The 144,179-nt window shown below is 48.2% G+C and overlaps 1 protein-coding gene across 1 annotated transcript; it reads right to left on the reverse strand.

Annotated features, from left to right (window-relative positions):
• Positions 1–16,080: 16,080 nt before the first annotated feature.
• On the reverse strand, positions 16,081–107,839 carry LOC146867186 (beta-microseminoprotein-like). The gene is made up of 4 exons (XM_085603771.1): positions 107,607–107,839; positions 101,844–101,937; positions 60,093–60,195; positions 16,081–16,334 (listed from the first exon to the last, which is right to left on the reverse strand). The coding sequence occupies exons 1-4, from the start codon at positions 107,607–107,609 to the stop codon at positions 16,202–16,204; spliced, it is 333 nt and encodes a 110-aa protein (XP_085459897.1). The 5' UTR covers positions 107,610–107,839; the 3' UTR covers positions 16,081–16,201.
• Between the last annotated feature and the right edge of the window lie 36,340 nt (positions 107,840–144,179).

Genomic DNA, 144,179 nt, shown 5'->3' on the forward strand with positions numbered 1-144,179 from the left:
CTCCGGGCGTGGCAGGTATGTGCGGCTTCCTCAGGATGCTGGGATATGTAGTCCCCCCCCAACAGCAGCCGCGCCAAGTTTTAAAGAGGCTGCGGCGGCGAGGGGAGACCAGTGGCAGGGGCACAGTGAGCGGCAGCAACAGGAGCAGAGAAACCAACTGGACCCCTTGCTGGAATGCAGGGAGCTGCTTCTACGTCCAAGTAAGTCAGAGCCCCCTGACTAAAACGAATTTCCTAGCACGGCCTGCATCGCAAAATGCGATGCAGCGCGCGCTACGAAATTCGTTTTATTTATTTAATTGTTTACTTACCTGCAATTATCCATATTCCGTTTTTTAGAACCCCCCGGCCTGCCCCTCCCCCGCCCGCCCCGCCTTACCGCCCCACGGAACTCCCTCCACGGTCCACGGCTGGTTACTACAGCTAGGTTTTGCAGGATGTCGACCAGCTTTTATGTACCTGCAAACGCTTCCGAATTTGTATATATGTGCTGTATTGTCTCAGTTTTTGCTGTCTGTTAATTATTATAGGAACCAGTTGTAGAAATGCTATAGATTATGCAGGGGATGACTGTTTTTATTCAGGGCCATTTTTAGACCTCTGCTTTCATCTTTTTATCCTTTTAAATTGATTTGTTAATTTTGACATGGATGTATTTTACAGCTTTTATGATTCACTATGTGATTTCGAAATAAAGCTTATTTTGACTAGACTTGTAGAAAGAGACCCAACTGAAAAAATCCTGCAAATGGTTTTTAGCATAAATGTTTTGAAGTTTTGTACAAATTAACTAAAATAAATGTTGTAGCATATTCAACATCAAACAACATCAAATTTAAAGGTAATGCATTTTATTTAAAGAAGTACGTCAATCAAAGGTATTAAAATCCAATATAAGTTGCAATAAATTAAGCAATGCAGTAGCAATAACACCAATAATTTGTTACTACTATTAGGAATAAGTAATAGATTTCTCGCCAACGACAATTGTTTTGCAATGCTGTTGATGACCAGGATCTATAGGCGTTCCTCGTACATTACTTCTACGTCCCTCGTCTTCAACCCAATACCTTACCTATGAGGTTAAGTTGCCCAATCCCAGGACAGGGAACAAAACAGGAAATGTGATTTGATCCTACCCACCCTCAGCTGGGTACTACAGGAAAGTAGACCTCCCCTAACACTTCCTGTCTTGTTTCCTTTCCTTCAGACATAGACAGGGAATGCTGGAATCCTTACCGGGTATTGATTTCCTTCTTTGTGGGGTTTATTAAGTCTCTCTGCTGGGTTTAGAGATGTTCTCCCTACCTACGTGGGAGCTATGCCAGAGGGGAATATCGGAAAGGATCCCCAGGCACTATTGGATTGATATACGGAATGAAGCACAGAGTTTTCTACAAACGAAACCATTTGTAAGGTTTGAATAGATCTTGTCAAAATGAATGTTACTCGTTCAAAGTTATTGTGCTAGTATTTGGTTCAGCGCTCCTTGAATACATTCTTACCAGGGCTCAGACTGTTCTATTGCTGTGCAGTCGGAAATTAGAATTACGCACTTCATCACCCCATTACCCAGATCTCATGAAAGCAGATGGAATTAAAGGAAGGCATTCTTTCATTGGGTCAAAACAGGGACATTGCTCCCATCCCAAAGGGAGAGGAGGGAAAAGGGACATATTCAATTGTGTTTCTGGTGCCCAAGGTTCAAGGGGGCTTTCTGATTGTCATAGATCTGACATCCCTGAATAAGTTTGTGGAAAAGATACCATTAAAGATGGAGACACGGCAGAGGATCATTCCCCTGATAGAACTGAATACCTGTCTAGACTTAATGGGCTCATATCTGTATGTTTCAATGTGCAAGTCATATCAGAAGGTCCTACGGTTTTGTGTTAGGGGCAAACATTGGCAATAAAGAGTACTCCCTTTTGGGCTCTGTTCTTCTCCGAGAGTCTACATGAAGATGGTGGCACCGCTGGTAGCCCATCTTCATCTCAGAGAGATGTCGATATTTCCATACCTCAACTACTGACTGGTTCAAGCCCCATCAAGGTAAATTCTAAAGCAACATATCTCCTTGCCCATTGCTACTCTAAACCTTTATGGGTTACTGTTGAGCCTGCCAAAGTGCCATCTTCTTCCTTACAGGAATCTTCAGTTCTTTGGAGCACGATTCACAATTTGATTGGGTTAGGTGTTTCTCCCCTTGGAGAGGATTGTACATCTCCAGAGTCTGCTGAAGGATCGTTTTACGAGCAAAGACACCTCCTTATTCAAATGGATGGAAGAGAAGGGCAATATGGTAGCAGCAGTTTTCACAGTTTCATGGGTGAGATTACATATGAGGCCACTGCTGTGTCGTCTGCAATACCATGGTGCCCTATCAGTAAGGAATATGAACTATGTAGATCTTGTGCCCCTAGACATTAAGCATGCTTTTCAGTGGTGGATGAATATGGACAACCTCTGCAAGGGAGTAGTGATGCATCTAGACCCTTCCATAACATTGACAACAGATGCAAGTTCATTGGGCTGGCTAGCTTCACAAGGGACCGTGACTGCCCAAGAAAATGTGGTCTGGAACAGAGGGATGGAGGTCAACAAATTGGAGAGAATTGATTGCAGTCTTCTATGCCCTACAGCACTTCAGCACACATTTGTCCCTCTGCAATGTGTTGATAAAATCAGACAATACAATGACAGGGAAGTACATAAATCATCAGGGAAATACCCGGTGTCAAACCTTGAATGAGTTGTCTTGCAGTTTGAGTTGGAGGGCAGAAACCTACGTCCTATATGTGTCAGCTGTGTACATCAACAGTTTGGACAATGTGGTAGCAGATGGCTTGAGTCAGATATTTCCCACATCTCAGGATTTGAGACAGGCAAAGTCAATATTCAAGACCATTTACAGGAGGTTCAGCTCACCCTTACTGGACCTCCTTGCCTCTAAAAACAGTGCTCTTCTTCCAAGGTTTTGATCCAAGTTTCCAGAACGGGGAGGTTGGGGTGTAGCTGCCTTGACCCTGGAGTTGCCTCGGAGACTCCTTTTCGCCTTTCCTCCTATCCCTATGATTCAGAGACTATTATGCAAGATTCAGCAGGGGAATGCTGAAGTAATTGTGGTGGTCCCTAACTGGCCCACACAGAGTTGTTGTCCACGCCTGAAGCACATGCCATGTTGTCCCCTGTGGACCCTCTCTCGTTCTCTTGCACCATTGAGGTTTTGCACTCAGTTGCAACTTCTTCATCTTTCTCAATCTGGAGGATGGAAGGAAGAGTTTGGAAGAACAAGGTTTACCTCCCCATATTATTGATGAAGTACAAAAAATAGGAGATCATCTACTCTTGCTGCCCATGCTAAGCACTGGCAAGTCTTTGATTCGTAGTGTTATGAACAGGGATTTTATGGCAAGACCGGATGCTAATATTATGCAATCCTCTTTATTGCGCCACCCCACAGCAGCATCATCAAAGAACATAGAACAACAGAGATCTTACAACATTATCAAAGAGCCGGAACCTCCATGACTCTTCTTTTTTGCTGCTGCCTTAGAGATAAGTACAAATTTGTTTTGCTCTTCAAATTTAATTATGTCCTAAGAGAGAATGGCATGTTTTGGGAATTAAGAGAACATATGTACTACATTATGAGCGATTGATTGAATGAGGGAGAAGAATTAAGTGCAGAGTGGTGTGTTAAATTAAAGAAATAAGATATAAGGAGAAAGATATTGTATGTATTACTGCGAAAATAGGAGAAAAGGAGTGGAAAATTGTAAAGTATAGATGCTCCAGGGAAGGAAGTTTACGATTGAAGAGAAAGATGATTTGTTGTGCTGTTACGAAACATTGGATGCAAGAAATAAATCGCGATTTGATTTGAAATTTGGGCGAGGTTAATAAAAGGCAAGGAAAAATATTTAATTTGAGGTAGTTAAAGTATTCGGGGCGAAAAATGGAAAGCGAGCGTTAAAGGATATTGATTGAATTTTCCGAGTTCGTTGGCTTACCGTTGTGCGCGGAATGCGCAAGCTGCGGGCAGCCATTTATAGTCAGGCAAGATGTTGGGACAACAACAGGCAGAAGGCGTCGGAACGCGCATGCGCGGACGTCAATATTGACGTATGCGTGAGTCGCGTGTGAAACCATGAGAGGAAACTGACTAGCGATCGTGTAAGGAGCTGTCAGGCGATCACGTTTTTTGCATATACACGAGCGTGTATGTGCTTTTTGCAGAGGGAAGGAGAAAAACGAGGTCAGGTTACAAATGGAAGTTTAGAGGAGTTAGTAGCGATAGTAAGGAGGGTTGGAAAGTTAAGAAGAGGTTTATAGTTGAGGTGTTGGGCTGTTGATTACAGCGCAGTAAGAGTATTGGCTTTGGGCTATTTGTTTTGAAGAGGGGTTTAAGCAGAAAAAATAATTAATTGAAGGAATATAGTTTTGGTCATAAAAAAAACATGTCTGAAGGGAATGCAGTGACACAGGCAAACTTGAATTTGGAAGAGAGGATAACTCTCATGTTAAATAAGTTTGTGAATGAGCTAGATACGATGATGGATAGGAAATTTGAGGAATTTATAAGAAGTGGGAATGTATGTCAGGAAGAGCACTTTTGGTCCGCTGGTGAGGGACCGGTGTTGGGAAAAAAAGGTGGAAATGCGAGCAGGAAAAGAAAAAATGTTGAAAATGAAGGAATGAGATGTAAAAAAGCAAAGATTGCCTACCCAAGCTCAAGATTACTTCGCGAATGTGCGAAACAGGCGAGTGTCGAGGACACACAAGGTGACCTAGGGAGAGGTCAAGGTTGTAGAAGACATACTACCGTATTATGTGAAGAGTCTTCGAGTAGTGCAGAAATAGAGTTGAGTTGTTCATCGGAGTTTAACTCAGAGGATGAATTGGTGGTAAAAGAGCCCAAAAATTTAGAAAAAAATAAGGATAGATCTGAGGAAGATGGAGGGGTAAAAGACCCGTTGGGGGAGTCAATGTTTGACCCTATGTTGCTAAAGCACCCATTATCTCCGGAATGGAGCCCGGCTCCTCATGTGGCTGAGTATGTCCACATGTGGCTAAGAAAGCAGATCCCAAAAGATGTGAGGTTGAGGCTCCGTTCTGAGTGTCCTCGACCAAATTTATCGAATAAGATTGCTTTGACGCCTGAGTTGGACGCAAAAATTATTGCGTTTATTGGGAAAGGGGGAAGAGACCCGGAAAAAGGACTAGATAAAGGATTAAGAATGTGTCAGGACAGACTGTTGGATTTGACTGGGCCACTTACAAAAATATTTGATATGGCTGAAGAATCATATCTTGAAAAGAAAAGTTTGGACATAGAGGAACTCAGAGAATGGGTACAAAGAGCGGTATGCTTGCTGGGAAATGTAATACAGCAATTTCTGTATAAAGGAGAAAAAGCATATTGCTTAAGATAGATCCAAAACTTGCAGAACTCGCAAATAATGAAGGAGGATCAGAGTCAAATGGTATGCTTTTTGGAGAAGCATTCATAAAATGAATGAGCAAATATGTGGGTGCATTTAGTTCATTACAAAAATCTCAGAGGGAGATCAATAAAGTTTTTGACAGGCGTTTTTTTGGAGGGGCCGGGAGAGGTAGAGGTCGATTTCCCGGCCGAGGTCAAGGAGTTACTTTTGCGAGAGGGTTTAGACCCTACAATTACAATTACCAACAGCAGTATGGTTACCAACCAGGGAATTTCTATCCTCAGAAGGAAAGAGGAAATTCAAGAGGAAGTAGACGTTCAAGAAGGTCAGGTACGAGAAGGCCGTTTTGTTACCCATGTAAAGTTGGGCGGCAGACTTGCCCAGTTTTACAAGAGATGGTGTATGTTAACGGGAGATCCATGGGTTCGCCAGACAGTCTTGGGATATCGTATAGATTTCAAGGAGGAACCGATTCAGGTCCGGTGGCCTCAAATGATAAGGTTCAATGCAGAGTTGACAGAATTGGTAGAAAAAGAAGTTAAAGAGTTGATATTGAAAGGGGCAGTTGTGGAAGAGTTGGATTTGTGTGCCGGGTTTGTAAGCAACATATACTTAGTAGAAAAGAAAGGGAAAGGAATGAGACCTGTGATAAACCTGAAAGGTTTGAACGATTGGGTAGTCTACCAACATTTCAAAATGGAAGGAATGCATATGTTGAGGGATGTGCTTCAGACGGGAGATTGGTTAACTCGTCTGGATCTGAAGGATGCATATCTGACTATTCCAATATGGTTGGAACACCAGAGGTTTCTCAGGTTCAGGTGGGGTGGAAAGATGTGGAAGGTTGTTTATCTCCCCTTCGGTCTATCCTCGGCCCGTGGTGTTTTACGAAAATGCTTTGTCCGGTTGTTTCCTTTTTGAGAGAAAGGGGAATTCATGTAATAATTTATCTAGACGATATTTTGATAATGGATCAAGAGAAAGGGAGAGTGGAGGATCATACAAGGCTAGCAGTGGATCTATTGTAGAATCTGGGTTTTGTCCTCAACTAGGAAAAGTCTTGTTTAATACCATGTCAGGAAGTTAAGTTTTTAGGTTTTGTGATAAACACAATTCAGGGTCAGTTGAGATTGCCCATGGAAAAAATAAAGAAAATACGGAAAGAAATAAGAAGGGTTTAGTCTTTGGACGTGATATCTTTAAGAATGTTGGCAAGGATTATTGGTCTGTTGTCTTCAACAATTCAGGCTATTTTCCCAGGACCTTTGAATTATCGTGCTCTTCAGAGATTGAAGGGAAGTCACTTAAGAAGTGGTATGAAGTATTCTCAGGAGATTTCTCTTTCTGGAGAGACAAGATCAGAACTAATATGGTGGTTGAAGAATATGGAGGCTTGGAATGGGAGAGCAATTTTCGGAGCGAATCCGGAATTGACAATAGAGTCAGATGCAAGTTTAACTGGTTGGGGAGCACGTTGTGGTGCAGTTTCGACAGGAGGTTTGTGGACTGTAGAAGAGAGTCAAATGCATATAAATTGTTTGGAACTGTTGGCAGGTTCATTTGCTATAAAGAGTTTCACGAAAGACAAAGCCAGATGCTCAGTATTGTTGAGGATGGACAATGTCTCAGCAGTGAGATATGTGAACAAACTAGGGGGACCGAGATCAAGGGATCTAGCGGATCTTGCGAAAGTTTTTTGGGACTATTGTTTGAATCAGAATATTTTGGTTCAAGCGGAGGATATTCCTGGTCAGAAGAATGTTCTAGCAGATTGGCAGTTGAGGAATCAGATGGATTCGAGCGATTGGATGATCGACAGGTGTGTATTTTGGAGGATAATGGAGTTGTGGGGCCCATGTTATGTGGATCTGTTTGCGAACAGATGGAACACTCAGTTGGAGAAGTTTTTCAGTTGGCGAGACGGTGGTTTTTTATAACTCCTTTATGGAAGTCTCAAGTTTGGTATCCCATCCTTCTGGAGATGTCGGTAGATTATCCAATATTACTTCCAATTTTTCCAGGGATTCTGAGAGATGCGTCAGGGAAGTTTCACGAGTTGGTAATGGAGGGTCAGCTGAGACTGATGGCATGGAAAATTTCAGGAACGTCTGGGAAGTGCCTGGACTTTCGGATGAGGCTTCAGACCTTATTAGAGAATCATGGGCTCCGGGAACACAGAAAATGTATAGACTGGCATGGCAGAAATGGTTTCGCTGTTGTTTGGAGAGGGATTACGATCCCGTTTCGGTGGATGTAGTTTTGGTGGTGAATTACTTGGCATCTTTGTTTGCTTCAGGCTTGGCGTATAGGACTATCAATTTACATAGATCAGCTATTGCTGCTGGACATAATATGGTTAAGGGAGTTTCGGTTGGTCAGAGTGTTTTGGTTAAAAGATTGATGAGGAGTGTGAGGGTTGCAAAACCGCCTGTGGAGAGATATTCATCTGTGTGGGATGTTTCAAAAGTTCTTGAGTATTTAGAATGTTTGGGAAGTAACAGTAGTTTGGATTTAAGGGTTTTAAGTGGAAAATTGACTAGCTTTTATGTTTACTATCGTACAGAAGAGTTTCAGATGTTAAAGCATTAGATGTAGGTGCAAGGATTTGTAATCCAGAGGGTGTTTATTTTTATTTGTGCAGAAGAACTAAGACAGATTCAGATAGCATTTTTTATCCATATTGTGATGATCATGAACATCTGTGTGTTTTTCGATGTTTGAAGGAATATGAGATGAGAACTTCAGGCATTGGTATGGCAAGGGAGAAGCAGTTGTTGATTTCTTATAGGAAACCTCACAAAGCAGTTTCAAGCCCTACTTTATCAAGATGGGTGAAAGAAGTGATGAGGAATGCAGGTGTGGATGCGAGTAGATTTGGGGCACATTCTGTGAGGGGTGCTTCTGCATCTAAAGCTTTTATGCTAGGGGGTGCGTTAAATGATATTCTGAGATGTGCTGATTGGTCAAATGACTCTGTCTTCAGGAAGTTTTATTTTAAACCGGTGTTAAATGCAAGTTCTTTGTTGTTAGAGAGGCTTTGAACTTGCATAATATTAGCCTCCGGTCTTGCCATAAAATGTAGATTTTCATAAGCCTTGATGGACAGAAAATCTGGATTTTATTAAAGACACGGAGGCTAATATTATTCCTCCTCTCCCAACCCAAGATGGTAATATTTATTTGTTATTTTTTTCAGGTCATGGGCAACAATGATTCTGGAAGAAGGATCTAATTTGTTTTGAGATTATATGCTTCATGGACTTTTAAGGGACTATATTGGTTTTGAATCTATTTATGCAGCGCAAAAGAAGGAAGAGTCATGGAGGTTCCGGCTCTTTGATAATGTTCTAAGGTCTTTGTTGTTCTATGTTCTTTGATGATGCTGCTGTGGGGTGGCGCAATAAAAAGGATTGCATAATATTAGCCTCCGTGTCTTTAATACAATCTACATTTTCTGTCCATCAAGGCTTATGAAAATGTACATTTTCTTCAGTGGAATGTTCTGAATCTTCTATTCTACAATTTCTCTTGAATGGTTTTCACAAAAATCTTTCACTTTCTACTTTGAGTTCATATTGGTATGCAATTAAGCTATTCCATGTGAAAGGTGCCTCAGTCAATGTTGAGATTTCCTTGCTGTCTACATTGTTTAAAAGCTTTGTTATTACTAAACCTTTGCTCAAGTCTACGCTCCCATATTGGGATCTTCCCTTGGTGTTAAAGGCATTGCAGTGTCCCCTTTGAGCCTTTGACTGCAGTGGATCTCAAATTTCTTTCCTTTAAGGTCTTTTTCTTTGTGGCCGTCACTTCTGCACATTGGTTGGGGAAAGGTTATGCTCTCCCGTGTCATCCTCTTTTTATCACTTTTCTGGATGACTCAGCAGTGCTTAGAACAGACCCTTCTTTTCTTCCTAAAGTTCTGTCAAAGTTCCATTTTTCTCAAGAGTTTATTCTTCCTACTTTCTTTCCTGATCCTTCTTCTGAAGAGGAATGTAGTTATATCGTTGGACGTTAAACATGCTCTCTCAATTTATGTTGACAGATCCGAGGAATAGAGAACATCCAATTCTCTGTTTGTCACTTTTCGCATCACAGGGAAAGAGAAGAAAGCACCCAAGATCACGCTGAGCCTCTGGATCAAAGAGACTATTTCCTTGGCTTATGCCTGCTCTAATCTTCCAAGACCTTCTAGTCTGCAAGGTAACTCCACAAGAGGTATGGCTACCTCTTAGGTGGAATTTAAAGGTGTGACATTAGAGGAAATTTGTAGAGTCGGAACTTGGGCCTTTACACACCTTCATTGGTTGTACAAATGTTCGGGAGATTTTGGCATTAAATCTCTTAGTATTGCTTTATTTCTCTGTCTCCTGGTAATTATCTTATCAGTCAGTCAGTCAGTCAGAAAAGCTTTATTATCGGATAAAAACCATAAAAGCACATATATGTATACAACAACTAAGATATGGACATGACAATATACAACAAAGTTCCACTTCTGGGGACTCCGGATACAAATAATATTCCTCAAGTAGATTTCAAATACAATATTAAAAGCAGTAAAAATCCTATAAAAAAGAGAAGAAAAAAACCCCCAAAAACCTATAATTATGAATCAATCCCTAGGCTGTATACTAGTGGGTGTGCCTTCTAAAATTAAATGATTAAGATAGCACAATTTTAGGCAATTTTATTATTATTTTTGATTTTAGCACCTTTTGCGCACCACAGAGAAAAAAGATATCTGGAGGTAACAAACACAATCAAAAAGGTGGTATCATATTTTAATATTCTAAATACCTCCATAATGGGACGATCCATTTAGCTCTAGCCCTAGAGTAGAACGGGCAAGAAAGCAAAACATGCTGGTCCGTCTCTTCAACGCTTTCACAACCAGGACATAAGCTTGAAACATTGGGAACATTAAACCACTTGTTTGTCACAGCCCGCACTGGAAGAGTTCCATGTCTAAATTGGACATATAACTTCTTTGCCAGTGAGGGCTGTATATCGTCCAAGAATTTCTCAAAATAATAATTATCCTTGGCCTCCAAAAATCGATTGGTCAACCTACCCAATGATAGATTTGATATAGTAAGATCCCACCGATATTGCTTGAGTACGACGACCAACGCCCTTTTAGTAATCAGGGGACAAGTTTCCTCAGGGAATAGCCACATATCTCCCCCACCCAGTGCATAGCAAAGCTGTTTGACATGTTTTAACCAGGGTATTTTACCCGAGCCCCTTATAGTCAGAAAGTCCCTCAAGTCCTCACTATAGCTTTGGAGCTCTGGAGTAGACCAGAGTCTACTCCAGTATAACAATGGACGATTAAGGATAACCTCCTGTATCGGGGCCAGACCAATATCTAATCGTAAAGGGATCAGGGGTGTACTCTGGGGAAGTCTCAATAAGCGTCTAATAAAACTATTCTCGGTAGTAGACAAAGAGGTTGCATTAGCATGACCCCATAACTCTACTCCGTAAAGCGTCCCACCTCTAGTCTGGGCCTTGTAAATTTCCACTGGCGGACCCAGAGATTTAGATGCACACTCATTAAAAACCTTTAGTATACCGCCAGAGGATTGGGCCAACTTCATGTTAGCCCTAGCCACATGAGACCCCCAATCCATCTTATCATTTAGTGTTATCCCTAGATAGTCGAAAGTGGAGACTCTTTCCAACACAGAGCCCTCCAAAGGAGGGTGGGGATAATTTGATGGTCTTGCATTAAAAACCATATATTTGGTTTTAGAAATATTAATCTCCAGATTTCTAGATTTACAGAAAGAACAAAACGCCTCTAATGTTCACTGAATACCCATAGGAGATTTTGATAACAAAAGGGTGTCATCAGCAAACATCAGGGCTGGTATCTTACGGGCTGCTAGACTAGTAGAATCTAAATCCCTCACTCCCATTAAGTGTTCAATCAAACCATTGATGAACAAGGAAAATAGGGTAGGGGCCAAAACACACCGCTGCCTAACACCCCTTTCCACCGCAAAGGGAGCGGAAAGCTCCCCGTTCCTCCCATACCTCACCCTTGCAAAAGTGCCTTGATGCAAACGTTCAAATAAGTGGCAGAGGTATACCGTAACACCCATCTCTAGCAGTATTGCCCAGAGCTTGCCCCTCTGAACCAGATCAAACGCGGATCGGAGATCCACAAAGATCAGGTATAGGCTACCAGCCCCCATGGTCACCGTTTTCCAGTAAACTAACTGAAGTCTAAACAGTTGGTCAATTGTAGAAACCTTGGCACGAAAGCCCGCTTGGAGGGGAGTTAGGACGTGGTGTTCATCCATCCATCTCTGCAACCTAGTTAAAAGAAGGCGAGCAAACAATTTCCGCAGGACATCAATGAGGCTAATGGGACGGTAATTAGCCGGATCGAGTGGGGAAGCCTTCTTATGAATGGGAATAATCTCGGCACCCCGCCAGGTTAGGGGGATCTCCATGCCATGAAAAATAGCATTAAAGTATAGCAAAATATAGGGAGCCCAAACCTTCTGTTCACTCATGAATAGATCGTCCGGGATCCTGTCCAGACCGGGAGCCTTCCCAGAGGAAAGGCTTCTAAGAGCCGCCTGGATTTCAGGGATAGTACAAAGTTGATAATCAGAGACCCTTACAACTAGTAGTGCTGAAGCAGATATACCCTTCAATGGGGAGGCCAGGTCTGCTGGAGATACAGAATCCAAATGGGTGAATAGAGGCTTGAAATGGGCTATCCAAACCTCTTCACTCAAGTTAGGTATTATAGCGGGGGGGCCCTCTAGCATGCCTGATCTAACTAGGTTCCAGAAGGCCCTGTAATCGGGACCTTCCAGGGCATCTTTTATACTAGCTCACCTCGAGGCCTCCCATTCAGACTTGGACTCCATAGTAATACGTTTATAAGTGTGTCTAACCTCCCAAATACTCAACAGGGAACCAGTTTTAACCTCCCTCACAAGAGCCCGTTTGGCCGCCCTACAGTTATTGTCAAACCAGTGGGCCTGATTTTTATCCCGTAGCTTAGTGTTGACTGAAGTGTAAAAATAAAAAATAATCGGCCAAAGTAGAAAGAAGCTTAGAGTGAATATTCTCCAGCTCCTGGAAATAGGTGAGATCGTATTTATCAACCGGGAGTTCAAAAGCCTCTGCTAGAGAGGTGGCCACATGTTGATATAGATGAGCTATTTTATCAGGAGCTAACACAAACTTAGCCCACCTGATGCGCCTACCCCCCGCCACTAGGGTTAAGTTCGAGTCAGGGAATATCTCCAATGCCCCCAGTTCGTATTGATGTCCCATTGTATGTGTTACTTCAAGTGATAAGAGATTATGATCACTATCTACCCTATTAATTACAGTAAAAACACTCAGTTGGGGCCAGAATTCCATATTGACCATAATATAGTCAATAGTTGTACTTTTTCCCACTCTTTTATATGTACACTTCCCTGGGGCATTGGGAGGGAGTCTCCCATTACAAGCTCTGAGAGAGTGTGTTATTAGGAGCTTATTAATCTGTAGGGCCAACGGTGTTAGACGCTTTACCGAATACATAGAGCACTCCGGGATGTGCCAAATAGACTCTTCATCTAAGGTCACAGAGGGGATCCCTGCTAAAGGTTCGAAATGACAGTTAAAATCACCCCGATAACTCTATGTGACGGTGAAGGAAAGATAGAAAGAAGTTCATCAAGAGCCTCTAGGGTAGATAACCCCAACCGGATGGGAATAGGGCGCAAGTAAACATTAATGACCGCCACCGACAAACCATCCATGTATTTAAGTATAATACAGAGGATGTCCTGGGATTGAGAATCTATTACTTTAACTGAACACCCCAAATGTGTGGCTACCCAAATACATAATCCCCCTGAAGGACGTCCCCTGGGTCCCTGCACAGCCGGGATATTATATATTGCAAAGCCTACCCTTATCGGGGGAGTCAACAACCAAGTCTCTTGGAACAAACGCAAGTCATATTTGTCCACCAACTCACCCCACTCTGGATTGGATAACTTAGATCCAAGCCCTGCTACATTCCAGGACCCAATTAAAGATCTACGGGAATCTGCCCTTACGGGACTAGATATGGAAGACTCTAGCACGGGCGTGATCCTAGAGAGGTCTCCAGAACCAGACCATCTCCCAAATGGCTACTATTAAGACATGGGCTGTGTGTGGACGTTGTTGTTCCGGCTTGCTTCTCCCCTAAAGCATGCTGGGGAGAACTCTCCTCAACACTCCCACCCTCCACCACACGACAATCGGCCACATTGGGGGACATTACGGTAGGCCACGATCGATGACATAGTCAGTCCACACTATTCAAGACACTAAAAGTGTTAGCTACGGGTACATTATATTCCACTACCTGTGGCCCGTGATAGAAATAAGTTGATACGGGCCCACCCGGTAGTAAAACCCGTGAATAGAAATACCCCAAGGGGAGAGGATTGATTGAACCCAGATTACACGGGCCTCCCCACTCAAGGTTGTGATTGACCACTCCGGGATCCCTAAAATTAACAATCACAGAATTCCCACCGATATCCTTGGGTTTGTTCCCCAACCAGCTAACTCTTCTAGCAAATAGAATTTCCCCCTGGCCCGAACTCAACAATGGTCTGTGTCTATTCAACCAAAAGATAACTTTGTTCTTCAACTCGGGGAAAGTTTCTCCACGCTCACCAGACAACGAAGGAACCCCTGATAAAACCACCACGTACGGAGAAGCCTCAGGTGGTAACTGGGGACAAAGTGGAAGTTGTTGGGATACATTACCAAAATTTTTCGAAGCAGAGCCTTGGAGCGCCGAACCCCGACCCGCCCGCTGCTTACTAGTGTCTTTAAGGGTGGGAGATGGATTACGGGTAATCGGGCTATCTGTAACTGGAAGCACCCTAGGTGGAATACCAGGGCCAGAGACATTAGTCTCTGGGGTTCGTTTGCTCGTATTAATTGAGACCGATCCCTGAACCAGATTGTCTAAACAAGAACCTTCCTTTGAGCTATGGCCTTGCGAGGCCTGCTTGGTGTTACCTGGAGCTACTTTCACGATAGTATTCCCAGTTGAAATAGGAGGCAGATCTCGTCCTCCATTTTTAATGTTTATCAATGAAACTACTTTTTCAATTCTACTCATCTAAATTTTAAAAATGGGAATTGATGAGTTGTTCCAGTTGGGCTTGAAAATCAATTAGTAAATGAGTAGCCCATACCGGTGGAGATAAAGTTGAAAAAGGTGGAGCAGTGTCTGCCTCTAGGTCATCTATAATAGGTATATTACTCTTAGCTAACTTATTAGTAGGTTTCGAACTTTTAGTTCTGGAGCGAGGCTTTAGTGTCTTTCTAGATACTCAGCTTTGGTATACCTCATAGGTATAGGCTGGGTCGGGGAAGTGGGAGGTAGAGGTACTGCCCCGATTACTTACCAGTAATCTTCCTTACTCTTAGTCTTACTCACTCTTGACCCAGCCATTTGTTACCGCCCACCCGCCGCCCCTGGTATATTGGCCTTCGATACAAGGCTTGGTATTACAGGAAGTGCTGGGGGAGGTCTACTCTCCTTTAGTACCTTGCTGACGGTGGGTGGAATTAGATAGTATTTCCTGTTTTGTATCCTGTTCTGGGATTCGGCAACTGAACCTGCCTGATAGGTAAGGACTGGGTCAGGGATGAGTAGGACTAAGAGTAACGAAAATTACCGGTAAGTAATCGTGCACTACTTACCTACCTGGCATGCCAGTACGTTCCAGCCAGAAGCCTATTTTTTAATGCCCCACCTGATAAAACTACGCCATTTGCTAGACAACTGGTAGAAGATCCTTGGGGGTCCAGAGTCTGAAATTATCTAACATCATTTATCCCCCATCTCCGAATGACCCTGGTCACCTCCTTTTCACGCACTCCTTATAACCAAACTTTTCATCAGGCTTTCAAATAAGACCAATGGCTACATGGCAGGGAATGGAAAATGCAAGAATGCCAGATCTAAGTTCTTCGTAGACACTGGATGTGCTCTAACTCTTATGTACTTTGTTCCTTAACCTGTCTGGGTTTTTTACTCTTTCGGTGCAGTGCTCTGAAGTGGCCTTAGTGACGTATAGTGCAAACACAACCCCCACTAAATAAATAAATGTACTACTGTACTTGTGCAACACAATACGTGCCATAATTTTTAAAAACACGAACTGTAAACATGCAGCATAATGTGATTACAGATCTCTGTGAACAAGTCAAACATTTTACTATTGTATATATTACCTTATTTGTATTGTTGATTTGACTTTACTTGAATATGGTTTATTTCTCAAGAATGGGTAAACCTAAGTTGTTATAAAATACCTGTGAGTACTTACACACAAACCTTACAGTAGCTTTGCGCCCAATCAACCCACCAACTTTGTGCCATAACAAATACTCACCCACAGGAGGGAAACTATTTTATCAACATTAACATGTTGTGCGAAAATCCCTATTTGGTACCCAGATTAAACTCCATCCATTTGAGAGAAAATAACTCTTGATCCCTCACCCATGGCTATCTTCATGATCGGGCGCCTCAGTGGTACAATTTCATAATCAGTTCCTGCAAAAAAGGGTTTGATGGAGTACTAATGAAAGAGAACAACAAAGAGGTGCAGCTATATTTTATTGTACAAATGTGTAGACATTATTGGAAAAGGATAGAATAACAACTGTTCATTTTAAAAAGTCAACATTATTATGTTTGATTATTTTTGAAGCCTGTATATTTTATCTGCCGACTGCAGCAAAGATAGGGCACTCAACAGTAGGGTCATCTTTTCTGACAACTCTGTTTTCACATGCCTTGTAGTCCATAAAAGTCCTACAGTTCTCCTTATCGTACTTCACAGGTGTGACATATCTACAATAAAAAAAGAAATATGAGTGTACCATCATATGGTGAAAAATACATCTTCATCACGTCACAAGTGCCATCAGTTACCAAGCCATTCTGGTTTGCATGTACAAACCCGCACAGGGCTAAACGTTACAAAGGAAGTGCACTATGACTTCGAAAGGTAAAAAGAAAAATGCTTGTAGTGCTATTGTTTTTTGCTTTTAGCCATGCTGTGCAGAAGTCACACTATTCTGCAACACAGCTAAACGACATTGGTGAGGCCAATTGCTATATATTCTGGCTTTGCCAATGTTACTTAGATCTCAGATCTTGGTACGGTCGGATATGCTTTTAACCCTTTGTAGTTAACGCCAAGTAAAGAGGGGTGGGGTGAAATGCTACCTGCCAGCTTGGTTGGCGGATCCCCCTTCAGTCAAGGCCAGTGCAGGTCTCATTTGCTTATGTTTAGTCAATGGAACAGAAAGCAAAATTAGAAGGGGTTGGAATGGACCTCAAGTAATTTTCAGTGCATAAGGCACACCGAGAGGTGGTTTGTATAGCTGATTTTGCATAGAGACCAAAAAACATCCTAAAATATTTGGCTGTTAGTGCAAATAACAACAGTTGCTTGGCGACGACAGAATATTTATATAGCACTTGCCCACTGGACTTTTTTTCCCTACACACCCCTAAGTGTCAGTGGAAAACTTAATATCCTGAGTATAGTGTCAGGCTAATGATTAGGAGCAAGACCAGGCACTTTTTTTTTAATGATACACATTCTCTAGTGCAATTAATTCTAGCACTTCTCCGTCACATTTTTGCTATTTTTAGTGATTTTGGAATATGATTATATTGTACTTTATGCATTCCATTGGAAATACCCAAGTCTTTTATCCCTCCATTCATTCTTACATCTTCTGGCAAGCAAAAACACAAAATAAGCATTCATGTCTGTCGTTTTCCTATTGTGTAGTGATATGGCTTTTACCAAGCTGCACCAACAAAACAAACAGGCATGGCTTGGGCAGCTGTGGTAGTAAAAACGTACCCAGAGGGAAGCACTGGACTAGGGTAGCAGGAAGAAGGGACATTGGTAGGTTCCCTCACACACATATTACTGGTGCAAAACATGGATTGGAGGAAGATGCTTCCTCACACCCATAAAACACGAAAACTATATGCAGCAACAGTGTAGGGTTTATTAAGTATAGGTGTGTGGGGAGACGGTGGAGAAATATATGGTTTTTTTTTTTTAGCATCTCACTGTGTGGGGTTGTATGGGTAAATTTGATCATGTTTTGATGTGGTGGTGAATATGATGGGGACAGATTTTTATTGTTGTGGTGTGATGATGCAGTGGAAAGAGAGTAGGTACTTGCCTGTAACAATTGTGTTGTGGATTAGATGTCTTCTTGAGTCACATGCTCTACATGTATACCACCCAGTAATTGGATTTGGACATAGCTTTGAAATGAATATACCTTTAATTTTTGAGCATCAATCTCACCTGTAGCCAGTAGGAGTCTCTTGGATATGAACAGTAAGCCCACAATGCCTAAGAAGTAGCCACCACATGAAGATTCATTTTTGCTCAGGACTTTATTTGCATGCATGTACTGAGTATATTTTACTGAAAAGCGAACAATGTGCTTGCAGTAACAGACATGTAACTCTCAAACAGTTTCAAGTTACAGAACTACTATTACTGGTAGGTAACTAGTTTTCTTTGCAGTGTGAGACTACTCTAGATTCACACACTGTGCACTGAGTATACACCTTATATTCTCCTTTGAATGAGGGTGTGAAGTGTGAGGCCCATATAGGTTTTTGATGGGTAGTTGTTAGCACAGATTCCTCACCAAGAATATTCCCAGGTGCCACACTGGATTCAGTGATTTTTACAAGCACTGCCACCCAAATTTGCTGGAGAGCCAATGATTTCAAATTCTGCACAGGCAAAGTGCCAGGGACGGTGTCTCTACTGAGAACAACAGGAGTCAATCCGTGACTTCTCTGCACTGCTTGGGCGCTGTTCACAACTCGAAGTTGTGCAATATGCACCAGAAGGCAATCAGGCAGTCGGAGGTGAAGTTTAATGTCACCGAGCATAAGAAGAGGTTGTATTTAAAACAGAAGTCCTGCTGCTGCTTCAACTCACATGGCCATGCTCGCTTGACATTTCAGGGTCGGTTCTGCATGTAGCCCTCTTCCTGCATTAAAGTCTTCCACTAAGTCAAAGTCAAAAACATTTTATATGTGCAAGAAAATGAAGCCAAACTCGTCCCTATATCTCCACTTGCAGTCTGGCGAGAAGTCGCTAGGGTGTCACTCGAAGGATCATGTGTCTTCTGACTCCAAAGCGGTCAACATTTGGCCCAGGCATGACTCAAATTTCCCAGGCTGCATTGGAACCTGCTGCAAGTAGCAATCATCAAGGATGGCATGCTACAAATTTCCACATGCTACCTGCTCCCTCTGACATACCTTTGGGCCCCAAGGAGCCACAAGAGTCCGATGTTGAACTTTTCCCAGCCAGTTCTCCCTGGACGGCTTTCTCAGGCCCCTTGCCCATGGCACAACAAGGCCGTTCTAGACATTGACTCCAGCCCTACAGTCTAAGCCAGCTCCTTCTATGCATTGCTGATGCCGACTCTGCCGGCTCTGGTCTCTGATTAAAAAACTGATGTCAGCACTCGTCAGGCCTCTGTCACGCTATGAAATAACAGCCAGACTCTTGGCCTCAACCTCTCACTTGAAGCCAGTACTAAGGCTTGCTCAATGCCTCTCACAACATTGATAATGATGCCAAGGTGGACTACATGCTCCGCCTCAATAAACTGATCAAGGACTCTATTAAGACTTGCAAAATGCCAGTGGTCTAGACACCTCACAAGAGACAAATCTGCACTCGTCACGTGGTCCACCAATGGAAAAAAATGCCTTTTTTTGCTGTAGAAGTGTGAAAAGCAACAGAAGTGCTAGACTACAATTACTTAATCTGAAAACCGAAGCCACTTTATTGAGTAGTGGCACCTGAGGCTATTCACTCCACGAGAGACGGTAAACATCGTTGACAAAGATTTTTACACATTTGCATGCCATTACAACGCAAGCTGTACAACGACTTGCTGTAGGAGGCAGAAGGTGTTGGATTTTAAATCCAAAGAGGTAAACTTGCCAACAAGGGATTTTATTTGGAATAAGGAAATTATTTGAGAATTTCAAAGAACTTAATTTATGAATGTGTTGAAATGAATTAACACCACAGTGAAATCAATCGACTGATCTAATCATCAGTTATTAACAACAACACACACGGGGATTTTGTTCTGTGATTTAAACACAATGATCTTTATATATTCATCAAGGATAAAAAGGAGTACAGATGGAACAAAGATTTGAGCAATATTTCATGAGAGCAGGGAGCGATATTGAGTCCACATTTCATCAAGAAAACATCTATTCCAACTTAGTTTGAACAGAGACAAAACTCATTGTTGAGAAGATAGTCTACTGTGAATAACAAATCTACTGGAAGTAGATGGTATAGTCGACGTTTCGGTCTTGGGTGGTGTCAATCCGTCAGACCATCTTCAGGACAATAATTGCATTAACAAGACTCTTTTTGAATCTTTTTAGTGTTCTCACGAAACTTTGTTTAAAATCGTGAAAATATTTTCAGTGGTACAGGTAGTCTTTGACTATTTTGACTGCCAATTTGTTTAAAATGGGAGTTAATCCTCCTGTAGTTTCGCAGATTTCTGACGTCTGTATCAAAGTACGTATAGGGGTCCGTCCGAGTCCGGAAAGCCTGATTTTAAATCCAGCACCTTCCCTACTGTTGCGCAGACTGGAGTTGGAATAGTAAATAATATTATTCCAACATCCAGCGCCCCCACTACAGCAAGTCTTAGTAATGACTTGCGTTGAAATGGTCTGCAATGTAACAACGCAGTCATTGTATTGATCGCGTTGTAATGGCATGCGTTCTAAACGCATGTGGTATAACGTGGCCTATTCATGAGAGACAGCAATTCTCTAACTCTTCCTCCCCTGTTGCAGCAGTTCCTAATTAGGGCTCTTGCTCTCTTAGGATATGGCCCTCATCTGGAAATCCGTCACATCAGAACGATGGGCTTACAGATTGTTCAAAGAGACTATGACCTGCTTTTTATTTCTACCTTTTATTCCACCTTCAACATAGCGATTTGTGGCAGATCATGTCCCTATTTTGATGCAAAATGTCAATCTCCTGCTGGCAAAAGGCACCTTTAAGTGGGTTTCAGATTCCAAGAGGGGCAAGGGGTGATACTCACTCTACTTCATCATCTAGAATAAGGACGGAGGCCTCAGGCGAATACTCAACCGCCATTGAATACCTTTCCAAAGAACAAATTCAGAATTCTTGCTCTGGCTCAGGTACTCTCTGCTCTGGATCCAACGGCCCGGAAGGTGTCCCTGGAATTGCAAGACGTGTATTTTCGTACCTGCCCTACAGTCCCACAAGCCCTAAATGTGGTTCATGGTGCGGTCAAAATTATGACACAGTTGCTGTGCTGTCCTTTGGCCTTACCTTGCCCATCCGGGTGTTTAAAAAAGTGATGCCGGTGGTCAGGCCGTAACTTCTGAGGTCAGGGATACATGTATTCCCATACCTGAAAGTCTAACTGTTCCAGGAGGGTTCACTATAGTCGGTCATAGACCACCTATGACAACGACTGGGCTCTTGATCTTCTTCAGGTTGTCCATCAGTGAGCTGAAATCTCACATGAGACTTATGCAAAGGATTCCCTTCATAAGAGTTATACTGGATACAGTGGTGTGCCACGCCTTTCCACTGCTGCAATGAGGCCAGGGCATTCAGGATATGATCTAAACATTTCCAGCTTTTTTCCTGGGTCTCGGTGAAGAAAGTTCTAGGGCTTCTTGAGCTACTGTCATCATGCATCCTCTGCAATGGAACCTACAGTTTCAATGGCTTTAGCATGGCTGTCTCCCTGGCAGCGTCAACATCTCACAAGGGATGGCTCAGGACCTCATGTGGTGGTACTCAAGCATCAACCAAACAATTGGCAGGCCACTTTCCCTTTTCTCTTGGATGTCAAAGTTGTAATAGATGCTTTGTTAATAGGTTACAGAGTTCATATGGGGGGATAGAGAACAGAGGCCTCTGGTCTCCAGTGGAAAGCCAGCTTCACATCAACCTTTTGAAGCTTCTGGTGAACTGACTGGCCCTGAAACCCTCCCTATTGACTATCAAGGAAAGGCTGGTGCAGGTCCTAATGGAAAACACGACTGCCACATCATACAAGCAAGGTGCTTTAGGGGCCTTGGACCATTGCCAGTAGGCTCTGTGCGGCTTGAGGTGACCTAACCAGCAGAAAATATTTTTGGTGGCCAACCACATAGCGGGGTCAGTGAACGCTAGAGCAGATGAGCTTACTAGAGATCTGCTTGTGGACCATGAGTGGCATTTCCACCCTCAGGTGGTGCAGAGCATCTTCGATCAAACGGGCACGCTCTGGGTAACTTTGTTCACCACCATCCAGAATGTGCAGTGCAGCATCAGCACACTGGAGTTTCCTCCAAAAGGTAATTGATAGAAGAATTCTGTCTGTGATGGCCATCACTATAAACGGTCTCCTGTACGTGTTCCCACCACTGCTTCTCCTGCCTTGATTTCTGAGAAAGACAGGACAGACCTTGCCCAAGTCATCTTAATAGCAGTGGAATACGCCAGTAGGGTGTGGTACTCAGAGCTTAGCATTTACATGTCGATCGATCTACCCCTTAAGGAGAAAATACGGTCTCAGCAACAGGGGAGGACTCTGCACCCAAATTTCCAAAACCTGCACCTCAATGCATGGCTATTGAGTGGAGACTATTGATTTTTTTCAATTTGCCTACTGTAGTGGTAGATGTCATTCTTGTAGCCAAATGTCAATTCATGAAGTTCATTCGTGCAAGGAGAAGGGAGAAGGGAAACATTTGTGGCCTGGAGTAGAGCACGTCAGCTAGATTCTTTGCAGGCTAAACTCTCATGATTTTTTATTTTAATGGCCCAGAATGGCCTTGCAGTGAATGCAATTAGGGGTTATTTGTTGGCCTTTTTGGCCTTTTATATTTTCTTGATCTACACTCTCTCTTGAAATCACCGACTCTGATGCGTTTTCTAAAGGGCCTGATGCATATGCTCTAACCAAAAGTTTTTTTTCATGCCTTAGAGAGGTGTAATCTAATTCTGACTTTTGTTTTGTGCAAACCATGTGAGCCTATGCACAGTGGGTCACTATGGCTTTTAATGATCAATAGAGTGTTGCTAATCTCCATCATTTCTTAGTACCGAGTGAACGACAGGCACTCAACATGTTAAGCTCCTGACAACACTTTCTTTCCAAGCAAATTGGTGTTGAGGCCTTTAGACTGCCTTCCTGCCAAAGGTAGTACTACCCATCCATGACAGTCAATTAATCCACCTGCTATCATTTTCTGCTCCACTGCACCGTTCGAAAGAAAAGGAGAGGCTCCACCATCTTGTACCTCTGAGAGCTTAGCGTTTCTACATTGACTGTACGAGAGACCCTTGTCTGAATTATCTGATCTTTGTGGGGTTCACTGGAAGATAAGACAGGCAAGGCAATACAAAAGAGGACTTGGTCCAGGTGGCTAGTCATCTGCATTAAAATCTGCACGCTTCAGAAGGCCTGTGGACTTATTTCACTGGGGTCAAGGCCTCTACAACTAGATTTGTGGGGGGGTGTCAGTTCTAGGGTTCTAGATATCTGCCAGTCTGCATGGTGGGCATGAGTGCAGACTTTCACAAAACATTATTGCTTTGGCAGTCACGGCCAAAGGGAGGGCCATTTTGCCAGCTTGGTCCTGTAAGACTTCCTTATCTGAGTCCACTTCTCAGACCTCCACCTTTGGGAGGTACTTCTGTAGCTTCTATTCTTAAAGGTGAAGAATCTGCTAGAAGTATCCATCAAAAGAATAAGTTGCTTACCTTCAGTAATGCTCTTTCTGGTGGATAGTCTATCTAAGCGCAGATTCCTCACTGCCCTTCCTCCGGCAATGTTAGATTTTGGCAGCTAGTGTGGGAACTGATTATTCCAAGTTCTTCCTCTTATGTTCTTCCATGTTCACCATTGTAGCACTCATTGCACCTTTATTGTGACAACCACTAGATCTTTTCTCTCCCTCAAGGCTAAGGGTGGGTTGAATGTTTTAATTGGTGGAATTTTGGTCACTGTGCGCTGCTCTTTCACCTGCTGTTCAGGGCAAAGACCGCCAATTGCTAAGTGGTGTTTTTTTTCTCAGAAAATGAGAATAGGTGAGTGCAGGTGAGATTTGGCGTCCCCTAGCAATATTTTCTAATGCAGGCAGTCAAAAGCAAGCGTTCAGGGTCACAGGGCTGCCACTAGAGAAGATTTGCTGCCACTTAAGTAGATTTTCTTCTGGAGCAGCAGCAAAATCAGCTTGAATGGCCGCAGGCTCTTGCACAACGTATGGTGCCACTTGCATGATTTTCCCACGTTGCTCACACTACTGGTGCTATATTGCAGAGCCGGCCAGCACATCTGCATGTTTTCTGACCATTGGTGGAACACTGAGGAATCTTGCAGATTTTTTATGTAACTCCACTGAATCCCACGGAGTGAAACACTGCAAGTTCCATCCACCACTACTCAAGGCCTGAGATTATTGTTTCATTAGCGAATCTTGTACAAGATGCAAGTGCATTCACGCATGAGGTATCAAAAGAATACATGATGCCATCACTCACAACATTTTTTTTATTGTTCTCACTGTCAGAGACAGTGATTTTTGCTAACGGTGAACCTTTCCTGGAATGTCCGGTCTCTCTTTGAAAATGATACTGCCATAACTGTGACCATATTGATCTCTGTTCCACAGAACAATTTCTGTTTTGATAGTATGAGAGAAAATGTGTCCATGATCGTTGTGAGTCCCAATTGAGGAGTAACACCACTAGGTTTATGATGCTATAGCGTCATTGGAACAAGCTCACCTTCACTAGCTAGTCATGTAGATACTGATCAACATGCTTTTTCTCCCACCTTAGATGTGAAGCCATTTCAGCTAGACATTTTGCCATTATTCTTGATGTCAATTTACGGAATAAATCTCATGAAATTAGTGAATTCAGAATTAAGCAATATTGGTGACTTTTGCTGAGAGTTCATGGATGAAAGATTCTGTGGTACTTTTGCTTGCAGGAGAATGGTTCAAGTAGAAAATGTTGTGTGAGAGAAGTAAAACCAAAACTGAGAAACATTTTCTTCTCAGTCCTCTGCTGGTATCTTGCATGAATGGTATGTCCTCACAATAGATTTTTATTCCAGGAAAGGCCACATAATTTACATATTGTTTTCAAAATTCACAGAATTTAGTGTAATTGCACTGTCTTACCTCCCATACTTGTAATGTTGTCTTTTGGGTCTGATTCTGGAAGGTTTTGTGTTAACACCATGTAGTGGTTGTATTTCGGAATTGTAGGAAATTACCATCTTTTGTGTGATTTACTCCTAATTTTTGTATTATTTGTTTTGAATTTTATCCCGGTGCAATTTACCCCTGCTAACCAAGAGTAAGGTACCTGTGCTCCCCTTTTAATTATGGTTAAATTGGTTTATCCCAAATAACAAATTTAACATACCTAGAAGTTCCTAGTATAGGGTGTAAAAAATGCATCCCGGACCTGGAAGTTAAATGCTAGCTGTGGACTGCAGCACCTATTGTGCCATCCACATAGTGTGTCTGTAAAACAATGTTTCAGCCCTACCACGTTTAGCCTTAAAGCAGCAGTCTAAAACCTACTGTCAAACCTTCATCTCTGGCTTTGATGATAGATACGAAAGTGACAGAGTGGACTGTTAGTGATTATCATGTCCTGGATCTACTTATCAAAGGCAAGCATATGGGGCTCACTGGTAGTGCACGCTCAGATATAGTACTCCCATTGCAAATGACAAATAATCATAGAATTATTAAATAGCCAAAAATAGTGAAGAATTGTAAAACATTACATGAAATATTTTCATGCAATTGCTGCTCTAGAGCCATATGAGAACATAAACACAGGAGGAATCCCAAAACCTTTAGGTCATGATGATTTTTTGGAGCTTTTACGAAGCGATTTACTACAGACTATATTAAAGAGAATATAAAAGAGAAGCCACCATTATACTATACACAAGCATGCAGAAAGACAAAGATGCAATTGGTGTAGGCTATAACATTGCAAACTTTTAAATGTACATAAACACAAATTAAAAAAGCCTGGAAAAATTAAAATTGGCTGGATATAAAAGACACCATTAGAAGAAATGATACACAAGTTTTTGGGCATTTAACTTCTCACGGGAGCTTAAAATCAAACACTCTTGCGGAAAAGTATGTCAGCCAACAAGCATGGAAGAGTCACTTTACTGAGTTGTATGCTGAATATAATGCAGGGACCAACATAGCAAACATTGGGGCAGGACATCCTACAGATTATCTGACACTGCATCCTAAATTTAAGTCTCTGGTGTTTCCTCGACAGGAAACAAGTGAAGCTTTAATAACTACTAAGAAGGAGAAAGCCAGGGGCCCAGCCAAAATGCCTATCGACCTCAACTTATCTGAACCCTGGATCTGGGTTACATTCTTCAACATACTGACAAACGCTATTGACAATAGAGCAAAAATTCCCTACATATAGAAAAGTGGAGAACATGTTTCCATATATGTGAAAGGGAGAAGAGAAGACACAGCCAAGTATAGGCCAATAAGACTAACTGACAACTTGCAAAAACATTTTTGTAATCAGGTCTCCGATCTAAATTGCAGCAATGCGTGAACAAACAGCATGTCCTGACTGATTTACAAACCGGCCTAAGAAGGAAAATTAGTGCTTCTGAACGGGTCTTCAGGTTCCAAATCCTGTGCTGGAAATATCTCTTGTTGAAAAAACAATAATTTCTTTATAGCTTTTATTGGCATGAGATCAAATGACTATGGTATACAGCAACCACTCTTAATTCTTTAATGCAGCCACACTCAAATACTTATGCACTAGTAAGATGGAGTGCTCACATTGAGCTAACAATTAGGGTCCCTGTTAGGAGAGGAGTGTGGCAAGGTTGCATCATTGTGCCTACTCTCTTTAGTCTGTATTTTAATGAAGTATTGGGGTATCAAGCAAAGTGGCAGAATGACACACCAAAGATAGCAGGAGAGAACATTTCTGGATTGATGTTTGCAGCTGATATCCTATTAATGCAAAAACATCCATGGGCCTGCAAAATCTATTGGCCATGTTTACAACTTTTTGCTTGAGATAAAGGCTCACAAAACAAAATACATGGCCATAAATCCTCACTGTGTGGTGGGGGATTTCTTTACAGTAGAAGGAACATGAATAGAAAGAGTCTGAAATGTTGATTGTCTAAGGGTAAAGCTCACTGAAACACTATTGTGGTATCCACAAATCACTGAAAGTCAATTGACACCAAAGAACAATGCCCCTATAGTGTCAAAAATGTTAAGAGCCAGAACAGTAAGGGTGGTTTCACCTGCATTGAAGGTTTACCTGGCAAATTGGGCTGAGCTTGCCATTATATGGTGACGCGGTTTGGGGACTAGGGAATGTACAACTATTAACTAAATCTGAAATTCATTTCCTGCAGTCTTTTTCGTCTACCAAATGAATCCTCACTTCTTTTATATCTCGATCTATCTTTAAATTAAGTGGCTTTTGTCACCAAATGAACACCTCTACTATATTGGATAAGGGTATGGGCGGTTGAAGTGTTGGAATGTTTACAGACATAATTGGTTGATCTGTTGGAAACCGATAAAGCTCGCACTACCCCTTGGATTAGGTATGTAAAATCTCTGCTCTATGTATTAGTCCTAGAACAGCTTTGGATGAACCTGATGCCTCTAAACAATGATATAAGGAGCATATTAAAAGATAAATATTGACAATATGTCTGATCCAAGATGTTAAGGAAGCTAAACGTCAAAATTAAAAGTTTGGATGACAAGTGTGTTCCTAAATCTGAACAGTACATGGATGATATTTTGTCATGTAAAATCTCTCCACTCCTGTTGCTATCCCACATTGTTCTTATTTAACGCTCTTTTTCGCATGGCGCATTTCTAAATAAGCGCTCTTTAACGCTGGCGGATCATTAGTAGTTTCCACTTAAACTTACTCCCAACTGCACATTATCACGCATCATTTCCATTTGAAGCTCGCTTTTAAAACACTCAATCTGCAGCCTCGGCTCACATTCAGATAAACATGTCTGACGCTGGATGTTTCATTGTACTTTCCTCATTAACCAATCTCCAAATCTAGACTGTTTTTAAGTTTAGTCAATTCTGTTACCAGCCCACGCGCAAATACTGAGCATGTTATGAAACTAAGTTCTCTGACATGCATATTGCAGAACTCCTTTAAAAACACATGATGACTTTTATTGATAGAACCATCGGTATGTATAGCGCTTTAAAGTCACATTCATGACATAACTAGATCATGCTCCAATGTATGTTATCATGACCCAATGTGGGTGTTCCCATTTCCATTCCTCCTCTTTCTTGTATTTTTTAAAAACAATGTTTAACCTGCTTAATACTCATTTCACACTGAGTGATCTATGTATCAGAAAGAACTCTTCACTTTATACTCTTCCTCTCACCTCCACTCTTCTTTCTAGATATAATCGTCTTCTCGCATTGAGCCCATCATCATGAGGTAAGAACAACTATCAACTTGTTGCAATATGACAACCAAATTGAGTCACCCAAATATAAAAGATATAGACAGGTTAGTTCTATCAAACAGTATATCTCATCACTCAATTAGGAGAGCGGGTTACGGTCTCTTCTAAACAACATCCAAGGGGCCTTAACTCTTCACATGTATATATATGTATGTTCTTGTGATATAGTTAGAAATATTATTATTACTCTAATAACATTCCTTCCCTCCCCAGCTCTAAGCCATGGATGTTTTAATCACAAAATATATTGTCACCAATACATAGCACTGACTTCCTCGAGGTACAAGTCAAGACCTAATCAGTATCATCATACTAGGTATTTTATTATTCATCCATCACATACAACTTCTATAGTTGTATAGAATACATTGTAACATAACGTATGTTTGTACCCCTTAGTACTCCCAGGTATACCTAACACGAAATACGGTGCTGTAAAAATAGTAGACTCAGCACAGATACATTGGACATAAACCGGGTAACAATATTATTGTTATGCCTTTCACTGGCAAATGCCATACAGATCACTATGGTGTGACCATAAGACTTTTGTGAAGGGTTGTATCACTATTGTCTATTCTTCACAAGTAACATAGATTCACTTCAATCACTTTTTCTTTTCTTTTATCTCTCCAAAACATTTTCACTTTCTAGTTTTTCTCTTTTTTTCACCTGATCCATCTGCATCTGTCTTATTAAACAACCTGTATATCATAAATAGTTTTTTTCCCTCTGTTCTCTATTCATTGCTCTAGAGACCAGCATTATAAATTTCAGCCATTAGACACCTATCTTTTCCATTTTATATCATGCCCACCCCCTGAATTGTGACGTGCAAAATGTAAAAATGTAACTATCTATCACATGCCTTAAGCTAGTTTCTTGGAAGTCAACAGAAAAGAACCATTCAAATGCAATATTTTCTTCACAGATATCATTGTCGAAGCTTTGTGGCCCTCTTTTCCTGACAAAGGCACTTCACTGTGCCGAAACGCGCGTAGAAGACCACTGCCATATATAAATTGTGCCACACTTTTTTGTCTACGAAAATCACAATTGAACAACAATGATCATGGACAATGTTTTTTAAAGGTACTTAGAGTGCATGAGACTGTATGAATGTAGACATGAATGGATCAGAGTGATTGAGTTATGCCATTTTATTTTTTGTTAAAAAGATTTCTAATAAAATAACTTTTGTAATTTTCTAAGAAACACAGTCATGTTGGTTCTTTCTTCTGTTTATTTGTCATTTGCATTATATCGATTGTAATATGATTGTTTTGTATATGTTGCCATAAGTATTTACATTGAATTATTCTAGCCCTGCATTAAGGAACATTACCTCTTAGCAGGGGGCCTCTTTCTTTACATGATATTTTGCCATGGACTGCAGAAAATCTGTACATACGATTTAGAATTGTCAATTTACCTGTGAATTCATTTAGTTCAAGATAGAGAAAAGTGGTGTGAGGAGTGATCAATGTCCAGTGTGCAAATTTACCAGACAGACAGAAAAACATTTACTAATTTTTTGCCTGTCATATAATATTCCAAGAAGCAAATGGATTAATCCCAATATGTCGAACTATTGGCTTTGAAATAACAATGTAGGTGAGGAGTGCACACTATTGTGAAACCTGAATCAGTGTATTGCGGTACGCGTGCTGTGTTGCAAATATGCCTGCGAAGCATATGTTATGGAAACCAACTAAGTGGCCAAGACCCTGATAGGCGACTAGGACTGCAACGTCATCATAAAGGTTTTAGAACAGTTGATAGCCAGACCTAGAGACCCCATAAATGAAACAAATTCCTCAAATAGTTTCTTTAACCTCTTCAGTGCCCATGACGAGATAGTCTCGTCATGGAGCACGGTTGCGCTGTGCCCATGACAAGACTATCTCGTCATGAACCCCACCCACTAGTGCAACGCCCGGCACAGGAGGGGGAAAGGGCGTGGCATTGAAGGGGTTAAAGCATTGGGTCACCACGTATGACAATACTGGGACCTTTTTCCCAGCAATGGAGGGGTGTCAGTAACTCTTGAGGACAGGACCTAGGCCATTAATGTATAACAGGATTAGTAGAGGGCCTAAAACACACCCCTGATGTACCCCAAGTCCAATCTTAGATCTCTCTGTCCTCTAGCCTGAGGAACCATATCAAAATGAGGCTGAGAGGTCGTAATGGAGGGCTCTCAGAAACAAGACCAGGTCCCCACCAACCCCCAACCCAGTCAATAACTCCCAGAGATTTGACCTCACTATGCTGTTGAAGGTACAGGACAGATCCATAAAGGTCAGACACATGGCGCCCTGCCTTGCAATGGTATACTTGCTTATCAGCAAGTGTAGATTTAAACATTGCTCCACTGTGTCCAGCCCCTCGAGAAATCTGTACTGCACCTCCAAGAGGATACCAGTTGCCCCGCCCAATAAAAAAGACTGCCCAGAACTATCTCTGCCCATTATCTTAAGAGCCAAGTCCAATAATGACATTAGCGTGATCATTCGGGCGACTGGGGATTGTCCTTTTCAAAAGACAGGAAGGATGACAGCTAAACGCCAGGATTGGGATGAGCTAGCCTTACATAATGGGTTAAAACAGTTGCAAAGTAAAGGGGCCCATATGTCTGAGGCGGTTTTATATAAATTGTCACCCCATCTGGACTTGGTGCCTTCATAAATGATCTTCTGTTAATAGCCACCCTTACTTCTTCAATTGACCCAGGCCTCCTGGCTTTTAGTGGTAATAACAGTGTTCAGTTTCATCTCTACTGACTTGATGTTTCCGATAGCAGCCCAGAAGGCTCTAGAATCTTTCAACCTACAGGCTCTCACCAACTCTCGTCAGGACTCATCTTGTAGTTCCTTCTGACTGGACCTTACCTTGTCCCTGTAAACCTGTCTACATTGGCACACCTTCAACACGTCTCTGGGGTCCACCTTTAACACCTTGTGCAGCAACTTTGAGGCCTTTCTAGAAACCATACAAACCCATCTTGCCTCTGTCTGCTAAGTTTCAATAGCATGCCATACTCCACTGTTCTCAATTCTGCAGGGGACATTCTCGAAACTTAAGACAGGGGAGTGCCAATGTGAGGAAATTGAAGCATATTTTGCATAGGAGGGCATATGCACATGTTTCCAGACCAAGCCTCGACCTTGTGTTTTAGTTTCTAAAGATTGTGATGGCAAATTCATTGGTCCTTTCCCCCACCTCAGAAGACCTAATTCTAGGGACAGGGGGTTATTGTCATTGAACGGACTCACATCAATGTTAGCCCTCGTAACCTAGGTACGAAGTTACTGGTCTGCAAAAATGTAGTCTATCACTGATGACCTCTCCACCCTTTCAAAAGTTACTTTTGTTTAATACAGAGGATCAGAAACCTCAGTGGCAGTCAAAAGACTAAATTAATTAATGAACTGGAACACGGCCTGGCCCCCTTTATCTCTGGGTCTACTATCATTAGCAGTCGAAAAATTATCAAACATGATGCGAGGAGGCCAAAAGGTCCTCCAGTCCTTATATATATTATCTGTCAATTCTTTATGGTTTGTGACATGATCAGTGTCAATAAACCATTGTAAAGATTTATTAAAACAATGCACATACCATTTGGCCATGTAGTTAAGAATGCTTGAATTAAGAGATTCTGGGGTGGTCTCACAGTTTTAGGATGCAATTTAGGGACATCAGCTAATATGGCCACATACGGTTAGGCTGCTGGGGGTAGATCACATCACTTCTAGAGGAGCCCCCCTGGGCTAACCCTGCTAACCCTGCAACCTCCGCTAGATATGGGGAATTTCCTGTAGGGCAAAGCCTGGCAAGGGCATATCCTGTCCTGGAGCAATCAATAGTACAACTTCTCTAGGGACCGCTGTGAAAGAAACTGTAGAATCAGGCTGGAGAGCCGTACTAGACCCATTGACCTGGAATGGAATCCTCTGCTCCGGTGCAGATCACACCACCTGTGTGTCTTGGACACCTCTAAGGCGAATAGAGCTAGAGGGTTTCAAGGCATCAACTTCAACATTATCATTAGAATAAACACAGGCACCCTGTTCTTCCGCCTTTCTTCCAGACTGCCCAAAGTCCATTAAAGACAATCTAGCCTCAATTTGCCCCAGATGATCAAGCACCCCAGACATTTTGGAGTTGATAGCTTCCACAAGTTCTTTGTCAAAATTGTCTGAGTAGATCCCTAATAGCCTCTTTATGAAGATAAGGGCTAGGTTGTAAATGATCCAGAGCAGTAGGCATGGCATTTTTAAGGTTCTTAGGTGTCTTTATAGCCTTTTTCGAGACAACGCTTTTATTCTTCTTTTCCTGAGAAGATAATGATTGGGCTGCAAAGTATGCAGAAGAAGCGTCCAAATCAGATTGTGACAAAACTGATGATAATCCTTTCTCCACAAGCAATATTTCTTTGCCAAGGGTGCCCATCACCTTTTCTATTTATCCATCAAGGGTGCTGATTTTTTGGGCGGTTGCCTCCTCCTGGTTCGGGCTCAACTTGCGCTTTACCATCATTAAGCCCCTAGAGAACCAAGCAGCGGTCCCAAGCACTTGAGGAACTCAGTCCCTATGAGGCCCAACAAAAGGGGTCATTGCTAGATGATACGGGGAGCTGCAGGCAGAGTCATCACAGGACACCGTAAGTGAGCTGCTTACGAGAAACAAATCTCCACAAACCAGAAAAAAAAAACTGATATATTTAGCATGAGTTAGAGAGTCTTACTAGGGGGCAAACATCAGATGTCCAACAGTTAAACCCAAAAACCTAAAGGGGGTGGCCCCACCCTGGCTCGTATTAATATACTCTCAAACCTGTCAAATTAGCACACACACCTTATTGCCCGCAAGGTAGGAGCAACATTTTTAAATGTTGAACATGTACGATATTAAAGTTGATGTGTTCCTCCAGTGACTAAAAAGCAATTTTCACTGCTAGGGCTGTATCAGGATGCTGGAAAATGTCAAAATTAAAATGTTTAACTTTAATCTGTAAATTTTGACAGGAAACAAAATGTCTATTAAAAATCCAATCCATCGATGAAGTCAGATGTTCATCAAATATGTGGAAAAGTAACTTGTAAAAAGTTTATACTTTTCCTGCCTGAGCCCCAGTTAGGCTAATTAGCATTGACCTGGGACAGATTGCCTACCAGTGTCTCCCTGACAATGAGTTGTGAAAACTGCTTCCACAGCAGAGACTATAGCCTGTGTGTGGGGTGATGCTTTTCTTTTCCTTGCAGGAAGAGCAGTTGGGATTGGCCCAGTGACTCCTTTAGCTTGAAAGGAACTGAAGTGAGGCTTGCTCTTTCACAAGCAGATGTAAAGTTACACCAGGAGAAAGGCAAGTCTTTGTTGCCAAGGTCCACACTAGCCAGATTGGCTCTAAACCCAGTGTGGGTGAAGGTGCTCCCATAAAAACATTTTGGAGAGGACACAGTGGAGGGGACTTTTAATTTTCCTGGCCACACTTCTGGGTCAACATAAAATCTCTGAACAAAGGAGGAAGTGTTCTTGAATTTTAGAGGTGAGTTGTACTGTAAGATTGTTTGCAGTAGGGCAAATAAGAACTATACTTTGCCAGAGGAAGACTTCACAGTCAACCCAGAGGCAGAAACCTGTTAGTTACTAATAACAGGAAAATCAATAAACATTAAAAGTGATAATAATTCTAATCAATTTATCCAAATACCTTATTGAAATACTGGTTTCCTTGAAAGAAGCCGACCCGCAACATGAATCAATCATTAACATTCACACTGAATGCTTCACAGACCTAAATAACAACTTTTTTTAATCAATAATGTAGGTCATATAAGGACTACTAAACTAAGAGGGTGTCCATGGTTTAATGCTGACTGTAGATCAGACAAATCTACCCTGATAGTATCCATCGAATCAGGGAAGCAACCTGACCTACGCCTTGCTAAGGAAACCTATAAGGAGGCCCTGAAAAGAGCAGAACTGGCATGGGAAACATCCCAGTGCATCACAAACTAGAAACCAGGCTGTTTTCTAGCGCATCATATGCACCGGAGGCCGCACGAAAACGATGTAATCGGAGACTAATATCTTGCCTCAAAATTGGGCCATTAATTTCTGATCACTCTATAGTGTCTATGACGAAGATGAAGAATAAATTATTCCATCACTTCGTAGTGATGAAAATAATACATCTCAGGTATCCATAAGAACAGAACAAGCTCTCAGAGATAAAGAACACTTTCCAACAGTGACTTTCTACCTGTGAGACAAACTTAGAGGTATTATAGCACAGAAACCAGGAAAAGCCTGTGGATTTGAAAAGATACATGGCGATTTGTTATGATCAGAACCTATTATTTGAGCCCCTTATATTAATGTTATTAGCAATGCTATTGCAACTGGAGATCTTGTTCCCCCCATCATGGGAAGGGGCAGAGATAATTCAAAAATAAAAGAAGGGTGCAGGTTCGATCCAGCTAACTATCACACTATAACCTTAACCAACAATCTTCAAAGAATATTCTGTAAACAGGTATTGGAAAAATTGATTTCCTGGGTAGAGAATAAAAACATTTGAACTCAATTTCAAGCTAGTTTCAGACTGGAAACTGGCACTATTGATCAGGTTTTCTGTTTTTTTGATGACTGGATGAAAAATTCCAAACATTAGAAATGGTAGACTTTATGTATTTTTTCAGACCTAAAGTCTGCCTTTGAGAGGATTCCCAGCGATAAACTTTGTGAGATTTCGAAGGAAATGGGGCTTCCACTCCCATTATATATGTCATTGTGCGTCTTCATAATAGGAACTTTGCACAAATATGCCAGGGCCCAAACGGAGAATTTACTGAGCTCATACCTGTAGAAAAGGAGGTGAGACAAGGTTGCATCTTTGCCCCGACTCTTTTCTTCATTAACAGCTGTATTGAATTTTAATTGCAATGTGAAAATGATTCTCCTGTTTTGGGTGGCTTTAAAACCCCTGTGCTTCTGTTTGCTGGCGACACACTCTTAGTATTAAAACCTCAAAGGGAAACAAATTTTATTAGAAAGGTTTAATTTATTCTGTTTAATTCAGAGTCTAAGGGTGAACTTAAGCAATATAACATTTAAGCCAATTAACCTCCAAAAACATTTTAGTAGTTCCCTTTCTTTGGACAGTGCAAGCCTAGAGAGGGTAAGCAAATTTCACTGTCTAGGGGTTTGCTTGTCAAGTTCGAATACCTGGGTATCCCAATTATCCAAGAGTACATTGTTGTTGAAACACTGATTGGCTGTCATTTCTCTATTTAATAATACAACATATTTTTGCCAGATTTCCCCGGTAATTGAAATCTACAGGTAACAGGCAGTAGCAGTTGTTACGTATAGCTGCAAATTGTGGTGCAACAGTAATGTTGACTCATTGGAGGTGGCTGGAAACAATTTCATGAGGTCCATTTTCAGACTCCCACAGAGTAATCCACTTGTCCCAATGAGAATAAATCTCTATCTGAAACCCATAGGAACCCAGATCACAATAAAGCCCATTCTTTACTGGCTCCGACTATAGTCCTCAGAAGAGCTGGAAACCTATAGGATTTTTCTCAGGGATATATTAAATTGTTTAGGCGCTACTAGATTATCATGGTTAAACTATATTAAAACATGTCTGATCGATCTAGGGTTTAGCAGCCTGTGGGATAACACTAGAGCCATTACCCCTTCTTCATACAAGTCAAGCACCGCTTTTGGAATTTGAATATGGTAAAATGCATCAACCTGGAAGGCAGAGCATATTGGCATCTCAATTCTTGGAAACCAAACTAGAGCCCACGTTTAAAGTCTCTTTGTAATAGATTAATGTGAGAAAGTGCCCTCTTTCTGTATGGTTGCCCCCACTTTTTGCTGAATTGCTGTTGTGCTTTGACTGAGTGTGCCCTGGGCTCTTGCTAATCCAGTACCCAGGGCCTATGTTCTTTCCCTAAAACTGCATTGAAGCCTAAACCCAATTGGCATCTCTGGTCACAGGTCAGCCCCTGGTCAATGGTACCACAGGTACCCAGGGCACTGTGACCAGAGAAGGCCTCTAAGGGTTGCAGCACTTATTGGGCCACCCTTAGAGGTCCTGTACCCTTACTACCTTTGCAGGCTGCGTGTTTTGGTGCAGAACAAAGTGAAGAGTCGACATGGCACACATCTCTGTGTGCCATGTCTATAACCCACTGCCGTGGCATAGCTCATTCACCCATCTAGCTGGGTGCACTATACCAGTGGTGAAGACCCTTGGTGCAGATTTTAGTCCAAAGGCTAGGGCCGTGAACTGGTAGTGCGCTTTGTTGATGGCAAATCTCAGTAGATGTACCCCTACAGTGTCTAAGGCCATTCTTAGACATTGTAAGTGAAGTGCTGCCATTAAGAGTAAATGGTGCTGGGAGTTTGTCATTACGAACACACATACAGCACAGCACTAGACTGAAAACTGAAAACTGATAAGTTTGGTATCAAACTTCTCAGCACATTAAACTCACACTGATGCCAGTGTGGGATTTAATGAAAAATGCACACATAGGGTGTCTTAGAGATGCCCCCTGAAAACTAACCTACCACTAGTGTCCAGACTGAGTGGCTGCTTTCAGCTGCCACCACCAGACGTGTTTCTGGACCCCTGGGTCGAGAGCCTGCTTCTCTCTGGGGCCTGACATATTGCACATCCTGGGACGAGGTGCCAAACCTTCTCCTCCAGGATGGGCAGGGTTCACGAAGGGGAAGCTTCAAAGGCTTGCCCCCTTTGTGAGCTTCCCCAGGCCACTTTCTGCTTTCAGCAACTGGTCCCCACTGGTTCCGACCCCCCACTTTGGGTGGGAGAACCGGATGGAAAAACAAGTGAGGAAGAGAGGTGTGCCCACCTCTGCCAACTCCATCCCTCAGGTGGAGGAGGCGAGGTGAAGCACATCTCTCAGTCCCCACCATCTTGCAGATGGGGGGTCTCTGCCAACCAGGGACAGGCTCATGCCCCCCTACCACTGGAGGGTGGCATAATAGGGGCTGTGCCCACCCCAGGGAAGGGAGCCATTGGTCCCTACCTTTTACCTACCTGTAACGCCCCCCTGAACCTTGCTTTCTCAGACAAGAAGAAACTACAAGAGAAGAAGAAGAAGGACTGAACAGCTCTGCAGAAGCTAACAAGAGGGAGACGCCCACTGACTGGCTGTGGTGTGTCCTGCAGCCAGCAACCTCGAAAACCCCAGGGGACCTGCCTGCCTTCAACCTTAAATACTATGTCTCCCGTGAACACCGTATTTGTTCATCTGCAACCTATGGCTCCGGTCGGACTCTTTGGATCCGCCACACTCCACCTGACATCCAGGGCCCGAGCTCGAGTGGGCAAACACCATGAAGAGGTCCCGCTGGCTATCCTAACCTGAGATCCGGCGACCCCTGACAAGCCTCCAGCCGATGCCTGCAGCCTAAATCCGGAAGGTCCCCCCAACGGCGATGAGGAGTTGGTAAGAAGATCCAGCCCCAAAAGGCACCCCTGCACCCGATGTCCCACGACCTTGGGTGGCCAAACCAATGGTGCCTAACAAACCCCTAACTACCCAACTTGCCTCTTGAAGTGGTGGTCGCACCCAGAAGACCTTCGTCCTCAAGCCTGTAGTGCCTTTGCAAACCGGAGGCTCCCCATAGCAAGCAACAGGGCATCCGACATCGAAACTGCACCCTACACACGGCCGCTCTAGTGCCGCTGAGGGTGCACCTTTGGTGCTACTTTGTTTCCCCATTTTCCCTGAGCTAAAGTCCAGGAGCTTTGCTCCCACAACCAAGTGGCCTGCTTGTCAGCAGCCACCAACCGGAGGCCCCCTTTCCCTCATTGGATAACATTGGGCCGCAGCACTCTGCACCCGGCTGCTCTAGTGCCGCTGAGGGTGTAACTAGAGTGCATCCTTGACCCTGGGGGACCCCTGAGTCTACCCCCAGAACCTCAACTCCCACTACCAAATACTTACCTCAAAACCAATAACACTATTTTCCTCCTTAGGATAACATTGACTGTTTTTCTGTGAAAAGTTTTTGTGTGGAGTGTGAAAACCTAAAGAAATTCTTTAAACTTGTACTGTTTAACAAAAACGATTTTACTTACCTGTTTACAGGAAATGTCCCAGAGTAGTATCCAGGTATACTACTCTGAGTAAGAAATGTAATCCAAAAGTAACGTACCTGTAATCTTACTGTAAATCCCATTCATTGTATATGTACTGTATTCTGAAAAGCATTGCATTATCGGTAACACTACTGTAATCAAATCAAAGTAGATTTACAATTGCAATCCAAATTGTGTTACAATATGTATGTTTACTGCAAAGTACTTATCACTTACCTGTGCCAGGCATGCTTGGTTCTAGGAAATAAAATAACTAAAAGAATATTTTTATATAAAAACAATTGGTCTGAAGTTCAGTCTTTGAGTGTGTGAATTCATTTGCTGATCGAGTTTGTACAACAAAGGCTTAACACTGTCCTCTGTCTGATACTGCCTTACTGTTTGACCACACTACCACAAATAGAAAATGAGTGATATCTAACTTTACCTCTGCCTACATTTGGGGTTCCACTGGACTCTGTGCACACTATACCTCATTTTGGTATAGTATATACAGAGCCAGCTTCCTACAATTAATCCCCCATTTTCTCGGTCCGTTTTCTTAACGTTTAGATTAGGGACACTGTCCATAGCTAGTTTTACTGGCACCTGCAAAGTGCCCCTATATTTAATTACAAACAATGTCTTGCATACAATGATGCTATTGAAACAGAGGAACACCTTCTATCCTTTTGCCTAGCATAGATGAAGCAAAGGAAATGCTGGATACTCCCCCTCTGCAGAGTTTTGGGAGTCCGCCATTACAGAATTGCCCTAAGGATATGAAAATACGAAACTGGAATGTCTATAGTCTTTTCTGTTGCAAAGTAACTTGAATCAATCTGGTACATGAGCAAAGAATAGTCGGCCAGGCCCAACAGACAAACGTAATCAACTAAGAGATGCCACAGGAGGGGGGTGCTAGATGGCGCACAGCGAGATGGCTGCATGTTAGTGCTGCTTTGCCGGCCAGAACAAATATCTGACCGAAAATGTTGCATTTGGCGAACAAGGACCTAATGTAGGCATGACTCACGAAATCGGAAAATCGCCGCTAGTAGCTGAGCCTATTGCCAAGCAAAATGGAGCAGAAATGCTTTAGAAACTCACGCTGTAAATCTAGCGATCCGAATATCTGGCTAAGTCAAAATGGAGGCGCGCTACGCTGCATGAATGATGCCGGAACAGATCTAATCTGTGTCTGTTGATGTCCGCAACGTGGATGGACGAGTACCCTGTAACTGTCACCGATGATAGGCTGACCTGCTGGCTGCCCACCTGCGGAAGGTAAATCTGGCACACACACTCCCATGTCGCCCATATCATAAAATAAAACACGCCGCACAAACAGTTGCAGAAAATGGCGATGTGGAGTGACGGAAGATCTCCGGTGTCGGGGCGGCTCACAGCATGAAACTACCCTGACCAACATGCTGCAACCACACTGGAGTATATCATCGATGACATACAGGCAAGTGGTGCGCATATAATTGCGAAGAGAGCATGCGATAAAAAATAAAAGGTACTACTTAAAACAGACATCGACACCAGTGTTGTGGAATATGTCTGTGGCATGAGCGCATAATACAGAAGCAGAAATAATCATATATGTGCCTTGATAAGCTGGCACCACTACAGTTATAGGGACTCAACGCTACAACCGGCAATGTAATGGTGACTGTACTGGGCAAAACGAAACCAGAAACCTGTGCTAAGAAAGCGCGAACGCACGGAGCCAGCCAGATCACGACTAAAAGTGAAAACAGAACAACAGATTCCTATACTCACAGGCCAGAGATAATGCCAGTATAACACGGAGTGCGTGGTGACTTCAGACGCTGCATGAATCTACTACGCAACTGTGTATGAAGCAAACATAGATACCTAGTACGGCCACTGAACAAAAAGAACTGGACGTGCACTGTTGAAAAACTCACGCAATCTGTGCTGCACAAAGATATGGTACTAACCCCTCAGTGCATATTGAAAAATATACTTACGACAATGGGCAAAACGGACAAACAGCAACCGAAAATATAGTTTGAGGCCCGCCGAGCACCCAAGACAACAACCTCACACTCTGACACTGAACTACATACGGAGCACCACCAAGAGACGAGCATGGAACATGCTCTACAGGCCGTTGAGCAAACTTTACAAGCCATAGGCGGGAAAATGAATGCCCTTACTATCCGAGTGGATAACATGGCTGCCAAACTTGATAAACACGGTGTACGATTAGATGCCGCCAAAGAATGAAACTCTGAGGTAGAAGATATATCTGGCGCAACCGCCAAAAAATGCACAGACATGGCGAAACTACTGGGTGTTAATTTAAGATTTGGAAGCGAGATCGCGCAGGAATAACTTTTGAATTATGGGGGTTCCTGAAAGCGCAAATACTGGCCGACTTGAAACCTTTGTGGAGAGAATGCTGCGGGACGTCTTTGGGGCCAATAAATTTTCACCTGTACTAATCGTGGAGCGGGTACATAGATCACCGGCACCAAAACCTCCGCCTGGAGCCCTATTACGTCCCATTACAGGCCGCATCTTGAAGTACAGAGATCGCGACGCAGCCCTACGACTTGCGCGCGAAAAACAGCAAGTCCAGTATCAAGGTAACAACATATCATTTTACATTGTCAGTACAAACGGCACGTAAGGGCTTTGCACCGGTTAAGAAAAAACTACACGATATGGGAAAAGAATATGCCATGCTCTATCCTGCAAGACTGCGAGTTGCGCATGAAGGACAAACTAAAATTCTAGCAATATCAAAGGCGGTACAGGAGTTCATAAAGAAAATATCCACGAGGCGTAAAACACCAGAACCGGCACATTCATCGTTAGGCACATTTTGAAGAAATAGGAGAATGGTAAAAACATGCGACAACTGTGGCAAGACTACGCTGCCGCTAACTCAGGGCAAAAACTGGACTAATAGGAGGATACGACAAGCTGTTAAAGGTAGGATCTGAGCCATGCGTTAAGATATGGACCGCCAAACAATTGTAAACAGACACTGGGACATTGCATGTTACGTGCGGTACACCTAACCCTAGCCCCATGTATCTGAACTACTGTATGGACATGTATCACACTGCATGGAATCTCAATACACGAGACTCAGTATACTAATGAATCAGTCACAACGGTCATAACATCGGGGCAGAGGGATGTGTAACATGTGTGAAACTATGTATAGCTCATGGACATGGTAGGCAACAGGACCTAGATGGCAAGTTTGTATGCTTGTACTTAGGTGCCCTACAAATTTATATGACATTTAAGCCAACTGAATAATAAGTTTCCTGGTCACATCCGCAATGCGGATGAGTACGTGGGTGCCTAGCGGCCCCCCAGAGGGTATTACCCGACACAGTTCCAATGTTACAGGTTTTGTTTAAAAGGGTATGGTTTTGGCATGATTGGGATTGGGTGGGGGGATGAAGGGACTGTTTGGATTTACAGGCAAATGCAATCAGAGTACATTACTAAATGTAATGAAGAGAAAGGATGTTATACAATATGGCAGGGATGAGAATGCACAGCCAATTCCAAACTCTCATGGAAGTAGGATACACGCACCATGGATGTACCACACAATCTGGTATGGATAGTAAAAGAGGGTTGTCACAGATCCGACTATTAACCTGGAATATAAGGGGGACTCAATAACCCAAAGAAAATAGGACAGATGTTTACATACTTAGATAGACACAGTGTCGAAATAGCCCTGTTGCAAGAATCACACTTGGCACAAAATGATAAATGCACAATAGGTAGTAGATGAGCAGATACAGTGCTCGCAGCGTCATACACTAGAGGTGTCTTAATACTAATTAAAAAAGGGGTGCAATTTATAATAGATCATACCCACGCAGACAAACATGTACGTTATATTATTGTCATGGGACATCTACCGGGCAATCATGTAGCCCTGGTTAACATATATGGACCAAATACAGATGATCCCGAATTCTTTATAAACATATGGAGAAAATTACGAGACTTACCAGACATGGATATAATATGGGGTGGTGATCTTAATATCTCACTGAATGGCAAACAGGATAGATCGGGCACCTCAAAAGAGCCTCACAAACGAGCAGTTAAGGTGGTAAGAGACGGCATGTCCGCATTTAAGATGGTAGATGTCTGGTGCCTGCGAAACCCGCACCTATTGGAGAGCACACATACCTCCACCATACAAAACTGCTGGTCACGAATAGATTACTGGCTGATGAGGGAAATAGCTAGCACCTGGGCACAAAATATTAAACACCTGCCAAAGACACTATCAGACCACAACCCAGTACTACTCTCACTAGGACTTCCTACATGCTGCCTCTATATATATGGCAATTTATTGCGAAAGCACTCCTAGATCCAGTTTACAATGCCATGATAGGGGAAGCCATAGAAGATTATTTCTGCCTGAATAAAAACTCTGTAAACGATGCTTGCCTATTGTGGGAGGCATTTAAAGCGACTATAAGAGGTGTTTTCATAAACACGACCACAGGGATACTGAGAGACATACGACAACAGTTAACTAGATGTGAAACCACGCTCAGGAAACTAGAACAGGAATATGTGCATACAAAAGATACTGCAATATATGGCACCATTAGAGAAGTTTTGTCAGAGTATCAAGAATACGCAGAGAGTGAGCTCAAATACATAACAAAAAGACAAACAGCTAGAGCATATGGTGAGGGAGGTAGATCAGGACGGGTACTGGCACAAAAAATATGTAAAGACCAACAGCCGCACACAGTACTTAAAATCAAAGATGCTCAGAGCAATCTGCACTATGACACTAAAGGTATACTAGCAGCCTTTATGGCTAGGTACCAAGAAATGTATGCATCCCGAGACACAGCCAAGACACCAGAAGTTCTAGAATATTTGGAAGACATAGCAATAGCATGTCTTTCCGATAATCAAAAGGAGTACTTAGCTCAACCAATCACGACAGAAGATGTTAGGGACGCCATAAAGACATTACCAAATGGGAAGGCCCCAGGACCAGACGGATTCACTGCGGAATTTTGTAAGGAATATGAAGAAATACTGTGCCCTTATTTAGTAGAAATGTATGGAGACACCCACGAAAAACAAATACTTCCCCCCACGCTCCGTGAAGCCATGATAATAGCCCTCTTGAAACCTGATAAAGATCCGGTTATCTGCTAATCATATAGACCATTATCCTTAATACACACAGACACGGGGAGGAGCCAAGATGGCGACCGGAGCAGACGCTTGAGCGCCCGGCTCCGTCGGCCCTTGGCCTCGGACTATCATCCTGATTCCTATCCTCGCCGATTTTCGAGGTGCAACGTGTGTGACGACGCGCTGACCGCGCCGCCGCTTTCCCGGAGTCTGAGCCCGCCCGGATGCCGGAGTTCTTGGTGCCTTTGTTCTCCGCACTGGACCCCTGCTCTATGGTGGCCTTGGCCGGCCCCCTGGAAGCTCCGCAGTCACTGGACCCGCCGGCGCAAACCTGAGCCCCGCGGCCCCGATCCCGCCTCACACCACGGACTGTCGCCAGATGAGCCGGGGGAGAGACACCCGGACACCTCCTGCACCTTGCACCAGACGGGCTGGAGCTATAGGGTAAGCCCCGGTGTGGCGGGTCTCCTGCCCCGCTCTGTGGACCGCGCTGTGGAGGGCTGCGGACCCCCTTTTTCTATTGCCTAGTCGGCTGCAAAGAGAGTCCGAGGGAGGGGAAGCTACTGTTGGCTTTCACCTGTTGCGGCGCAGACCTGAGGGGAATTGCCTCCTTGTTATGACCCCCCCCTGGCCACTGTACCGTTCAGCGGTAAAACATGGCGTTGATTGCCTGCCCGCTGCTGGGGGGTGATGCTCCGGTCTCGCCCGCTGCCCGCTTCGCCCTCCCTCTACCAGACTCCAGCTCCACGGTGCCGTCCCGGATTGCTGCCGATGTGGGGCCGCAGCTTCCGCTGACATGCGGCTCCGTTCTGGCTGCCCTGCGGGACTTTCGTCTGCAATTGTGTGTTGGCTTGCAAACGCTGAGTGAGCGGTTCGACTCCATACTGTCGGCTGCGGGTCGTGAGCGCCCCGTTTGTTATCAACAAGACGTGGGTCTGCCAGTGCTTCTGCCCTCTTGCGGGGACGCAACAACTGTGTATAACCGTGCTACACTGGTGTCTGCATCTGGCTTTCCCGGCACCCAGGATCAATCGATCTCCTGCTCAATTGCGGATCCTTTGTTTCCCCGTTCATTGCTGCCTGCTTTGTTGTTGCCTGCCTCACCGCGTCCGCAGGAGTATCCAGCTGAGCGACACCTGACGTCCTCGAGGAACCGTTCACGGTGGCCTGCGGCTTCTTTTATGTGGAACTCCTGTACTTTACAGGCCAGGTCTGGACTTTCTATGGTGCACAAGGGGACCTCAATAGATGATCGGCGGCCATTTTGTGACTCTACTTCTCCATCTTCTCCCAAGCGGCCATATTGTCTTTGTCTGCACGAGATGCGGGGCCTTCAGGTGGGGGCTGGTCTAATCTTGAGCCCGCGATCGGGCCAGGGCTAGATTGATTTCTATCACCATGGTTTCACGGATGGGCTGGACGGGGACTGGAATTGTTTGCATATGTTGTGCGCACTCGTTGCGACTTGTCTGCCTTCCTTTAAAATTGTTGTGACACGTTATCTTCACACGACCGCTTTTGGGTGTAGTGGGTTCTCAGTGTGTGGAGGCGTAGCTGGCCGGTGGTTTCGGGCGCTCCGAGGTTATGTGGGCTCCTCCCCGCTTTCTTCTTTGTTTTCTTATTTTCTTAATCTACTCCTACTTTCTCTCTTGTCTATATTTCGGGTTCATTGGGCGACAGGCACTATGCTGGGGGGGGGGCAGGCCGTAGCCTCCGCATTGGTGTAGGGTGGGGGGGTAATTTACTGTTTCTTTTTAGTTCTATGGGCCCTTTTTCTTCTATGTCTCTGCGCTATACTTGTTTCGATTCGGGGTCCGGGTGTGGGGTGGATTGAGTGGGGGCGGCTTTGGAGGGGTGCGTATTTACTCATGTGACTATCCTGTTATATAACTGCATCGCCTCACTGTCTGAGATTTTCTATGGCCGTTTTAATGATGCTGCTGCTCTCCCGTGTGGTGAAGCCATCTTGCGGACTCGAATCTCCTTGGTTCTATCCTCTACTGACTTTTTCCTCGATAAAATTATTTTGAAAACCTTAAAATTAACCTTCACTTCTCCTTCCCCTGGTGTCAAGGATCTCTCCAGTGTATAACTCCTGAATCGTTGCTAATCTTGACCATTGATGCACAGGGGATGTAATGTTTGTCTCAGTGCTTAACCGTATTGTGGCCGGCCTGATGGTTGTAGGCCCGTATTTGTTCTTTTAATATGCACAAATAAAGGTTTTAAAAAAAAAAAAAAAAAAATACACACAGACACTAAAATATTAGCAAAAATTATAGCCAAACGATTACAGCACCTTATGTCTAATATTATTTTACCAACCAAGCAGGTTTCATAACCAACGGATCCACGGCACACAATATTCGCACCCTATATGTTATGTTATTTTTTTTTTTATTTATTCAGCGCACAGCTACTCGGAAGTGTCCCGGCGCTATAGACCGCTGGGGAACCCGTCCTGGCTATCCCTGTGAGATGGTCCCTTTCTGGGTATCTCCAAGGTGAAACCAGGCATCCCCGGCGTCTGTGGGGGGCCGTTGTAGAGATGAGGCAAGCTTAATGCCCAGAGTTGCCAAGTGTGTTTCTGGTTAGAGTAGGTACCGAGGCGAGAATTATCGAGTCCGTTTTGACCCTGGTCCACAACCCTGCCGCGTCAGGAATTGAACCCTGGTCCCTGGCCGATTCTCTGCTTACGGATCTGCCGCCTCTAACCAGTGAGCCACACCTCTCCAATGCCTCTATATGCCTTGTCACCAGCTGAATCCAGAGTTGGAGGCGGCGGCAGTCCTTTTAGACGCTGCCAAAGCGTTTGATTCTGTTAGTGGGTATACCTATTTACTGTGTTACAAAAAATGGGAATGCCGCCCAAGCCTACTACAGTGGATCAAGATTCTATATACCAAACTGATAGCATGAATAAATGTAAATAAGCAGATATCAGACACGATACACATAAAGTGGGGAACAAGACAGGGATGCCCACTGTCACCCCTATTATTTGCAATTGCGTTGGAGCCCCTAGTGTGTAAGATTAGACAACAGCACAAAACCAAAGCGTTGCAGTTTCTTCAACGTCCTATAAACATCTCCCTCTGTGCAGATGACATGGTATTATACGTCCGCAAGCCAAAGGAGAATTTACTTCCACTACTGAGGGAATATATCAAATTTGGACATCATTCGGGCTTCCGAATAAACTTGTGTGGGGCGAGCCATCGGAAGGACGGTGTCATCACTTTCACTTTCACTTTCCTGATTTCATCGCGCCCTGGCTTGGGAGTGCGCCGCGCCGGCCATTTGTCGCACTGTCTTCTCTGGATGGGCAAGGGTATTGCTCTTGGCTGCGGATCACGATGTCAACCAAATCGGAAGCCGAAAAACAGAAGCCCAAGAGCACCAGGCGGGGAGGGTACACCCAAACCAACAACATGGACCGTTATGCCCATCAGAAGGAGTCGCCGGGCGGCTCGGGTCGGCCACTGGAAGCCCTGAAGGACGGTCTGCCCCCCGCTACGGAACCAACCCTCCAGGACGTTATGGGTGCCATTGAGGGGATGCAGGCCTCTATCGGGCGGCAATTCGAGACCTTGGCACACAAAGTGGACACCATCTCGATCGACGTTAACTTGATTCGGGCAGACCTGGGGAAAACCAATGAACGGGTTCAATCCCTGGACCTTAAAACTTCTGGCCTCCTGGGTGATGTCTCCGACCTGCAGCTGGAAGTCCGCAACTTGAGGTCCGCGAACGACCTCTTTGCCCGACGGTTGGAGGACTTTGAAGGCCGGGCACGGCGCAATAACGTGCGCATTATTGGGGTCCCGGAAAACTCGGAGGAACAGTCTGTGGACCTGTTCGTGGAGGACTTGGTGGTTAACCATCTGGCGCCCAAAGGCCTCAGTAAGTTCTTTACTGTTGAACGGGCCCACAGAGTCCCTGGTGGGAGGCCCAAGGTGGGGGCCCCTCCGAGACCGATTGTCGCAAGGATCTTTAATTTCAGGGACCGGGACGCCATTCTACAAGCATCAAGAGTGTCCGGCCCGACGGCCTTCCAGAACCCCACTGTGAACTTTTACCCCGACTTTACTCAGGCGGTGCAGAAGCAGAGGCAGAGCTTCCTGGCGGTTAAGAGAAGGCTTAGAGGGATGGAATTGAAGTACGCCATGCTCTTCCCGGCCAGACTGCGCGTGGTGTATGAAGAGCGGACTTTCTTTTTTGATTCACCGGACATGGCTGGAGAATGGCTGGACACATTGCCCCAGCGACGGGCCGGCGGGGAGCATGCTGGTGGAGCAGAAGGTGGTGGTGTGGATCAGGAATGAGGACTCCGGTGCAAGATTATTTTGACTTTGCCCCGGACAGTGACTCGCAGTTTTTGGTTTCTCCGGGAGTGTAGTAACCCGGGGGGTGGCGGGGGTATGAAGGGAGCTTTCTCCTCCTCTGGGTTTCTTTTTGTAGATTAGTCTTAGAATAGGGCGACAGGCACACTGCAAGTTGGGGGGGCTTTTCAAGCTTACGCAGGGGTGCAGGGTGGGGGGTGGACTGGGACTGTTGGGATGGTTGTTGTTGGTTTTTGTTTTGCAAGGCGTAGTGATGCAAGCTTCTGTAGCTCAAGTGCGGTTCTTCGGGGGGGGTGGCGGTCTCCTTACATTTCGGGATGGGGGTAGGGGCTTAAAGGTACTCAGTTGGAATGTTAATGGCTTAGGGGATCGCATTAAGCGAGGGATCGTTCTGCAATTCTTGAAGCGATGTTCCCCTGATATAGTTCTACTGCAAGAGACGCACTTGATAGGCAACATGTGCTACGCGCTCAACAGGAAGGGCTATAAATTTGTCGCGCACTCGGGGTTCTCCTCGGGCTCCAGAGGGGCTGGAATACTTGTCAGGGCCTCACTGCCGTTTGAGGTTGATTCCACCACTGTTGATGAAAGGGGGCGATTTGCGGCTGTGGCAGGGAGGTGGGAGGGCAGGACGCTGGTCCTGGTCTCTGTGTATGTCCCTCCTGGGCTGCAGCCCTCCACGTTTGAGGACCTGGGGAGGGCTCTTCTGGATCTTCCAGAAGGGATGTTGGTGGTGGGTGGAGATTTTAATGCGGTTGGCTCCGGATTGCTTGATAGACACCCACCTAGGAGCACTGGGGGGGCGCAGAAATGGCTTACGGATTTCGTGGATACTCTTGGTCTGGTTGACTGTTGGAGACTGCTGCATCCCACTCAGCGACAATACACCTTTCACTCAGGGGCGCACGGCAGTCTCTCCAGAATTGATTATGTACTTACTTTGGCTGCACACGCCTCCTTTGTGTCTGAGGCTAGGCACATGGCTAGGGGTATTTCGGACCATTCGCCGGTGTGGATCTGTATGGATGTTGGTCGAGAGATGGGGGGTAGGGTGGCCCCGATTAACCCCTGGTATCTCCGTGACCCTAGGACTCGTAGCGCTGTACTGAAGGCGGTCGATCGCTACTTCCAGGAAAACCTAGGCTCGGTCGCGTCTGCGGTGTCCTTGTGGGAAGCGTTCAAAACTGTGCTGAGGGGAGAGGCCCTTTCCTTGATAACGGCGGCCAAGCGTCGGAGGGATGCGGAGGTTGTACAGCTCGAGGCGGAGATAGCGGCTCTAGAGTTGGCCTTGGAGGGGGAAGTTCTGGCAACAACGCTGCACAAATTGAGCCTTAAGCAGTCGGAGTATAAGGCCCTGGTGACGGACGCGGCCAAAGCCCTGAGTAGGGAGCAGCAGGGGCGACTGTACGATGTTGGGGACAAGGCCGGGAAATTAATAGCGTGGATGGATAAAAAAGAGCGGGCTAACCGTGTTGTGCCAGAACTTGTTACAGAGGGTGGCGTTAGTGTTACTGAACCGGATGGCATAGTTCAGTGCTTCGCGGATTATTTCCGTACGGTCTACACCTCGGTATCGGACAGGCCGGTTGAGGACTCGTGTGAGCTTCTGCGCGATCTGGCTCTGCCTTGCCTCTCTGATATAGACAGGGACGATTTGGATGGTGACATCACAGCTGACGAAGTCGCGGGTGCTATCCGTTCACTGCGCCCGGGCAAGGCCTCGGGCCCGAACGGTCTGCCAATTGAGTTCTATAAACTCCGTCCGGACAAGATTGCTCCGCATCTGCGAGCTATGTTTGTGGAGGCGCGAGAAATGGGATGCCTTCCCTTTGACCAACGTCTGGCGACGATTGTGGTCATACACAAAGACGGCAAGCCCAGAAATAAATGCAGCTCCTATAGGCCGATTTCGCTACTTAATGCCGAGCCGAAAATCCTTGCTAAAATACTGGCCAACCGCTTGATTAGGGTGATTGGGGACCTGATCCACCCGGACCAATCCGGTTTCATCCCGCATCGTAATACTGCGTTGAACCTTAGGCGCATCCACGGCGTGCTCGCGCGGTCGGGACGCTGCAGGAGTCGACCGTTGTGGCTGCACTCGACGCCACGATGGCCTTTGACACGGTAGAGTGGGCATATCTGTGGGCGGCACTTGCAAAATTCGGCTTTGGGCCTGGCTTTGTTGGCTGGGTGAGATTACTATATGAAGGACCCTTGGCCAAAGTCGCGGTCAATGGTAGGGCGTCCTGTCCGTTCGAGCTGGGGAGGGGCACCAGGCAGGGTTGTCCCCTGTCGCCGTTGTTGTTTGCTCTTGCCCTTGAACCGCTGGCGGCATGGATAAGATGGCACCCGGACATAAGGGGGATCCGATGGTCACCAGATCATGAGGACCGCATCTCTCTTTATGCCGACGACATTTTGCTATACCTCACCTCCCCTAGGAAGTCTCTCATAGTAGTCTGTGACGTTTTGGCCTCTTTTGGTAGGAACTCGGGTCTCACCATTAACTGGGGTAAGTCGTACCTGTATGCCCTGTATGGAGACGTCCCTGTTCTCCCGCGGAATTGTTCGATCCAGATCGCCCGGGATGGCTTTTTGTATCTAGGGATCTATATCTCCGCCGATCCGATTGTTCGGTATGAGAGAAACCTGCTCCCTCCATTGACGCGCTTGCGGCGGGATGTGGCGGGTTGGCGGCGGCTGCCGCTTTCCCTCCTGGGCCGGGCCGCGCTGTTCAAAATGATGTCTCTTCCCCGCTTTCTTTATGCCCTGCAGAATACTCTGGAGCTGGTCCCGGCCAGCTATTTTCGGGAGGTTGAGAGCCTCCAGCGCTCGCTGCTGTGGGAGGGCCGACCGCGTATAGCTATCGCAAAACTGACCCTTCCGTGGTACGATGGGGGTATCGCGCTTCCTGACATCAGGCGATACTACTGGGCCACCCAGTTAAGTGCTATCAACCACGGCGTCTACGGACCGGCGCTGAGCCCCGGCTTTGCTATGGACCGATGGTTGCTGCGTGGGGGTAATTACTTTAGAGCACTCTACTCCAGGTCGATGGATGGGTCCCTCACGGGACCGACCAAGACAGCGGTACACGTGTGGAAGGCTGTTACGAACTCGCTGGGTTGGAAGGATAGGCTTACCCGCGCCACTCCGTTGTTTGATTCCGATGTGTTGGGGAAACTTTGGCACACGAAGGGGTTTGAGAAATGGGATCTGATTGGGATTTCCAGAGTGGGGGATCTTCTTGTTAAGGGACGAGTGAAATCGTTTGATGAGCTACGGACGGAGTGCGATCTGGAGGCTACGGAATATTTCCGGTACGCACAGGTGCGCCACGCTCTGCGGTCCGTCCTCGTCGAGGGGGAGGCTGTGCCCGAGTCCTCTCCTTTGGAGGATCGGATTCTGGATGGCCATATGCCGGAGAGTACAATCTCCTTAATCTATAAGAAGCTTGTTAACGTCCGGACCGACCTCCTCCTCGGGGTGCGTGATCAGTGGACTAGGGACGGTCTTGAACTGGATGATGAGGACTGGCAGTATGCCATTTCCTCTCCTAAGGAGGTCGCGATCCCGGCACGGCTAAGGCTAGTGCAGCTTAAGATACTTCATAGAGTCTATGTCACGGGCCCCCGACTATTTCATATGGGTTTCTCCGAGGATGGTTTGTGTAAGAGGGGCTGCGGGATGGTGGGCACCTTCTTACATATCATATGGGAATGTGGTGTGATTGCGGAGTTCTGGAAGCTAATTCATGTAGTGATGCAGGAGGTCACGGGCTTTGCACTGTTGCCAGAGGCACGGCGCTGTCTTTTGAATGTCTGGGGTCCTACTGACTATGATGCTGCGCAGACTCAATGGGTGACCCTGGGAAATATGGTGGCGAAGCGTGATATTGCGCGACTGTGGGGCTCTCAGAGACCTCCCGCTGTGGAAGCATGGATGGAAAATATGGACTGGAGCATGTTTAGGGAGAAGACGGCGTACTGTGCCCGGGGGCGGCCTAAGAAATGGCATAAGATATGGGGGCGATGGAACCAGTATAGGGGGGATATATGTCTGCCCCCGGCCACTGAACCATTGGAGGAGCACCTTTCCCCCTCGCCTTCCTTCCAACTTGGGATTACTATGAGGATATTACGTTAGATTGCTAGTGCCTCTGCTTCTCCCTCATCCGCCCGATCGGTGGTTATGTTCTGTGTTTGAGAATGGGGCTGCGCTCCCACCGGGAACTTGCACGTGTTTATTGGGTACACTGCCTTGCTTGTGTTATTTATTTTAGGTTGTTCTAAAAAAGGAACCTTTGTCTTTTCCTGCACCAGAGCTATGGACACTTCCATGTGTTGTCCTTACTTGGCTGCCGAACCTCCGGGATGTCGGCTGAATAGCTGTGTTCCAGACTGATATAAATAAAGGTTTTTAAAAAAAAAGAAAAACAGACTGGCAAACTTGTTGTGCACTGACTGAAATGCTCACCCCTAACGGAAACCTGCGTATGATACATTACAAATATTTACATCAAACATATCAAAACTGCAGAAATGTGGGCTTAGAACTGACGCCCACTGCCGAAGATTTGGGGAGGACAACACCGACTTTATCCACCTAGCATGGACCTGCGCCAAAGTTAGGGAATACTGGGAGGAGGTAACTGTAATGCTAGGCAAAGTGTTAAAGTCTACTATTGATTGTACAATACAAAGATGCCTATTGGGCCTTGTGAAACATTTGTGCTCTGCCAAGAGGAAGTTATGTACTATAGCGTTATTATTGGCGAAGAGAAGAATATCTATGTGCTGCGATAGTAAGAAATGCCCCAGCAGTAAAGATTGGATACAAGATATGGTGTATTGTAACATTGAGAACATATGAAGAAGCACTCCCAACAAACTCCAAACCTCAAGATTACTGGGCACCCCTGACAGACTATTTGCAGACCCAGCCAGATGCGTCGAGAATTTCTGCTGTATGACTATCTATGCACTGATTGAAAGAAAAACGCATAAATACTGTACTGTAATATGTAAAACAGATATATAGGTCTCTTGCAATGTTGAGACGAGAGACACTACGGCCTTAAGTGTACATTTGTTTTTTGTTGTATGCAGTGTATGGAATGTAATCAAAATAACAAAACATTTTTTTTTAAAAGAGATGCAACAGGATTGTGATCAGAAAATATTGTTTGATTAATGGCATGACTGTATTTTACCATCATTGTAAAAGCTTAACTTATGGATAATTGTCCTGTAATGATGCACTTTACCAATGATTTAGGTGCCGATTACGATCCTGGAAAAAAATTCCCCGTCCGACTCGTATGAGGTCTTTTTACCGTACGAATCGTACAAGTGCCGTACAAACTGCCAAGTACGATTCGCATGGGAAAAAGACCATACGAATGGCATTGGGAATTATTCCCCACACGTCCTCGGGTCGGAAAATGTGTCCGACACATCCTCGGACGATTTACCGTACAAATGTGAAAAGTGAAGTCCGACCGCGCTAGTACGATCCATCCTGTGCGTTTGATGTTACAACCGGATGGAAAAAACACCGTCCGCACCGAACTCCCATAGCAACCATGGAGACATGTGCCCGCATACGCGCCGTACCCCCCCCAGCCCCCGTGAGTATGCGCCGTACCCCCCCAGCCCCCGTGAGTACGCGCCGTACCCCCCCAGCCCCGTGAGTATGCGCCGACCCCCCCGTGTATGTATGGAGCGTACCCCCGTGTACGTACGAGTCGTACCCCCGTGTATGTACGGTGCGTACCCCCGTGTATGTATGGAGCGTACCCCCCCGTGTACGTACGAGTCGTACCCCCGTGTATGTATGGTGCGTACCCCCCGTGTATGTATGGAGCGTACCCCCCGTGTACGTATGAGTCGTACCCCCGTGTATGTACGGTGCGTACCCCCAGTGCTACATGCTGGGGGTACGCACCGTACATGCACGGGGGTACGACTCGTACGTACACGGGGGTACGCTCCATACATACATGGGGGGTACGCTCCATACATACACGGGGGTACGCTCCATACATACACGGGGGTACGACTCGTACGTACACGGGGGGTACGCTCCATACATACACGGGGGGTACGCTCCATACATACATGGGGGTACGCTCCATACATACACGGGGGTACGCTCCATACATACACGGGGGTACGCTCCATGCATACGCGGAGGGGTACGACTCGTACGTACACGGGGGTACGCTCCATGCATACACGGGGGGGTTGGCGCGTACATACGGGAGCTGGGGGGGGTACGGCGCGTACTCACGGGGGCTGGGGGGGTGTTCGGCGCGTACCGGGCCCCCAATTCCACTCGCATCGCGGCGTACTTCGCTTTTCCGGCACTTTTTGGGTGCCGTAAGAATATTGCCGTCCGGACCGCTGTCGGTTCGAATCGTACTTCCTGGTTCGTGAAACGCTGCCTGAGGGCGTCCCGACGTCACATTGGCGCTTTCCCCGGATCACATTTGTATGTATCTTTTCGTCGGTCGGTGTTTTGTACGACTCGTACGGAAATGGTGTTTCCGTGCGAATCGTACTTGCATGTTTGTAATGTTTTACAACCGGTTTTTACAGGATCGTAATTGGCACCTAAGTCTCCACTAAAAATCAAATAGGATTTACATTTTTAGCAGTTCTAGAATATTACCCCATTCAATGTTTGTACTCAACGGAAGCCTGATCCTTTTGATTTATTGAAAAATTGTTGCATAATGTATTGTTGTCTATCTACGAGTATTAAATATGTAAGTGTTTAGATGTCTAGGGGTTGTATCTGAAATGACAATACATTTTGACTTTTGACAGAACGTCTAGTTCATGTTGCATATGTACCTCTATAATTGATCTGTAAAAAGAAATATACCTTTTATTGCTATTGAGGTACCAAAGTCACTAACATCTTCAATGGCAGATTCAGGTGTGCAGTTTACGGAGTCACACGGCTTCAGTCATGTACAACAAAGCAGTATTTAACATGCGACTCGTATGGTCCTTGGGTGCAGAAGAATAAGCACAAATGCAGGATGCAAACACAACAGGCCTCACACAATCATTGGTGGTAGGAGAAGTGTTGCAATGCAGCACAATGGACCACAGTGTCATTGTGTACAGCAGACGAAGTGTAGCAATGTAGGTTACAGGCACACTGTGCCTTACACTACCTACTCTGTTGGAGGAGAGGTTCTCAATGAGTGGCTGCAGGACCAAACATGTTGGCTTTGGCCACAACTTACAGGGGCAGCGCACGTCTGGTTGGGCAAAGGTTTAATTCTCCCTGTCTTGGCAGGCACAGCATTTCTGACTTTTTGATCCATACCTCATGCTCCCATACTCTGAAGATGCTGAAGAAGATTTTAAAATGGCTCCCAATGAGCACCTGGGAAACCGTGATGTACACTCTGGTCACAAGCAGGCTGGACTATAGGAACACCTTTTACATTGGAATTGCATCTGCTTTCAAAAACCATCCAGACACTTCCGCTAGTCCTGACTCCTTTTTGCACAAATCCCACGCACACGGAAACCCACATCTGGCGGTCAGGACTTCTACTACATCGCTCCTAAAGCATGGAATGACCTGCCTGTGCTAATAAGAGCCTCCTCCTCAAGAAACTGAAGACCTGGCCTTTTCCAATTAGTCCCACTAGGCTTTAGGTGTGCCTAGACTTACACCTGCACAGTGCCAGAATACCCTCCCGGGTTAGAGTGCGCTTTAGAAATCTGCATAAAATAACATAACAACACCAGCAAGATTATGAGCTTTAAATGTCGGCTCTACCTCCACAGGTTTACAAGTTGGCTGAAATCCAAAAGTCCGCTCATCTTTAAATCTAGCCCCAAGCTTTTTTGAGTGAACTAATAAATTTACAACACATTTTCTTTCAGCATGCATTTGCTCCGTGGCAACCAGTTTCATGGAAAATGGCATTCTGACATTGAGTCCTGTCTTTCAGATGACTTTTCTCCATTAGGGCAAAAAACAGGATATGTGGTGGGGCAGGCAGCCCCTTTCACTGTAAGAGGTGTTCGGTCAATTTTGGCCTTGTCTTGTGGCAATTTCTTTCTGTAGGTGATGCACTAGCAAAGTAACAGACAGGTTTGGCTCAGACCCAGTCAACAAAACGCTTTTTGTTTGCCTTCCTTCAAACAAAACAAATGGGCTTTACAAAGAATTCTAGAGGAAGGCCACATCTAACGAGCGGCTTGCAGTGTAGGGGGAATTGCAAGTAGAGGGGAGACAGTAAACGCTAACTTCCACTAATTCCTATAAACCACTTTACAGCCGCAGGGGCAACAAACCTGCAGGTGGGACCCGCATGTATCATATTATTCTCATATAAGCTTCACATACAATCAGGAGAAATGAGGAGGCTCAGTAGGCAGTCTGCCTACACTGTTTCAGATAAAAAGAATTGTGCTTCAAGACTGTAATCAGCTGCCACCTACCATTAGAAGTGTCATTGCCTCGTCATGAGAGGAGTATCCACCCATGTTAAAAGGAGTACCTCTTTGGATAGATCTCAATCGTCCTAAAAAAATGTAGCACTCTGTTAATGAGCACCACGCTGTAATCATATAAACCACTTGTCACGAGACTCGTAACTCAGGTCTCCCACCCAAGAAAATAAAACAGGTGTATCAGGATGATAAAAAGAGGCTGTCACATGGATCCATTTAGTTGGGACAGTTAGGGTCATATTTGCAAAAAATGTCGGAGCGCCATGCTACGCCAAATTTGTCAACGCCTCACTGACATTTCTTAAACCCAGGGATGCTCAGTAGTCACAAGAATATAGTGCACCCCTGTGTTTCCCTTAGCGCTGGAGCAAAAAAAGCTGCCTAGCGCAGCGCAAGCGCAGGCACCGTGCCGCCATGTGGCAAGGGTGCCTGTGCTGCAGGGGCAATTGTTTATGTGCAGGAAGAACAGAATGCAGCACACATAGAAAGAGCAAAAAAACGAGGAGAAATTAATCATTTTTCCTTGTATTGCCATTCAAAGACAAAGTATTACCTGGTGTTTGTTTTTGGCGCTACCTCAGCTTTGCAAATCTGGGGCAGCGTCAAAAAGCAAAGGGTGTTGCGGTGGAATGCCCACTGCAGCACCCAGTGCACGCCCTTTGCCGCAGAGGACTGCGGCAGAAAGGGGCATATTTACAAGGTTTTGTTCAGCCGCATTAAGTGTCTTAGCACTACCTTGTAAATACGAGAATTGGCGCTACGCCAAGGGAGCATCAAAAAAGTGACGCTCGGTGGTGATAGGGACTTGTACATATGCCCCTTAGGGCCATATGTATGAAAATGCCCATTTGCGATTCTCAAATACCGATTTTTTGCGAATTGCTACTTGAGAATCGCAAAACCCTATCTATGTAGGATTTGCAATAAATTTTGTGAATCCTACATATTCCTTAATTGTGAATCGCAAATTGCGATTCGCAATTAACAAATACCTTCCCATTCATTCCTATGGGCCTAGAGGCCTATAGGGATGAATGGGAAGACATTCTCAATATGCGATTCCCAATTAGAGAATCGCAAATTGTGAATGCAATTTCAAGGGTGCCAAGGTATTAATAGGACACCCTGTTGCACCCCTGAAATGAGCATGGGTGCAGATGTGGCGCACATACATGCCCTAAGGGCATGTATGTGAGTCACATGGCACTTTGAAAAGTGCATAAAAGTGCATTTTTCGAAGAAATCGCAAATTACCACCAACTTGAAGTTGGTGGTAATTTGCGATTCCTTAAGTCCAAATTGCACTTTTTCTGTGCTTTTTACATTGCATTTAAGGAATCGCACTTTGCGATTCCTTAAAAGCAATCGCAAAATAGGGAATCGCAAAATTTCTGATTCCTTATTTTGCGAGGGATGGTTTGTGTCATACATATGACACTGCTGTTTTGCGATCGCAAAATTGCCTTCATACATATGACACTAAGTCCCCTAAAGTGAACAAAATACACAGAATGCATCCCTTACCCTTTTGTATTCCTTCTGAACCCCCATGGGAAGGGAGGCACGATTGAGGAAACAGATACATGTGGTTTGGATTCCTTTCTAAGTGATTCTTACTTGTAGTTTATTTCAGACCCTTGTTACTCTTATAGCGCTGAGCCATGAGAATTTCGAAACCCCATAAATAGTTTTAACTCGTATCAATAAACAGAATATTAAATACCCAGAGTAAATTTGTTGACTCTATTTCAAACAGGTTATTGAACAAGAACAGCTCAGAGGAGTATTGCAAAGATGCTTTGAAGAAGTTGGATAAAACAATATTATACTTGGACTCCTGGCTGACCTTTTGATTGAGGGCCAGGCATACTGCTGGACAACCAGGCTTCTTGGGCAAATATTACTTGCTCCATAATTTCCTAGTTTTGCTTCTTTTTAATGGGCCCTCACAACAGGCTCCTTGGGTTCTCTCTTCCAGTGGTCCCCTTTCTCCCAACAATTTCAGCATTTCTCTACCTATCCTACTGGGCTTCCCAACTAAATTTCCCATTTAGAGTGAATTCTATGCTGATGATATGCACCTTTTCATCAAATTATTCCCGATCCTTGGGTCCTTTGTATTAACTCACTTTAAGCAGGGATATGTTTGGATGTAAAATAGATAACTGCAGCAAAAGACTCAACATACCTTCTTTGGACTAACAGAGAGCTTGACTTTCCAGCCTCTTCAGCCTCCTCTGCTCTTTCCTGTCTCTCTCGAAGATATTCCTAGGGTAATAAATCTGAGAGTTCTATTTGACCATAATATGCCTATCAAGTATCTACGCCCAAGGAGGGGCTGTAGTTCAAAGGCGGTGCACCCACTGTACACACAAACTCCTTAACAGCCTTTCTTGACCTGAAAAGTCAAGCCTTGGTGATAGGGGCATAAATCTTTTTTTGACTCAATTACTGCAACGCGTCCTGTTTCTGCCTCCAAGTTACACTTATCTAGCACCTACAATGGGTGCAGCAGTTCGTAGTTTGATGGTCACTTAGTTCAGAACAATACTCCATGCATCAAATTCCTGAAGGGGGTCTTCACTGGCTTCCTCCTGGACGTCACAAGGATTACCTTTAAACTAACCCTACTGGCTGCGCAATGTTTTCAGAATTATATCCCCTCTCAGTTTCTGAGATATATTCCTTCCTAAGCCCTGTGCTGCTCTACTGTTTACCTTGTGTCGTTTCCTAGGTTTCGCAGATACCCGGCTGGTGGGCATTCCTTTCCTGTGATCACAGCCAGGCATGGAATGCCCTTCCTCCCTCCAACCTCCCTGAGCCACAATGTCTTAAATTCCGCAGCTTTTTAAGAACAGCTCTGTTTCACTAGTCTTTGTTCTGATACCTTCTCGTCTTACATTATTAGCGCCAGGACACCTTCAGGTGATCAGGCGCTTTACAAATCAGATAACACAACATAACACAACACAACATGCATTAACCTTGCATCATCTGCCAGCTCTGGGCTAGAGATTCTCTGATTCGCAGGTACTAAGGAACAGACATCTGACTCTTCAGGTCCTCCCATCCTTTAACCATCCATGCAAGAAGACTGATGAACTTATTCCTCATTTAATCATATGAACTCACTCCTACAGTTTCAGAAAGATATATTTGTGGGGGGGAATCTATTGTGGGAACTCTCTTTTCTGATTCCTTCCTTCCCATCGATACCACGCACTTCAAAACAGCGCTCTTCAAATTTTCTAAAGAAATTTTATTAGGAACGCCCAGAATGAACAATTTATTTTCACACAATTCTTTAAAAACTGCCAGTAAGCAACATAATTAGCCATTCAAACGTTACAATTATGTTTACGTATCCCTTTTAAAATTGCACTCAGTTACGATTGCGAACATGCTATTAGCGGCCTGGTCTCCCTAAAGTGTAAAAGTATCCACAGTGTGATCTGAAAGGGGGGAGAGACCTTCCCCCCACACCTACACACACCTGGCATGAGTGACACAAGATGCTGCTGACGGCTCGTCATAGGGTGGCTCTCTGCCATTCTGCTTTTTACCTCACAGCACATCACTGCTTTTAGAATGATGCTCCTCTCGAAGCGTGCTTGGTGCCCCTCTGAGGTCAGTTCATGCCCCCGAGGTGGGGGGGGGGGGCAACGCCCCGCCCTCCTACGGTATAAAGTCCTCTGCTTTAGAGGAACACATGGAGACTCATCTAGTGCAGCGCGCTAGAAAAATTCAATCTGGCACTAGAAGCAGCGACAGCATTCCTTCGGGACATCATGAAATAAATGTATACATTTTACTCAGCATTATTTGATTTTCATAACACTTACAGGGAACAGCATTCTTTGCCTGATGAGGAACAGTAGCAAGTCATGCATTGTTTTGTTCTAGTTGTTGAACCGAATGGACGCAGCTTGCCGTCTATGAAGCAGCCTAGAAAACCAAGCAGGAATCAATATTCAGTCAATTCTGCCATCCAGTTCGTATCTAGCCGGTTCTCTGATTTTCTCTACTATGGTGCACCAGCTTTCATACACATTTGGATTGTTGTATTCTTGTAATTCTGTTCTTTTCTGGCATTCATGTGCTTTCGCGACATTTATGAAATAATTATTTATATGAAACAACATTCATAAACCAGATCTGCTCCCACTGTACATTTCAAGCAGCTGTTGCTGATGTGAACCTCAGTGAGACGAGGAAAATGTATAGAACATTTGGTTGAATGCAAATACATCTCAGCAACAGGAGATAGTGGGCACTCTGTGCAAAATGTACATTACGTTGTAGTAATCTTGTGTATATCAGTACATTTGGCATTACTCTTTGCACACAAAACAATCCTGAAATAATGCTATTACGGCACTTCATGTAATTACGAGCTGTTGCTAGCAAAAAACTAGAGCAAGTGAACAGGAAGGTGCACAACCAGAATGCAATGCTGCACTTTTGTTGCTTGCACTTTTTTTTTAGGGCAAATTATGTCTATGCGTCCTGAATTGATACAAAGACACATATAAAGTATTTCGCCAAATGAAGGTTTTGACTTTTGAGTAAGTACATGTTATTTTTTGGGAAATTTTGCTTAATTACGCAACAACAAAATGTGCACGAAGACCACTTTCAGAAAGTTCATTAATGTATGAATACTACTCACTGGACTTGTTGGAATGCATTATGCTTCGGGGCCTTTTCCACAGTGGACTATTATGTCAACCTACTTACACTTTCATTAGTGAGTGCTGGTCCTCCAACTCATGTTTTCATTTTTGGGGCAGTGAAGAAATTCCACTTTGCCACTATTTACATTATAATATGTTGATTTATATCAGTGGAAAATTCATTTCATTTAATTTTATATAATGTTTATATCAAACCATGTATGTTATCATATGTGATTTTATATGTTTTCCGTATTAAATTTGTGAATTTTATTATTTGTTTACTTTACTCATTTCTGTACTTTATCAGTTTGAACTGATAGTCTTAAATATTGCCTGGGAATTATACTTTCCATTGTGTTCATTTTTGGGGCAAACATATTCAGAACAAGCACAAGGTTTACGGCCATCTTCCAGAAATGCAGGATGCAAAATTGAAGCAGCAGATACACTCTTCGACGCTGTAGACGAACTGAATGGTTTTGGCATTAAATCTTGGCCACCAGAGGGCTATAAACACTGCTTCCCTCGGCCAGTACTTAACTCGCCAGTTCGCTGCCATATGATCACCAAGACGCAGGCCCAAGAGTTGAACATCAACGTGGCTGCCATTGCCTCTCCAGTCTCGGCCCATGACGTCGTTTAGAGTTTGGTGGAGCCGGAGCACTGTTGGGAAATGTCAGTGAACCTGCCCCACAAAACGCGCAGCTCACCTGCCCTAGTTGGGGGTAACACTGGCTTTCTGATGCCAGAACCACATCTCGCCCGCTGTTGGAAAGTTCTGACCTGTGAGCTTGTCTACCACAGAATCGTGGCCTTGCGCTTTATAGAGCAGGGTGACCATCACTAAATTTCCTTCCTCTAGACGTCTAGGTGAGACATGACAGTCTAGGGCAGGGAAACCACTCAGTGACGCCCATCCAAAGGCAGAAAACTCCCTGCACATCTGTCTCAAAGATTTATTTTCTCAATATTGAATTACTACTTTTGGCAGTTTGTTCTTGAAAAAGCAGAACAAAATCGGAGGGGTCCCGCCAACATGGCTAACTAAACAAGCATCGGCATAGCCAATAGGTCTCGCCTTTGGAACCTTATAAGTAATTAAGTTATGCAGTACTTATAAGGTCCTAAAGGCGAGACCTATTGGCTATGCCAATGCTTGTTTTTTGTAGCCAGACGGTGATAGCGTTTGCAGCACCAAGCATACAATTCACTGTGTTCCTTTATTCGTAAAGCGCTCACAACCAACTAAATTATCATTTTGCAACATAGTAGTGAGAATTATCATGTGTACCTGTAATGTTATCTGGGTATGTGTGCCAATCTGCATAAATCAGTTTGTGTGCCCTTGCATCTGTGTAAGATCTCCGTGCAACTGCGTTTGTCCTTCCCTTTGAGAACCCCATACCTACTCGTTTTGACAATGCTTGTTTAAGACCGCGATTTAGAGGTTAAAAGTTGTGTTGCTATTTAACGGCGATTTATGCAGAGTGCATCTTTTTCCTAACGAGACCGTTTCCATATATTTTATTCGAATTTAAAGTTGGTATACTTCATCATCATCAACATACAGAGACTCTAATAAAACGGTGCCTCTTTGTAATAAATACCATTAGTAAAACCAGATTTCGCAATATTTTCCTGGAAGGAAGAAACCGAGAGGCGGCATAATCTCGCCACAGTGATGAGAGAGCGTGTGTTCTTACTGCCAAGGACAGGAAGAACTTGAACCAGGCGACGGCGGCAAAATAGTAAAGAAAACAACAAAAATAAAACATGCTAATCACAAAAGCGTGGTAGGCTCCAGGCAGTCTTTCTAGTTTTCAGAAATGAAATAACAAGGCAGTGCGCGCGAGAGTGAGCACCAGGCCATATGTTTTGTGTCTGGGCACGATAATTCAAAACATATGGCGCCCATGCGGGTAACCGCAAGCAATAGGCCACACACGCACGAGCGTGTGGTCAGCTTTTTGAAGCAAGTCTCGCAGAGCAGCAGGCGAGACCTAAAAACTACTAATGAGAAGTACATTCATTATTGTCCTCTAGTTGTGACTGCAGTGCGAAGCAAATTTTACTACCACATCACATGGATACGGAGATATCAAAATAAAGTTGACTACAAGCATAATACTTCCTCTCTTTGGTCACTTATTACTTCCCCCTTTTAAAACAGCACTGTGCCTCATAAAAAGTGAAGGAGGCATCTCAAGGGAGATTCCCAAGGGTGCTCAGTGGAATCTATCTATTGTGTCCCGGACCTGTCACCATAGGTGATTTTCTTCAGACTATGAGCTATCCTCTGGGTGGATGGATTCTAGAATTTGTCGGCTTAACCCAACCATAGATTTGCTTGGCATAAAACATTAACAAAGCTTTACCACTTTAAATGGAGTCACCACCATAGCAACAGATCGACAGAAGAGAACAAGATCCTTGAGGCAAGGAAATCTTTAGGCTAGTCAGCTCCTTTACCAAGCCGGCGGAGCTTGAAAGCACGATGCAGCCGTCCCCCTCATTGTGTATGAAGCTATCAGACTTTCTTTTATAGTAAAATCCTGAAAGTCTATAACACCTTCACAAGGGTGATGGAGACAGCTAAAACAGAAGGAGTGGAAATCATAAATACTGAAGATACTTTCTAAAAATGTCTCCCTATCTCCCAACAGGAATCCCTGGCAGAGATCCTAAATTGTAAGTCAGGGTCCCTAGAGGATCCGTGCCCCCCTAAATTCTGGAGGGCTCTGGCTCACCCGATGAATGCTGCTCTGAATCATATGTGGAACACCTCACTATCCATGGGCATTTTCCCTGATGTACGGAAACATGCGTTGTTATTGCCCCTTATGAAAAAGCCCAATATGGATCCGGGAGAGCTTAACAACTATCGCCCGATCTCACTACTGCCAGTACCAGCAAAGATGTTGGAAAAGATGGTACAGTGCCAGCTGGCTAATTTAATTGAAGGGAATGACATTTTGCATGACACGCAGTCCGGTTTTCGGTCCGCTTTAGTAGTGAGACTGCGCTGTTGGAGGTGGCAGAGTCAGTAAGAATGACTGTGGACGCAGGAGCATCAGCAATGCTGGTGCTTTTGGACCTGTCCGCAGCATTCGACACCGTGGATCACCAAATCTTGTTAGATAGACTCAAATTGTGGGTCTGGGAGGAATGGTCCTCACCTGGCTGAAGTCCTTTCTTAAAGACCATACGCAGAGGGTCGCTCTCTAACCATTTCAGTCGGAACCTAAGCCACTATGGTATGGGGTACCGCAGGTTCAGCCTTGAGCCTGCTGTTCTTCAATACCTATCTTGCCTCCCTGTTTTCGCTCATAGCAAATTGAGAAGTGAAGGCAATATCATACGCAGACGGCACCCAGCTGGTGTTTTCCTTCAAGGATCATTCTGCGGACTCTACTAGGTTTAAGGGCTGCTTGAACTACATCGCCTGCTGGATGAACAACAATAAACGTAAGCTTAATGCAGAGAAAACAGAGGTGTTGTTCTTTGGCAAGGCATCTCATCCGGCAGCCGGACTTTGGTGGCCGGCAGAAATGGGCCTGCCACCTATACCAGCAATCACGGCAAAAATCTTGGGCGTAAAGTGGGAAGCAGATCTTTCATTCGCAACTCAAGTACGGCATTTTGCAGCCTCATGCTTCGGTAAGTTGAGAAGCTTGAGGAAATTTCTACATCTCCTGTCGGAGAACTGTCATAAAGTCATTGTCCATGCCACAGTGACATCTCGGCTGGATTATGCAAATTTTCTATATTTGGGATTACCAGCCTGCGAGATTAATTAGTTCTGTATTGGCACCATATCTCTCCGCATATAAGACAGCTGCACTGGCTGCCAGTTGCGAAAAGGATCGAGTTCAAGGCCTTGACAATGGTCTTTTGGGCGCTGCATGGCAGATGTCCATGCTACATTAAATACTGGTTATGCCTCTACCAGCAAAAACGATCATTGAGCTCTCAGAACTTAATCTGTGAACCTCACAGAGCTAAATCACGCACTGGGGCAGATCCTTCAGGTGGTGGCGGCCAGGCTGTGGAATTCCCTGCCGACTAATATGAGCTTGATCTAATCAGAACTTGTGTTCAGAAAAACCTTGAAGACCTGGCTTTTTAGCCATAGCAAGAACTGTACTGATTCCCAGGATATCAGCTTGATGGATGGAGCTTGCTCTGAAGTCAAGATCCTGCAAGATTCCAGCTGTCAAGGAGTAAGCAAGAACATAATCTGGGTTTAAGAGCTACTCCAGCTGTTTTATACATCAAGAAGGGGTAGCAATACACATTGCTCTTTGGATGAGAACATCAAGACTTATACCACTAAACCATATCCTACAACCTACTCTGCCACCCAAACCCTCTCTCCTCCTCTTGACTTTTCGCTACTCAACCCTAATCACTCTTCTTCCCTCTCATTCCTCCCAGTCCCCCCACGCTGATCCACCTACACTGATCCCCCTTCACACTGAGCCCCCTCACACTGATCCCCCTACTGCTCCACTAAGGACACCAATCTCTTGTTTTCTAAATGACCACTCCCCCCATAAACAAGATGGCACCCCTCCTCACTCTCGCCATGCCCCTTCATCTTCTCATAACACCCATCAGGCCCCTGGGTTTGCTGGCTCTCACCTTACTATTCACCCTCATTCTAGCAACCGGAACACCCCTCACTACCCGCCACCAGGGTTCCCTCCACGCCCTCCTCCTAGCCCTCTATCTCCGACTAACTTGGAACCTGCCCCTCTCCCCCAACCTCCTTGCCTCCTTATCTTCCTCGCTTTCATTCCAGTCAGTTCTTAACATAGAACTCCACCTCTCAATCCTGACGTTGAAACTTTCATCTCTCAGGAAAGACTTTAACGCCCTCTCCTCTACTAATCTAGCTAATCACACCTATACCATGGGCTCTGTACAAAATAACACTACTTTCCCTCAACAAGGGGCTACTACCCCTATCGGTATCTCATCAGGTGGACCACCTCCAGATAACTGTTCTTTTAGACCGCCCCAAACCTCGAGCCATCTCTCCTCTCCTGACCTCCCGGACCTAAATATCTTCTACCCCCCATCTCCACAACTATTGACCCTCCTTCACTTCACTCCACTAGTTATGTGATCCTGGGGAGAAGCCCTATCCCTGCTTCCCCAGGATCGCCCAGACCTCCTCCGCAACTCACTACTATCCTTTCTTGCTCCCCCCCCAAAAAACAATCCTAAACCCCTCAACTGCATGCTGGTCAACTGCCGATCAGCTGCCCGACATGCAACAGATATCTCAGAAACCATTCTTAGTGAAGCCATTGACATCGCATTTCTTACGGAAACCTGGCTCAATGCCCACTCTTCATCTATTCTTGACCTGCTCTCTCCCCCGGGTTACTCCATCCTCAGAAAAGACAGGCTTGACAAAATTGGAGGGGGCCTCGTCATTATTTATAAAGATGAACTCCAACTCTCCCTTATTCAGAACTCTGACCATGCTACATTGGAGCCGAACTTAGAGCTCAGGGTTCCCCTCCTATTCGATACATAATATCTACCATCCCCCCGGTGACCCTCTGCCCTTTGTGGAGGAATTGTCTGACCTTCTTTCTCAATCCTCGATTTCCAACTCCAAAAACCTCTTCCTCGGAGACTTTAATATCCACTGGAACAAAAAGGATGATCCCTCTGTTATCCTCCTCAACGATCTACTTGACATTAATAATTTTAATCAACTTTGCCATTCGCCAACACATTCTAAAGGGGCAACTCTTGACGCTATCATCACAAGCAAAGATCTGGCTTCCCATTCCCACATAGTCCCCATTGACTGGTCTGACCACTGCCTCATCCTCTTCATGATTACCAGCGCCGTGCCTCCCCCTTCCCCTAAAATCATCAAATATAGGAAATTAACCAGAAATCTTCACCTTATTCCTCCTGGTGAACTGGAGACTAAGATCAAAGCACAACTACAACTTACACCTCCGTCCCAAAACGCAAATGACCTTGCCAAACATTACAACAAATCCATCTTGGAGGTCCTTGACCAAATTGCCCCCGCCAAATTAAAACTGCAAAAAACATCCCCGCCAAATCCTGGTTCAATTCTGATCTCAACAACGAAAGATGCTCTCTTAGGCTGACCGAAAGCACGTGGAGACAACATCCTTCACCCTCAAATCTTGCTCTCCTCAGAGCTGCAAGGGCTAATTACAATAAACACATCCTCAATGAAAAGGCCTCCTACTTCCGCGCACAACTCGACCAGGCTAAAAATAGACCCAGGGAACTATTTATCATAGTCAAGAAACAGCTTCTGCCCCCCCCCAAATTGATGGCCTCTATCAAAAGATGTGAAGAAATTGCGAACTTCTTTTCCGAAAAAAACGCCAAGATTGATCAATCCTTTGCCTTAACCCCCCCTCCACATTGCTCATCACCCCCATATGACTTTCCCTCCAAGTCCCCTTTCACACCTTCACTCCCTCCTGACTCATCTCCCTCTCGCTGTCGCCCCTCTGAAACTCTACTTCACCAACCCCCAGCTAAAAAATAATGCATCTTGGTTTAACTTCAGCCCAGTTACAGAGCGTGAAGTCCTCAGCATCATCACCAAGCTTAAACTTTCCTCTCATACCATGGACCCTCTTCCGGCTAACCTTGTTCAAGATCGAAAACATAGCATTGCACCATATTGGACCACCATCATCAACTTCTCCTTGGCCTCGGGTTGTGTCCCTGTTTCCCTCCAGCTTGGCCAAATCACTCCCACCCTCAAAAATGCTACAGCCGATCCCAATGACCTCAACAACCTACGACCTATCTCTAATCTTCCTCTTCTATCCAAGGCCCTCGAAAAATGCGCTCACCTCCAATTCGAAAAGCACATTGACTATTTCAACCTTTTGGACACATTTCAGTCAGGCTTTAGAAAGGGCTGCAGTACTGAAACGGCTATGCTCAACATCATTGATGACATCCATCACTCCCTCGACAAGGGGGAGGCATCTCTTCTCATTCTCCTTGACCAATCTGCTGCTATTGATACTGTTAACCACTCTGCCTTACTCAACACCCTCAAAAATCGTTTCAGCTTCAATGGTCCTGTCCTCAAATGGTTCTCCTCCTTCTTCCAGCACAGAAACCAACAAATTGAAATCAACGACTGCCTCTCTAAACCTATACCTGTCTCCTTGGGTGTCCCCCAGGGTTCTATTCTCTCTCCTTCTCTATTCAACCTCTTCATGGAACCCCTCACCCTCATTCTTAAGCAAGCAGGAATCAACTTCCACCTTTATGCTGATGATACCCAACTCTACTATAAGATCAAATTCCATGCCGACATTCTGCACCTCAATGATGCCCTGACTAAGATTCAACACTGGTTCCATCACAATCACCTTAAACTCAACCCTAAAAAAACTGAAATCATTCTCCTCGCTCCTAAAGGCAACCGGCTCCCCATTCAACACTGGATCTCTGACCTTAAAGCTCTCAACTGCTCTCTTTCCACTTCCAACGCAGTTAAATCCCTCGGTGTAAGCATCGACCAGAACCTCAGTTTTACTCCCCACATAAAAAATTCAGCCAAAGGAGCTCTCTTCACTGTCCATCACCTCAAGAAAATTTAAAAAAACAAAAATATTATAACCAGGATATCCTGAATATAGATTTGTGATCTTTAACTGCACTTATAGGTACCATATCAACATATGTCTCAAGGTCCATTGGTTTGGAGACAAGAATAGTAATTCTGTACTTCGATTCACTGCGTCTGGCACTTCATATTGTGGCTATGATATTTTTGTAGTTAGCATTCTGACATACGATATTCGTGTTTCAAGGAAATGTGGTTGTCAGGAAGGTGGCACACTACATAGATACAGACGTAATGTGTTTACAGATAACTCGTGATGGTCTCCTGAAAATCTTGAATACATCTGGCCCTGTGGCCGATCATTCGCTACACATGAAACATTAACACAATCGGCACGCATATTGTGTTCTTGTTTTACGTGGATTAAACCAAAAATTCACTTTATAATCTGGTTGACAGTTGCACGATATTCTTAAATAAGAAATACAATAACATTGTGTGTCCCTAGACTGCCATAGAAGCGCACCTGTACAATGTTTGTTATTAGAGAGAAAATAGCTAAAGTATTCACCAGCCCTGGAGTTTGTGTTATGCACTGCAGCTGAATCTGTCTTCAGGAACTGGTTGCAGTATTCGAGACTCACAAGGCTCAGTGGGTTTCTCAACCCACCTGGAGGCAGAGCAGGGTAAGGGTCTCCCAGCATGTATTAGGTTTCACTGGTAACACCTTGGGCCCCAGCCCCCGAAGCAGCTAAGCAGAGATGGCAAAATCATAGCCGCTGAATCTTCCAGGCCGGAGTGAGTGCGAGGACTTCTGGAGTTGTAGGGCCATGGGGGGGGAGGAACGCTGCCCTATCAGACCCTGCGCCAACGAGCCTTAGTGCGAAGCACGCCCTTGTGAAAGAAGAAGGGAGGGCCATTGAGGCCCAGTTTAGGGGTATACCATGGTAGTGGGGAAGATCTATGGGCTGGCCGCCACCAATGAGCATAGTGAGGAAGCCGCACCCTCATTCTCCACCTGGCCCGTCACACCCAAACTGTTTTACCAACCATAAACCAGGTTAAATCCTTATCCCTTAAGAACTGGAATGTGTACATCATCACACTTATATAATGCAACGTTTGCTCCATTACTGGTGTGACATGCTTGTTGTTCAACAGGATGATGTAAACAAGATCATCGGATCCAATTATTTCTGTCCCCTGTTCTCAAAACTCCTCAAAAGCAGAGGGTGGTTTTACTCAGCACCTCCAGGCCTGCACTGAACTAAGCTTGTGAGTGAGACCACCAGGTCAGCTCTCAGCCCCACCCCACGTGACTCCTGACCAATCTAGACGCTGCTCCCTTGCTGTTTATGTTAGCAAATGGGAGCAGCATAAGGATTGGCGAGGTCAGGCACTGCCAGTGCGCCAAAGGAGACTTGGGGACTGTAGCAGCAATCCCCCAGGCTCCCTACTTTGTGTGTGTAGGCAAGGGTTCAAGTGCGCATGTCGGGATGGGCAGAGCAAGGCACCCGCCTAACCAGACATACCACTTCATCCCAAGGGGGCCCAGAAGCTGACCTGTCAATCAGTCCCCATGTACGCCAGCCTCAATCCTGTTTAAGGAAATCATTGCCCGGGTCATGCCGCACACACTGTGGCTATGAAAACAGTCAGCAAACATGATTTAATATGGGGCAAACAAACGGCGATGATGCCCCCACACCCAAATAAAAAAACATCAGCTGATGGCATGCTATTGCTTTTTACAGAGAAAGTGAACAGGAGGAAGCTGAAGGGTCAGCTTCTCTGCACATCACATACCAGCAAACTAGAAAAAGTGTTGGTGATGAGAATCAGGGTTGCTGAAATTGAGTGGGGCATGACCGTTACTGTTGGACTGGTCAAGTCGTATTCCCGAAAACCTTTGCCTTCACTCCTCCTGTTTTGCTGATTTATTTTGTTGGCTTTAGTACTCTGTGCATTTTATCACTGCTAACCAGTGTGAAATGACTTGAGCTCTTCCTTCAAACATAGTAAAATTGCCCCACACCTAATTAGCACATTTAATTTACGTTTATGTCCCTCGTAAACTGGTACCACATGTACTCAGGGTCTGTACCTCAAAAGCTACTAGTGGACCTGCAGCACTTATTGTGTCACCCACTAAAGTAGCCCTTTAAAACATGTCATAGGCCTGACAATGTGGCATGTAATGTAGTTTTAAACTGCCATTTGGACCTGGAAAATTAAACCATTTGCCAGGCCTAAACGTTCCTTTAGGAAAAAGACCTTTTGTAATTGACACAGCTTTGCAGGCAAAAACGTGCACGAATTGCATTGCTTTCAATGGCAATGCGTGCACGTCTGGCGATTCCCTTGCGGGAGCGAGCTTTGGCGCCATGTGTGAGCAATTATTGCTCCTGGCGCTGCTCTCTCCCGCAAGGGAAGCGCTTTCACTTTGGCCGACATTGTTTTTTTTTTATTTTTCGCACGAGGCGCGCGCTTGTGTTAAAATGGACGTGCTTACGATGGCGCTGTTGGCACTCTGCCACCGGTCTCTGGGAGCAAGATGAGTTCACAGTAGGTGTTTGCGGTCCAAGGTCAAAAGTTGCTCTTTTAGAGACTATACCAAGTGTGAGTCGCCGTTTAAAATCATCAGGGAATTAAAGATAGAAACGATGGCGACCATGCGCTACCGTGTGCGATTTGGACCAGGGTTTGGCGTTAGGTGTTGGGCAGCCTCGTGGAATAAGCATAACAATTCATCTATTTTCACTGTGAGTCATGTGAAGCTACTCTGTGTGTGCGCGCGCAGGCCACTGATGGCAATAGAGCGCTTTAGACATCAGTGTTAGCATAACCATTTGACCATTTGCGCTGTCCCCTAGCAGTGTCCAGGGTGTATGCGCATTTGCGCTGTTGAATAGCATGAATGTAATGGTTGCTTAACATTACATGCCACAATGGTTTTTGCATCCATGCCCTGCTTTCCCAATTACCAAAATAACGTGCTGTTCCTAGAAGGTAGGTAGGCACACACCCTCCAATAAATTTAACCTGTCAATGGAAATTTCAAAGCTGGACAGGTATGTTATCTTATGTACACCGATCTGCTCCTGCCCTGTCTCTGCCCGATGCTACAGACAACTGTCTGGGACACTGGTCTGGATTTCAAAACGGGACTTAGTATTTGCATTTCTTCAGTTTATCAAAGTCTATTATTGACCCATTCTCATGTGTTGAGGCTTCTCCCCGCTAGAGGGCGCTGCATTGGTTAAATACGAGGCCTTGGGCGGGGCTGCTCGCTTCAGAAAACTGTCATTGTTAGTGGTACTACAGACCGCTCACTGGTTTTGTGGCAGGGAACCCCGAGTTTCGCCAGGTGTAGGCACTGTTGCTCTGCATACTGCAACCATGGCTTAATGCAAATTGACTGCTTCTTGGAGATTGTCCAGGCCGGTGACCTTTTAAATGGCTTCGAAATGACTCCCTAGTGCCTTTGATATGGTGGGTCACAGCACCCTATGGACCACGCTATTGGAAATGGGGGCTCCAGAGGCAATTGTTTACTTTTTAGCGAGACTTTATGCCAAATTAAACTCTAGTGTCCGCTACGGCCAGGCCGGAGAGTGTACCCCCAAGTTTAGGGTTAGACGGGGAATTAGGCAAGGGTGTGTGCTTGCCCCTTTGCTTTTTATCCTTTTTATTAACAAAGTGGACACAGTTCTAAAGGAGATTGCGGCTGACGCACCAAAAATAAAAGATTTCAGCGTCCCCGTACTCCTCTACGCGGACGACGCTGTAATTTTGTCAAGGACCCCTATTGGCCTACAGCGTCTGATGGACAGGTTCCTGCTGTTCATCAACGATAGAAAGCTGTTGATCAACAAGACTAAAACCTTCATTATGGAGTGCGGGGCGGTATGTAAAAAACCTCATGCTTACTTTTTAGAAGGTCATAAGGTGTCAACTGTGGAATCTTTTAATTATCTCGGCATCACCTTTTCTAAATCAGGCAGCTGGACCAGGGAGATTAATAATGTCCAGGCTAGGATGGCGAAAAGCTCGCATGGGGTGTTCAAATTCGCTACAAACATTGGAGATAAACGGATCAAAGATATGTTGACGATCTTTCAAATGAGATGTTTATCCGTGGCCCTTTATGGAGCCGGAGTGTGGGGGTATACCAAGTCAGGGAACCTGCAAGTAGAGGAAAACCTCTTTCTGAAAAGGTTGTTGTGTCTACCTAAATCTGCCACAAATGATTTGGTTCATAGAGAACTAGGTATCTCCCACCTCTCAGATTTACTGGCACTAAGGCCTTTAATGCTGTGGCGTTCTGTATGGTTAAAAGAAGAGACCTCCCTAAGCAGAGCAATCATTGGAGATTGTCTCTCCATTGATGGCCATATGAAAATTCCTTGGATTAAATATGTCATTAATTGTTAATTCGAGATTTATGGTATTAGTCTTAAAGACGACTGTAACGCCTCCTCCAGTCTGTCTAAAAAAGTGATGAAATCAGTTTTTACGAATTTTATACTAGAGCAAAGGGAAAGTACTAGTAGTAATTTAAGTACATGTATGTTTTATAGTAGATTTTGTGAAGATGAGGGTTTTCAGTCATATCTGAGTTTAGTCACTCGACCCTCCCATAGGTACGTTATCACCAGATTAAGGTTTGGGATAGTTCATCATCTGGTGGCTTACCCGTGTATTAAAAAACACCCGGTAGGCCCATGCCCATGCGATAATGTATCAGCTCAAAGCACCATGCACTTTCTTTTGTCATGTAATCTTTATGATAATTACCGTCGAGCCTATCTCAAAACCATCTTTTTAAAATATGGAGTAAGGAACAGAAAAGATGCCATGAAACTGCTTTTTAAACCACATCCTGACGTATGCTTTTTTACTGCAACCTTCCTCTTATTAGCTATCAAAGTAAGGCCTGGTATGCTCTTTTAATTATTTATATTCTTAAATCATGTAACCTGTCTACATTTTTAATCATGTATTGTTTGATGTATTTGATGAGTATTTGTTTTGCTTTTATGGACTTGTGTTTTAAGCTCCGAATAAAGCCTTATGAAATGAATGAAATGACTCCCTAGATGCAGATTTTTTTTGTTTTACCAAGATGTTACGACTGATGTTGTTGGAAACGCCGAAAAAGCAATGGCTTTATCAAAGTGTAGATAAACTCGGCTTGTGCGTGATGCAGTTCTTTAGCAATTGTGATGTATACAAACTGGGTCAACATGCAAAGAGTGCACCTTTCAAAAAGGTAGTACAGGCACCCATGCTGTATCAGTGAACCACAATTTGCTTGGCACATTTTCTTTACAAAAAATTGAACTATGGCTTGTAGTGCATTATACATGGGGAAATGAGTCAGAACTTTTCACCACCTCGTTCCTCCCGGTGGCTATGGGCGCCCAGGTTATGGGGCAAAAACGGCACTTTCACAACCACATCTGCATTCCACTTACACCTGCCTCACCGGATGTTTTCATATTTAGGAGCTATTTATAAATATGTTTAAGTCATATCCGTGGCCTTAAGTGTATGGATAGAACTCAAACAGGCGTTGGCAAAGCCCATGGGCATGCAAAGACAGGCATTCTCAAATGTTGTTTGAGTGTGTTGCATGCACACATTTTGCTCGTTTAGCACATTAAACAAAGCTTTATTGGCTTTCCCACTGAAGTAGCAGAAATAGGTTTGTTTTCTATAACGAATGCATGTATGAGATAAATAATTAAACATGATTAACAGTATAACGATTCATTATACTTTTCACACTTTAGTTTCTCATGCATTCCAATAGAAGCTCTGTCGAGTGGGCGGAATGCTACATCAAACATTCAATAGCAGGAGGTGAGAGAAATGCCCACATGGCCAAAACGCACTGTGTATTTATTTTGTTTTTATAACAATTTTTATTGTCAACAACAAAGTATCGGCATACATCATGAATCAGTACAATGAGTATAACCCCCACATAACCTGCCCAGAACTTTATATCCATACTGTTCCCAGCATAATCTCGAGCACTGCAATAACTCTGGTCGCTGGTCAGCTTTTCTCGGGGCACAGTACTAGAGGTGGACGGATGAACAAACATGGCAAACGCACTGTGTATTTTAAAGAATGTGTAGCAACAGGTCATGTAGACCGCAGCGTTGTTAAGCCAGACCCAAAATTGAGTAGCAGCATATCCAGCACAGACAACCATTTGGCTGAGGGAAATTGACTGCTCTGAGCCACTGCACCGGAAGCCTACTTCACACCCGTCTGGTGGTGACCACGCCCACTCACTGCTCTTTCAGCATATCAGCTCCTCTTCTTGGCTGGTGTCTATAAGGCAGGAATTGTGCCCGGTGGACAGTCCATGGGGCTGCTCATCAGAGACTGTTGGGCATGCATCTGTCATCGACTGCCCTTCCAGATGCTGATCTGTATTCTCTCCAGAGCGCATTAGATTTTAGCTACCTGATGGTTCACTCACTGACCGGAGGATGTATTCATGTATGGCTTGTGTGAAACACACAAGAACAGTCCTGTAAGAATCACTTTAAGAACATACTTAAGAAATTGATTCAGTGAGCTCAATCATATTGAATAGTTTGGCTTGCTGGAACTCTCCAATGAAAGAAAAGCCCAGGGCTGCAATGGTAGTTCAATGATGTCAAGCTTCCACTGCGTCTGTGAGGAGGCTTTCCAGAGAGCCTACATTAACCCGCTAAAGAATGATCTGCACAACCATTGGTATTGCTGATTGTGATTTGATGCTTTCAACAATCCGTTGTCATCCGCTTGTACTAAGCAAAGCAAAAATGAGGCAATTTTGAAAAGCACCACTCTAATGTTTAATGTAGATCTCCGTTTTTGGTGAACGCAGTGGAATATTTCATCACCGGAACATGTTGCGATTAATAACCTGATGTGCAAGTTCCTTTTCTTCATATACTGCATTGGATTCGGTGTTTTTTTCTGAATAATTTGTGAAATGTCTATATTGCTGCCTTTTGTGGTTTAATTGGTTGTAACAATCCCTGTTGAATGTGTGGCCAGTTGACTGAGACACGTTTATTGTTCTGCACTACTGATGCCAATAGTTTAGAGTAAAGCTCTTTAATCTGCTTTGTTACTAACATTTGTAGAGTGCACATTCACCAAACAGTTTCTTGGCTGTAAAACTAAAGATTAGAAAAATAAAGCTTGGTGAAAAAGCCATGTTTTTAGCATAAGACTGAAATACATTAAGTTGGTTTCAACTCGGATTCCATTCAGGAGATTCCAGAGCCACTGGGCTAGAACAGAGGCTGCCACTCCGACTCTGGCTTTAAAAAAAAATTGGGAACAGCCAACAGTTTACCAAGGGAGGATCATATGGTGTGACCGGTGATTTATCTAAGAGTTGGATGAAAGAAGGAGCTATTTCCTGAAGTTCAAGCTGAATTCTCTGGTTGCTGTGAAGCCAGTGGAAGCTTTGCGGTAGCAGACAAGCATGTGCGAATCTGGGAGTTCAAGATCACCCACGCTGCCCAATTTTGAAGCTCTGAAAGTTTCTTTAATAGAGTGGATTGTAGACAAGGTAATGAGTTGGTGCGGTCCAGTCTAGATCCAATTATCGTGGTGACAGCTGTTCTTTGTCCATCCTCTGTCACAAATGGAATCAGTTTCCTCAGGATTTTACAGTGGGAAAAAACCCACAAAGGAAGCTAGAGAGGACATCTACGTGGCCATGGATAGAGCACTATCAATTTTTACACCAAGGTAGATTGGCAATTTCTACTGACCAATGTGTATCAAGCAAATGGTCTCACTTTCCATCCATTAATAATTAACTCTTCTGTTTTATCTGCGTGCACTTTGTCAATACTTCCCATTCAATTTCAAACAAATAAAATTAACTGATTAAATGCCTAATGGGAAGGTGGTTTATTGTCTTAGTGAATACAATTTGTGAAGAGTCTCCATACATACACATCTTACTTGCCAGATGGTGTCAAAAAAGTTACTGCTGGTCCTGGTCAAGATTCAGAATTGTGATATTATCTAACCGAGGCTGGCACTTCTGATGGTGGTTGGCAGGTGAAGAGTGAGGCCATCTGCTTTGCCTTGAGAGTCATTGGTCAGTATCTGTCGCTATTCTCTGTACTGGCCATACTAAACATGTCTGAGTGCACTACTGTGAGTAGAGGACTGCCAGTATGTGGCAGTGATCAAAATGTGATGGGAGGAATGCTTGCACTAAGTGTAAACAATGCCAATCACTCTCTGGCATTTCAACACACATTTTGCTCACCATGCCACTGCAGTTTGGACCAAGCCACATGCAAATCAGTCTTCACATACTTCAGTAAGAACAGTCCAGCCTGAGCTGCCATACCAGGTCCTCCTTGTGCTAAAATCCAAGGCCAGTTTCGCCTTGATTGGGGTTTCTGTCTGGCCACAGCACACATCTGGATACAACAACCAGTGCAGACATATAATTCCTTTACTACTTGGGACTCTTAAGTGAGGATACACCGGTATTGGTTGTAGGCTTGGTGAAGTTCTTTGTTTAAGAGTGAAACAATTTGTCTGTTAAGCTAGTCATAAATTCTTTGAGCAAATGATTTAAGAAACTTAATTGGATAAAACTCATTCTTTTTTAAATAAATCTGTTTTTATTGTTTTGCAGAGTTTACAGCTTACAGACAGGCATCAGTCATCAATTAACATCGACCATACCACAAAGTATTAGGCAAGAACAGATGAGCAGTACCGTGGAACAGGAGAACCCCCCTCCCGACATACAGTGGTGTCAGTGACGGTGTGGTGGCAATTCGAACCATGATACGGTACACGGCATCATGTTTTGGAAATATAGGCCCAGTGGTATGGTGCACAGAGTCTACGCAGAGTCTTCAGGATACATGCAGGTAGAGATAGTAAAAAGAGAACATGAAAAGGGGGCATAACTTCGAGAACCCCCAATAATCAAGAACAGCAGCAAAGTCCGACATGTAAACGTGCATCCCGCATTGTTTCCCCATCGCTTCTGCCCCCCCACCCCCCCGACATCTCCACACAGGAAGCCCAATACTTCCCACTCTGAGTATCAGATAGTACACAGCCATCTACGTGACAAGCAAATGATCCTCGTTAGCCTATTCACAAATCTCCGGGAAAGCACCTCCCCCATGCACAGGATGTCCCTCCATAGTGTCCCCCCCAATTCGTGTCAAGGCCTGTAAGAGACCTTCCCATTGTGTCGCAATAGGCGTCTTCCGGAGTCCCAGTGTTTCCTCTCTCAGGATGGCTATGCCCTCCGCTTTGGCCCACGCCTGGAGCGAATACCTCCACGCCCGTGTGTGCGGCGGGTCTGGCACCTTCCAGCATTTAGTGAGTAGCCGTTTAGCCACCACCAGCCCCAAGTCGAGGAAGCGGGAGGTAACTTTCATGGATGGCGTTCTGCGGAAGAGGTGCAGTAGGTAAATGGGCCATTCAAATGGTATGGTTCGGCCTGTGCATGTATGTAGCGCCTCTTGGATTGGCTCCCAGTATGGGCGTAGCTTGTGGCAGCTCCACAGCATGTGTACTAGCCCAGCTCCTAGCTCCGCGCAGCAGGGGCAGACCGTGTCTGTGCGATGAAAGTATCTTTTGATCGTTTTGGGTGTGAGGTATACCCTGGGAAGTATAAACAGCTGTATTTGTCGGAACCGCATGTTTCGGGGTATACGTGTTGGACTCTGTAGCAACTTGCCCCATTCCTTATCATCTAGTGGCCTTGCTAGATCTGTTTCCCATTTGCGGCGGAGCGGTTCCAGGCTGATTGCTGCGTGTGTGCGTAGGGAGGCCGCAAACCACCGAATCAAGTGCCTGCCCTGCCCCATAACATGGAGATACTGTATGCTGAGGTGTTGGCTCGGTTCCTCCTTCATGTCCCCCCAGCTAGCGGTCAATGTCGCAATCAGGGAACGGTGTCTGAGGAATTGCCCAGGTGGCAGGCTCGCCTCGTCGACCAGGAATTCATATGTCATGAGGGTGCTGTCCCGATAAAGGTCGCCCAGGGTCTGTATATCCGCTTCGTGCCACTCCACCAGTTCAGAAGCGGTGAGCGCCCCCAGCCCGCTGGGGGAGCCGTCCATTGGTATGGCCGTAGCATAGGGGACCAGAGATCTAGTAAGGTAGAGACTGCGGCGGTAGCATTTGTAGGCCACCATATGAGGAGTGGTGTCGGCGTTGAGGCTTTCGTGGCGGGGTGAAAGAGTTTGGTAATGTCAGCTAGAGAGAGGGGAGGTGCTGTGGTTGCAGTGTCGTCGAGGCCTCTGTCTGCTAGCCAGCGGACTATCCATTGTAGCTGCGCTGCCAGATAATAATGTTCAAAGCACGGCGCAGCCAGGCCTCCCTGGTCGGTGGGCAAGTAGAGTTTGGGCAGAGCCATCCTGTGACGCGCATTACCCCAGATGAAATCCCGGAGTGACTGCTTGAGTGTGGTGAAGAAGGCCGCCAGGATATATATTGGTAGGTTGGCAAAGTAGTACAGGAGACGGGGGAGTATCACCATCTTGGATAAGGCTACCCTGCCCGTGACTGTGAGTGGAAGCGTGTTCCAAAAACGCATTTGGTACTTGATAGCTGTTACAGTCCTCCCCAGATTGCCCTCAATGAGGTCCGCCGGTTGGCGATATATCTGAACTCCTAAGTATCAGAAAGTGTTCGCTTTCCACTGTACAAGCACGCCATCTAGGATACAGCCTGGGCCCGGGATATCCCCGCCGAACGCATAAAGGCAGGACTTGGTGGCGTTCACCCTAAGTCCCGAGAGAGCGGCAAAGTCGAGCAATATGTGCTCTAGATTGGCTGGGATGTTACTTACATCTCTGACGAACACCAAGAGGTTATCCGCGTACAGTGACACCTGATGCGTCGCGTCCCCTAAGGGTATGCCGTCTCTGAGTGTCGTACGCAGTGTCGCAGCTAGGGGCTCAATTGCCAGCTCGAGCAGGAGGGGCGAGAGCGGGCACCCCTGCCTGGTGCCCCTGCAAATTGGTATTGCGACAGAGATGTAGGGCCCAGTTTTCACCCTCACTGTGGGATTCTTGTACAATAGTGCAACTATCTGGAGAAACCCCAGTCCCAGCTCATAGCGCAACAGTACCACTGCGAGATATCCCCACTCCAGACAGTCAAAGGCTTTTTCAAGGTCCAGTACAAGACAACCCACCCTAGGCCACCTCTGTACACTATCCGATGCCACCCTAAAAAACTGCCGCAAGTTCAGTGAGGTACTGCGCTTAGGTACAAAGCCGTTCTGGTCGCTGTGCACCAGCTCAGGTACTACCGGCGCCAGGCGCTTCGCCAACACCTTGGCGAAAATTTTATAATCCACGTTAAGCAGAGCCAGGGGTCGGGATCCCTGTTTGGCATGAGCAGGGACACCAGGTAGGCCTCGCGCATTGAAGGGGGCAGGATGCGCTCCTCGAGAGCTGTGAAATAAAGGGCGTGCAATTTCGACATTAGGGACTCCCAGTAGGCTTTATAGTATTCAGCAGGGAGGCCATCCAGCCTCGGCGCCCTCCCAGTGGCCATGGAGCTGATCGCCTCTCCAATCTCCTCCAAGGTGAGGGGGCCGTCAAGCGACTCCAGGTGTTCTTCGGGGACCGTGGGCAGGCGGGCAGTTTCCAGGAACCTGTCCAGCTCGGGTCCGGAGCAGCGCCCCGTGGAGCGGTACAGTTGCGCATAATGGTCGGACATCACCTGGTGTATCTCACGCGTGTATACCAGTGGCCCCTCGGGCGTGCGTATGGCCCCAATCGGGGCGTGGGTGTTTTCCTGCCTGAGCAGCCAAGCCAACAAATGACCCGCCCTGTCAGCTTTGGCATGAGTGCGTGCTGTGTGGGCTGTGTAATTGTGGCAACGCAGGCGTTCCATGAGGTCTGCATGCTACGCCCGAAGGCATGCCAGATGAGTGGAGTGGCGACCTCCGCCCTAGCTGTCCCGTTCAAATTTGAGTAATTGTGTGATTCGAGGCGGGTGAGTGACAGCGCCAGGTGTTTACGTATGCTCCACGTTGCACCAAGGCAGTGGCCCCTGATAACCGTTTTATGGGCTTCCCACTCCACCAGTGCGCTACTCACCGTCCCATAATTCAGTTCAAAATACTCCAGGATAGCCATCCTCAGGGATGCACGAAATTCCGGATGCTCTAGCACGGCCGGTTGGAGACACCATGTGGTGACAGGGGGGCGACCGGGGTCCCAATTCAGCCGCATCCTCGGGGGATTGTGATCAGAATGTGTCCGCCCCAAATACTCAGCATCCTCAATCAGCGGGGTCAGTGTTTGGGAGCCCACCACCCTGTCCAATCGCATGTGAAGGTCATGCACTGCGGAGTAGTAAGAATAGATACGGGCATCAGGATGTAGGCAACGCCTCATATCTAGCAACGCCCAGTGCGAAAGCCATTCTGTGAGGGCCTGCGTGTTCGAAACAGCCGGTGTGGTTTGGAGGGGTGGAAAGGACCTATCTAGGTGTATGTCCAGTACCGAATTGAAATCCCCGCCGAGCAGCCAGGGGAGTCCAGCGTAAGGGGCTAACGACGTGGACAGTTGCGCCAGGAATGAGGATTGGTCAGTGTTCGGAGCGTAAATGGAGCCCAATAGTATTTGCTGACCGTTAAGTGTTCCACGAGCCAAAGTGTACGTGCCTGCAGGATCCATCGCTGTGTCGGTACAGATGAATGGGGTACCCGCCCGCACCCAGATCAGTGTGCCCCGTGCATGCGCTGAGTATGTGGTGCCATATAATTGGCCTCTCCAGCGTTTGCGTAACTTGTCTAGCTCCGGCTGTGTCATATGTGTTTCCTGTAGCAGGGCAATGGCAGCGGAGTGTCTCCGAAGGTATGCAAAGATGGAGTAGCAACACGTGGGTGTGTACATGCCACGGATGTTCCACGTAATTATATCAGAGCGCGCCATCTCGGGTTAGCCAGTGCAATTGAGGCGCCGGGGCCAGGGTAGGCCCAGGCGGCGTGGTGTATGGGGTCAGGCGGTGTCATGTCAGTGTGCTGCAACAAAAAAAACAACTGATGAACAAGGAATGGTGTAAGATCTGGGGCAGACATTGCGTGGTGTCCGTCCAAACTTCTATAACTATGAAGTGGCGTTAACTAGGTCAGTGGGGTGTCTGTGAGGGTGTGCGCGCTAGCGGTGTCATGCTGTAGCCGTCCCCCTTGCTCCTATCATATCATGTGTGTCAACAGTGTAAGCACTGGTGTCGCCATGTGGGGCCAACCGACTGTGAGTCGGGCTGGTGGGCTAGGGAAATGCGCTGCCCCGCACATTCACCCCCCCTCCCCATCTCCATGGGATGATGTATGTGACCCGGCCGGCGACAGGCGGGTCACTGCTGCTCCGCCACCATGAAGGCCAGGCAGTGTCGCTAGTGCAATAGGCCACCCCTACACCCAACCATAGTTAAGACACAGAGTGAACAGACAATGATCTACTTGCGTGAGCTGTCCATGATGGTGACCATCACAAGAAAGTTAGTTCAGATAATATCATCGGCAGTTTGTGGAGTCACCACTGGTAGTGCAAGATCATCTGAAACGATTGTGGATGGCGAGGAAGAGCCGCTGGGTACCAGGGTGGTCTGCATGCGGGAGTTCAAGCGTTCTTGGGTGTGTGGGGAGCCGAGGGTGGGGACCGCTTCTAGGGCTTCCATTCTCTCCCTGCGCATGTTTTCCGGGTTCGGGGCGGTGGTCCCTGGCTGGGTGGTCCTCATGGTCCCACGTCGACGACGTCATCGGGTTCTTCTACCTGTCGCAGCGTAACTTTCTGAATTTGCAGGCCTCACACCCGACCACAGTCCCGACTCTTCAAGCCAGTCCCACGCCTCCTCTGGGGAGGCAAAGAAGTGGGTCCTCTCCTTTGTTACAACACACAGGTGGGCTAGAAACAACAATGGATATGGTAGCTCTAGGGGGGCGGAGTTGTCGTTTCACCGCTATGTAGTTGCTCCTACGTCTTTGCACTCGGGCTGTATAGTCGGGGAAGAGCATAACTGAGTTACAGCCCACTTTGAGATCGTCCATCTTGCGTGTTTCACGGAGGACCACATCACGGTCTCTATAGTTGAGTAGCTTAAAGAGGAATGGCCATGGTCTGGTTCCCTGCTGAGGTTTCTGTGCCGGGATGAGATGGGCTCTCTCGACCACAAACTGCTGTGACAGTAGTCCTTGAGGCATAAGATCGCAAAGCCACCGTTCCGTGATTTGCTCCGGGTGTCTACCTTCTTCGCCTTCCGGCAGGCCTACCACACGAACGTTGTTGCGGTGGGAGCGACCCTCCGCATCGTCCGCTTTGTCTTCCAGTTCATGAACACGATCCATTAGGTCTTGCAGCACTGCAGCATGACTTTGCGTGATAGGCTGGAGCTCCTTAAATGTTTGACCTTGCACGGTGACTTTGTCAGCCAGCTTACGATGATCAGCGTGTAGGAGGATGAAGTCCGAGGTGACCTTGTCGATCCGGGTTTCCAGGGAGGTTCTGGTGTGTTCTAGAGCGGCACCTATGCTTTCCACTGCTGCAAGGACAGAGTCCATTTTGGCTGCTAGGGCCATGGACGTGGGTTCCGTTGCTCCATCAGTACTCAGATTCAAAGGGTCCAGAGCATTCCCACGCAGGAGCCCCTGCTGCATTTTAGTTCTCATTCGACCAATCACGAGCTGCTGCGCCGTGGGGATTCGCAAGTGGGCACCAGCCGAAGCGGTATGACAGCGAGGAGGTTACTGACAGGGGAGGCCGCTCCTGTGGTAGGTACACGTGAGTGTGGTCCGGTGAGGCAAAGCGTAGCGGCTGCACCCCGTTGGTTGCGGCCAGCGCTCAGATGATGACCCGCGGGGGCCTTGGATAGACTCCGATTCCAGTTGTCCGGCGAGGACTTGGCAGCTGATCACATCGGTCGTTTGGCCGGGGTGTGTGGTCGGCAGGCCACACAGCTATATGCCAGTTAAGGTGATGCGTAGGTCCCCGGGGGCGGCCGCCCGAGCGGACAGCTACTTCACTGGTGACTGGGCCCTAAGTGCGCAGTCCACGAGGTGTTTGCTAACGTTGGTGTGCACCTAGAACGACGACTGTCCACTCCGAGGGTATTCCGCGGGGGCTGCCACTGCGCTGTCGATCATTTCTAGGGCGCGGTTCCGGGCCCCCACACGTCCAGGCACCTGACGACACAGGGATGACCACTGAGGGTGACAGGTGCCAGGTCACAGCAGGGCAGTCCCAGTGGGGACCCCCAGGTAGTACTCCGTGGGCGCGGCTCACCTCTGCTCCCACCAAGGGCCGCTACTGTTGGCACCACAGGCCGGCGTTGGGTGGCCTACCTTTTCCTCAGCCTCTCCAGAAATTCTGTAGATTGCGCCCAACCCCCGCAATTCTGCCACATCAGGGCCACACGCTCATCACAGGTGCAACTCGCCGGGAATGACACTGTCAAGGCTCCAAGAGGCGACTCATGCGCTGTTTCAGTGGCCTCCTGCACCATCTCTCACCGGCACCACGCAGTTCGGTCCGGGCAGGCACAGCCCCAGCCAGCCACTACCACCAGCAGGCCCCTGGCCTCTGGGCCGTATCAACCTCCTAGGGCCTGCGTGAGCAGGTGGGGCCCCGTCGGGCGCAGCGCCACCACCGCCCGGGTGCACCCGGGGCAGTGCAAGGGTCTGTCCCGCTCACCCCCGATTGTGCCGCCAGCACAGGAAGCACTCCATGCACCAGGTGAAGCCACAGACCACGCACCACCATGGGCTGGACTGCGGGAAAGGGGGGCAGCGCGGTCCGATGTTTACCGCCGAACGGGATGACTCTGCCGCACAGCCCGCTTAGTGCTGCTCAGGGCCGAATTCCTCTGCTGCCTCCAATTGCTGCATTCAAGCGTGGGCGGCCATCTTCTGATTTGGGAACGCTGCGCTCAGGCTGACAACATGCAGGGCCTCACGATCCCCACCGCCACTGACGCAGGCAGGTTGGGCCCCGTCGGACGCAGCCCCACTACCACCCGGGTGCACCCGGGGCAGTGCAAGCGTCAGTCCCGCTCACCTCCGGTGACGCCGTCAGCACATGGAGCACTCCGCTGATCAGGCTAGGCCACAGACCGCACACCACCCAGGAAGGAGGAGCAGCGCGGTCCGATGTTTACCGCTGACCGGGATGTCTCTGCCACACAGCCCGCTTGGTGCTTCTTAGGGCCAGATTCCACCGCTGCCGTTAGCTACTGTATTCAAGCGCGGACGTCCATCTTGTGATGTGGGGATGCCGCACGCGAGTGGTCAACAGGCAGGGCCGCGCAGGCACCACCGTCACCACTGTGGCACCGGCGGTCCAAGAGGCACAGCGCACAGCTTATTTGATGCAGGAGAGCTTCCGACACCGGTTTTCAGCTGGCAGGTGCGTGAATGTTGGTAATGTCAGGAGAAATTGCCAGGATTGGGGAATTAACGACTTAGGCTTCACGGACCCGCGTCCGCTATGTTGGCTGGCAAGCCACGCCCCCCTTGGATAAAACTCATTCTCGAAGTAGTATTCTTGTATGATGAATTGGACTACTATGGACGAACTTGTAAGGAATGAGATTTCTGGTTTGTGCCTTTCCAGTTGATATTCATGTCTAGGCATACGTACCCATGGCCACTTAAGGCATTACATCAAACACTTCTAAGTGTTTAGCCATGCAACACTTGATGTTGTTGCACCAAGAATATTGTGCTAGATAACTAAACACTTATAAGGTCCCAAAGGCGAGACCTATTGGCAATGCCAATGCTTGTTATGGTCTGGCTTGACGCCACTGTCGCAAAACAACTGTGTGGAAATCACCAAGAGAGGGGCTTTGGCTCCGCCCACATGTTAGGAGCCATAAGTACATGCTTTGATTGAGCAGAAGTTGTGTGCTTCCACAAAAAATGCTTGCCCTCCACACAGCTGTGATCATTTTGTTTATTTTCCCATCTACCTAAGCTTGACCTATAAGAGACACTTGGGATTGTAATGATATTACCATGTCATTTTATGGTCTTTTTCTCTGGCAGCAGCACAGATGGGAGAAGGCTAGTCTGGTTCGACAGTGCAAGTGTCATATGACCTTTTATCCTAAACCAATATTATTCTGCTTTTGTTTGGTTTAACATAATGCATAGCCATTCCCATGCAGATAGTAGCATTTCATCTTACAGTACAACATTCCCTTAAAGCCAGACCTATTGGCATCTAATACATTTAAGTCACTCCTAAGGTTAAGGTAGGCGCAAAAGTTTCATAAAGCAGGTTGTGTTATATTTAACATGTAGGACATGTGTGTTTGAGTTTTGCATGTCCTAGCATTGAAAAACTCATAAAGTCATTGTCACTGCTGCAAGGCCCATCTCTCTCCTGGGTTGCATTATTACATTCAATGAGTGATAACTTTGCATTAGGAGCAGATTTAGATGTGCTGTTTAGACTCAAATGAAGTGTAATTTTAAATCCTCTTTAATGGTAAAGTTGGATTTTAAGTCACGATTTAGAAATTTGTCATTTTCTTGTTCTAACAATTTGTGCCTTGCCAGTGTACTGGGTCACATGACTGTGAATGGCTCTGTTGTTGTGGCTTGTGTATTGCTGTCCGACAGCGACACAAAAGGGGTATAGGTGCGGACTGGATGGGCCATCATGCCAGGATGGTTGGTGAAAAGCTGTTCACTGCCCTACTTACACTTCAAAAGGCTTGCCTCCAGAATACATGATATAAATAGGTTTTACTGCTTGACAAACACACTTTTCCTAGCTGTCTGGTTGCAGGGCCTTTATACTGCTGCTCAGAAAGAGCACAGTGGTGTTCCTTGCACCCATATCTTTTTGTCATCTGTGTGGATGCTGTAGATATAAAGCACACATGTGGTATTTTACTCCCATGCTATTGGTGCTTTTTTTGTGCCATCTACAATGGTCTTGAAACACATTTAACTAGACCTATTGGATGAAAACAGTTTTACCAGTAATGTTTTTGTGCTAAACACATTCATCACGGCACTGAAAAGCAGTGAGTCACAGTGAACAGAATTCTACCAGAGGACAAATTAGGGCCCAGAAAAAGGAGACAAAATGTGGGGTGACCATGCAGAAAAGGTGAATTTACTACAGCGTGTTTGCAGTTGTTGCTAACTCAGGAACTACCGGTGTGCCCTTGAGGCCTTGTTTTGATTCTAGCACTCATCTACACTCAATTCACAAACCAAAATGAGTCTGTATTATTTTGGATATCTGCTGCACTAGTTTTATGTGCGTTCCATAACCTTGTTCACTCTTGTGTTTTTGTTTTCTACTCCAAAGCAATCTGAACCATCTTTCTAGCCATCACTGTTCCTGAGACATTGCCAGATTGAGTTATGGTTAAGTCTAACCCTAAACTGACAAGAGCCCTGTTGGTACAGGTGTCACCACTGATTACAGGGGGTGCTCACAATTCTGTGAACGCCCCTGCCACCAGAAAATCTTGAGCATGATTGGTACACCAAAAAATTAGGCCTCTATATTTTAAAGCACCCTCGGGACACTGTAGTTGGTGCTAGCCCCCTATTGTTATCTGTCCACATCAATAAGCATAGTAATTAGTTTGTTCCTAAACTGGCCCTTGGACTCTAATTCACTGGAAATAGACTGATCAGTGGGTCACAAGAACATCAGCAACTGGGAGCTCTGTGGCCACCTCAATACCTTTTGTTGAGTGGGATCCTATTTGTTTGAGTGGTGAGTTATTTGACCTTGAATTTTTGGGTGTCACCTTTCATTTTGAAAAAAGACTATATTTACATTTGAAGACTTATTTCAACCCTTCTTTGTAGCAGAGTAGTGCCCATATAGCAGAATCGGCCTAGAGTTCTACCATTTGTGTCCCTTGTGCATATTTTAGACCCCTGAGCAAGAGTTTAGCCTCTGCTCGGATTCAGACTCCAGAGCGATCCTAGAGATCCCAGGTTTCACCAAACCCAAGCGTCATAAAATATAAAATGCTATCATATTTTTTTTTGTAGAGCTTAGTTTTAAAAGCTCTGTTTTATTTCCCTATTAATAAAGTTATTTTCTTTATATAAAACCAAACATTGATGGTATACTAAAGCTGTTGAATGTTTTTTACTGTTTTGATATTCTAAATTTCTAACCCTCTCTATCCTCTAGAATAAGTATTGAATGCTTTCTCTCATTATCCTAAGAGAGTCATGTGTCTAAGCGGAGTAACATGGCTACTCACTTTGGAGAGCACTAGTATTGTAACCCTGGTACACTAGTAGACCATAACAGTACTACAAAGGATAATGCACAATTACTACTGAGTGCCCCAAGATAACATGTAAATCTAAGTATACTGGGCCTAATTCTTATGTTTTTCACTTGTCTTGAAGGAAACAATAACCCCACATCCACAGACATTTACTACTTGAAGTAAATGGTAAATGGTTGAGGGGCTCTATATTTGCCTGTGAGGAGGAAGGGGCAGGGGACTGCAGGGTTGCAAGTGCCTTTACGCTTCAGTTGGGGGTACTTCTCTGGGCAACTGGTAATAGGGCTATATGAGTAATAAACACTGGAATGTGAAGTGTGTGATGGGCAGGAGGCTGCATCAGGACCTGGGGAGAATAAGGAGAGCCACCCATGAAGAGGACAATGATGATAATTTGTTTGAAAATCAAAACAGTCTGGAAACCTGAAAGCAAATGCTTACAGTGAGTTCACTTCGATAAGGCTTCTTTTGCTATTTTTGGGCCAAGCTGACAAACATTAGGAATACCAATTTCCTAATTGCGATTCTCTCCGAATCGCAATTAGGTAATAGATATTCCTAATGTATGAAACTGTTTTGAGTTTCATTAGCAATTCCCAGTGGTTTGCAAATAGACCTAAATCATGCATATTTAAGATGTAGGTCGCAATTTGCAACCCATTACGAATCGCAGCCTTCACAGTGATGGTGGCCGCTGAGGTCAGCAGGCCTTGTCTGTTATTGCTTTTTAATAAAGCAATCTTTTTTTTGTTTAAGTGCAGCCCGTTTTCCTTTAAGGAAAACTGGATGCGTTTAAAAAGAATAAAATGAAACTTTGCAGTTTCATTTTTAAACATTCTCAAAGGTGAAGAGGTCCCCCTTCCCCTTTGCAAATGGGTTACCACCAGTTTGAAATCAGTGGTAAAGTATTAATGTTTGGTAACCGGAATTTGGTCGCAAAAGATTAATACATACCATTGTGATTCAGTATTTGGAAGGGATGCCACTTTCAAATACCAAATCGGTATTTGGTAGCAAACGCATATTGCGATTGGGTACAGAATCGTAATTTGCCTTTCCTACATTGTAAAAAGCTTTTTTGAGGTCACAAACAGCCTGATTCTTCAAATCGGGCCGTTTGCACCTGCAAAAAAGCTTTGTACATCTGGCCCTCTGTCTTTAAAGTGAGAAGAATTAGTACTCAATTTCATAACTGTTTCTGACGATTTTTCAAATTTTCATAACAAATTCGATAGAAACCATGCAGATTTTCAGAGATATATTTTAGCATTTCTCAAGTCTCTAATTAAAAATGACTAGATTAACTCAGTTTATGCTACCTAGCTATTATTTTACTTTGGTGAAAGATTTGTGTTGTTTGCTCTAAATATTTGGAAAGCGGTACATATTTGAAATGGTTTGGACAAAATAAAATTTGATAATGTCATTTAAAAATGAGCCAAGAATTAAGTTTGCAGAAAAGTTTATGTAAGTTGTATGAAAGCATTAACTATAAAATAAAACAGTTTACAGGAAGAATGATTTACAAATTCACAGCACTTCCTGGCTAGTTCAACAAACCTTTTAGCATTCTTCTCCTAATTAAGTACATATAAATGTATTGAGGAGATTGATGTGACAAAATATTTTTCCATGCAGCTTACTATATTACAGAAATAATATGTGTGCTAACTAATGGTTCCACAGACACACATACATGCACTTATGCAATCTGATCGCTCTTCTAATTTTCACTGCAAATCTTTTTGGATATGCCTTGGATAACACTTACCGTTTATGTATGTATATATTAATAGTGCTAACATCGCCAAAAGGCACTAGAGTGCTGCATATGGTCAAAGGCAAGCTTAAAGTCAGTGTGTAATAGAAGAGGAAGCTGAGTTGTGGATGTGTAATTCATTCTGATTGTAGCGTTCGTCAAAGAGATGAGTCTTCAACTCTTTTCTAAATTTGAGCAGTGCAGGCTGTGCTGATGGATGCGGAGAGGTTGGAAATGTTGAATATGCTCAGTGTTTGGATAACTGTTAGAGAGTTAATGTACTGTATTCTATACATTGTAATTCTTCTAAACAATTTTTACATGCATATTGATCAATTTGCACTGGTGCTGTACAATTTTATTATGAGACAGGAGGCTTTATTATGCAGTCTTTTTTCCAGAACTTTTTAAAGTATTATATTTACAGCATACTACATTTCCCACAATCCTTCTCCCTTGGTCAGGAAGTAACAACAAGGAAGAAATACACCCAACATAATAAATAGGGCCATAACATGATCCACTTTTCATGCTGCTAAGTTAAGTACTTGTCAAGCTGTGCACTGAACTACTCAAATGTAGCACATTTTGTGCAATCTGTTTATTGTGATTGTTGAAAGGTCTGAATATTGATTTTAGCTTGCGTTGTGGTTTGTGCGGAAGGCATTACTGGTTTTATAATAAATTTGCTCATACCCACAGACGGCCTTTTGGCTAGGTACCACACTGGAAAGAATTGTGAAAGTGACATTCTTTTATTTGTATAAGCGTTGTAAGAGCTTGTAATTTGAAGACATTGGCCCACATGTACAAAGCATTTTGTGGTAGGCAACGGCCTAATCAGACAGTTACCGACTGCAAAAATGCTTTTACATATGCTCAAGCACCAATTACAATTCATTAACACATTACCGAATTGCAATTTGTGTTTATGATTCTGTATTTTGAAGCGCTGTGTTTTGGACGCCCTCTTCATATACCGAATTAGAATGGCATGTATGAATGTTTTGCGACCAATTAAGGTTGCAAAACAGTAATACTTTACGGACTCCTTGAAGGAGGTGGTAGCACATTCGCTAATGAGACTCCTTCCCCTTGAGACTTGACCAGAAACATTTTTTCAGAGTAGGCAGTGGTCCCGTAAGAAATGAAACCTCAAAGTTTCATTTTTTTCTTTTTAACGCATCCCCTTTCCCCACCAGGCAACTCTGATGGCTGTAATTCCTAATGGGTCTCAAACTGCAACCTACCTGAATACTATTCATGAGCTAAGTCGATTTGCGACCCATTGAAAATTGCTACCTAATATATGTAGGTTTTCTTACATTAGGAATTGCAATTTTCTAATTGCTATTGAGTAAGAATTGCAATAAGGGTATCACATGTGGCCCATTGTTTCCTACCAAGCCTGCTGTTATCGGTCAGCGGTTGATTATTCATGACTTCTGTTTTCTGTTTGGTCCAGGGAGCCTTTCAAGGACAGTTGAATGATACAATGTTTTCCTAAAAGAAGTGCAACACATGTCTCTGTCCTAAAGCCTTGTCAATTACAATGTTTTGTTGATATTGTTTTATGTGCTTGTGCAGGGAAGTCCTCCACTGGGTATAACAGTTCTGCCCCGAAATTAAGAAATAGCAACAAAAGAATGTTTAAGTGTTTGGGTTTTGTACCTCAAGACACAACTTAATATTGCATGGAAAAACACAAAGACTGTTACATGTTTAGATTCTGTGGGGGTTAAATTCTCTCTCATTAATATATTGAATTTAGGACTAACAATAAAGAAAGATGTAATGTTAATAGCAAGAAAATAGAGTAAGATTAGATATTTTTTTTTAAAACCTTTATGATTTTTCGGACACCTCAGTGTGTAATTCAATTTATAAGGCGGTCTCCTGGTATTTAAAAAAATTAGCTACCAATATTGGTGACTCAGTGGTGACTGCAATATCAGGGTCTTTATCTGGACCCTCGGGGAAAAGAGGTGAAATAGCTGTTTTGATAGGCTCTCAATTAGTGCCCTGTCTTTTTTGGTAAAATCTCTTATAGAGATTTGAGCGCTCATGATTTCTGGTCTCTAATGGAGATGCATCAAACCTGACTATCTTGTTAAAGTTTCTGAATGTCCTGAAATGCAGAGTGAGATTTAAACACTGTTATTGGCTTGTAAATAATTGCTAATCATCCTAAACCACGATCCAATATCCATGTTCATTTTAGACCATGATTACAAGGTGGTCATAATAAGGGGTGGTATTTAATGCACACAGTAAATACCAAGACCATGGGGCAAGGTATTTACCAGGGCCACTGTCTGCTCATCCTAAGGTCCCCAGACACAGTTCCCAAAACATAAATTGTCCAATGGGACAGCTTCCCCTTTTAAGAATTAATTGAAAAGTCAGTAATTGGTAATGGTTTGCGACCCACCATTGTGATCCCAAACTATTGACACATACCATTCTGAATCGCATTTAGGGAAGTACACTCTTTACATGACCCTTCAGATTTGTGATTTGGAATGGGTCAGTAAACCAATTGGAAATGCTTTTGCAACCACAAAAAGTCTTTGTGCATTTGGCTCTCGAGGAGGACCTTAAGGAAGACACTTGCTAGGGAAACCTACCTTTTACCCACTTCTTTGGCTCAGACAGAGCGCACATTCTGTACATTGCTCAAGCAGACATGAATTAGATCACCAACTATGATGCTGACATCTAGTAACCCATATAAACAAATAAGGAGTCCGAGGCCCTCAAAGAAAACTGTGGAATGTTTACTCCAGTTACCATAGGCAACACCAACAGGAAATCTTCAAGCTGATTTTGCCTATGCAACAGTAGAACTCTAATACCACAAATGAGTGATAGTATATGTGATAAAATGCAGCAAAACATGCTCGGTCCACCTATCTGATCTATGTTGACATGAGTTTATTAAACGAGTCCCGAAGGGTAGTTGTCCTCTGAGCAAGGATTCTGGATTTACTAACCCATAAATTCCCCTGTTGAGATGGTCTCCAGGTCCAGCAGCCCATAAATCATCACCAAAAGGGAAATGTATGTCACTCAATCGCTGAGAATGGTGTGCGGTCCTGGAAGCTGTCTACAATATTCCTTTAATTGTGGTTTATGAATTGTAACTTCAACCATAACCATATCTCTCTACCCTGAAAGGTAGGGAAAGAAGATGGGGGGATTGTTACCTTTGCAAACTCTAACCTGCTGTATTAATTCAACGGAAGGCCCCAATAGAACCAGGATTTTCAGACAGAATGTTACCTCACTGGAAATTTAATTGAAAACATGGCTCACATTCTTGTTTTATTGTTCGTGGTATTCTAAGAATATAAATATCTTCAATGAAATCTTGAGGACAACCCCTCTTGGTGACTCTCCCAGCCCTTTAACTTATATTCTATGAGACAGCTCCCACAGAGTAAACAGCAAGTAGCTGTTTTTATAAGGCAATATGCAACATTAAAACTGGAATACTTCAACATGTTCTCCCTCCCCCTTTCCTCATCCTTTTCTTTCTTGTGCTCCTCCTTCTCTTTGCACATCTGAATTGCCCCATCATACAAAGAGAAAGCAAATGGACTTTGTCAATAAAAACAAGTGTAAGATGCTATAGATATGAGAAGCGAAACAAAGTACTTTAATTATACTAGTGTACCAGCATGTTTAGGTTGAGAGTCTGATAATTTTTAAACCTGGTTTGTCCCACATCTCTATCATTCCCCTTTTATAATAGTGCTGAAATCCACATGTAGGCCTTGCAATGTACCTCATTATTTTACTGCAGCAGAGTTTGCCACCTGCTGCTTTTCAAGGACTCGATCTGTCTAGAGCTCTGCCAATGGACCTCTGTCTAAACCAGCACCAACATATGCTATCCAACTGCTACAATTTGTGTAAATCTCTAACAGAGTACCTCATCCCTGACCTGAAAAACCATTTACTATTTCACCTTTGTTACAATCCAAGTAAATTCCCAGTGATGCACCTAAATTCTGGCTACCTGGCAGCACCCTTAGTTTTGTCGCTCTGGAAATACATGTACAGTCCTACCATTGCATCTCATTCCTGACTAGCAGTGTCCTCCAATAATGAAATGCTGACACTTGAATTGAGGTCTACAAATGCACCGCATTCTAAATAAGTATAACTTGTTAAGTTTCAACTCAGAAGACAAAAATCCTGCTTTACCTATGCATCTCACATGCCTATTCCAGAAAAGCAACATCCAGAGCCAAGCAGCACTCACAGGTATTCAACAAAGCCTGCGGATATTTCTGTCCACTACTAAGATCTCAAGACAGCCTTAGATCCTTGTGTACCTCTGCAATGATCAAGAGCAGCTTATGTAACTCACAAAAGGGGGTCAAAAGGAAGAACAATGCTACAATGCTACAGTATAGAAAGGAAACCAATTCTATCCTATAAAGCTTCCGTGTCATAAATCTCACACTAATTATAGGGTAGCAAGAAAAAACTAAAAGAAATCTAGTGTAGGAGACAGCTGCTGTAGAAGGGCACAACACAGTTGTGGACGAAAACCCTCACTCACCCGAGGGTGACATGCTTCATCATTGGGTTTCTCCAACACACAAGGACCGCAAGGTACCTTTTGTGGGCTACAACTTAAGAGGAAAGGAGCAGGAGTGCAAAGCACGTGTTGGAACTACCAACTCGAGAAGGTAAGGAGGGGCAGAGTGCTGAAAAAAAGTGAAAATAGTGTCTTAAAAACTACCTACTTAGGGGTCACAACTTTATTCCTCCTGCCTAAGTGGTAGTGATTAAAATGCAAGTGAATGAAGGGTTATGGATGTATACCCTCATAAATGATCAACATGTTTCTGCCATGGTGACGAGAAGGTTCAAGGCATTCATCAGGATCAAAAAAAGTCACTCTGCTACATATGGTGTAAAAATAAATAAAATAAAGTGATACTTAGGCCTCTAATCCTTAACTGTCATACACTTATGTTGGTCAATATGATCGGTCAGGTGGCTCTGTAAAATAATAACAAACAACCCGATATAACAACAACTTTACTGTAATCCACTAGAGCAGCTATTCTCAAATAAAAGTCTCAATAGAGTGCTTACCTAAGTGTAGGATATATGTTTCAACTCAACCTACTACCGGGTATCTTGACGTGTCGGTTAATCTGGTAGAGGGTTAAAAAACATTATGAAAACATACCTAAGAAACATAGTGCAGACACCACTATTGAAAAATACTAACCCAACTTGAAAATGGAATTGTGCCTGTTCAGTTCATATAATGTCATACTGTATTATGAGTGGTGTGCTATTCTAACTTTAAAAGCTTTCCACCCATATGCAAATAACCAGAGTGAGTGATCTAGCCACAGTGACTGTAACCCCTATGCTGCACGCCACTTAGTAGTTGTAGAGTAGCACAGGGGTCTATTACGGGTAACCACAACCAGTCACTAAGATTTTAAAAGTTATAGAACCAAGATTGGCCGCTAGAGACTAAGTTGAAAAGGCCACAACGTACCTCTACTATAATGATGGACATATCTCACATAACATACAGAGGTACTCGAAAATTCGATATGGCCACTGGGGACAATGTGAAGGTGGCCCTTAATCAAATTACTATTGCGACTTGGGGAACGAAGTCCCCCGTTTCATGAGAGGGTGCTCACCTTCTGAAAAACGCACTGTCTCCTCTTCGATACTCGGGAGGGAGCCGCAGGGTGTTCCAAGTGGGCTGGCAAATAAGGAAATGGATACAGAGCGTACACGACGTAATGAGTACGTAGCGCGTATACGCTCACCCGCGTTGTCATAGAAACGACATGCCGCTCTCGTCAAACCACTCTCGTCAAACCAGCATTGTCATAGAAACGACGTGCCGCTCTCGACAAACCACCGGCTCAAATATTACCGAGCAGCCGTTCCCCACGTCCGTAATCTTTAACACTAAACATGTCTCAAGCCAAAATATTGTCAAAAACAGAACAGGCAGCCCAGTGTACAAAACTAATGAAACCAAATCTGGGTTTGACTGCATCATCACATGCCACAACACATGCATAAATCAATCTTCGTTGGGTCCCACTATGAAATCGGAATATTGTCATTTAAAAATGAGATCCATCAGGCATAACATAGTAGGGGGCTTATACCAGGAGTGCAGCTATCATTGGGCTATCAGGCGCAGTTACACTTGAGCACTTGTGTATGATGGGTCAACTGCACTTAAAGTATGTCTGTCTTTCACTATCCAGTTGGAGGGCAGGAAGGCTTATTTCTCTTCCTTGTACTAGAAACCCATGACACCCATGTTACACCCCCACCACTAGTTATTTGACTGAGAGATGAGCTCCTCCCACAACTACTACAAGAACCTGATCAGAGTTTTGCATAGCCTTGGAACTCTTGCATGACACCTAATCGTACATAAATGCATACCCCTATTGTGCTCATCACAAACTTCATATATAACATTTGTGAAGATCACAGTAGAAACTGTATGCTGACTATCCTTGCCTTACTACCACTGAAATTGTCACTTATAACCTAACCCTTGTGGATCTGACAAACTGTTCTCTTGTAGAAGTCTATGAGTAAACCTGCAGTGGTTGATAACATGAGTATCATTTTAAACTTTTACTGAGAATCAGCAACTGTGTGGTGTGTGGTACACAGATATTCAATACACCCCCACCACTAGTTATTTGACTGAGAGATGAGCTCCTCCCACAACTACTACAAGAACCTGATCAGAGTGTTGTATAGACTTGAAATTCTTTCATGACACCTAATCATACATAAATGCATACTCCTATTGTGCAAAATCACAAACTTCATACACAACATTTGTGAAGATCACAGTAGAAATTGCATGCTGACTATCCTTGCCTTACTACCACTGAAATCGTCACTTATAACCCAACCCTTGTGGATCTGACAAACTGTTCTCTAGTAGAGGTCTGTGAGTAATCCTGCAGTGGTTGATAACATGAGTATATTTTTAAACATTTACTCAGAATCATCAACATTGGATACACGGTGTGGTGTGTGGCACACATATATTCAATATCACCTGGATAGATCTGAGTTGTATTTATATAGCACTATGCACCTATATTAAGCCTGTACATGTGGCTTCTCAATTGTTGCAGATAAAGAAATTGACCGAGGGGATGAGATTTGATGAAGATCCTCAATTTGTGAACTGTGAGTTCAGGGGAAGTGTGGACGGTAAAGGATGAAGGCAGTATTCTTTGGCCCAGGAAGTATAGGTGACAATAACTGTTTGGTATGATAACTTGTGAAGGAAGTTATTTTCTCGCACTGTAAAATGTATAATTAGGATGTAGCATATTATATTTGGAGGACACATCCTCGAAAACTGGGGGCATCTATTCTCAGGCACAGTACTTTTACAATGCAATGGTTCAGTCATGTAATAATCTTCAATAACTGTTGCTCTACCATAGTGTACATGTGCTGGAATATTAAAGCCAGTGTAAGATGTGATTGTTACAGTTGCTGTATCAGAGAATAATTTTCCTAGAAATATTGTTATACTTTGCTATAGGATGGTTATGTTTTGTCACAATAACTTCCAATAACAATTTATGATAGGCATTTTCCTGTGATGGTATAAGCTTCAGTTGATAATTTCTGTGTGGAACCGTCCTTTTTCTGTTTTAAAGAACAGAGTTTTACTGAGGACAGTACTCTTCCTCTCGCTTTGCTTCAGGGTGGAGTGTATTTATGTACAATGTTCAATATTGATTTGATAGCTGTGGCTACAGTAAGAATGTGAAAGACTTATCTAGAGTCTGTATCCTTTATTTGGAGAATGTCCAAGGCTATTCCCCAATCTTGTTGCTTGAATTTGTCTTGTTGGTTATTGTTTTTTCTATACTTGTTGGCCCAAGTCGTGGGCGTAGACTGAAACTGGCAGCAGGAAGGGAAATAGGTGGGCGACAGACCTTTCTGAAGTTGGGGAAGTGGGTAGTTTTAAGCTCACGTAATGGAAATGTATGGGCGGGGGAACCAGTTGGGGATGTTCTTTTCAAACTGTAGTGGCGTTAACATCCAAACACTAGCTGAACACCCGACACCTGACATGGATCCCACTACATGGAGAATCTTCTTCTGAGAAGTCCATCAGTGGCATGTGGTTTTGGTCAATGGAGAGAGATGGAACCGTGGAGGGGTAGTAAAACATGGCATCTCTGGGAGTGTGGAAGTAAGAAAACGTGGTAAAGGATTTGATAGTGGTATTGAAGGGTGCAGTGGTTTCATGATGTTGCAGGATGACCAGGTAGTGAGTGGCACAGGATCGTATGACAGTATTCACACTCCTGCTCCAAGTGATGACAATTTGGAAGGTAGCAGTAATAGAATAAGTCTTAGGAATGAAAATGGTCTCTAAAATGATAATGGTAAAACCAATTGGTTGGTAAGAACACCCGGAATCCGGAGACCTCCAGGTTATCTGAAAGAATTTGTAAGATGAGTTTTGTTTTATTTATTTGTTTACAATTGAAACTTATTTTTTCATATATTGACATTTGTAGGCAGCTTTTTATGATAAAGAAGGGTGACATGTTGTGATCTACTACTGGAGATTAATGTAACTTTAAGATACGAATGTCCAGTGTGTTATTGATCTGTTGTTATGGTACTGTTCATGGGGGTTCGGTCCACTGGCAGTTACTCACTGGCTGGAGGAGCTGTATCATCTATTAAAACATTTCGGAACGTATGTGAGCCTGGAAGTATCTTCATTAGAGCACAGAGGTTAAGAAGTTATTCAGGATCCATAAATGGGATCTCATAGGCATCTCCACTGGCATTACTCTGGACACAAGGGGTTGAAATCTTTCGAAACACTGCAGCGCAAACACAAACTAGACACCACCCATTTCTACTTGCAATTATGACATGCCCTACAGGTGGAACAAATAGATTGGGCCTCAATTCCCATGAGTAGCCCCCTGGAGAATGAAGAGATTGCTAATAAAGTGGTATTTCCCATATATCGACCATATTGAGCAACAAGCTTGACAGGCTGGTGAAACTTAGGGCAACCTAGGAGAGAGACTTCAGCCCCATGGAAGATGTGGGAGGTGGCCCTCATGCAGCCCAAGAAGTAGCCATTGAGTCGAAGCTCAGACTATTCCAGCTAAAAATCCTACAAAGGACCTATTACAATGGAAGCCATCCATACGAAATGGGTATATTGCTTGCGATATTGCTTGCGATGTGAGGTGGGAGAGGCCACGTTTCTACATACCCTTTGGGAATGACTCGTGGTTGCTGGGTACTGGGCCGCCGTTTTCAGGGAACAAGGAACAATCCTAGATGTGGACTCCCGCAACGCAGCTCTGTAAATTAGGCTTCATGCTGGCAAAGAAGGCCATTGCTATGCATTAGGGCAGGCAACAGTTGCCAACATAACAACAATAGATTCCAGGCATGGCCTCGTATATCGAAGCAGAAAGGGCGGTTTACAGTGGTAGGGGCTGCCTTAAGAAGTTCGATAGAATATGGGGCGGTTGGAGGTAACATGGCGGTCTTGGTTTGGAAACACGGATACGCAGCCACAAAACCCTGACACCCTTCATCATTGAAGACAAACTCAATCCTAGTTGTTGTCAGTCTGGATGGTAGTGGGGAAAATTGTACACAAGTGGGAAGAGGGCAGGATGTGAGGGATACTCCTGTTGCCCGATAAATTTGATGTTACTGATTAAAATTCTGTACTACTGTGGTTGTCGATTATATTACTTTAGTAAAAGCTGCAATAAAAATATTTATTAAATAAATATTGATTTGCCAGTTATCTTGCAACATGGTTTGTGGGAAAATGTTGAGGTTCGGCTCTTTCTTCCTGTCTTTCATGTCCCTTTTTTCTTCTAAGATTCATCTCTCAATTTCTCTTCTTTAGAGAAGTCTTACACAGAGAGATAAAGGTCCCGAAATGGCATAATATCTTCTATGATCCTTTTACACAAACATAATGATACGCATATAAGTATGTGTACATAGACACACCCACAAGCCCACGCAAAAAAGCAACCTAGAAGTACTCATTTTATAGACCATAGACTGGGCTGGCAACAAGGTGTTAATCTGTTAGCTCAGTATCTTTTCGGCCACTGATCAGTCATTGGCTGGATGCCAGGTGTGCCTGCACATGTTTTCTGCAGGGTTTTAGTCTACCGTTGTTTCTGTATTATTTGAAACTGTGTTCTAGAAATGTCATTACTCATCTCGAGATATCAGACGTCATCTTTGCCTTGGGATTCTAATAGATGGTTAGCAGGGTTTAATAATCTATCACAACGGTGAATGGGCTTGCTCATCGCAGCTGGTAATGTTCCCAGGCCATACAACAGATACTTTTTGTGAGCAGAAGGTGGAGAAATAGGGTGAATTTTAAAACATGCAAAATAAACAGAATCGGGGTTGCTCTGCTGTCCCATAAGTGGAAAAAATGAGCCACTGTGAGGGTCTGGGCAACGTAGTTACTTATCATCAGTGCTTTAAATGGAGAAAAATAAATGTAGGTACTTACTCCTCTGTATTATAGACATGGGGTGAAGCCGACAGTGGGGGAGGTGGGAAGACAGGCATTCAATGAAACTTCTCTCTCAATCCTCCTCTTCTAATCATTTTATAATTAGATACATTATTTCTGCCCACACTCCTTAAGCTTTTTCTCTTAGCCTCTCCTTTATCTCCCAGGTATATTTTCCTTGCCCTTTTTGGTATTTTACCCCTTTTGATATTTCTCACCACTCTTTTTTTTCCACCTCTTAATTTTCTCTCATCTCTCTTACCACTTTCTTTCCCCTTCTTCCAAACCACTGTTACTTTTCCCTACTTAACCTTTCTGTAGTCCTATTCTACACGTCCCCTTTGTTTTTCTTTCATACATCGAAGACTCTTTCTCCAGCTTCTCGTTTCCCTTTATTCTTGTTTCGGTTAATACCTTTCTCCTTTTGTATTTCTCTCTATTCTTCTTTGTAATTACCTAAAAAATGCTACCCCCTCTTGCCCTTCCTCTCTTTTCTTCTTTCCCTTCACTCCTCCTTTTCTACCTTGACTACCGTTAATCTCTCATAGGAGTGCTGGCCTACACATGTGGTACAGGATATGTTACTCAGCTACAGAGAGCAACTAACTAAAACCTAGGTGCTTGTCTAAATTATGGGGTTTGAAATATATTTTGTGGCCTCTCCGGACAGTTTATTAATTTAATTACTATAATTATGATTATTTTTTAGGGCGCCACAAGCTCATTACGTGCTCCAGGCTTTCTCCGGACGATAGTTGATGATTACCAGACTGTTTTCATTTAATTATTGTAGTTTTTATGATACATTGGGTAGTCTGATGATGTGCTGCATGGCTAAACACTTAAAGGGCCCCAAAGGCGAGACCTGTTGGCTATGCCAATGCTTGTTATATGAATGAAAAAGAATTACAACAATGCTATGTGGCTGACAGAAGGTAACCTTCCCAAAGGCACACCTGTGTTAATTATTTCTGTGATGCTTTAAGTGTTACCACTATGTGGATACCTATAGGAAAACTAAGGCCACCTATGCCGTTCACAGCTCGTTTTCCTGCAGCGCCTGACCAGCAGACTGACTGCTATCCATCAGAGGCGATTTGCAGCGTGTTAATCAGTGCTGCTGGAAATGAAGAATCAATAAAAGGCCATTGATCATGACTGACATCCCCAACTTTCGATGTCTTAAGGGGCTGACCCAAACCCTTCACTATGTTAAGCTGTCTCTAGCCAGACTTAAAAAGCAACAGCATTTGCAGTCAAGCAAATATTTTATCCTACAACAACTGCAAGATGTATTTTCAAAGAAAGTCAACACGCAAAAGTTAAAATGAGGTTCTGAAAGCTGGCAGCATCTACTTAACGGTGTCCAGGTAGGGTGTCGCAAGATTGTGTTAAAGGGACAGCACCACAACGCTTGATAATGTTCATGTTGGATGTGCACCATTTTAAAATAAATAAAAATATATGTTAAAAGATGGAGCATGCTAACGGATCCATATTACTCGGAGGAAACAGCTGAACTCTCAACAATACTTGAATCTGAAAAACGTAATTGTTGAAAGTTATGAGCCTTAAAGATAGTTTTTTAAATTCCACTTCAGTCACCAAACATTTGCAAATGCCTGACATACCTTCTTTCATTATTAAATACACTCTGTTAATTAGTAAGGTAAGGTTTTTAATTCCTACCTTTGACGCCAGGCTGCACATTCTCATTGTAGCAAGCTGCATCACATCCCAAATCTGAGATAATTAAAAGAAGAGAAAATCCCAAAAGGTATTTCTGAAATGAAAAGTTAGATATTTATTAAAAAATGTTAGGAAGGGGGGATGATTGTTATAAGTGGCTCTTTCACTTTAGCTCCTGCATGAACACTCGCAGAGTGGTACACCCTACTGTGTAGATCACTAACGCCCTGAGTCTGTGCGAGTGAAAACACAACCAATAAATATAATACAAGAACTTTGTTGGGATGAAAAAGTCTTTTGCATGATAATGGACGTGCACCGATTCCTGAGTGCCCAAACTGTACTTATGTTTGGATCCCTAATGCTGATTTTTGTTGCCATAGGCAAACCTGGATTATGCACATGCACCATGACATAGGCCTGTCTCCCAGACTGCGGTCTATTTGGACCTGAGGGCACCCATAGCACTACCCTCATAGTGGTGGAATGTCACTGTCTTCACCAGTCGTTAAGCAGCACAAGCGCAGTGGTGACAGCACAGTGTGTAGTCATCTGTAGGAGTGAGCAGGTCTTTTTTAGCATCGGTCACTGATGTGATGCCCACAGGCTCACTCATTCTAAAATTCAGCTGCTGTGCGCTCAACTCATCCTTGGCCTACATCGCTTTGGTGTGGAGTGCTGCTCAACCCATGAATGGTATACCTGCCTTGGCTGTATGCGTGCGTGGTAAGGATACAATCTGAACCCCCCAGGATATTGCGATTTGTGATTTGCAAACAAAATTGCGAAATCTGCACTTTTTTGTAAAACTCCAGCGATTTTGACACAAGTGCCGGCAAATTTGTGTACAAAAAAAATAAAATAGCATGGGGGTACACCCTCTCTTTTTATATACTCTGTGCTGCCATCCGAGCCAGTAAAGGTAGGATGACCAACAGGCTAACAGGCAGCAGAGGTGTTAACTTCCTCTATTGCCTGCCTTTCAAATGCACAGAGCCACCTCCATGCAATTAGCTTGCAGCGGTTGAAAAGCCCTTCTGCCCCCACCCTCCACAACACCCCTCTCCCTCTCCCTTCTCCCCCTCTGTCTTCTGTTAACCCCTAATCTTCCACATGTCTTATCTTTTTTTTTATATTCTCCTGCTGCCTTCACACCCCAGCCCTGCTGCCTTGCACACATCAAGGAATGCAGATTGTCTGATGACAAAAGGAGCAGGGTTCATATTGTAATCTGCTCTCTTTGGCATCAGACATCCTCTGATTCAATGTGGTGTGCTGCTGGAGACTCTGCAAGGTTACAGATTGTGACACTGCACAGTCTCCAGCAACAGTTGCAGCCCGTGCGTGTAAACATGATGGGGCAGGGCAGGGGTAGGGGGGGTTGACGTGACAAACAACAGAATAGGGAAAATATAAATAAATAAACAAATCCACTTACCTTGCGCTTGCCACATCATTGACAAGGCTGCAAGTGCATGGTAAGTGGTTTTATTTATTTATTATTCCTATTCCGTTGTTTGTCACTTACACCCCCCGACTCTTGCCGGCCCCACCCCAGCGTTCTTGCTGCCACTGTCCAGCAATGACAGAGCAAGGCCTTGCAGTATTTCTGTAGCAGGCACGTTTTTGGGCCACAGTGAACACACTATATATTTTGAGGTTTTTATGGCAAATTTAGCTTGTTTCGAACTCAAAATTTGCCACCCAAACCTGCTAAATCTTGGGGGGCATACAATACAGGGATAATGCAGTACTGTGCAGTGCCACATGATAAATGTAAGTGCCGGGTGTATGTGTGCCTATGAGTGATACAGTACAGGAAGGATGCAGTGCTGGGCAGTGTGGGCATGCTATATACATGCGCTGGGAGTATGTGTGCCTGTGAATGGTACAATGCATGGAAGATTCTGCGTCCCATTTTTGGAGACACAGGCCTGCATGGTGAAACACGAGGAGAGGAAGTAGAGGAATCCCCGGACAGATTTGTGTATTGCTGCATTCCTGTAAGCTGGGTGGCACACACACTGGAGAGGGAAGAGACAGACTTTCCCTGTAAACTTCAAAGGGTGCTCTTTGATACATTGACAATTCACAAGGAAGGTGCCTGCGCTCATCTCAGAAAGGAATTGGGGATGACCTTTGATACACATATCACTGTGGTTGACATCCAGGTGTGAACTGTAGTCACTCCTGTGGCCTGTAAGGGTGGGCTATCAACTCTGAGGTCACAACAAGACACGCAACCTGATTAACACCGCCTGGTAGAGAAGTGAGGCCCCACTGTGGGACAGACCAGACACTTACCCTGCAAGGAGGAGCCTCAAGAAACCTCCAATCGCTTTGGTCAATCAGCTGTGTGTGAGGAACTCTGCATCCGCTGAGTGCAGCCCGCCTAGGCCCCTTGCAGTGAATTCACCTGATTCATCTGATGATGCACCGGGTGCCTGTGGACGGGGCATGCTCAGGGACTCTGGATGCTCTGAACACATATGTGCGGGTAAGACTGATTTCAGTCAAGTCGGCCCTATGGAAACTTGTTTCCTAGTAATTGCTGGAGTGCCGGAACACTGATTACTTTAAAATAGAGTCAGAGTGGTTTCTTGAGACTCAAACAACTAGTGGGGCTTACCCTGGATGTTGCTTATAGTCAATTAGGTATAACCTTGGCTTTAGAGCAAGAATGGCTTGGAGCAGTGAGGGAGTGGGACCCAGGGAACAGCCTAAAGAGACACTAAAGCCCCGACCTCAGAGGGGACTGTGTAATTGCTCATGAATGTTGTTAGCGGTATATAAAATACTTCTTTTATCACAAAAGTATTTGGCCAGACAATCATAATTTATTGTTGCTGCTGCCCACATGTTGAGTTGTTAGTCCATGTACCACCTTTCATCTCCCCACCTAGGGAGCATTGAACAACTTGGACTAGGCTATTCCTCAGAGTCCAGTTATGCCATCAAACATCCAAGCTATTTATTTGATTGGATGCATTTAACTTGTCTACGTTCTTGCTGCAATTGTTACGGTTTATAATTAACCATACAATAAATAACTATTACTTAAGTGCTGAAGGGGACTTGGCACAGTTGCTCGGGATCCATTGTAAGTTGGGGAACGGGACATCAGGAGTAAAAATCCTCAACCCCCACATGCTCTGTGGCTCTATAAACGGGTTCTGGTGTTGTACCACTGGCCAGATTCACGGAACAAAGGTTTTTGAATAGAGAAAGCTTTGCAGAAGAGTTTCTACATATATCATTTAACCCCTTGTGCGCTCATGACGGAACCACGCCGTCATGAGCCACGGGCGGCGTGTGCTCATGACGGCGTGGTTCCGTCATGCTGTGGCCGTTGGCGGCCGCTCCTCCCACGCGGCACTAATTCCCCGCCTGTGCGGGCGAAATAGACAGTGGGCGGAGTCGTGACGGAACCACGCCGTCATAAGCCCAGCTCGCCCGTGACTCATGACGGCGTGGTTCCGTCATGAGCATGGCGGCGGCGCGCTCACCCCTCACCCCCCCCCCAGCGCTGCGGCGGAATTCGCGCCACAGCGAAGGGGTTAAATACTCATATCAGACTTTGTATGACATAGCAATGTCAAACACACAAGGCCATATTTATCAAAATGTAACGCCTGCACCTTGCTGTGCTGCATTACAGGAAAAGGGCAGGAATGCACCGTATTTCTCACAATACAGTGCATCCCTGCCTTTACCCAGCACTGGAGCACAATGTGCTGCCTAGCGTCAACACAGGCACTCTCTCATGCACCATGGGGCAGGAGTGCCTGCATTGCAAGCAGGATTACTTTCATGCAGAAAAGAACACTTTTCTGTACAAAAACAATCCCCTGAGGCATTTCCTCTATGTGGGCTTCAAAATGCATCAGTCATAGAAAGAGGAAAAACGAGGATAAATGAACACATTTCTCCTGGTAATGCCTCCCCTGGGAAAGCGTAGCATTTTGGCGCATTCCCAGATCTACATGTAATGGCAAATCTGGGAATGCATCAAAATCCATTAGTGTTGCGTAGGAACACCCGCACACCACTCATGGAACGCCTGCTTGGGGCAGAGTAACGCAACACAGCAATTTGCGCTGCATTGCATAACTCTGGATTTATCAAGCCACTAAGGGCCACGGCATGGGGCCTTGCATGGCTTGACACATTACATCTCAGGGGTTGTGTCCCTTTGCACCACGCAACGTGATAAATATGGCCCACAATGTTCTTATACACATGAGCTCAAATGAACATGGTGGTGGTAGTGGGGATGGTGCTAGGAGTGTAATTGATGGTAGTAGTAGTTGTGATGACGGTGATAGTGCTGGAGATGGTAACCATGATGATGATACTAGAGGTGGGGGTGTTGTTGGTAATAATGCTGGTTGGTGGTAGCAGTAGTAGCACATAATGTTAGTCATGATGATGGTGGTGGTGATGGTGGTGCTGATAGTGGTGGTGGCAATGGTGGCAGTGTTTGTGCAATGGAAGTAGTGGTGGTAAGGGTAATTATGGTAACAGCGATGTTTGGTGGTAAGGGTAGTAGTACTGGAGGTGCTGATAATGATGGTGAAGGTGTTACTCGTTTACTCGTGATGATGTCATAGTAGTGGTGGTAATGGTTGGTTCCTGGACCGACGAGAGCAAGAGGTGAAATTCTAACAAGGAAGGGAGGACAGAGAAGAAGCCTGAATTACAAACAAAAGACACAGGACAAGTGAGGATGGGACAGCACCAGTCACTGCAGTAAACATGTCACTCAGCAGCGGGGCCCAGAGTTGGGTGCGCAACAAGCCTGACACGAGAGGGTTAGTTTGCCTCTTGGTGCCTGTCTCTTCTCCGTGTGAAAGCTGATTCTAAGCATGCAAAACCCCACGTCTCCCGCTTGCTGACAAACTAGACAAATAATGGCTGAGTTAATGAAAAAATGCAACTGACTGTGAAGAAAACAGTTAATAATGGAGGTGGCTGACCCAGTCCCCTCCCCTCTGTGTGCTGTGAGCTGAAATACAAAAACACAGCAATGAGTGAAAGAGGCTGAACCCAAGGCACCGTTGCTTGTGTGTAACATCACTAGGAATACGACATATTTAGCGATAAGAAACGGTAGACCGGTTTGCTAAATCCGTTTCTAGCTAGACCTAGAATAGAACATGTTTTGTAACCTACACAAGGGATTCACTTCTCATTCAAGCTACTCGTTGCCTATTTTAAATATCACTGAAATGGCTAATGAGTTTGTGACTGTGTCCCCTCATTCTGGTTGTCTTTCTTATTTTTCTTAAGCGATGATTCTCAGTGCGTTTAAAAAAAAATACTCAGGCATTCAATATATTCTACCGCAGCTTATTAAGACGAGGGGCTTTCCTATCAGATATCTGCATTTGCAAAACATCCCCGAGAAAAGTCACTGAAACCAAAGTGCATTACAGAACACTAATGCCGAATGTGCAAACGGGGATGTGGTACAAATTTACACTATTGTGCTGTTTACTCCTTATTACTTAACGTAAGGATGCTTTATTTTGCTCCTTAATTGCAGCTGAAAGTCCTTTATTGTTAATGTTTGAATTCTGCCTCTGAAGACAAAGTATAACAAATGATTTTTGCTGACGCACTTAGGGGCACAAAAACAAAATAGAGTAACATAACATGCTAAATTTACCATGGGACGAATAGAGCCTTTGTGAAATCTCATTAAGGTCACAGATCTACTTTTTAATTAAAAAAACCGAGAAAAAAGATTTAAATGTGACTCACCATGATCCAGGCAAACAGTTTCTTCCAGAGTTAGAATTGTTTTAGCCGACGAGCTACTGTGTTGCTTATGGTCGGGAATTTATATAGGCTCTGCTTTTGTTAGCATTCCCTTGAGTTATGTAGCTAAAAAAACACAAGATTTATGAGTTTTTGCTGGAAAAGTAGAAACTATGCGCTGTGTCAGCACTAATGGGATTTGTGGGTCTGCACACATGGACACGATCAACTGACGTAGTCTGGTGTTGTGAAACCAAATATTTATTGAGTGTTACATGAAAAGAACTGAGATTAGGTTCTCTGGAAATGTAATAGAAGTACGCTGTGTTGGCAAGTCGTGTTTTCATTTACCTTCCCAAGAAACAACTAGTGTCTCTCACTGCACATACCAGCAGGGGAGGGGAATGGGGGGCGATGGGTGGAGGGGAGCATTTGAGTGCCAGGCCAGTTCATAATAACCCTCCTAACACACACACAAACGACCGAGGCAGCTGGAACAGTATAGTGGGGCCGGAGTTCAGAAGGTGATGCCAATAACAAGCATTGGTCAATGCATTAGGTTTCATCTATGTGAATAATGATACTTTTTTTGGTGTTGTAAGTTTTAGCTGTTTGATTCATATGTGCAGTGCAAAAGGGCACTTTGTTTCAGTTTTATATTGTGCGAACATAACTCGAGGCATTAAAGTGCATTATATGAGAAGCACAAGTTTTACATGAAAGGATACTTTTTTGTTTTAATGGCATGGGGAGGTCTAATCCCAGCGTGGACACAACATCCTGTGATTCTGGGCCAATCACTTAATCTCGCGTGCCATAAAAACAAGAAAGTATGCTTTCATGTAAAACTGCTTCTCGTGTAAAGCGCTCTAATGTCCTTGGGACAAGTTAGCGCTATATAAAGCTGCAAAAAACATACCAACTACACCCTGCACTTATGAACTAAACTTGGCCAAGGGCATTAGTGCGCTTTACATGGAAGAAGAAAATACTGTTAGTGTTAAATGCCTACCTCACTGCCACACCCCCAGACACACCCCTATCAGACATACAAGACACAGCCCAAGCAATTTGGTGAGTTTCGGCACTTCTATCTTTCCTTTTAAAGCACTGGTCCCAGCAGGTAAGAATTTTAATGTAACACTCGATATTCTGAGCAATTCCAAGATGATAAATGCTGGTTTTAAAAACAAAGGTCAACTTCAAGTATGGAATAGTGTATTGGGCTGGTCCCACGTGTAGAGGTGACAAAGTGGACGTAGCCGAGCTGAGTTTAAGGGAGTTTATTAAGTCCATAAGAAGAGTAGATACAGAGCCCCACCAGGAGTAGCCTGCTAGCTGCTCAGCCCATCTTCCAACTGACAACACTCACACCAGACACCCAAGCATTCCACTCATGTCAATCATGCCAACATTCTACACAGAATATTCACGCTGGCTGAGCAGCTAGGGACAAGGTGAAAGGGAACATTACGGCATAACATACTACATATCCTCTCCCTTTTATATAGAAAAATCAATGGAACCACATTAAAATGAAAACAACTATACACAGCAATATACAAATGATGAAAACAGTCCATAAACCCTGGGATGAATGGTAAAACCACATCACAAGAGGGAAAACTAACAAACATAGGAGGAAAGAAGAATGAAAGGAAAACACTAACACCATCCCCCTTCCTTAATAGAGAACAAAAAGCGAAAAAGAAAGAAGTGTAAGAACAGCTCACAAATACCAAGTGAGCAACAACCACATAGAAAGTATAGGGGAAACGTAGCCCAAGACTAAAACACTGTGGGTGGACAACACCCAAGGAAGTACTCATCATGTAAGGAGACTGTGGGGAAGGAAACCATGACCCAACTTGCCACCCCTCATGTGAGGGACACATGCTAAAAGCAGTTTAACAACTAGCGTAGTATGGAACTAACACCCAAGAACAAGTGCAGCATGAGAAAACAACACAGGTGCAGCACAGTGTGGCAAACTCACACAATACGTCTCTGTGAAGCACAACATGACAACGTAAAAACAGGATGTGGCACATGGCGACTTACACACAACACGACAATGTGAGGTGCAGGGCAGCTTACACACAACACGACAACGCGAGGCGCAAGGCGACTTACACACAACATGACTAAGTGAAGCGCAGATCGACTAACGCACTACATGACAACGTGAGGCGCAGGGTGACTTACACCCGACTTGACAACGTGAGGCGCAGGGCGACTTACACACAAAATGCAAGGTGAGGCAGGGGGCGGCTTACACACTGAACACAACAAGGTGAGGCTTTGAGCGACTTACACATAACATGCCTAAAAACGAAGAGGTGGGACTAACACCCATAACACACCCGAAATGTGAAGACGTATCTAACATACGCAAATGGGGAAAACATCCCATAACCCAAACGGCGTAAGCGTTAACAATGTAAAATGTGGCATCACAACACAAATGTGCCGTAAATATAAAATCCAAACTCTAAACAATGCAAACCACATTGCAATTACCGTAAGTCAAAATGGGCTCTGTCGTTGAGCAATTCATGTGAATCGAACACTGTTGAAGATAGTAAAACCTGTAAAACCATGCCAAGTTGTGCTAGACATAAAAGCATAACTCAAAAGGTTGAAGGTGAAGAACATTTGCATGGCCCTACCCAGGAAGAATTCTCAACAAGTTGTAAACCATACAAGCACTACAACTGTGAAATGACTAGCTGCAAAAACTTCAAGACTCTCAGCGTGAAACCGACTTAAGTGGAGTCTTAAGATTTCAGAGACGATATGGACGCAGTGTCACAGCATAAACCAAAATGTGCGTTCGAATGTCACTGCCAAAACAATTCCTTCAGCAAAGGCAAAACGGCAAAACAAGTTACCGGGGCAGTGTGTCACCAGGAGGAGTCTATTGATGACCCCCGACAGTACACAAGCGTTCCGACGTAGAAATGCCCAAACGAAAAGTACCTGCATTGCCTTGTGCTAAAAAGACAAACCAGGAGAGCTGGAGAGGAACTGATATACACACTGTGATGTTCCCGCTATTTGGATGAACTTTATGGCGAATGAGCAACGTGATTGACAAAGCGAACAAAAACCTAGATTACGCCAATCCCAAAATGGCGGCAGGCTCCACAGACGCCGCACCGGGTGGCTTGCTGTCACAGTGTGCAGCCAAGCGCTGCACAACAGCTAACTGTGCCGCAAAGAATGAAGAGACGTCACTGAGGGTCTGTGGTAGGCATCGCAGGGCAGAATGACGCCGGTAGGTGAGCACGTGGCGAATGTGACTCATGCCTCGGTTTTTTGAAGCGGCAGGTGGCGGTTGAACTGGCACTGATGCAATGTTGGCTAAAGGCAGGGACACCAACAATGAAAGACGACAAATGTCACACCGTCAATGTAGCTCACTACACAGATTTCGTATGGTTGGCAGGCAGAACAGACCTAATTAAACACGTTGCCACTAGGACATTACTCTTACCTAGTGCATGCGCTTCCCATGCGCTTGTAAGGCACCGCTGGTGTGTTGTCAAAACACCAAACACATCTTTACGTTGAGTCCAGTTCCTCAATATCACAGTTAGAGTAAACACACCTTGCACATTGTAGTTGTAGACACCACTGCTGTCCAGGAGTAGGTTGCCAGGATCATGCAAATAACCTCCCTAGTAGCGCACACATCAGGAGGTTGACAGGCTTGTTGCAGATCAAATGTACATGTTAAACTCAGCGTGCGCAGCGTCCATCATTTTTTTCCTTCTGAACAGACACTCCTCCTCACATCTTGATGCAGAGCACGTGCCAAAACACTGAATGTGCACCTCGATAGAAAGCATAAAGACTGCCTTTTGAACTATGAGCTGTGGTTTCCAGTCATCCACTCTTTGTAAAACTGGCTACTCGATGTGGCAGGAATGTTGCAATTGTGTGTTGAACAACACTGACACACAAATGTAAAGTACCTCTTCTGTGAGCTGAATGAAGCATGTCCAGGCTGGGCAAAGCTGGTTGGGGCCGTCCGTTATCAAGGACACTGGTGGGTCTGGCTTGCCTGATGCTCCAAATAAGACGCTCCTAACTTTGTTACACTTGATTTCTTTTGTCTTGGTTCTCTTGTTTCTTGTAGTATCTTATTTCCAGTAGTCTCTTTTAGTTTCTCTTGGTATCTGTACCATCTTTAAAGACACTTGAGTAAGACCACTCGTCGCCAAAATGTAGTGGGCTGGTCCCACGTGTAGAGATGACAAAGTGGATGTAGCCGAGCTGAGTTTAAGGTAGTCTATTAAGTCCATCAGAAGAGTAGATACAGAGCCCCACCAGGAGCAGCCTGCTAGCTGCTCAGTCCATCTTCCAACTGACAACATTCACACCAGATACCCAAGCATTCCACTCATGTCAATCATACCAACATTCTACACAGAATACTCACACTGGCTGACCAGCGAGGGACAAGGTGAAAGGGAACATTACAGCATAACATGAGAATACTACAAATACGTCTATGAGTCCTGTGAAGCAAACACTTACATGAGAAGTGAAACTGCAGAGGAAGTGACAAACTCAATAATTTATAGATATGATTGAGACATATGGGAAATATTAATTTTTCTACATAAATGAGACATCTAATGAAAGTAGAGGAAAATCCGCTGCCACTATGACTAATACAAGTCTGCACAGCGGGGACTTCACCTCATCTTCAGTACAGGTCTTCAGTGCACCCCGTGGCGCAGCACAGCCAGGCCACCTCTCTTATGCAAGTTGCTTTTAAGTCACTGGATGCTGTAGCCTTTTCTTTCCTACCTGTAGTGTAAGGGCAATACAAGTGTGGCATTTTGGCAAAGACTTACAAGTGAATGGCAAAGCGTAGCATTAAGCAAAAATTGCTATCGCCACGCTCTGCCATTCTGAAAACGCTGGATGAACAATGATACAGCATATACCTGTGTTTTCCCCAGCGCTGGTGCTAAACTCAGCTGTCTAGCGCCAACACAGGCACCCTTGTGCAAGTGTGCCCTCATTGACGGAATGATTGTTTATGTGCAGGAAGGTGTCCCTTACTGCACATAAACAACAATAATGGCGATTTGCAACTCCTATGTGTGCTGCATTATGCAGCACAAATAGAAGTTGCAAATCATCATTTTTTAATGATTGTTTCTGTGCAGAAAGGGACACCTTCCTGCACATAAACAATCATTCACGGCAATTTGCTCTTTCTGTGTGTGGTGCACAATGCAGCACACATAGAAACAGCAAAATCGAGGGGAAATTAAACATTTCTCCTCATTTGGCCAGGTTAAGACTAGGGCTGGGCGGAATTTACGGAATGCCTCTTCGCGGAATTTTGAAAAAAAAATTGTTGAAAACGAGCGCACCACCTGAGGGACCGTGTGCCCGGGACTGGGGTCCCTCGTGCTTGGGCAGGCTCCCCTATCTCCCCGGCCTGGCTGCGTTGAGAAGCAGGGACCGGCCCCGGGCCTCCTGATGTTTGGTCAGGGCCTGGGATCCCACGTCCTGCGGCCTGCCAAGTGTCCATCTGCCCGGGACAAGGGACCCTGGTGCAGAGCCCCGGAGCCCTGCAAGGGCAGGCAGGAGCCCTACCGCTATGGCTCGGTGTGGGCAGCTGGGAGTCCTTTCGGTCCCGGCCATCTGGTCGCACCTTTCCCTCGGCCATCTGGTCGCGCGCAATGCTTTCCAATGGGGCGACCAGATGGCCGGGCCGGCCTGGAAGTCCCGATGAGGGTCCATTCGCCTCGCGGATCCCAGCCAGGGCTCCAGGAGGCCGGGCGCATCTGCGCCTAGGGTCCCCTCTGTCACTCGGAGCGCGAGGGTTACAAGAAAGGTGGGTAGCCTTCCTCCGGATTAGTAGGGGCAGGGTATGCCGGTACACCCCTCCTGGGGATTGCGGTTCTCAGGCGGGGACCAGATGGGCCAAGCCCGGACGACACTTCCCCGGGGCGTCCGGTGCTCCCTCCTCCAGCCCGCGGCAAGGCAAAGTGCCCAGGGCGGGCTCCATGGGTCCCCCGGGCGTCCACCGAGGCCTGCAGCCCCAAAGCCCTGCAGCCCTGGAGCCCTTCAGCCCGGAGCCCTGGAGCCCTGGAGCCCTGCAGGCCCGGAGCCCTGCAGCCCCGGAGCCCTGCAGGCCCGGAGCCCTGCAGCCCCGGAGCCCTGCAGCCACCGAGGCCTGCAGCCCCAAAGCCCTGCAGCCCTGGAGCCCTTCAGCCCGGAGCCCTGGAGCCCTGCAGGCCCAGAGCCCTGCAGGCCTGGAGCCCTGCAGCCCTGCAGCCCCGGAGCCCTGCAGGCCCAGAGCCCTGCAGCCCTGGAGCCCTGCAGCCCCGGAGCCCTGCAGCCACGGAGCCCTGCGTGGGCAGGCGGGAACCCTAGCGCGAAGGCTCGGGGTTGGACAGATGGGAGTCCTGTCAGTCCCGTCCATCTGGTTGCACCTCTCCCCTCGGCCATCTGGTCGCGCGCAATGCTTTCCAATGGGGCGACCAGAAGGCCGGGCCGGCCTGGAAGTCCCGATGAGGGTCCATTCGCCTCGCGGATCCCAGCCAGGGCTCCAGGAGGTCGGGCGCGTCCACGCCTAGGGTCCCCTCCGTCACTCGGAGTGCGAGGGTTACAAGAAAGGTGGGTAGCCTTCCTTCGGATTAGTAGGGGCAGGGTATGCCGGTACACCCCTCCTGGGGATTGCGGTTCTCAGGCGGGGACCAGATGGGCCAAGCCCGGACGACACTTCCCCGGGGCGTCCGGTGCTCCCTCCTCCAGCCCGCGGCGAGGCAAAGTGCCCAGGGCGGGCTCCATGAGTCCCCCGGGCGTCCACCGAGGCCTGCAGCCCTGCAGCCCTGGAGCCCTTCAGCCCGGAGCCCTGGAGCCCTGCAGGACCGGAGCCCTGCAGCCCTGCAGCCCTGGAGCCCTGCAGCCCCTGAGCCCTGCAGCCACGGAGCCCTGCGTGGGCAGGCAGGAACCCTAGCGCGAAGGCTCGGGGTTGGACAGATGGGAGTCCTTTCAGTCCCGTCCATCTTGTTGCACCTCTCCCCTCGGCCATCTGGTCGCGCGCAATGCTTTCCAATGGGGCGACCAGATGGCCGGGCCGGCCTGGAAGTCCCGATGAGGGTCCATTCGCCTCGCGGATCCCATCCAGGGCTCCAGGAGGCCGGGCGCGTCCGGGCCTAGGGTCCCCTCCGTCACTCGGAGCGCGTGGGTTACAAGAAAGGGGGGTAGCCTTCCTCCGGATTAGTATGGGCAGGTTATGCCGGAAGACCCCTCCGGGGCTGGCGGTTCTTTTTCCGGGGACCAGATGGGCAACGCCCCGGCAACATCCTCCCAGGCTTCACTCCTCCGGCCCGCGGCGTGGCAAAGTGCCCAGGGACGGGCTCCACGGGTCCCGGGCAGTCCTACCCCCGGGGCGCCCGGGCCCGAGAGCTCCGTCGGTCCTCCCCGTGCCCGAGTCCCAGCTGCTGTCCCCCAGCCCCCGGGAAGCAGAGAGCCCACCGAGCCCATGGTTCAGGCAGGAGCCCTACCGCTATGTAGCCTTCCTCTGGATTACTAGGGACAGGGTTCTCTGGGACCCCTCTCGGTCCTCAGCTGGCAGCTGGATGGGCCCGGATGCTGCCCCGGTCCTGTACCGGGGACTGCCGCGTGGCAGGGTGCCCGGGACAAGGGGTCCGGATGGTCCCGGGAGGCTTCCCCTGCGCCTGCGGGCCTGGGAGCCCCGGCTGGCTCCAGGGGCCCAGCCGGGCCCTGGGCCCCGTACCCCGGCCTGCGGCACTGCCAAAGGCCTGGGACGGGGTTCCGTTGTGTCTGGGGAGCCTCCCCAGGCCTGTCTGGGTTCATTGGCCCCTGGGGGCCCCGGGGAGGGTGGCCTCCCCACCCCGGGCTCCGTCCCGGGTCCTGCCACGCGGCAGGGTGCCCGGGGTGGGCCCCGGAGGGCCCGGGGAGGCTTCCCTTGCACCTGCGGGCCTGGGAGCCCCGGCTGGGTCCAGGGGCCCGGCCAGGCCCCGGGTCGGGGTCTCCGGTCCCGGGCCCCGTCCCCCGGCCTGCGGCACTGCCAAAGGCCTGGGACGGGGTTCCGTTGTGTCCGGGGAGCCTCCCCAGGCCTGTCTGGGTTCATTGGCCCCTGGGGGCCCCGGGGAGGGCGGCCTCCCCGCCCCGGGCTCCGTCCCGGGTCCTGCCACGCGGCAGGGTGCCCGGGACGGGGTCCGGAGGGCCCGGGGAGGCTTCCCCTGCGCCTGCGGTCCCGGGAGCCCCGGCTGGGTCCAGGGGCCCGGCCGGGCCCTGGGTCGGGGTCTCCGGCCCTGGGCCCCGTCCCCCGGCCTGCGGCACTGCCAAAGGCCTGGGACGGGGTTCCGTTGTGTCTGGGGAGCCTCCCCAGGCCTGTCTGGGTTCATTGGCCCCTGGGGGCCCCGGGGAGGGCGGCCTCCCCGCCCCGGGCTCCGTCCCGGGTCCTGCCGCGCGACAGGGTGCCTGGGACGGGGTCCGGAGGGCCCGGGGAGGCTTCCCCTGTGCCTGCGGTCCCGGGAGCCCCAGCTGGGTCCAGGGGCCCGGCCGGGCCCTGGGTCGGGGTCTCCGGCCCTGGGCCCCGTCCCCCGGCCTGCGGCACTGCCAAAGGCCTGGGACGGGGTTCCGTTGTGTCCAGGGAGCCTCCCCAGGCCTGTCTGGGTTCATTGGCCCCTGGGGGGCCCCGGGGAGGGCGGCCTCCCCGCCCCGGGCTCCGTCCCGGGTCCTGCCGCGCGGCAGGGTGCCCGGGACGGGGTCCGGAGGGCCCGGGGAGGCTTCCCCTGCGCCTGCGGTCCCGGGAGCCCCGGCTGGGTCCAGGGGCCTGGCCGGGCCCTGGGTCGGGGTCTCCGGCCCTGGGCCCCGACCCCGGCCTGCGGCACTGCCAAAGGCCTGGGACGGGGTTCCGTTGTGTCCGGGGAGCCTCCCTAGGCCTGTCTGGGTTCATTGGCCCCTGGGGGCCCCGGGAAGGGCGGCCTCCCCGCCCCGGGCTCCGTCCCGGGTCCTGCCGTGCGGCAGGGTGCCCGGGACGGGGTCCGGAGGGCCCGGGGAGGCTTCCCCTGCGCCTGCGGTCCCGGGAGCCCCGGCTGGGTCCAGGGGCCCGGCCGGGCCCCGGGTCGGGGTCTCCGGCCCCGGGCCCCGTCCCCCAGCCTGCGGCACTGCCAAAGGCCCGGGACGGGGTTCCGTTGTGTCCGGGGAGCCTCCCCAGGCCTGTCTGGGTTCATTGGCCCCTGGGGGCCCCTGGGGGCCCGGGGGAGGGTGGCCTCCCCGCCCCGGGCTCCGTCCGGGGTCCTGCCGCGTGGCAGGGTGCCCAGGGCGGGGTCCGGAGGTCCCGGGGAGGCTTCCCCTGCGCCTGCGGGCCCGGGAGCACCGGCTGGGTTCAGGGGCCCGGCCAGGCCCCGGGTCGGGGTCTCCGGCCCCGGACCCCGTCCCCCGGCCTGCGGCACTGCCAAAGGCCCGGGACGGGGTTCCGTTGTGTCCGGGGAGCCTCCCCAGGCTCGTCTGGGTTCATTGGCCCCTGGGGGCCCCCAGGGAGGGTGGCCTCCCCGCCCCGGGCTCCGTCCGGGGTCCTGCCACGCGGCATGGTGCCCAGGGCGGGGTCCGGAGGGCCCGGGGAGGCTTCCCCTTCCCTTTCCCCTCGGCCATCTGGTCGCGCCTGTCCCCTCGGCCATCTGGTCGCGCAAGCCCCTTCGGCCATCTGGTCGCGCACGTCCCTTCAGACAGAGGGGACCCTAGGCACGAATGTACGCGACCTCCTGGAGCCCTCGCTGGGATCCGGGAGGCAAAGGGACCCCCTTCGAGACTTCCAGGCAAGCTCGGCCATCTGGTCGCCCCATAGGAAAGCATTGTGCGCGACCAGATGGCCGAGCTTGCCTGGAAGTCTCGATGGGGGTCCATTTGCCTCCCGTATCCCAGCGAGGGCTCCAGGAGGTCGGGTACATTCGCGCCTACGGTCCCCTCTGTCACCTCGTGCGCACGGATTACAAGAAAGGGGGGTAATTTTCCTCCGGATTACTAGGGAGAGGGTCAGTCGGACCAAAGTGATGTTTGGCGATTCTGAATCAGGGGAAGGCAGACCCGGGGCCCGCCCGCCGGGGCCCCCAGGGGCCCGGGTACGCTCCTGCCTCTCAGCCCCTTCCCGATGGTCCTTTCTCTCCGAGTTTTCTGGGTCAGAGCCCCGTGAGGTCTGTGGATCCCGAGACAGGGGAAGGCAGCACCCGGGCCCGCCCGAAGCGGGGCCCCCAGGGGCCCGGGTACGCACACCTGCCTCTCAGCCCCCTTCCCGATGGTCCTTTTTCTCCGAGTTTGCTGGGTCAGAGCTCCGTGAGGTCCGGTGATCCCGAGACAGGGGAAGGCAGACCCGGGGCCCGCCTGCCGGGGCCCCCAGGGGCCCGGGTACGCTCCTGCCTTTCAGCCCCTTCCCGATGGTCCTATCTCCGCCCGGTTTGCTGGGTCAGACCTCTGCGTGGTCCGGCTATCGCGAGACGGGGAAGGCAGCACCCGGGCCCGCCCGCCGGGGCTCCCAGTGGGCACTGCTGGGAGGACTCTGCACACACCCCTCCTGTGTCTGGGCACTGCTGGGAGGACTCTGCACACACCACTCTTGTGACTGGGCACTGCTGGGAGGATTCTGCACACACCACTCTTGTGACTGGGCACTGCTGGGAGGACTCTGCACCCACCCCTCCTGTCTCTGGGCACTGCTGGGAGTGATAGGCACCCACCCCTCCTGTCTCTGGGCACTGCTGGGAGGACTCTGCACACACCCCTCCTGTGTCTGGGCACTGCTGGGAGGACTCTGCACACACCCCTCCTGTGTCTGGGCACTGCTGGGAGGACTCTGCACCCACCCCTCCTGTGTCTGGTGTGCCTTTCACACCTGTGCCCCACACATGTAGTACTGCCCAGACAATGCCTTGATGTCCATCCATGGACAAGTATGTCAGCCCTATTCCTTCCTGTGTGCTGCCTGTCACCACTGTGATGTGTGAAAGGCATCGTACATTCGCTCAGAGGGCCTGTGTACGTTCCCTATCACTATGGGAGTGCTGCCGTATGTGTACCCATAGTGATAGTGAGCGTACAGGCGTGTGTACGGTCCGTACCACTATGAGTACGCATACGCGGGAACACCCATAGTGATAGTGAGCGTACAGGCGTGTGTACGGTCCGTACCACTATGAGTACGCATACGCAAGAACACCCATAGTGATAGTGAGCATACAGGCGTGTGTACGGTCCGTATCACTATGGGTACGCATACGCGAGAACACCCATAGTGATAGTGAGCGTACAGGCGTGTGTACGGTCCGTACCACTATGAGTACGCATACGCGAGAACACCCATAGTGATAGTGAGCGTACAGGCGTGTGTACGGTCCGTACCACTATGAGTACGCATACGCGGGAACACCCATAGTGATAGTGAGCGTACAGGCGTGTGTACGGTCCGTACCACTATGAGTACGCATACGCGAGAACACCCATAGTGGTACGGACCGTACACACGCCTGTACGCTCACTATCACTATGGGTGTTCTCGCGTATGCGTACCCATAGTGATACGGATCGTACACGCATGCGTACGCTCACTTTCACTATGGGTGTTAGACGGACCGGGAGGGTCGGCCGAGGACAAGGGGAGAGGTCTCCGGGGAGAGCCGTCTCCAGCGATAGTACAGATGAATAACTTCCCCCCCACAGATATACACCACACAAGGACAAGATTTAGCGTTCTTTATAGGTGATTTCTTAAGGTACGATGAAATGGTACAAGGAGGTCTGGACTCAGGGGTCCCCTCGATTCGAGTCTCTTGGTTTGGGGAAAGGGGGTAGCGGGACAGTCTGGTTACCAGTCTGGTAGCTGAGATGGTATGGTGGATAGCTCACAATCCTCGAGCTCGGTGTTCTAGCTTGGACGGGCCGCGGCAGCGCCAGCAGGTCCCGGTGAAGATGGTCGTTACACGGTCCGCGGCAGCGCCAGCAGGTCCCGGTGAAGATGGTCGTTACACGGTCCGCGGCAGCGCCAGCAGGTCCCGATGAAGGTGGTCGTTACAACGGTCCGCGGCAGCGCCAGCAGGACCCGACGAGGATGGATGTTGCAGAAGGCCGCGGCAGCGCCAGCAGGCAGGACGATAGTTCACAAGGCAGGGCTACGGCAGCGCCAGTAGTCCGTCAAGGCTGAGTTCTCTCGGTGTCTCTCGACTCCAGGATACAACTGCCTTCCTGCTCTGGAGCTGCCCTAGTTATAGGTCTGGCGCCCTTTGATGTCCGGACCCTCGCACTTGGAGGTCGGGGGGTCCGGGATGAGGGAGTCCAGACACCCAGCAGGGGGTGGAGCCAGCGCCTGGGGGAGCTGGAGGGTGATCGGCACCTGGCGGGGGAGAGCCCTCGACGCTTCTTTCTCCCATTGACCTGCCAAGTGGTCCGTTCACCTCCTGGGTGGATGGTGGTGCCGGGATGTCGGGGCCGGCCAGGCCCAGGGTTAGGGTCGGGCTGAGGCCACGCGGCCTCGTGGCGCAGTGTCCAAGATGGCGGCTGATCCGGCCGGGGGAGCCGGTAGTGGTTCGGCCCCATGATACATGGATGTCCGGGGGCAGGAGTTCCGTTGGGAGACGGGGTGCGGGTTGCCCTTGGGGGTAACACCTGGGAGTCCGGGGTTTGGGCCCTGTCGTGCGGGGAGGGAGCAAGCCCTTCATGTGGCCTGTCCAACAATGGGTGTTCCCGCGTATGCGTACTCATAGTGGTACGGACCGTACACACGCCTGTACGGGCCGTTGCTATGCATTTGTGGTGCCCTAGGGCCCCGGGACGCACCGTACCTGTGTGTGAAACTCCAAATTACATAGGGGACACATGAGGGACAAGTATAAAGGCCTACATGCATGCTGGTTGTCATGGAGACCAAGTTTAAAGTTTGAATTTTTTTAAGCAGGTGCACAGCAGTAGTCAGTTTGAATGAATCTACTTTGTTGCAATGTGGTTCTGGAGTTGACATCATGCTCAAGAAAAAAACACAATGAGAACCCACTGACTGGGCTAGGTTTGAAGGGATTGGAGGAAACATATGATGCAAATGTGAGTGACCAATCACTCTGTACTCCTGTGCATGAAACAGAGCAGCAAGGCAGATATAAGGCAGCCAGGTCCCATGCGGGAGCACTTGCCTGCACATCTTTGGATTCGACGACCCAGCTGCTGCTACTGATTCCCTGGAACCATGTCAAGGTCTGTGGAGAGGTCACAGCCTTTCACCCTGGAGGAGAACCTGGCTTTGCTGGATGTGATCCTCCCACGGTACCCCCTGCTGTATGGGCGACCAGGGTATCAGGTGAGTGCAGGGTCTAATAGCACAGACTGTGTCCCTTGTTTGTGACTGTGACTTCTGGCATTGTGTCCAGGTGTGGCACACATGCTATGTACTGTAGGGAGGGTCCCAGGGGGGGGAATGCCTGATGTCTCCCAGCCAGTGCATGCTGTGGTGCATGCCTGCCGTCCTCACTTGCATTGTGTTTACTGTGACAATCACTGCATGGTGCATGCCGCATTCTGCCTGTCTTGTCCTCCTGGGAATGTAGCCTCTACAGTCCTCATGTGATTATGTGGTCAGCCCAGTGTGACAGGTGACTGTACCCACAGATGTGTGTTAGTTCTGTGTACCTGTGCTGAGAGTGTCCACATGATGTGTTCCTACCCTGGACATCGGTGTGTGTGTAAGTCCCCTGTCATGTGGGTGGGTGCATATGTGGAGTGTGGCACCAGTGCTGCATGAGGGATGGATATACCTTGCCCATGTGATGTGAGCAGGGAGCAGTGCTGTGTGTCTGATGTGCAGGGCCAGCCCCACACCTGTGAGCCTCCCCCCCGTCTAGTGGCACATGTGCAGAGTGAGGTTTGTAGCTGCATTTGCCAATGGCAGGTGAATGTCCTGTGCCTGTATGTGTCTGTGTACTCTGCTGCGGTAGCGTCAGTGGCCTGTGGCATGTGACTGCTTAGAGGTGCTGCACATTATCCTGGTGTAGCTTGTGATGCACAGTGTGAGCCTGGATCATTGATTGTGTAGTTGCCCTCATTCCACCCGTGCACTTTCAATGGCACGTACTGCTTTTGCCCTTCCCCAGAGGATCATGTCCCTATGACAAAGGTGCAATGCGTTGGATGCATACTATGCCTTGTTGTAAACAGCAAATTTGTTCTAATATGTCTCTCTGTGACATGTGCCTGGTGTATTGATGTAGTGTCACTTGTTCATCCTCACAGGTAGGCGCCTCTGCCAAGAAGCAGATATGGCTGACCGCCGTCAGTGCCGTGAGGAGTGCGGATGGTCGCAAGCGGCGCCTGGCCCAGGTGAGGAAACGCTGGCAGGATATCCGGTGCTGGACGCGGAGGATCGCACGGGTCCTGCTGGGGGACTCACCTGAGACCCATAAGAACCGCGGGCGCCGCCGTCTGACCCACATCCACAAGCGTGTGCTGGCGGTGGTATTTCCAGACTTGGAGAGGCGCTTACAGGAGAAGCAGCAGCAGGAAGGGGGTAGGTACATGTGTGTTTGTTGTGTGTCACCAGCATTTGTAAGTGCACAGTTGCATGGATACACTGCCAGGGTTTAAAGGTGCTGTGCAGATCCTGTTACCCACAGTATAGCGGTGCTCTCCTGCCTCCCTTCCCCTCCTTGCAATGTGTTCCCTGGTCTGTGTGTAGTCACTCCTTCACAAGGTAATGTAGGCTGGCGCTTTCTCCACGTGAACTATGCCTGTAGCATCATGTGTGGGGGTGGTGTCTAACAGGTTTTGGGACCTTGCCTGTGCCCTGTCCAGTTCAGTACTTGTGGGGTCCATGTCAATTGGCACTGATGCTGAATCCAGACATAGGAGTATGTCTCTGAAGTGTAATGCCTTACAGCAAGCATGTCCTATGTTGTGGCCTGTGACATGATGTGCATGAGTGTGCGATACGCATAGTCCAGGGATGGTGGCGTGTGTTGCAGTCATTCCCATTCAGGACCATGGAGTTGTGTGGCCACTACTGTCCCCTGGGGCATATTTTCCTAGGTGTCATGTGTGTCATCACAAAACGTGGACACTCTCAGTGTCTACAGCATAGGTTGTGCTCTGTGCCATTGCCCCCTGGCACCATGTATATTGACGTAATATGTAGTACAAGTGTCCACTGTACAGCCTGACCTGATTTTCCTTGTTCATACTCACGGTGGCCAGTGCCTGTGTGTCTTGTTACAATCATCTGATGATGGCCATTTGTACATGATTATTTGGACAGGCGCACCTTGGGTATTTGGCGTCCAATCTTGCATTCATGCAGCCCCTGTGTATTTCACCCAGACTAAGAGATGTAAGTGCCACCTGTGTCTCAACAAATTGTCTCATGTAGGGGGTGGTTGGTGCGGGCCAAGCCAACATGTCAATTCTCCTTGCTAGGTCTGGCCAGTGTGTGATGTTTGTCTGGACATACACTCGAGGTGCAGTGAGCCAGTCATGGTGGGCATGTTTTCAGTATTACCTATGCAGCATGTGCCTCAAGTTCATGGATATGGTCCCTGCTCATCCCTATTTTGCTGTGTGGTGCAGATGCAGTGCTGGATTGTCCCCAGGGCCAAACTCCATTTCATGTCATTTGCTATTGTGTCATGCTCTCCATGGATTTTCAGTGGCATGGTGGGTCAACCAACTGTGTGTTGCATGCCCTACATCTGTACCTTGTTTTGTAGATGTTACTGATCTTTCTTTTCAGGCTATGCACTGTAACCTATGTAGATTGGACTCATGTGACATATGTATACAGGTGTGTGATTAATTGCTGTCTCTTCACCTTGCCCACAGCATCATCGGGGGACACGGAGGGAGACATGAGCACAGACGGAGTGGAGGAACCGAGCACCAGTGCCAGCGTTGACATCGTGGCTGGCACATTGAGTGGAACTGAGGCGGAGGAGAGTGCGGCCGAGGACCTGTCCACTGGCACGACAGAATATGAAGCTGACGGGTCCGCTCATGTCCTATGTTGTGGCCTGTGACATGATGTGTATGAGTGTGCGATACGCATAGTGCAGGGATGGTGGCGTGTGTTGCAGTCATTCCCATTCAGGACCATGGAGTTGTGTGGCCACTACTGTCCCCTGGGGCATATTTTCCTAGGTGTCATGTGTGTCATCACAAAACGTGGACACTCTCAGTGTCTACAGCATAGGTTGTGCTCTGTGCCATTGTCCCCTGGCACCATGTATATTGACGTAATATGTAGTACAAGTGTCCACTGTACAGCCTGACCTGATTTTCCTTGTTCATACTCACGGTGGCCAGTGCCTGTGTGTCTTGTTACAATCATCTGATGATGGCCATTTGTACATGATTATTTGGACAGGCGCACCTTGGGTATTTGGCGTCCAATCTTGCATTCATGCAGCCCCTGTGTATTTCACCCAGACTAAGAGATGTAAGTGCCACCTGTGTCTCAACAAATTGTCTCATGTAGGGGGTGGTTGGTGCGGGCCAAGCCTACATGTCAATTCTCCTTGCTAGGTCTGGCCAGTGTGTGATGTTTGTCTGGACATACACTCGAGGTGCAGTGAGCCAGTCATGGTGGGCATGTTTTCAGTATTACCTATGCAGCATGTGCCTCAAGTTCATGGATATGGTCCCTGCTCATCCCTATTTTGCTGTGTGGTGCAGATGCAGTGCTGGATTGTCCCCAGGGCCAAACTCCATTTCATGTCATTTGCTATTGTGTCATGCTCTCCATGGATTTTCAGTGGCATGGTGGGTCAACCAACTGTGTGTTGCATGCCCTACATCTGTACCTTGTTTTGTAGATGTTACTGATCTTTCTTTTCAGGCTATGCACTGTAACCTATGTAGATTGGACTCATGTGACATATGTATACAGGTGTGTGATTAATTGCTGTCTCTTCACCTTGCCCACAGCATCATCGGGGGACACGGAGGGAGACATGAGCACAGACGGAGTGGAGGAACCGAGCACCAGTGCCAGCGTTGACATCGTGGCTGGCACATTGAGTGGAACTGAGGCGGAGGAGAGTGCGGCCGAGGACCTGTCCACTGGCACGACAGAATATGAAGCTGACGGGTCCGAGGATGATCTCTCCGAGTGGGCGGAGGCTGCACCAGCAGCTGACAGCGGCAAAACATCTCACCCCGCCCCCTCCATTGCCATCAGCCGCCTCTCACTTGCTCGTGTCCCTTCCCAGCGTGCCCGGTCACCACATGGCTCCTTCATGCCAGGCACCGCACCCCCTGCCCCTGTCTCCACTGCTGCCGCCAATGCCGAGTCTGTGGACATCCAGCGGCAGTTGCAGGTTGGTCAGGCTGCGATGCTTAATGTCCTCCATGGCCACAGCCAAGTGCTGAACAACATGGAGGCATACTTGGAGGGCATTTTTTCATCGCAGGCTGACCAACGCAACTTGCTGAGGTCCATTGACTCGACACTGACTGCAGCAGTGGGTCTCCTGCAGCGCTACGTCCCACCCCCTACCCCTGACCCTTCCACTCTTCCCACTCCCATGCCTGTCCCACGTACACCCAGACGTCAGCATGCACCCACCACAACAGACACAGGCACCACACCAGCAGGGAATGTCATACGCACACCTCCTGGCACGCACACACAGGGTGAAGTAGGCACACCCACTGGGTGGGGGGGCAAACGTAAGCCACGCAGCCAGAGTGGGAGTCCGCATTCCACCCAATCCACTCCCTCCAAATCCCCTCCCCTCAGCTCTCCTGGCCACATATCCGGCAAGGACTCCTTCATGGCCGCTCTGTCCCTGAGCCCCACTGTGACACCACCCCGCAAGCGGTCAAGGGAGTCCCCGGTCAGGGTGGTTGAGTCCCCCCCTGTCCACACCCTCCCCCAGTGGCGCTGCGACCCATCCCTCGGCCCCCCCCCTCCTTGGGGCCTGTGGTTCCTTCGGGTGCAGGGGAGACTCTGGAGGACCTTGCTAAGGTGTGCAGCGACATCCTGGCCTCCGCCTTTGGCCCTGCCCCACCCCCTGTGGTGGAGTCCTCCATCTCTGCACCCACGACGCCTACCCTTCGCCCTCATGTCCCTGCGGTGCCTGATCCTTCCCCCCCACATGATGCCCTCCCCGCTGTGGAAGACGAAGGAGTCTGACTGTGCAGGCAAGCTAGGGGACACGCGTCCCACTGTGTCCCCCATCCAGCTGTGACTCATGGACTGCCCTATTGGCTTTGTAAATATTGAACTTTATCCACACACACTTTATTTGGAAATGCTGAATAAAGCCTTTTTTCCCTTAGTACACTACTGCTTTTGTGGTATTGCTGTTGGTGGGGCTGCTACATGATTTTGGGTGGTGATCATGTGTTGGGTGTGTGGGAAATGTAGTAGTGTGCTGGTCATAGGGGGTACCCTGGTATCTGTGTGCCATCACAAGGTGTTAGCTAGGTTTCTCTGTTCATGTAAGCAGTTACTGCATGGTGAAATTGTCCCAAGGTGTGTTCCTTCCTCTGTGTACCCTGACATCTTCCCTGCAGGGTGTTCCCAATAGGGAACACCCTGGGTGTGTGACGGACCCCTTCGACTTTGGCCATGCATGCAGAGCGATGTCTCCACCTGCATCATTCGTGGCATCCTTGGTGATCACTGTACTTGTGTATGTAGTCTGTTGACATGACTTCATGTGGACATGTTCCCTTTTAGGCTGTATGCATGTGTGTACTCCCAGCCTCGCACACATGTGTTGCATGTACTGCAGGGTCTTTGTGCACCTGTCTGATAATTGTGGCTATTGGATCTGTGGGTACTCCACCCTTTTTTTCCATGGGCACTGCTGGGGGCCTCTGCACCCATCCCTCCCGTGTCTGGGCACTGCTGGGAGTGATAGGCACACACCCCTCCTCTGTCTGGGCACTGCTGGGAGTACTCTGCACCCACCCCTCCTGTCTCTGGGCACTGCTGGGAGGACTCTGCACATGCCCCTCCTGTGTCTGGGCACTGCTGGGAGGACTCTGCACCCACCCCTCCTGTCTCTGGGCACTGCTGGGAGGACTCTGCACACACCCCTCCTGTGTCTGGGCACTGCTGGGAGGACTCTGCACCCACCCCTCCTGTCTCTGGGCACTGCTGGGAGGACTCTGCACACACCCCTCCTGTCTCTGGGCACTGCTGGGAGGACTCTACACCCACCCCTCCTGTCTCTGGGCACTGCTGGGAGTGATGAGCACCCACCCCTCCTGTCTCTGGGCACTGCTGGGAGGACTCTGCACCCACCCCTCCCGTGTCTGGGCACTGCTGGGGGGACTCTGCACCCACCCCTCCTGTCTCTGGGCACTGCTGGGAGGACTCTGCACCCTCCCCTCCTGTGTCTGGGCACTGCTGGGGGGACTCTGCACACACCCCTCTTGTGACTGGGCACTGCTGGGAGGACTCTGCACACACCCCTCCTGTGTCTGGGCACTGCTGGGAGTGTTAGGCACCCACCCCTCCTGTGTCTGGGCACTGCTGGGAGGACTCTGCACACACCCCTCCTGTGTCTGGGCACTGCTGGGAGTGTTAGGCACCCACCCCTCCTGTGTCTGGGCACTGCTGGGAGGACTCTGCACACACCCCTCCTGTCTCTGGGCACTGCTGGGAGGACTCTGCACACACCCATCCTGTCTCTGGGCACTGCTGGGAGGACTCTGCACCCACCCCTCCTGTCTCTGGGCACTGCTGGGATTGATAGGCACCCACCCCTCCTGTCTTTGGGCACTGCTGGGAAGACTCTGCACCCACCCCTCCTGTGTCTGGGCACTGCTGGGAGGACTCTGCACCCACCCCTCCTGTGTCTGGGCACTGCTGGGGGGACTCTGCACACACCCCTCTTGTGACTGGGCACTGCTGGGAGGACTCTGCACACACCCCTCCTGTGTCTGGGCACTGCTGGGAGTGTTAGGCACCCACCCCTCCTGTGTCTGGGCACTGCTGGGAGGACTCTGCACACACCCCTCCTGTGTCTGGGCACTGCTGGGAGTGTTAGGCACCCACCCCTCCTGTGTCTGGGCACTGCTGGGAGGACTCTGCACACACCCCTCCTGTGTCTGGGCACTGCTGGGAGGACTCTGCACACACCACTCTTGTGACTGGGCACTGCTGGGAGGATTCTGCACACACCACTCTTGTGACTGGGCACTGCTGGGAGGACTCTGCACCCACCCCTCCTGTCTCTGGGCACTGCTGGGAGTGATGGGCACCCACCCCTCCTGTCTCTGGGCACTGCTGGGAGGACTCTGCACCCACCCCTCCTATTTCAGGATATGTACGCTTAGAACATACACGGGTGTGGGTTCGCTCCATGCATACGAGGTGGGGGTAGGGTCCGTACATACACTGTTGGGGTGAGGTTACGCTCCATACGTCCACGGGTGAGGGTACGGGTCGTACTTACACTGTTGGGGTGGGGGTACGCTCCATACGTCCGCGGGTGAGGGTACGGGTCGTACTTACACTGTTGGGGTACGCTCCATATGTCCTCGGGTGAGGGTACGGGTTGTACTTACACTGTTGGGGTGGGGGTACGGGCCGTACATACACTGTTGGGGGGGTACGCTCCATACGTCCGCGGGTGAGGGTACGGTTCATACTTACACTGTTGGGGTGGAGGTACGCTCCATACATACGCGGGTGTGGGTACGGGCCGTACATACATGGTTGGGGTGGGGGTACGGTCCGTACATACACTGTTGGGGTGGGGGTACGCTCCATACGTCCGCGGGTGAGGGTACGGGTTGTACTTACACTGTTGGGGTGGGGGTATGCTCCATACATCCGCGGGTGAGGGTACGGGTCGTACTTACACTGTTGGGGTGGGGGTACGCTCCATGCATACGTGGGTCGGGGTACGGGTCGTACTTACACTGTTGGGGTGAGGGTACGCTCCATACATACGCAGGTGTGGGTACAGGCCGTACATACACGGTTGGAGTGGGGGTACGGTCCGTACATACACTGTTGGGGTGGGGGTACGCTCCATACGTCCGCGGGTGAGGGTACGGGTCGTACTTACACTGTTGGGGTGGGGGTACGCTCCATACGTCCGTGGGTGAGGGTACGGGTCGTACTTACACTGTTGGGGTGGGGGTATGCTCCATGCATACGCGGGTGGGGGTACGGGTCGTACTTACACTGTTGGGGTGGGGGTACGCTCCATACGTCCGCGGGTGAGGGTACGGGTCGTACTTATACTGTTGGGGTGGGGGGTACGCTCCATACGTCCGCGGGTGAGGGTACGGGCCGTACTTACACTGTTGGGGTGGGGGTACGCTCCATACGTCCGCAGGTGAGGGTACGGGTCGTACTTACACTGTTGGGGTGGGGGTATGCTCCATACGTCCGCGGGTGAGGGTACGGGTCGTACTTACACTGTTGGGGTGGGGGTACGGGCCATACATACACTGTTGGGGTGGGGGTATGCTCCATACGTCCGCGGGTGAGGGTACGGGTCGTACTTACACTGTTGGGGTGGGGGTACGCTCCATGCATACGCGGGTGGGGGTACGGGTCGTACTTACACTGTTGGGGTGGGGGTACGCTCTATACATACGCGGGTGTGGGTACGGGCCGTACATACACGGTTGGGGTGGGGGTACGGTCTGTACATACACTGTTGGGGTGGGGGTACGCTCCATACGTCCGCGGGTGAGGGTACGGGTCGTACTTACACTGTTGGGGTGGGGGTACACTCCATACGTCCACGGGTGAGAGTACGGGTCGTACTTACACTGTTGGGGTGGGGGTACGCTCCATGCATACGCGGGTGGGGGTACGGGTCGTACTTACACTGTTGGAATGGGGGTACGCTCTATACGTCCGCGGGTGAGGGTACGGGTCGTGCTTATACTGTTGGGGTGGGGGGTACGCTCCATACGTCCGCGGGTGAGGGTACGGGTGGTACTTACACTGTTGGGGTGGAGGTACGCTCCATACGTCCGCAGGTGAGGGTACGGGTCGTACTTACACTGTTGGGGTGGGGGTACAGGCCGTACATACACTGTTGGGGTGGGGGTACGCTCCATACGTCCGCGGGTGAGGGTACGGGTTGTACTTACACTGTTGGGGTCGGGGTACGGGCCGTACATACACTGTTGGGGTGGGGGTACGCTCCATACGTCCACGGGTGAGGGTACAGGTCGTACTTACACTGTTGGGGTGGGGGTATGGGCCGTACTTACACTGTTGGGGTGGGGGTATGCTCCATACGTCCGCGGGTGAGGGTACGGGTCGTACTTACACTGTTGGGGTGGGGGTACGCTCCATACATACGTGGGTGGGGGTACGGGTCATACTTACACTGTTGGGGTGGGGGTACGCTCCATATATACGCAGGTATGGGTACGGGCCGTTGTTAGACGGCGACCTCAGAGGAGCCCGGAAAGGGGTCCTGATTCCCCTGAGACCCACCCTCAAAGTATCGTAGCCGGGCACTGGCGGGAGATTCCCCAGGGGGAGGACTCTCGCAACTAGGATCGTACTTCTGGCACCACACGACACAGAGGGACCACACTGGGTATTCTCAGAACAAGTTTTATCAAACAGGTATCACTGCAAATATGTACAAGGTGAGCACGGGCTCAAGAGTCTCGGAAAGGTAGGGGGTAGCGGGACTGTCTCTGGTAACGGTTCAAAGGAGGGACGTACCCGGCGCACAGCTCACAATCCTCGAGCTGGGGGGTAGGCTGGTTGTCGTGGGGTCCGGCGGGACCGGTGGAGTCTGTGGAAGCCGCGAGTCACTCAGCGGGCTCAGGTACAAGTTCGGAGGTCTTACGATCTTCAGGGAGCCGCGAGTCACTCAGCAGGGCTCAGGTACAAGTTCGGAGGTCTTACGATCTTCAGGGAGCCGCGAGTCACTCAGCAGGGCTCAGGTACAAGTTCGGAGGTCTTACGATCTTCAGGGAGCCGCGAGTCACTCAGCAGGGCTCAGGTACAAGTTCGGAGGTCTTACGATCTTCAGGGAGCCGCGAGTCACTCAGCAGGGCTCAGGTGAGTTCCAGTTCCAGGAGCCGCGACCACGTCAGCAGGCTCTCGTTGTTCCAGCGTCGAATCTGCCGGACAGCCCCAGAGCACCCCTTGTTATAGTTCGACCCCTCTTTGATGTCCGGAGTCTGTGCAGGCAGGGGTCTTGTCACCTGGGGGTCGCTTGTCGGGATTTCCTGCTATAGTCTTTTGATTCTTTCAGGGCCGGGTCGGGAGGAGTCCCAGACACCCAGCAGGCGTGGAGCCAGCCCTCAGGGAGGCCGGAGGGCCGATCGAAACCCATCGTCCCGGGGGAGTTCAGAGGTGCGATAGAAACTGCTCCTCCCTCTCTCATCCCCTGGAAGCGGGATGTCCTCCAGCCGGAGTGGCGCCTCTATGCCCGGGTCGCGCTGGGGCCGGGCGGCCATCTTGGTGCATGAAGTGGGCACGCGGGCCCGGGGTGGCCGAAAGGGGAGAGGCCAGGGACGGGGATGTCCGGGTCGGTGCGTGTGTCCTGGTGGGGAGGTTCGGCGGGGCCAGGGGCTTGGGCTGTATGTACCAGGTTTCGGTGGTGCGGGGGCACGGAGGGCCATTCTACGAGGCCGGGTCCAACACGCGTCCCCCCCAGCTGAAAGCCGGAGAGAACTGCCCATCAGCTTGGGGGGTTCTCTTCGCTGAGGCGGAAGAACCGGGAGAGGCCGTCAGCATTGGCGTGGTCCGTACCAGGGCGGTGTTCCACGGTGAAATCCATCCCCTGGAGGGAGATTGACCACCGCAGTAGCTTGGGGTTTTCTCCTCGCATCTGCATGAGCCAACGTAAGGGCCGATGGTCAGTTTGGACTCTGAAATGGGTGCCAAACAGGTAGGGTCGTAGCTTTTTGAGTGCCCAGACCACGGCAAAGGCTTCGCGCTCTATGGTGCTCCATCTTTGTTCTCGGGGCAACAGCCGCCGACTGAGGAAGGCGACGGGCTGGTCTAGGCCTTGGTCATTTACTTGGGACAGGACGGCCCCAATGCCATGCTCGGAGGCATCGGTTTGGACTATGAACTCCTTGGCGTAGTCGGGAGCCTGGAGGACGGGGGCAGTACACATGGCCCTTTTTAGGGCATCGAAAGCTTCCTGGCAGGCAGCCGTCCACTGCACTTTCTTTGGCTGTTTTTTAGACGTGAGTTCTGTGAGAGGGCCGACAAGGCTGCCATACCCCCGAATGAATCTTCGGTAGTAGCCCGTGAGTCCCAGAAAGGCTCGGACCTCCGTCTGGGTGATGGGTGGTTCCCAGGCCAGGATGGCGTCGATCTTTGGCTGTAGCGGGGCGACCTGGCCACTCCCGACCTGGTGCCCCAAGTAGACCACGGATCCTTGCCCGATCTGGCACTTGCTGGCTTTTACTGTGAGGCCTGCCTGGCGCAGGGCGATTAGCACCCTTCGGAGGTGCTGGAGGTGCTCACTCCACTCTGAACTGAAGACAGCGATGTCGTCCAGGTATGCCGCGCTGAACTGTTCTAGCCCGGCCAGGACTCTATTCACCAGTCGCTGGAAAGTGGCCGGGGCATTTTTCATCCCGAAGGGCATTACGCGGAAGCGGTAGTGCCCATCGGGGGTGGAGAAAGCAGACCGCTCTTTGGCCCCTTCGGTGAGCGCAATCTGCCAGTATCCGCAGGTGAGGTCGAATGTGCTGAGGAACCGGGCTGCCCCTAGTCGGTCAATGAGTTCGTCGGCTCGTGGAATGGGGTGGGCATCGGCTCGGGTAACGTCATTGAGCCCCCGGTAGTCCACGCAGAATCGGAGCTCGGGGGCGACACCGGGGGCCGCTGCCTTCGGGACCAGGACCACGGGGCTGGCCCAGGGACTGTCAGAGGGCTCGATCACCCCCAGGGTCAACATCTTCGAGACTTCCGCTTGAATGCAGGACCGGACCCGGTCAGGAACCCGGTAGGCTCGGTGTCTCACCGGCGGGCTGTCCCCGGTGTCCACATCATGAACACACCAGTTGGTGACCCGGGGGGTCAGGGAGAAGAGGTCAGAAAATTGTCTTAGGAGCTGGCGGCAGTCCGCTTGTTGCTGGGCAGTGAGGGCTGGGGAGAGGTTCACTCCTTCCACGGAGCCATCCTGCTCCTTGATACACAGGAGGTCCGGGAGGGGATCCGACTCATCTTCGGCCCCGTCATCGGTGGCCAGCAGGAGGCTCAGTTCTGTCCGCTGGAAGTGAGGCTTGAGGCGGTTCACGTGCAGGACCCGGAGGGGATCCCGAGGCGACTGGACGTCCACCAAGTAGGTGACTTGGCTCTTCTTCTCGACCACTTTGTAGGGCCCAGTCCATCGGTCCTGGAGAGCGTCAGGCTTCACGGGGGCCATGACCCACACCTGCTGGCCCGGCTGGAACTCGACCAGAGTAGCATTCTGGTCGTACCAGCGCTTCATTTCTTCTTGACTCGCCTCCAGGTTGGCCTCGGCCAGTTCTCGGAACCTCCTGGTCTGGTTCCGGAGGGCCAGGACATATTGGAACACATCTCGGGGGGTGGTCTGGGGTGCTGCCTCCCACCCTTCCTTAACTAAACTGAGGGGACCTCGGACGGGGTGCCCATAGAGTAATTCAAACGGGCTGAACCCTAAGGACTTCTGGGGGACCTCCCGGTAAGCGAACAAGAGGCAGGGGAGCAGGACGTCCCACTTACGCCGGAGGGGCTCTTCTAGGCCAGCGATCATCCCTTTCAAAGTCCTATTAAACCTCTCTACTAGGCCGTTCCCTTGGGGATGGTACGGGGTGGTGAACTTATAGGACACCCCACATTGTTGCCACAGGGACGTCATATACCTGGATATAAAATTAGTGCCGCGATCGCTCACGACCTCGCGGGGGAAACCCACCCTGGAGAAGATCCCCATCAGGGCCCGGCCCACCACGGGGGCCGTAATGGTGCGTAGGGGAATAGCCTCTGGGTAGCGGGTGGCGTGGTCCACTAGGACCAAGATGAAACGGTGACCTTGGGAGGTGGGGGGGTCCAGTGGCCCCACGATGTCGATCCCGACTCGTTCGAAGGGGGTACTGACGACCGGGAAGGGTTGGAGGGGAGCCTTGCGCTTCCCCCCACTCTTCCCACTGGCTTGGCACGTGGGGCAGGACTTGCAGTGGGCCTCTACCGCTGCTTTCATCTTAGGCCAATAAAAATGGGTCACGAGACGGCTGTAGGTCTTGTCCTGACCCAGGTGACCGGCGAGGGGGACATCGTGGGCTAAGCCCAGGAGGAAATCCCGGAAGCGGAGAGGTACCACCAGTACCCGTCCGGATCCCAGCTCCACTGATTTCTGCTCACTATACAGGACGTTATTCTCCCAATAGATTCGGTGCGTTCCGGTCTGGTCACCTGCGGCTTGGCCCTCGGCCTGGCGCCGCAGCCCGACCAGGGAAGGACAGGTGGCTTTTCCTGGCAAAATTCTTCTCGGGTGGGCCCGCCCTCGTGGCGCCAATGGGCCAACTCGGGTAGGTCCCCCAACTCGGGGACCGGGGCGGGGTCGGATGGTGCGGGTTCGTCGCCGGCGACGGACCCTTCCGATGGGGGAACGGGAGGACCCTCGGCGGGGACGGTGCTGGCTACTTCGACCGGGGTGCTCTCGATTTCTCTCCGGGGAGTGAGTCGGGCTGTCATAGATCGGGTGGTGGCACACACCCACTCGGGGAGTCCCATCATTCCTAGGTGGGCCTTGCGCTCTACGTGCTTCCAGGGAGAACTCTCCAGGTCGTTCCCTAAGAGGCAGTCGACCGGCTGGGAGGTTCTTACGGCCACCTTGAGTTTACCTATCACCCCTCCCCACTCAAATGGCACCAGGGCCACCTGACACATACTTTCCCTATTGTCTGCAGATATCACGGGGCAAAAGACATTGGGGAGGATCTGCTCCTCGGGAACTAGGTGCCTGAGGACACCGGTGATACTGGCCCCGGTGTCCCGCAGGGCCTCTACCTGGTGGCCATTGATCTTGACGAGCTGCCCATATTTCTGTGTGTTGGACGGTAGGAGGCTACCAGGGATCATTTCCTTATCTCCCAGGGATACTAGGGCCATCGCGGCTGGTTCCCACTCCTCGGCTTCCTCAACCTCCTCCCCTAGGGCCACGTTGGCTATCTGTCTCGCAGGGGTGACTTGGGTGGCCATGGGGCACTCTGGGTCATTGGCGTAGTGCCCGGGTTTCTGGCAGCGGAAACATGTGACGGTCACCCGGTGTCCCCGTCTCCCAGGGGGCCCTGTTACTGGTGGGGGGGGCGCCGGGAAAGGTGGAGGTGGTGTCTTCGGGGGGCTAGGCTGGGACTCCCTCGGCCCTCCCTGGTTCCCTCCCCCTCTCTGGCGGGGTGGTCCCTGACTGGTTCGGGGGTACTCTCCTACCATGCCCCGGGAGACCCGGGTGTTGGTCCAGCGGTCGGCCTCCACGGCCAGCTTCCGGGGATCTGTGAGCTTGCTATCCAGCAGATGTTGACGTAGCTCTACGAAGAAGTTCGCAGCCAGATGTTCCCATAACATGAGGTCAGTGAGTTCGGCAAGGGTGGTGATTTTGCTGCCCTTGACCCACCCATCGAAGGCCCGACTAAAAAAGTTTACATACTCCACCCAGGTGGTGCCCGGGATCTTCCTGCAGTCCCGGAACCGTTGGCGGTACATTTCTGGGGTGAGGCCATATCTTGTGAGGAGAGCCTCTTTCATGTGGCTGTAGGAGGTCTGCAGGGAGAGGGGTAGGTCGAGCAGGGTGTCCCTTCCTTCGCTCAGAAACCGTCCCCACAACCCCGCCCCCCAGTCCTTCTGTGGAATCCGATGGGAGGTCATGGCGACCTCGTAGGCCCGAAACCATTGCTGAATGTCATCGTTTTTATAATATTCTTTGACCACATCCTTGGGGATGTGGACCTTCTGTTCCGCCGGGGGGGCCGTCTCTCGGTTCCCCGAGGGCCTCCCGTCCTCATTTCGGGCCTTGAGCTCGAGTTCCTTTAAGCTCCGTTCGTGCTCCAGTTGGAGCTTTCTTCCTTCGTGCTCCCGTTGGAGCTTCTTTTCTTCCAGTTCGCCTTGTACACGCATTTGCTCTACTGCTAGCTTCTTCTCCGCTAACTTCAATTCGCCCTCGATTTTGAGTTTGGCTAACTCGAGTTCATGACTGCGGCTTCTCTCTCTGTCCGCGAGCTCTTCCGGGGATAAGCCCCCGTCTGGTACGATGCCTCGCACCTGATTGCTACTGCTTTCACTTTGGGGGGGTTCGGCTTCGTCGGGGCGCTCCCCCGTGCCTTCCGGGCGGGAGGCCCCGGTCTCCACCCAAGTTTTCAGTGCTTTCTGCAAGTCTTCCTTAGTGTTGAGGCCAGTGGTAGCGATTTTAAGTTCTTTGCAAAATTGTTTTAGCTCTTTGTGTGTGTATTCTTCCAGATGCTCTACCTGGAACACTCTGTTGGCGTTGGTTTCTGCGGAGCTCGTGGCGCTTCCTTCTGCCATCTTTGTTGGTCGTGCGTCCGTCGTTTACTGTACGATCTCTAGGTGATGGGCCCGAATCCCGTCGCTTGCCACCAATGTTAGACGGCGACCTCAGAGGAGCCCGGAAAGGGGTCCTGACTACCCTGAGACCCACCCTCAAAGTATCGTAGCCGGGCACTGGCGGAAGATTCCCCAGGGGGAGGACTCTCGCAACTAGGATCGTACTTCTGGCACCACACGACACAGAGGGACCACACTGGGTATTCTCAGAACAAGTTTTATCAAACAGGTATCACTGCAAATATGTACAAGGTGAGCACGGGCTCAAGAGTCTCGGAAAGGTAGGGGGTAGCGGGACTGTCTCTGGTAACAGTTCAAAGGAGGGACGTACCCGGCGCACAGCTCACAATCCTCGAGCTGGGGGGTAGGCTGGTTGTCGTGGGGTCCGGCGGGACCGGTGGAGTCTGTGGAAGCCGCGAGTCACTCAGCGGGCTCAGGTACAAGTTCGGAGGTCTTACGATCTTCAGGGAGCCGCGAGTCACTCAGCAGGGCTCAGGTACAAGTTCGGAGGTCTTACGATCTTCAGGGAGCCGTGAGTCACTCAGCAGGGCTCAGGTACAAGTTCGGAGGTCTTACGATCTTCAGGGAGCCGCGAGTCACTCAGCAGGGCTCAGGTGACTTCCAGTTCCAGGAGCCGCGACCACGTCAGCAGGCTCTCGTTGTTCCAGCGTCGAATCTGCCGGACAGCCCCAGAGCACCCCTTGTTATAGTTCGACCCCTCTTTGATGTCCGGAGTCTGTGCAGGCAGGGGTCTTGTCACCTGGGGGTCGCTTGTCGGGATTTCCTGCTATAGTCTTTTGATTCTTTCAGGGCCGGGTCGGGAGGAGTCCCAGACACCCAGCAGGCGTGGAGCCAGCCCTCAGGGAGGCCGGAGGGCCGATCGAAACCCATCGTCCCGGGGGAGTTCAGAGGTGTGATAGAAACTGCTCCTCCCTCTCTCATCCCCTGGAAGCGGGATGTCCTCCAGCCGGAGTGGCGCCTCTATGCCCGGGTCGCGCTGGGGCCGGGTGGCCATCTTGGTGCATGAAGTGGGCACGCGGGCCCGGGGTGGCCGAAAGGGGAGAGGCCAGGGACGGGGATGTCCGGGTCGGTGCGTGTGTCCTGGTGGGGAGGTTCGGCGGGGCCGGGGGCTTGGGCTGTATGTACCAGGTTTCGGTGGTGCGGGGGCACGGAGGGCCATTCTACGAGGCCGGGTCCAACAGCCGTACATACACAGTTGGGGTGGGGGTACGGTCCGTACATACACTGTTGGGGTGGGGGTACGCTCCATACGTCCGCGGTGAGGGTACGGGTCATACTTACACTGTTGGGGTGGGGGTACACTCCATACGTCCGCGGGTGAGAGTACGGGTCGTACTTACACTGTTGGGGTGGGGGTACGCTCCATGCATACGCGGGTGGGGGTACGGGTCGTACTTACAATGTTGGAATGGGGGTACGCTCCATACGTCCGCGGGTGAGGGTACGGGTCGTACTTATACTGTTGGGGTGGGGGGTACGCTCCATACGTCCGCGGGTGAGGGTACGGGTCATACTTACACTGTTGGGGTGGGGGTACGCTCCATACATCCGCGGGTGAGGGTACGGGTCATACTTACACTGTTGGGGTGGGGGTACAGGCCGTACATACACTGTTGGTGTGGGGGTACGCTCCATACGTCCGCGGGTGAGGGTACGGGTCGTACTGACACTGTTGGGGTGGGGGTACGGGCCGTACATACACTGTTGGAGTGGGGGTACGCTCCATACGTCCGCGGGTGAGGGTACGGGTCGTACTTACACTGTTTGGGTGGGGGTACAGGCCGTACATACACTGTTGGGGTGGGGGTACGCTCCATACTTTCGCGGGTGAGGGTACGGGTCGTACTTACACTGTTGGGGTGGGGGTACGCTCCATACATACGCGGGTGTGGGTACGGGCCGTACATACACGGTTGGGGTGGGGGTACGGTCCGTATATACACTGTTGGGGTGGGGGTACGCTCCATACTTCCGCGGGTGAGGGTACGGGTCGTACTTACACTGTTGGGGTGGGGGTACGCTCCATAAATACGCGGGTGTGGGTACGGGCCATACATACACGGTTGGGGTGGGGGTACGGTCCGTACATACACTGTTGGCGTGGGGGTACGCTCCATACGTCCGCGGGTGAGGGTACGGGTCGTACTTACACTGTTGGGGTGGGGGTACGCTCCATACGTCCGCGGGTGAGGGTACAGGTGGTACTTACACTGTTGGGGTGGGGGTACGCTCCATACGTCCGCGGGTGAGGGTACGGGTCGTACTTACACTGTTGGGGTGGGGGTACAGGCCGTACATACACTGTTGGGGTGGGGGTATGCTCCAGACGTCCGCGGGTGAGGGTACGGGTCGTACTTACACTGTTGGGGTGGGGGTACGGGCCGTACATACACTGTTGGGGTGGGGGTACGCTCCATACTTCTGCGGGTGAGGGTATTGGTCGTACTTACACTGTTGGGGTGGGGGTACGGGCCGTACATACACTGTTGGGGTGGGGGTACGCTCCATACTTCCGCGGGTGAGGGTACGGGTCGTACTTACACTGTTGGGGTGGGTGTACGCTCCATACATACGCGGGTGTGGGCACGGGCCGTACATACACGGTTGGGGTGGGGGTACGGTCCGTACATACACTGTTGGGCTGGGGGTACGCTCCATACATCCGCGGGTGAGGGTACGGGTCGTACTTACACTGTTGGGGTGGGGGTACGCTCCATACGTCCGCGGGTGAGGGTACGGGTCGTACTTACACTGTTGGGGTGGGGGTACGCTCCATGCATACGCGGGTGGGGGTACGGGTCGTACTTACACTGTTGGGGTGGGGGTACGCTCCATACGTCCGCGGGTGAGGGTACGGGTCGTATTATACTGTTGGGGTGGGGGGTACGCTCCATACGTCCGCGGGTGAGGGTACGGGTCGTACTTACACTGTTAAGGTGGGGGTACGCTCCATACGTCCGCGGGTGAGGGTACGAGTCGTACTTACACTGTTGGGGTGGGGGTACGCTCCATACGTCCGCGGGTGAGGGTACGGGTCGTACTTACACTGTTGGGGTGGGGGTACGGGTCGTACATACACTGTTGGGGTGGGGGTACGCTCCATACGTCCGCGGGTGAGGGTACGGGTCGTACTTACACTGTTGGGGTGGGGGTACGCTCCATACATACGCGGGTGTGGGTACAGGCCGTACATACACGGTTGGGGTGGGGGTACGGTCCGTACATACACTGTTGGGGTGGGGGTACGCTCCATACGTCCGCGGGTGAGGGTACGGGTCGTACTTACACTGTTGGGGTGGGGGTACGCTCCATACGTCCGCGGGTGAGGGTACGGGTCGTACTTACACTGTTGGGGTGGGGGTACGCTCCATGCATACGCGGGTGGGGGTACGGGTCGTACTTACACTGTTGGGGTGGGGGTACGCTCCATACGTCCGCGGGTGAGGGTACGGGTCATACTTATACTGTTGGGGTGGGGGGTACGCTCCATACGTCCACGGGTGAGGGTACGGGTCGTACTTACACTGTTGGGGGTGGGGGTACGCTCCATACGTCCGCGGGTGAGGGTACGGGTCGTACTTACACTGTTAGGGTAGGGGTACGCTCCATACGTCCGCGGGTGAGGTTACGGGTCGTACTTACACTGTTGGGGTGGGGGGTATGCTCCATACATCCGTGGGTGAGGGTACGGGTCGTACTTACACTGTTGGGGTGGGGGTACGCTCCATACATCCGCGGGTGGGGGTACGGGTCGTACTTACACTTTTGGGGTGGGGTACGCTCCATACGTCCGCGGGTGAGGGTACGGGTCGTACTTACACTGTTGGGGTGGGGGTACGGGCCATACATACACTGTTGGGGTGGGGGTACGCTCCATACGTCCGCGGGTGAGGGTACGGGTCGTACTTACACTGTTGGGGTGGGGGTACGCTCCATGCATACGTGGGTGGCGGTACGGGTCGTACTTACACTGTTGGGGTGCGGGTACACTCCATACATACGCGGGTGTGGGTACGGGCCGTACATACAAGGTTGGGGTGGGGGTATGGTCCGTACATACACTGTTGGGGTGGGGGTACGCTCCATACGTCCGCGGGTGAGGGTACGGGTCGTACTTACACTGTTGGGGTGGGGGTACACTCCATACGTCCACAGGTGAGAGTACGGGTCGTACTTACACTGTTGGGGTGGGGGTACGCTCCATGCATACGCGGGTGAGGGTACGGGAGTACTTATACTGTTGGGGTGGGGGGTACGCTCCATACGTCCGCGGGTGAGGGTACGGGTTGTACTTACACTGTTGGGGTGTGGGTACGCTCCATATGTCCGCGGGTGAGGGTACGGGTCGTACTTACACTGTTGGGGTGGGGGTACAGGCCGTACATACACTGTTGGGGTGGGGGTACGCTCCATACGTCCGCGGGTGAGGGTACGGGTCGTACTGACACTGTTGGGGTGGGGGTACGGGCCCTACATACACTGTTGGGGTGGGGTATGCTCCATACGTCCGCGGGTGAGGGTACGGGTCGTACTTACACTGTTGGGGTGGGGGTACGGGCCGTACATACACTGTTGGGGTGGGGGTACGCTCCATACTTCTGCGGGTGAGGGTACGGGTTGTACTTACACTGTTGGGGTGGGGGTACGCTCCATACATACGCGGGTGTGGGTACGGGCCGTACATACACGGTTGGGGTGGGGGTACGGTCCGTACATACACTGTTGGGGTGGGGGTACACTCCATACTTTCGCGGGTGAGGGTACAGGTCGTACTTACACTGTTGGGGTGGGGGTACGCTCCATACATACGCGGGTGTGGGTACGGGCCGTACATACACGGTTGGGGTGGGGGTACGGTCCGTACATACACTGTTGGGGTGGTGGTACGCTCCATACGTCCGCGGGTGAGGGTACAGGTCGTACTTACACTGTTGGGGTGGGGGTACGCTCCATACGTCCGCGGGTGAGGGTACGGGTGGTACTTACACTGTTGGGGTGGGGGATACGCTCCATACGTCCGCGGGTGAGGGTACGGATCGTACTTACACTGTTGGGGTGGGGGTACAGGCCGTACATACACTGTTGGGGTTGGGTATGCTCCATACGTACGCGGGTGAGGGTACGGGTCGTACTTACACTGTTGGGGTGGGGGTACGGGCTGTACATACACTGTTGGGGTGGGGGTGCGCTCCATACGTCCGCTGGTGAGGGTACGGGTCGTACTTACACTGTTGGGGTGGGGGTACGCTCCATACTTCTGCGGGTGAGGGTACGGGTCGTACTTACACTGTTGGGGTGGGTGTAAGCTCCATACATACGCGGGGTGTGGGTACGGGCCGTACATACACGGTTGGGGTGGGGGTACGGTCCGTACATACACTGTTGGGCTGGGGGTACGCTCCATACATCCGCGGGTGAGGGTACGGGTCGTACTTACACTGTTGGGGTGGGGGTACGCTCCATACGTCCGAGGGTGAGGGTACGGGTCGTACTTACACTGTTGGGGTGGGGGTACGCTCCATGCATACGCGGGTGGGGGTACGGGTCGTACTTACACTGTTGGGATGGGGGTACGCTCCATACATCCGCGGGTGAGGGTACGGGTCGTACTTATACTGTTGGGGTGGGGGGTACGCTCCATATGTCTGCGGGTGAGGGTACGGGTCGTACTTACACTGTTGGGGTGGGGGTACGCTCCATACGTCCGCGGGTGAGGGTACGGGTCATACTTACACTGTTGGGGTGAGGGTACGCTCCATACAGCCGCGGGTGAGGGTACGGGTCATACTTACACTGTTGGGGTGGGGGTACGGGCCGTACATACACTGTTGGGGTGGGGGTACGCTCCATACGTCTGCGGGTGAGGGTACGGGTCATACTTACACTGTTGGGGTGGGGGTACGCTCCATACATACGCGGGTGTGGGTACGGGCCATACATACACGGTTGGGGTGGGGGTACGGTCCGTACATACACTGTTGGGGTGGGGATACACTCCATACGTCCGCGGGTGAGGGTACGGGTCGTACTTACACTGTTGGGGTAGGGGTACGCTCCATACGTCCACGGGTGAGGGTATGGGTCGTACTTACACTGTTGGGGTGGGGGTACGCTCCATGCATACGCGGGTGGGGGTACGGGTCGTACTTACACTGTTGGGGTGGGGGTACGCTCCATACGTCCGCGGGTGAGGGTACGGGTCGTACTTATACTGTTGGGGTGGGGGGTACGCTCCATACGTCCACGGGTGAGGGTACGGGTCGCACTTACACTGTTGGGGGTGGGGGTACGCTCCATACGTCCGTGGGTGAGGGTACGGGTCGTACTTACACTGTTGGGGTGGGGGTACGCTCCATACGTCAGCGGGTGAGGGTACGGGTCGTACTTACACTGTTGGGGTGGGGGTACGCTCCATGCATACGGGGGTGGGGGTACGGTCCGTACATATGTGTCCCCACGCTATGTGATGCTTGTGCGGGCCGTACCCAGGCCTTTGCCACGTGGGTACAGCCATCCCGCCATTGTTGGGATGACGTAGGTGTGGGCGTGGTACGACTCGTACCCACGCTCTTTAGGCATGGGTAAGGGACGTACCTGTATTGTTGTGTTGCCGGTTCGCGTCGTCAAGCACTTCCATTGTGGCGGACGCTGGCTTTGCTGGACACGCCCCCACCCCCTCGTAGTTACCAGGGCCTGGGGGTCAGGTATGTCCAGGGCATGTATGATTTGTGACTTGGGTGGGGGTTTTGTGTCCTGCCCCTGCCCCCCCCTTTGCCCCTGGGTGTTGTTCTGACCTTCTGTGGCGTCTGCGTCATAACCTGTAGAGGAGGTCGACTGCTATGAGGGCCGGGATGACACGTAGGTTCGGGTCCATGTCTGTCCGTCACGTACAGGTACTCCTTGTTCGCGTCGTCCTGATTTCCCGGCAGTTTTTGGCTGCCGGAAAATATTCACCGTGCGGGATGACGTCGGTGCGAATCGTGATTCCTGGTTCGTGAATGGCAGGCTGCGTGCGTCCCGACGTCACGTCGGCGCGTTCCCGGATCACATTTGTATGTTTATTTTCGTTGGTCGGGGTTTTGTACGATTCGTACGGAAATGGTGTTTCCGTGCGAATCGTAATTCCATGTTTGCATATTTTTAAGACGGTTCGTACCCGGTTTTTACCGGATCGTGATCGGCACCTTAATGGCATTTGGCACATAAGGTATATAACAGAAATGATATTGCCAGTGGCCTGCTCTTTATTTGGGAGTCCTGCTCTTGCCCCCAGTTCCACTTCCACTCCCAACCCACACCACACCCTCCTCCCCAATCCATTGCATTACAACAAATATATTTTTTATGATTTAGAAAGCAAGTAAGTGTTAGGAGAAATCTAAAATGTTAAGGCTTGGGCCAGATTCAGGTTTATGTTTGGCTACGGACAGGGTCATATGACTCAAACATCAAGTGGTTAATGGAATGTAGAAGACAGGCCAGTAAAGGAGATGGAATAAAAGAAACGTAGGGAAAGGTTGTGGGAGAAGCACACGGTGGGGTAGGAATGGGATGAGACACAATGGAGTTGGGAGTAGCTATAAGTGGGCTGTTTAGACACTTATTTACCCATTTATTCTTCCATTAACCTTTAGATATACATATATAAAAAATATTTATTTTTCAGAAAGACACATCTTCACTGGATGATGTCATCAGTGATGTCATCAGTGATGTCATTTGAGATGTCATGAGTGATGTCACTGACCATGTCATGAGTGATGTAATATGTGACGTCATCAGCAGTTGATTGCGGTCGCGCGAGTTATAGTTAGCTGAACTAACTATAACGGGGTAATTTCAATGGTTTTGTACGAGTGAAATGTCCAGCTAACTATAACATGTGTGAAACCTATGGTTTTTTCAGTGAATTTGCAAGGTTTTTTAAATGCTAATTCCTAACTATAACGTGTGTGAAACCTATGGTTTTTTCAGTGAATTTGCAAGGTTTTTTAAATGCTAATTCCTAACTATAACGTGTGTGAAACCTATGGTTTTTTAAGTGA

This window comes from Triturus cristatus, chromosome 1_2 (genome assembly GCF_964204655.1).
Source record: "Triturus cristatus chromosome 1_2, aTriCri1.1, whole genome shotgun sequence".
Taxonomy (NCBI): Eukaryota; Metazoa; Chordata; class Amphibia; order Caudata; family Salamandridae; genus Triturus; species Triturus cristatus.

Coding starts and splice junctions, on each gene's coding strand:
- LOC146867186 (XM_085603771.1), bottom strand. Junction 60,196..101,843: donor TGTGCAGCCTGGCGTCAAAG/GTAGGAATTAAA, acceptor TTGGTTTTCTAG/GCTGCTTCATAGACGGCAAG. Junction 16,335..60,092: donor GGCAAAGAATGCTGTTCCCT/GTAAGTGTTATG, acceptor TTTTTATTGTAG/ATATGTCACACCTGTGAAGT.